Genomic DNA, 136,214 nt, shown 5'->3' with positions numbered 1-136,214 from the left:
CAAAATGTCTGAATTGAAGAAACTTCAAAATAATTGGAGAAAAATGAACATAATCAAGTCAAATAAAAAAATCAAAACAATTAATTGGAGCCAACAAATTGAACAACGACAAGAACCAAACTTTCTCATACATGACAATAATGAACAGGTATTGAGATGGATAAGTTGATGGAAAAAATGAAAATGTTTTAAATGATATAGGATTGGAATTTGACAGGATTAGAAGATTAATAATATAAATTAACATAATTTGAGACCACATTTGATTTTGTTTGGCGGAGGCCTTCTATTAATTACGGGACATTTAAGAAAATGAACCTAGTCAATGATCTTTCCAAATATATTTGAAATACACTGCAAAAGTTTATTTTTTAAAAATAATGGTTAACTATAGTTAAATAACAAAATACTTCGTCTTTTATTAACCATTTCCTAAAAATCAATTGAAATTATATAAAATTGAGTCAATTGTAAAAGTTATTGTATCAATTTGATATATTTAATTAATAGTTCATATGCGCAAGGGTGATCACGGTGCAGTTTGAACGATTTTTTCGTAAAATTCAAACCAAATTGGCATGTATAGTTCAGTTTAAAATACATATGTACAATTGGTTTTTTATGTATAAAAGTAGATGTGTTTTGTGCCATCGCAACTAGTTTTGGGTGGTTATGCGAGTTATTTCAGTAAAGAGATAATAACCAAAAAGTACAACGAAAAAATATGTTACAATACAACCAGAAAATACATTGATATAAAATATTAAATAAACTTAATGTCTTTCATATAAAAAAAAACTATAGTTCAAATTAAAAATTAAAAAAAAACTATGGTTATGCAATAATTTTTATTAATTCTTTAATAACTTCATTTACGATATATAATTTTTTTTAATGCATAATTAATTTATTATTATAATAAAAAAAGATCCAAGTTTGCATGTTACTATAAATGTTATGCATGCATAGACTCTCTCAATTTTGACAAAACTTCAACCTGCCCCGATCTCTTATTCAACTTCCTCGTCTAACTCATTTCACGCTATCCTTTGATTTTTTCCCATGAATCGTTAGTTTATTTATTATAATAAAATCTAAAAAGTCACTAATCAAATCCAAAATTTGTTTTCTTTTCTACATTTGTGAGCAATTAGTCAAATGGATTTTGGCATGCATGCATAATTAGGTAACCTGCCCCCTCAAAAAATAATTGCAGCATTGAAGGATTCAAAAATTTTACTAGTCGTCGCGCGATTGACTGAGGCAATTTAAACTGGGATTATATGAAACCCAACACTTACATTTTTTTCAAAGCAAGTTTTGTCTAGCTAGCTACATTTGAACTCTATAAATAGCTCATCAAAATTCACAAATCATCCATCCAATTAATATTATCCCTTTTTCAAACTTTTGCTCTTATTTATTGAGAGAAGAATTCAAAATGGTTTCCTTTTCTTCGGTAATAATGCGTTTTAATATTGCCACAATATGTTGGTTAGTTGTCATAGCTGCATTTTCAGCGGGCGGCGTCTCCGCTCAACTGTCAACTGGTTATTACACAAAATCATGTCCGAAGGTGTTCGACGTGGTGGAATCGGTGGTTAAGTCCGCGGTGGCAAAGGAAAGACGCATGGGTGCCTCACTTCTCCGCCTACACTTCCATGATTGCTTTGTCCAAGTACATTTGCTATTCCAAGCATATACATACATACATGCATATATATGTATTAAAAGAAAATATTAAATCTAATAATAAACTTTATAGTCTGGATTATCGACAAATTAAAGTGTTATAATTTGAGTAAATTCAAATTATTGCATAATTCAATTCCTAAAATGCTACTAATATCGATAGGGGTGCGATGGATCGATACTTCTGGATGACACATCTTCTTTCACTGGGGAGAAAACTGCTGTTCCCAACGTTAACTCGGTGAGGGGTTTCAACGTAATTGATGATATCAAGTCCAAGGTCGAGTCTGTGTGTCCTGGGGTCGTCTCATGTGCCGATATTCTCGCTATCGCCGCGAGAGATTCTGTCGTACTGGTGAGTAATTTCATTTTGCCGAACGATAAGTAAAAGTGATAATAATCATGAAAAACTTATACATACACAAACACAGTACTCACTCGTCGATTGACTCGTATGAAATAGATGATGACTACTGCCATGCATGCATGACTATATTTATTTCATGCATGTTCATATCTATTCGTTTGATAAAATCTATGAATTTTATATCATCCAATCTAGAATTGTCAAATAATAAATGACGATACATGTACATACAATATGTATAATATCGTTAATTTCGCAGCTCGGAGGACCGAATTGGAACGTTAAAGTCGGAAGAAGGGATTCCTTAACAGCAAGCCTTTCAGCTGCGAACAGCGGTGTGATTCCTCCCCCCACTTCTACTCTTTCCAACCTCGTCAATAGATTCCAAGCTAGGGGTCTCTCAGCGAAGGATATGGTAGTTCTGTCGGGTACGTGCATCGCGTAAATGTACTTCCATTCGATAAAAAATTATATCCAGAAAATATATAATCCTAGGCTAACTCTAATTATATCAGGAGCACACACCATTGGGCAAGCAAGATGTACATCGTTTAGAAACAGGATATACAACGAAACCAACATCGATCCATCCTTTGCAAGAACAAGACAAGCCAATTGCCCTAGTCGGAATGGGGTTGGAGACAACAACTTGGCCCCTCTCGACCTTAAAACACCAACAACATTTGACAACGATTACTACCAACTTCTTCTGCTGAAGAAAGGACTCTTGCATTCTGACCAAATACTCTACAACGGTGGATCCACCGATTCGCTTGTCGAAACATATAGCAAGAACCCTAAAGCTTTTAATGATGATTTTGTCGCAGCAATGATAAGGATGGCTGACATCAGTCCTCTTACTGGAGGATCAAACGGCCAGATAAGGAAGAATTGTAGGAGGGTCAATTAATTAGCAATTCGGAATTAATCTTATATATTGAGAAGAAACTATTTCAAATAATAAAGACTTGCACGACGAGTCATTTTTCATTTCTAAGCGTTGGACCTTTTGGTTATTTGATCTTCACACTTTCATGATGTCGAATTATACTCAAAACATGCTTGTATCTTTGCTGAATTTCCATTTCTCCATATTCGGGAACTATATATGTACTCAAGTACTTGTGTTCACTTTTAATGCTACATGGAATCTGAATGAAGCCCATTTAATTTGATATTGTATATCTTTTTGGACGATTTTTTTTTAATTCACTGACTTATCAGTTTTGGTACATTAACTTTAATTTTTCTGCTATTTTGATCTAATTTTTGACTTGACATCAGACAAGTCAGCAATTTTCAATGTCATTTTTTCAATGAAATATGGCTGAAAGCCCAAAAAATGGTTAATGTATCGAAATCAAAATTTGAAAATTTAATGGATAAAAACCCACAAAACCAAAAATATTATTTTTTGTTTCTAATTATCAAGAAATCTCACTTGCGCATGTAATAGTTGCCTTGACTCTTAACTGGATTTGGAGGAATCAAAATGTTATTTTTTTGAAAAGATAGGAAATTAAAGGATGGTTATTTAAATGATTACATAAATTTCTGGTGTTATGAAATATTAGAATTACAGCATTGGGCAGCACAATCATCATACCTTTTGTCTCCTAATTGATTTCTAGTATGCCTTAAACTACTCATCTCCTTAAATGGCACAAACTAACATGTTTGCAGACACTTTATTTATTACTCAGTCAAAGCTCACGATCCCATGCACGTGCAACTACCATTCCTTTATGTACAAACCATTTTCAATAAATTGAAATCCATGGACATTTTCAATTAGGCAGGCCATTGAGAATATAAATTAAGATGTTATATATATTATCGGATATTTAATATGAATCGTTTGTCTTTTTTATTATTTAATTACATGATGCTTTCCCATCTTCAATCCTTCAATATTTTGATTTACACATCGCTATCGTCACTAAAATAATTTCAAAATTAATGAGAGGAATGAAAAAAAATTAGAGCACCAAACATATAAACTAAATATTAATACATCTAGCTACTCTACCTCCACAAAGTCAACTTACACCCATTCTTCGAAGAAACTTCGGCAAAAGAAATTAGAATCTTTCAACAGAACAAATATTAGAAAAAACTAGATATCTATGTGTGAAGATTTGGTACAACAAAAGATTTGATTGATTCCGATGATACCATTAGTGATCTTGAAACCAAATATTAGTCCTTTAATTCGCACAAACCATATATTTAATTAATGCCGAATGATTATTGCAATGACTCAATCAAAGTAAGGTACACGATTGTTGGAAATGCTGTTGTAGCTCGCAGTGTTAGTAGGAGAGGTGTACATAGACGGAGCAGAAGAAGACGATGAAATGACGACTGACGGAGGTGGCGGTGGGGTTGGAGCTGGTGGAGAAAGGGTTGGAGTTGGCGGAGCTTGTGGCAGCTCAGCCACGGAAACAGCCAACACGGCGGCATGATCGTTAGATGCATTAATGATGTTATTAGCAGCTTCTCTATATCTGTATGTTATTATCTCAGCCCTGATGGCGTTAAGTTGAGCTTGTAAATTTTGGACCTGCTGTTGCAATGCTGAAATCGCACCCATGCATCCATAAACCGGATCTCTAAGCCTCACATTAGCTTCATAAACTAAGCAGTTCGCAGCATCGGCTCTTTGCGACTCTGGCACCTCCTAATTATGAATCAAACGAGAAGAATTAAAATATCAAAACACATGATACCTGGATCTGTCAAGATTCTTGGCTATTCTTGATCGATCTAAAACCTTATTTTTCTACAATAAATTCACATAGTACCATCCAATCAAATGGGGTTTTATAGTTGCGACCGGCATCATTTCAAAGAACATATATCTGAATATAGAGATGTGGGAGTTGACTGGTTAGTGAAGAATATTAATATTACCATGAGCATCTTGGAAACGTTACTGGCTCCAAAAACTTTGTGAACAGCAGCAAATTTCTGGGGTTCATGCGGGGAAAAATAAGGCGAAAATGGGCATTCTTCGGCGCATCTTCTTCGCAAAAGCTTACAAGCTGCGCATGGAGTTGTTGTGTTTAGCATCATCTGTCTCTTTCCCATCACGGAACTACTGTTACTCTCCGTCTTCAACTTCTTGCCAGTCTCGTCAAACCCTTCCACCCTAATTAGACAAGAAAAATGACGTTTCGAAAGACACAAAAGTTAAGGCATGGATAAAATTAAAGAATTTCGTGGAGACAAAACAAGAATAAAGGGGTTTCGGGCTTTTCTAAGAGATGAAAATCAAAGGGTTTACCTTTCTCTGGACATTCAAGTAAAATTAATGTTGCTGATCAAGACTAAGACTCGAGGAAAAGAGGTAGAGGAAAAACGAATGGGGAACAAGAGAAGTGCTTAAGAGAGGAGTGTTGATTCTCCTCGATTAATTAGAGGAAAAATAGGTCAATGTTCTTGGTAAGAATTTTCAAGGGTTTCCACAAATAAAACATTTACCAAAATATATACTACAACCTATATATATATATATATATAATTTGAGAATACAAAATTTATATATATATAAATTTTGTATTCTCAAATTATATAACATTCATATGAGTGTCAATGAAAAGATTGTGTATATGCGACTTTGATCAATGATGATGATTTAATATATTTGATCGAAGAAAAACCAATTTCATTTTGCTTTTTGAAAAAATTATTCACATAAAATTTATTTTAAAAAAAATTCCCGTTATAGATGAATCAGTAATCTTCTAGTTTATTTCTAAATATATATATAAAAAGTTTCATAATTTTTAAATAAGTATTAAATTATATTAGCGAAAATATTAAATGGAATTTAGCTGACTAACAAAAATAGAAATTCATCCTACAAGTTCACCTATTTTAACTTTTGCTAAAAAAAATATTTTTTTCACTTTTATTCCATTTCATCAAGGTCTTTCTTAATCAATTTGATGTTGTTTCTAGCACAACACAGAACTTTATAAAATACCTAAGACTAATTTTTCTTAAATGAATAACGAAATAACCTAAAATTTTAAATCATTATTAACATCATAGTGTAGCATTCATTACAAGGAAACAAGCACAGAGTTGAATATTTATTAAAATTTAAATACACAAAACTTCTGTGAAACAGTCTCAATAGTCAATTTTGTTTAACGAACATTCTATTTAAATCATTCATACAAAAATATTACTTTTTATATTGAAAATTATTATTTGTCTATTATAATTATAACGCATTTAACCCGTCTCACGAAGCTCAAACATCCATTTATTAAAATAATGCCAGCTTATTGAAAGCTATACCACGTGTGACATGTTGACTTTTGGACTGAAATCTACTGCTTGCATTAATTGCTTCACACGTTGAATGAATTCGGTAGTGACGTTTTCAAGCTGAAATATATATTAAATAATAATAAATAAAAGTCGAAGAGTGTGGTATATACCAATATTTCCTTGTCATGCTTGACCTCAAATGTACTATATTAATTCATTTTTTTATTTTTTAATCGCCACGCCACGATGCACAGGCCAGAAATAAATAATTATCAATAATTAATAATATATTAATAATATTCTAAACAAATAAAAGCCAGTAATTATCAAAGTTCTAAAAAACGTAAAGCACTCTGAAGTACGGATGTCGAGCTCCAAGCTTTTTAAATTTAAGCGAGATTAGCACAGACTCAAGCGTGAAAAAGTATTTTTTTATCTTTAGTGTAGATGTAATTATCTCAAACGAATAAATAGATAAAATAATACATGAATATGATAAATTTAAGTCTGATGCATTAATTCTCATAATTATAATAAAATCATAAAAATCTCAAAATTATAATTTTTTTGGAGAAACTAGACCACATTAAAAATGTTAAATATTTGTCAAATCATTATCAGACAAGCTAATCATAATTAAAATTTAAAAATAAACATCTAAATCATAAACCTAATTTATTATTTTAAAATAAAAGGACATACCTTCAAAATAAAAAATTTAAAAATAAATATATACGATAATTGTACTTAAGTACACTTAATTAAACATTTTAATTATGCTTAATTTGATCAAACTACCATTTAACCGTTTTTTTCCATTTTTCTCCGAAGTAGAGCGTTTTTGTCTAACTTCAACCTTCCGCAATTAATTTTTTGGTTTTAACTAGGAAACATATTTTTTGTCTCAGTTTCACATCCACATATATCATCATTTTTTAAAATATAACTTTTCATTATTCGAAAAAAAATTTATATCATTACATTATATTGTGACATAATGCATTTTCAAATTTTAAAATCAACATATAATCTTAAAATTTTTAATAACCTTAATATCATAAAATAAAACAATTAACTATACACATCACCTAGCATTGAAAAAAAATTATTAATTTTTTATATCGAATATAGAAACCTGACTATATATTTAAAATAACATAAAAAAAAAGGAAATGCTATTATGTTTAATTTCTTTCAAGAGGTGATTGAGGAATTCTGTAATACAACTAATTTACCATAAAAATGCTCAAAAAATAAATAAAAAATTATTAAATACCATAAAAAGAACAGGAAGTAAATATTAGTTAGATAGGGGCCGGCAAACAAATTGAATTGGGTGTGGTCTGCCGCCGACTAGCCGACATGGTGCCGGCGGTCGACTGGTGAGGAACAAGGGTCGGCCCATATTAGTTTAATACCTGACATCGTCCATTTCTATGTGGGCTGGGCTGTTTCGGGCCCATGTTTTGTACTTTAAATGGTAGCGCAATGTATATACCTTGTATTTAAATTAATTACTAAGTGACTCTTGTATAATTTTTTTATAATTATTTCATTTATATTTAAATAAAAATTAAATCATAATTGTAAAAATTAATGACAGATTATACTGACATTTTTAAATATTGAAATTTGATTTTATTATATTTAAATGAGACGATAACATAATTATGAAAATCAGTTATAGATTAAACTGTAATTTTGTAATAATTTTTTTTAATATCAAAAAAGCACTTTATTATATAGCTATTATAAAACAATTTAGGAAATAAAAAATATATAGTAATATCAAATTTTACCGTGTCTATAAATACTATAGATCAAGATATTTTTGGAAATAAAAAATAGATTTGTCAAGATTTGATACACAAGTACAAATGTACAATACTGTAAAAGACCAAAAAAAAAAAAAAAAAAAAGAAGGTCGTCTATACTTATTAAAAGTATTTTATCATGTGTGATTTTTATTTATATTAGATAGTTATGTAACATATGATGTCGTCTATACTTGTATAAGTTCAAATATATAAATTCAAATAATAGTAATAGCTTATTTTCGTAAATTTGTCTCCAAAATATTTTAAATATTTGATTTGATAAATCACGTAAAGTCATCGGTACGAAAAAAAGAATGCGAAATAGTGAGATTATGTAAAATATACATTAAATTGTGATGTCGTGAGTGTTAGATAAAATGCAAACACAAAAGAAAATGTGGACAATTATGCATAGAAAAAAATTATTAATCACGAGTAGATAATTGAAAGAAAATTGGAAAATAAACGGAAACATTTAACAAGTACAATTTCTTTAAAACTGATTTGTCGCATTCGATGGTGCTTCGATGATCAAGACAGATAACTGTTTTTCAGGATACAATGGCTAAGTCTGTAGTAACTTAACACAAAGGTGTTACATCGACGAACTTAAAAAATACCTAAACTTTTTCACGAAAACTGAGGTAACATAAGTAAACGAGAAAAATGAATGACAGATTTGTTGTATGTTTTGAGGACTCTGGATATCTCTATTTATAGGTGCACGAGATCCATTTAGACAGTCACACGATGGACAGCTTAGATGAGTGAATCTTACCTTGATCGATCTGACATTCATCGCACACATTTGCGCTCGGTCACAAGTTAGGCATTTCCAGTACAAACCAGACCTTTGATTAGCACCCATACGCATGCGCGCTACAGAAAGCCTTGTAACTGGTCATTATTACACTTGAATAAAATATAACTCAATATAAACTCACACGTACCAAATTTAATTTGCACTATCTACTGACTATTTTATTGTCCAATTTTCATTCACACAAAATGAAAAGACCAATAACAAACAACCCAACAAACAACCCAACCCATTATATTTTCTTTCTAATCCAACAATATGAGTTGACTTGAATTTGGCCATTTCCATGGATCTTCTTGAAAAAGCCAGGTGAGGGCAAATTGGAGAGGATGATAGTAATCTAATTTCAGAAGTTAAGCATGTTAAACATGAAAGAGGTCCTATTATTGAGATACGACACTTTTGGAATTGTGATACTTTTGGCAACAACCGAAACGTGATAAAAAAATACCTAAGATTATTAGCGAAGAATCAAATATAAATTTTTATTTTTTAAAATGGAATACTGGTTTAAAACATGTAATAGATATTATGTATTAAAACTGAAAACACACCTGAAAAATGGCAGCTCTTAGCCTTTAGCCGTTATAGCTCCAATGGTTCTTTGGCTTCTTCCAAAAGTTTAAAAATAAACAAAGAAAAATATATAATCCTAAAAATCCCAGACAATGTTTAAAAATATTATATTGGATTTTTTTGGGTGGAAATATAAAATTGTATATTTTCGAAATAAAAAAAAAAGAGTGGGTCTCATGTAAGACCGTCTCACGGATATTAATCTGTGAAACGGGTCAACCCTACCATATTCACAATAAAAAGTAATACTCTTGGCATATAAAGTAATATTTTTTTATGAATGACTCAAATAAGAGATCTGTCTCACAAATACGATCCGTGAGACCGTCTGACACAAGTGTTTGCCAAAAAAAAAAAAAATAGTGAGCAGGCAAAGGTCGTTTTTTTACGTTCTTTTGAAAAGTTGGAAAGTAACGAATACCGTGAGAGGCAACCACAAAGCCACAATTTGTTTTGTCTTAATTAATGTCCGGCCCTCCGTCTCTCGATTGATCGAACTCATTCTGGGTCATTTCAGAGGTAATTAGCGAACCCCATTTCCCTAAATTAGCTGTGGAATGAAATTTGTCGAGCAAAAATATAATCTGTTGCGATTTGGTTCTTTATTGTGTGTGTGGTTATTCTTCTGAGCTCTGAAACAATGAATTAGCTGCATATACTACCCGTTCACTGACCTTTTGTGAATGGATTTTGAATATTTTCTTGGTAATTCATGAAGGATTTACCTGTGTGGGGGTGTGTTTTTTCCCCACCACTTTTTCTGTCGTTTTGACTTCTCTACAATCGTTTTTCTAGTTTTGTAGTGTTGCCCTGTTCAGTCATTTAGAAGTTGGGATGTTAAGAAATTTTCAGTTTGGGCCTCAAGTTGCACCGATTAAGTTCTAGGAATTTATCTGAATTAAGCATCCAGATTGCAAAATACATACGAGTTTGCCAATTTGTATTCTTCATCTTTGTCAAGTGATCTACTTGTAATATTTAGTTTTTTTTGGCAAATGTAAAGAGTTTGTCAATTTCTACTTTATTTGCTATGTATTTAGCGAAATTTTTGTAGTTTTTATATTTTGTTACGTCATATCAATTTTTTATAGCACGCTTTAGTAGATTGTTCTATTTATTTTGTATGTTTATGTTGTACTTGGATATGATTCAATAAAATGAATATTTTCTTGTTAGGCTAGAACATAGATGATTTAACTTATGCATAAAATGTCTAAAGATAAATAGAGCTTTTATTGCTTTTTTTTTAATCAATTTATTAGATGAATTTAGAAGACAAATTTGAGGTTTTTATATTCAATAAATTTTATTATGATGATATTCTGATATTGTTTGGACAATCATTTGACTATTTCTTTACTTCTTTTACATTGAAATTTATCATTATTTCATATGAGATGATATTACGGCTTCAAAATAATATTATTTTTTATGATAAAAATCTATATCATGTAAAGTAACAAATTGAGTTTGACGGATTTATTTAAACTTTAGATCCAAGTAAGCATCTAGATTGGAAAATACATAGGATCGATCATTATGAAACTTGGTGATCAGCCCGTTGTTATTTAGATTAAACAAAAAATGGAAATTGAAATAAATCAAGCTTGTAAAACCATGGATATCAGATGTTTCACCAGTCATGGGTTCATTGCATGATTAATCCAGACTTTTAGGGTGTTTGATGGGTTAAATTTTCATAAATTACGAGTTTACACGACCTTCAGGAGGAACTCTGCCCGTGTTGGATTTTTATCCCTGATTTTAAAGATGATACTCTGACGATGGATGTATAAGAACTTCATTTGAAGTCGGTAATATTGTTGCCACCCTGGATTTTACTTTATGCAATTCATTCCACAGTAAATTCTGGGTTGGTATCTCAACTGAGCTTATTAAAACCTGATTGATGTACTGGAAATGGAATCTGTCATGTTAGCTATCCCTTTTATTCCTCTTGTTTTTCTTATACGCTTATCATTAATGACATCTGCTATACCTTTTTGCCCACTGATAGTGACATATTGCTAAATGATATTAGAAAATTTATGTTATCCTGTATGTATATGTTAGGCTAAGAGCATTGCAATTTACCTATATATGTCGAATGTACATTGAATCATGTTGACTAAGAGTATAGCAATTTAGCCGAGGTGATAGATTTCTAGTCCTATCAAATCTGTGATGTCCTCAACTAGCAGTAACCAAGGGCTGAATTTTGTTTGCCATAGTATGCTGTCATTCTACCATGTTATGCATCTTTCTTTTCTTTTAATGTGTATATTTATTATTATTATTTCTTCAAACAGGATAAGGCCTCATTTCTCTCCGATAAATTGACCTTTTGTCACTGAAGTTCCTCATTTTTCGCCCTAAAATTCCAGTTTTCCGTTGCAGTCTTCAATATAAAAAAAACAGGAGGTGTCAAAAAATGTTATTGCATCATGGGAAACTCTTCTGTTCCAAGATTTTTGCCTTGAATGAGTTTCCACATTTTTGGTTCTGGATGAGAGTGTAGCTCCAGGATATAACCATTGTTACCTTATTTAGGACTGAATGAATGGTCTAGCCAGCATAAATGTGAACCTTGGATGGTGACTTTTAACAATTCTTACAGATTATCATGGATAGCAAGAGTGGGGTATTGATGCAAAGATACGAGTTAGGGAGGTTGTTAGGTCAGGGTGCATTTGCAAAAGTTTATTATGCTAGGAGTTACCAGACTGGGCAAAGTGTTGCTATTAAAGTGATAGACAAGGAGAAGGTCATGAGAATAGGGAATGCTGCTCAAATTATACGGGAAATATCCATCATGAGATTGGTGAGACATCCGAATATTATTTTTCTTTATGAAGTTTTGGCTACAAAAACCAAGATTTATTTTGTGATGGAGTATGCTAAAGGTGGCGAGCTGTTCAACAAGGTGGCTAAGGGAAAATTACAGGAAGATGTTGCACGAAAATATTTTCAGCAGTTAATAAATGCAGTTGATTTCTGCCATAGCAGGGCTGTCTACCATCGGGATTTAAAACCTGAAAACATATTATTAGACGAGAATGAAAATCTGAAAGTTTCTGATTTTGGTTTGAGTGCCCTTGCTGAATCAAAACGCCTAGACGGGCTCCTTCATACCACGTGTGGAACTCCTGCGTATGTTTCTCCTGAAGTAATAAACAGGAAAGGTTATGATGGGGCCAAAGCTGATGTTTGGTCATGTGGGGTGATTCTTTATGTTTTATTGGCCGGTTTTCTTCCGTTCTATGATTCAAATTTGATGGAGATGTACAGAAAAATTGGGAAAGGGAAATTTAAGTTCCCGAGTTGGTTTCAACCTGAAGTACGCAAGTTACTTACAAGAATACTGGATCCAAATCCGGAAAGTCGAATTACAATAGCAAGAATCAAGGAAAATGCTTGGTTTAGGCGAGGGTTAAGCATGAAATCAAGAACTTACAATGCAGAGAGTAGTACAACTAATTCATCAGACAGAAATGCCATGGCTTCATTTCAGCAGGAAAATGGCGGTGCTTTGCAAGAAAATCCGAGGCTTACAAACCTAAATGCGTTTGACATAATATCATTATCAGATGGATTTGATGTTTCCAGATTGTTTGAGGAGCCTTGTTCAAAAGCCCGATTCTTTTCCTCGAAACCTGCATCTGTTATTGTCTCTATGCTGGTAGAAATTGCCAAACGTTCAAAGCTGAAGATAAGTAAAAAGGACGAGGGGTTGTTCCAGTTTGAGGCAACGAAGGAAGGTAAGAATGGAATTTTATGGATAGAAGCGGAGATATTTGGGGTCGCCCCAGCGTTTCATATGGTGGAAGTGAGGAAAACAAATGGAGATACCTCTGAATATCATAATTTATTGGATGAAGTTATTAGACCTGCTCTGCAAGAAATTGTTTGTACTTGACACGGACTGTGAACCGCCTTGAGTATACTTCCTTTCGAATACATTGAATCGCTCATGGACTATATTTCCTAGTCTAACTTCATTCAAACACCCGGCATAGTTTGTTTGTTCTTTTAATAAATTGATTTTGCGGAGGCTAAAAATGTATGTTTGTAGAAAGAAATTCTTGGTTTAACTTTACCCGAGTTGTTCTTCAATTTTTGGGACACGCTGTCATTTAGAAATGCAATATATTCTAACTGCCTACTATTTTTACCATTACCAAATTGGTTTGTTTCGTGCAATTTTTTAAAATTCTTAAGCTATATTTATTTGTGCAAAGTTTTTACCTTAGTTAATACATTAATACATGGGAGACTTTGTCAAGTCGATTATATCAGGATATGCAACAGCCTTTCTCTTCTTACTGCCTGAACCGATCATATGGCAAGGCGAGGGTGTAAAAATAGCTATAACCTCGACTTTCTTCTTGATTGTGAGTTGATCTTTACAAGCAACAGAGGTTGTTGTCGACTGTTTCTTATCCAACTCTTCCACTGATACAGATAGTATTTGCTCGTCTTCAACATAACTGTAACTGACAATATTACAGAAGCTGGTGACAAATGAAGATTCTGCTCGATTAGGAGGTGATATATGACTGCCTTTGATCTTCTTCTCTGCTATGCTGTAAGTTCTTTATCCCTATCCAGTAAACTCATGGCTTGTATCATCTTTTTCACTGGTATGTCTTAGAAAAGTTTCTTCGAAACCACCAAGACTGCTTGGAGAATCACTTGCTTTTCTTGCTGCTTCTTGTGTTAATTCTTGCAAAACGTCATTTAAACCACAGTCGTCGTCGGAACTCAAATCATCAGTCGCCCCTGTATTGCTCCCATTGTAACAGGGCAACTCATCCATTGTACAATTCTGTGTTCGCATTTGCTTAGGCAAAGTTGGACAACCATATGTATGGTTTCTGTACTTTGTGGAGAAGAAGTTTATAGCAAGATTCAAGCTGAAACACAGAACATAAGAAAGAGTCAATAACCAGTCCATCTATACAAAATTTGATATACCTGTTCCATGCAGGAAGTGAAAGCATAGTGTAGGCCAATTTAATCTTATTGGCAATTCCAGAAAGGGATTTGAAACTTACAGCAGCTGATCGTACGGCTACAGATTCCACTGGATGTTGCCATGCCCATTCAAACTGCAAGCTCCAATCAAACACAATCCATCTTCAATCATTTACGGCCAAAATACAAAACCATCAGAGCAAATATCATAAGACCCTGCCGTATTGTTATGTTTCGTATCACTAATCTAAAATTACCTTCCCAGCATAACACTTTTACAAGGTAATCAGGACAGCAGGATTTCTGGTTTCTTAAATATAAAAATTAAGAACGATAAATTTTCTAAAACACGAACTGGCTTAAAATTAATGAAATATAAATAAATAATTTAACAAAAACGAGTAGCTAAAAAATGGCACCGCCTCTATTTCCTGCTCTTAAAAAAATAGCCTGAAGAGCAGCAACATTTGTAGGGAAGCCATAGATGCACAGCACCATCTCCCAGGGGCGTTTCTTCTTGGTACGCCAAGCACCACTCCCGATTTCACCGTTGTGCTGCCTGATTCTCCGCCGTGGATTCACAGTAAATCTGCAAAATCACGCCACGAGAAATTTGGCAGTTTTCCACTGTTCTGATCAAACATAATCACTTTAATAAACAAAATGATCCTAAACCCGATCATTGCAGTAAATCAAGTACTTTAGTTCCATCTAACAAGCCAACAGTATACCCTATGTACGTGTGGCCTTTGAATCTGGGACTAAGAGACGTCAGCAGATAACATGCAACAAATCTCCCCCCTTTTCCTTTTCCCACTCCATCAATTTCGCCACTCTCCTGAGACGAAAATAGGGTTTGTTGTGTCTCCTTTGTCACCTTCCTCTCCTCATCTCACACTTTCTTTCTTTATTAGTATTATTTTAAGTTTCGTGCGTCGGTGCACTAGTTTATTGGTATTATTTTAAGCTGTTAGTGGGCTTATGGTGAAGCTAATTGGGCTGTGACAATTGCAGCCCAGTTTTCCTTTTCGATCACAGTCAGATAGAATATTTCTTGCTTGGGTTTACCATTACAATTTTTTTTCCTGGAATTTTATTTAATGGGTTTTCAAGCATTATGTCCCCTCTATATTCTTGAGATTGGAAATATGGTTTTCCACTTTCTATGAAAAACGGGTGGCGGCTGGTTCTCAGATTCACATTCACCTGATGACATACATATACTAAATTGTATTTAATTTATTTAGATTATGTTTATCAGTCATTACATACAACAATAAATAAAGTATTTTTTCTCCAAATCAGAATAGAATCCATTCAGTTTCCTCCCATAGAAAGAACTGACTTTATTTTTTTTTCTTTTTTACATATTACATCACTATAGACCCACAACATGTTAAAACAATATTTGATATAAAAAAAAGCTAAAACAATAATTGGAAAAAACCCATCAAAAGTACAAACAACGATAAAATCAAATTGTGTACTTTGAGAGGGTTTTTTTTTTTAATAATTTATAGAAAAAATGCATAAAATTTGAAATGTTTTCAATTGATACAGAGAATTTTTCAACTAGGAGAATCGCCCCCTTTCAACCACACCAGATTTACAGCTAAGTGTAGGCATTAAAAAAGAACAATAGAACAAATATCATATCAGCTGCTGACTGAGATTGTTCCAAATGTTTTCAAATCAAACATACGGATTAGTACAGCTATATACAAGAAATTAAGTAGAAGGGGGGGAAATGGAATGCATTCAACAGTAGAAAAGATAGGAATAAACAACATGCAAGCAAGCAAGCAAAAGGAACCCCAAATATTAATGAAATCTTCTGTCACAAAAAGAATCAAGGAAAAAGCCATACATTTATTCATCCATACCGATAAAGCACAGTGTTTTAAAGCCAGTGGGAAACCTTCACTTGCAAGAACCAAACTAACCAAATACCTTAATAAATGCAAATGCCGTAGATCTAAGGCTACGGATGCCTGAATAGGAACCAAAAACAGGGAAAATTTAAGATTCAGAAAATGTTGAACTTAAACATCACACACAATGCCTCCAGCAAACTACCGAAGCTTATTACTGTAAATAAGAAACATTAAATACTGTTCCTCATTTTAAGAAAGATGGAGGAAGTAACAGGAAACACCTGTATGCCATGTCAATTTCAAATCAAGCCAATTGACAGGTTAAACCATACATATATATTATACTGAATTTCTTGGCAATGGGCATTGAACTAAACCATATATTTTAATAGACATGCATAACAGGTCAATGGTTAAAACTTGCTGACCAATGGAAAAGGGAGAGTCATAAAAGAACAGCAATTGGCACTCATAATGTAGTTCTCTATTACATACTTTTAATGCACCAAAAGACAATCAAACCAATTTCTACCGGCTATTTATTAGACAAAGTGATGGTATATTGAGAGTACAGCACAAAGCATGACTAATGAATAACAAATCAAACTGTGATCATACAGTACATTCATCCATAACCAACCAGAAGTTTCTAAAAGAACTTGTGCAAATGGGCCGAGAACTTTGATCCATTACAATCTGATGACAAGTAAACATCAGAACACGAGTCATTCACAACAATTCAAATTAGACATCCACACAAATTATCGTCACCGAGCCCCCACAGGTAATATGGATCAAAGTAAAAATGGGGGGTATAGCGAGCATGGTAAAAGAGTCTTGTGTCATCTGACTCACCTCTTTTTATGGAAATAAATGTAAAAAGATCTTCAAACAGAAGACAACTTTAATTTGCAAAACAAAAACATGTAATTAGAAGAAAGACCATAAAGAACCGGATACAGCAACCATAATTGAACACAAAACCAACCAAAACTTACCTTTGTGCAAATAAACACTCAAATTGAAGTACATTTTTTAAGTGAAACCACAAAATTAAGGCAGAAGAAAGAAATAATCTTAACAACAAGGTAATACCAATCATCTATACAAGGATGAAGGAACTATTTAAGCACAGAAGTACTACAACACGCTGCACCACCTTTATAAAATCATGCATAAAACTCGCAATCAAAATGATTGAAACGCAGATTGAATTGCGTCAAACCAGATCTAACATGACAGGTAAAAAATACAAGAAAATGACCCAAACAAACAGAGTGGAAAGAATGGCCTATTATAACGCATCATGGACCGAGTTAATCAGCACGAAGCTTTCCTTCTGATGGAGAAGACGAAGAAACTAAATTCCTCCACAGATATCTGCCGCTTGCCATATCCACACAAGTCCAAAACCCCTTACCTACGACCGTACAGAACTGCAATCACATTTTATAAATATCAGAATCATCGTAGCTAAAATTCATCGTTTCTTTTCCTTCTATACAAAATAAGTACTCAATGAGAAGAAAGTTAAATTTAATTCAGCACAACGAAAAAAACAGAACACGATTTTTCCCGAACTAGACACACATTAAAATTAAACCAATCCTAGTAGTTCGTCGGCTTCCTGACAACTAAAATCAACTTGAAAACGTTCCAACTGGAATGAACTGAATGAAAAAAAAAAATCAAACCATCACAATGATCATAACATTACCCTGGAAGAAGGGGAAACGATGTTCTTGGAGGCAATTTCTTCTTCGGCAGAGGAAGCAACGACGTCGTCAGTTTGATTTGGCGGCGATTTGAGGCCTCGGAGTACGAGGAATCCGGCCAGGGTGGCGGAGAGGAAGATGAGAATAATTCTGAGGGGACACATTTTCTCCTCCCTCCCTCTCTCTCTCTCTTTCCGTTGAGGAAGAAATGAAATGATTAGGTGAAGAAAAGAATATGAATTTCGTCAGTGGTGGAGAAGGTGGTGGGTGGGTGGTTGGGTGGTTTTATCCTATTTGACTAAAATTTCCATATGTATCTTATATTATTATTTATTACAATTATTACGTGATTTATGCCTAATTCTATGTTCGCATTTAATATAATACTAATAAGAAAAATAATATTATTAACATTATTATTATAATAACATGTAGAGGTGCAGCGTATAACCACCATTTGGCTTGTCCAACTCGAATGGATAGTTAATTTTTTACTTTGATTATCGTAAAATTTGAGTAAAAACGTATAATTTTTCGTCTCATGTTATGTATAAATGATATATTTTTTTTAATCCAACAATCTATATTTATTATAACATAAAAGTTCTATAATTTATCATATCGACCTCATTTATATATGAGAATTAACAAAAATGGCGGACGTGACCATGAAGTACTACCATATGGTTAAAGTCTCATTAACAAGCTCAAATTAATTACTTCAATTTTTTTAGTCGATATAGAGCTCAAATTCAAATTTGAAAAACTCTACTTGATCAAACTCCACAAACTTATTTCTAATCGAACTCTACTTTGCTTGATTACATTCTAACTATAACTAGCAGTCATGACTCTATTTTTCATTTTTTATTTATATGCTCCATTCCTATACTTCATCAAAATAGTGTTCTAAAAAAAGCCCGTTTAAACTTCGCTTAATCATGTTTAAGCTTGAAACTTGACAAAAACGATTTGCTTCGTAGAAAAGCAGGAAAAAAAAACGTTCAAATTGTAGTTTGACCGAATCAAGTGTAATTAAAATGTTTAATTAAACACAATTATATGTTTATTTTTAATTTTTTTATATTTTGAAGGTATGTTTTTTTATTTAAAATAATAAATTAGGTTTATAATTTAGCTATTTATTTTTAAATTTTAATTATGCTTAAACGTATTTAATAATGATTTGATACATATTTAACATTTTTTAATGTGATCTAGTTACAAAAACAAATAAAGATTGTAAGTTTAAGATTTTTATGCTTTTATAAAAATGAGAATTAATGCATCAGAATTAAATTTATCATATTTATGTATTATTTTATCTATTTATTGGTTTGAGATAATTACAAATACATTTAAGATAAAAAAAATGTTTTTTCACGCTTAACATATGCTAATCTCACTTAAATTTAAAAAATTTGGAGCTCGACATCAATGTTTCAGGATGCTTCACGCTTTTTAAAACCTGCATCAAAATATAGCATGACAGAGGGTCCGCATTATTGGTTGTCCCAGTAAACGTAATTGTATTTTAGAAAGTCGTGATTTACTGAACTGTTACAAATATGAGGTATTAATTAATTATGGAACTCGATGGCTAACGTACGAAGTGTACATATTTGGGCCCTCTTTTACGTTTTCAATAAATGGCTAATAATTAAAAAATCCCTCAAGGAAAAAAAAAATTATTGAGATTTTAAAAACAGTACAAAACTATATTATTTAAAAATCCATCCCTCTTGTTTAAAAAAAAAAAAAAACCATCCCTCTATATCCACGAACAGACACCAATACTATTTCCTACCATTAAATTGCGATAAACATTTTTTTCCCATTCGGAACGTCGTGTTCATGTATTTTTTTATGCAAATAATTTTTAGAAGTCAACCCATTATATTTCAACACGTTAACTTGATAGCATTTCTTTTTAATATTTGATTTTTATTCGAGCGATTCATGTGGTTAATGCTGTGAAGAATAAGTCAAAGTTTTCGAACCCCTTTATCGGGTTGTTCTGGATCATATCAAAAAAGTAGTTGGACAATAATGAAAAAAGCAACCAAAAAAATATATAGTTGTTGGACAATTCTCCGTATATTCCCTCTCGTCATATTAAGTATTTTGAATTTTGACAAATTCAAGTTTCAAGAGTTATCTTTTCACAGCAACGGAAGCGCCATTTATATTATTTTTCAAACATTGACATAGACAAAGGATTGGACAATTATATATTTCTATGCAAGAATGGGAATCCAAAACAGTACTCAGTTGTCAAAACCCGCTGTAAAATGACATTGCCAACAAGTTGGAGTTGAGCAGGCTTAATTTTTTAGGCAAGGATTCAATCCGGTCAGCTTTAATAAACAGGATTAAAAAAAAGTAGATAACGATGTGATATGAAAGGGAGTATTTGTTCTATTTGAATATTTTGAAATGTATTCGCTCAACCAATCATATTTGAGTCACAAAGTCGCAGGTCGACGTTGACTCGACCACAGCACTGTTGCAACATGAATGAACCATCGCTCTTATGCTCACATAGATAAGACTATGGTTTTCATACTAACTACCAAGTAAGGCAGTCAACAGGTTAATTAGGTGGTTCGGGTCCTATTAAACTTAGACCAGCCTAGTAAAACAAAGCTTATAAAAACTAATCCCGCTAAGGGGGTCCAGACCAATTGACATGATAATTGGAGTTGGACTGGGTTCGATCAACTAACTTCACTAATTCAGACTTAATTTGCGTACACATACCTGATCAAGAAACAACTTTTCGCGCATCATGAACCGACCAACATTGGCAAGTACTGTCCTTAAACTTCTGGTGCCAGCTCCAGTACTTGAGCTAACCATCATTTGCAGTTCAAGCATAACTTAATATTTTTATTATGATTGAGAAGATATTTAGGCTAACTAATTGAACATATTAAGGGTTGAATCGCAGACCAGACTTGCTTGCTTTGAGGCTCTGTAGACGAGAAATAGACTCAAGCCTCTCCGACAAGAATAAACCAGGATAACATATATGAGGCAAAATATTAAGAGGAAGGCTACTGGGAGCCCCAGTCTTTCAAGTCTAGAAATTAAAATCCAATGATTTATAAAATTATAAGTATAATTATTTTTGAAAAATAAATGTAAATAAATCAACCACATTCAAAAACATATGCAACAGTAAATCATATCCATGCAGGCATCATCACATATGATATACCTACCTTTCCATCAAATGGATGAGCTCATGATCCCTTGGTTTCATACCCCATTTTGTGCAAACAAGAAGGCACACTCGCTTCAGACTAACACGGGTGGTAACATATTCTTTCACCTGCAAATGTGCCTTGTGGGTGTTTGGAACACACAATATATGAAACAGTGAAACGGGATCCAAATATTATTCTTGTAAACACAAAAAGTTACATTCCAAAGGAAAACAGACAAGTACCCTCAGATAAACACCAAAGACACGATCACAGCAAGTACACTCCCGAAGTTGTTCGTGATCTAGTTTAACATGCGAGTCAACTCAAGAAAAATAATTTAATCAAAGACCACTTAGTCTTCAGATTGCCATGTTACATCTGGTTCAGAATTCCAGTTGAAATTTCCTAAACAACCAATAGATGTGACACAATTTAACTTGTTAATTCAACATTATCGAACGCAAGTAAAAAATTTAATATGATATGAATATACCAGTAAATTATCAATACAGACCGACATCAAGCTATGGCAAGTTGAGATCAATAGGCCACTACTCGTTCCAGAGACAGGCAGCTTTCCTTTTTCTTTATATGCTAGTAAGAATAAGAATTGCAGTATGCAAACATCACTTAACTTATTTAATAGGAAGAAAAGACGTTGCATTTTCCATGACACGATGCTATTTACAAATGCACGTGTCATAATATCAGCTACTGAAGAATGATGATGCCAAATTAACAAAGGTAAATTTTCAAATGATGGAGAAGATTTTTGTTGATTTTAGGCTCAATGTTATTGACTGGTTATTGAGACTGTACGCAATAGGCATCTGCATCAAAATTAGATTTAATCCGTGCATCAGCGGCAGACGCCCAACTACAAACTTAAAATGAAAGTGGTAAGAATGATCTACAGGATTGTAAGGGAACACATAGCAAGTATAGGATGCATATGTGCAATCTTACTCATGAGTAGGTTTCATGCTGAAAAAATCGACATCCTGAGACTGTACGCCAAGGTTTCAGCAACGAAATTAAAAGAGTTGAGATATAGTGCATACTGGTACTTCGATCCCTCTCTAACGGAGAAGAATGTTATCAGAGAAAACTTGGTGTTGTATCATGCCCTCCTAAATCCAATCTCCCGTCTACGACCTAGTAACTGGAAAATGATATAAAAGAAATCTCAGCCCGACCAAATATTTTAGAAAACATATATTTTGAAGATGGTATACTTATCAAGCATTCAACACGAGGTCAATTACATTGGCTTCCACGAAGGAAAGGATTGAGGAGCTAGGACAAACGGCACGAAACTTTGCATTATTTGTTCTAGCTTCTTAGTTTTAAGTTTAGTTTTGAAAGTATGAAGTCAAGTTGTTGACGAGCTCTTGATTCAATAGTTAAAAGTTGAGTCTCTTAGATTTGTTGGTCTCATGTTCGAGCCTATTTCATTGCAAGTAGTTTTTAAAATTTATGTAGATAGATTTAATTGTTTTCTTCATATTTTCTTATAATAAAGTATTGTATTTACGTTCTGTGAGACGGGTCAACCTACCCATATTCACAATAAAAAGTAATACTCTTAGCATAAAAAGTAATACTTTTAGCATAAAAAGTAATACTTTTTCATGGATCACCTAAATAAGAGATCCGTCTCACAAATAATACAGACAATCCCATCAAATCTTTGTAATTTAGAATCATAAATATTCATATACTCTAAAAAAAAATACGAAGTTAGTTATTACACCACGTTCTTGTTTTTTTCTAAATGTAGTTAGAGAAATATATGGCCAATTAATTCTTCATTCAAACAAGCAATTCCAGAATCCAGCATGTTCTTTGGACCCTTTGAAGGTTTCCCCCCTCAAGAGTTTTTGAAAGTCAAAATGAGCGGCACCGTCCTTGCGCTATTAACAACGACGCACGAACAAAATCCAACCACAGTTCTCTTCCAATTGGCATAATTTTATTGAGTAAGTCTCATGTGAGACCGTCTCACGGATCACAATCTGTGAGACGGATCAACCCGACTCATATTCACATTAAAAAGTAATACTCTTAGTATAAAAGGTAATACCTTTTCATGGATTATCCAAATAAAGATCCGTCTCACAAAATACAACCCGTGAGACCGTCTCACACAAGTTTTTGCCAATTTTAACAAAAACTTGTGTGAGACGGTCTTACATTTCGTATTTTATGTGATAAATCTCTTTGGGTCATCCATAAAAAAAAATATTACTTTTACTTTGTGTTGTAATATCGGTAGGATTGACCCGTCTCACAGATAAAATTCCTGAGACTTATCACAATAGACCTATTCTAATTTTATACATCTTCTCTTGTAAGAAATGGAATTGATTACTACTCAAATATTTTTAAAAAAAAAATAAGAACGCGTAGACATAAAGCTATTTCATTTTGAGAAACTTTTAAAAACTTGATTCTAAATGATATCAAGTCAATTTAAAAGTCCATTATATGTTTGAAATATCAAAACTATAAAATATTTGAATAATCAATTTTTTTTTTTATTTCGAATTACAGCTAACATTATGACAAAGCACAACCAAAGGACCATTCATTTCCCAATTCGATATTATAATATATTACTCAACTTGACAGTCTAAAACAAAGATGATTTAACTAAAAAAACTACGTTTAAAACATACAAATAAAATTGCATACAAAGATTATGAAGATATATTTACTTTTAATTTCATTGTACAAATCCAAAACCTATTTCTTCATATACACACAAAAATCGATTCACCGGTAAATTTACACAATGTCTTATTCGATAATTCACAATTTTCAAATTACAGTAATAATGTATGATAACAGATTATTAATTTAAATGAGCGAAATTAAAATTTTTTTTTAAAGGGACAAAATCAACGAGCGTCGCCGCCACCGCCAAGCGACCACCTAAGCTAGTTGCCGGCCACCAGCGGCTCCGGTTGCCGTACTATTAGAGGCCTTATTTTGTCTTTCCACAAATCCGAGAACATGTCGACATCCCCGGCTTCTTTCTTCACCTCCACAACGACCAATTTGTCGGTCAACCGGTAGACCTCCAGTTGAACTACGTAATTACCATTCTGACCCTCCAGCTCCAATCCGCAATCCTTCTTTCTCCGTAATTTCACGCCGCCGTTATCGGCGTTCACAACTTCCTCCACCTTCTCGATGACTTTCTCTGGCTGATCCTCCGCCGTCAACCGTTCCACGTACTCTGCAGGCCTATGTTTGTCGTGGAACAATCCAGAAAGATTGAGCCCAGAAGAGAAGGAAATTATGTCGAAAGCGTTCAGATCCAATAATTTCTTATCCTGCTCCTCCTTGGCTACGGTACAGAGATCCTCATTTTCGTGGCATTTGAGTTGTATGTAACCTTTTTTGAACCAAGGATCGCGCTCGATTTCGTTAATGGTGATTCTCGTATTGGGATTGGTATCCAAAAGGCGAGACAAAAACCGTTTGAGATCGGGCGACATCCATTTCGGACACCGGAACTCGCCTTTGTATATCTTTCTGTACATATTCATCAGATTTGGATCGTTGAAAGGCAAAAATCCAGCCGTGAGGACAAACAATACGACACCGCACGACCAGACGTCGATTCTGGCGCCATCGTAGCCCCTTCTGGTTAGAATCTCCGGCGCTACGTAAGCTGGGGTCCCGCAAAGAGTATGCAAAAGCCCGTCGGGTCGGACTTGTTCGGTGAGAGCGCTGAGCCCAAAATCGGACACCTTGAGATCTCCATTTTCGTCCACCAACATATTTTCAGGCTTCAAATCCCGGTGGAAAACGCCTCGCGCGTGGCAGTAACTCAGGGCGGAGATGAGCTGCTGGAAATATTTCCTACTTAGATCCTCGCTGAAGCGTCCCTTAGCCACTTTAGCAAATAATTCCCCGCCTTTAACGAATTCCAACACGAAGTAAATCTTCGTCCTGGTCGCCATAACCTCCAACAATTTGACAATATACGGGTGGCGCAGCCTGCTCATAATGGAAATTTCGCGCTTAATGTTACCCATGAGATTGACGTTGTCGTTGAGCCTGCTCTTGTGAATCACTTTAACGGCGACGCTTTGGCCGCTTTGAATGTCTCTGCCATGGTAGACTTTGGCAAATGCACCGCAGCCCAGAAGTTTCCCGAGCTCGTATTTGTTGAACAACGCGGTTCCCGATGGCAAAGCCACCTCTTGGTCGGCGGGGGATCCCGTCGGGGACGGCCGGTGGAAAGCCGAAACCTCCTCGATCTCTGGCATCGCTGGGCTGATCCAGAGACCGAAAAACAAGTATACAGATATTTATGAGCTGTTGAAATTTGAGAGAGCGAGTTTTACTCGAGTAAAAGATGATTGTATGGTATCCAGATTCTTATATATATATATATATATATATATATATATATATATATACATATACATATACACACACAAAGAAAAGGTGTGGTTGTCTGTATTTGAAGATTGGATGTGATTAACAGGTAGTTGAATGTGAGCATGAGAATTTTGAATTTTTCCAATATGTGAATTTTTATCACATTTAACATATGGTCTCACGTGTTTTCAGTTCCAAAATAATAATAATAAATAATCATATTTTTAATTTTGAGATGGTGATATTAATTGTTTTAATAATTATATATATTAAGAAAATATTAAAATTTTAAAGCAAATCACATATAATTTAACAGATACAGCTTTGATTTCTAAGCATTAAGTTGTAGGTTCAGTTCTTAATAAAAAAATATTGTATGAGCACCCATACTTTTTATTTTATGTTTACACCAAATATTATTCTCTTATTCAATCACAGCAAATAATCAAGTTAAACGATCATTCAAAGAAAAAGAGACGATTTTAGGAATATATATTGTGTGATAATTCTATTACATTCATATTTATAATAAAAGATAATTTTGAATTAAAAATAATATTTTTTATATTTCGTCGGGATAATCAGATCAAATATCTATATCACCAAATTGATTTTTGTTAAAAAACACATCAGTTTCAAGAATAAGCCTTTAATTTTTAATTGATTTCATATTCACTTTTGACGGAGACATTACTTCTAATTCTGATAGAAACCGAGTTCCCACACAACTTTTCCAAATCAACACACAAATTTCAAACAAGATATATATATTTTTTGAAATGGGCTTCGGAAATATGTGATAGGTTTCTTTTAAGCCTAAACACGTGATCGAGGGCCTAGAAAATTGTTTGGATGTGTTGGATATCAGCTTAATATCAATAATTTAGTGATAATTTATTAAAAAACAAGAGTGAGTCTCATTATATTCACAATAAAAAGTAATATTCTTAGCATAAAAAATAATAATTTTTCATGGATGACCCAAATAAGAGATCCGTCTCACAAATACGACCCGTGAGACTGTCTCACACAAGTTTTTGCCTAAAAACAAACAACACGGTAAAAATAAATTGCAAAAATTATTAAATATTCGGTTTGTTAAATTAATAGAAGTATTTTTTATTTATTTTGTTTTATTTTGTTTTTTCCTATACTATTGTACGAACCCTAATTCCCTTCTTATGTGTGAACATTTCCTCTCAATGTCTTCGATCACATGTTAAAGCAAACAAATTAACCGATTTTATTTCCAACCTAATTTTTTTGATCAAATTCAACATTTTTGACTTTTTCTTCCCTCCTATCTTCTTCCTCTTATCCTTGACAATGATTTTAAACAATGCTTTTATTTTTAAAAATATATGTTTACTTATAACAAAAAACTAAATATGTCAAAACGGATCGAGGAGGTCGCCCGACCTGCAACCTATTGTACTCCGCCATTACCTTTTTGATGAAATGATAAATTATCAACTTAACTCGTCTATTTTAAATGAAAGACTGACCTAACTAATTCGATTCGTACTTCGACGAGTTATATCCAGTTAGCTGGTTATATATGTATAAAATCAAAACATCCAATTTGGTTGCTGGGATTGAGGCCATTGGAGCTTGATCAACTTCTGCCTAGGTATCCATTGACACGAAACTATACCAAATATAAGTATTTAATTAACTAAATCAAACCAATTATGCTCAAAGTGGGTTCACTGCCTATAGACAACAATTACATGCCTGCCAAGTGAATATAGCAAGTAGTAAGCTTAAAAATTGACTATGGCATGTACAGTTTGTTGCGGCATTGGCACCTCCAAGCTTCGGGGTAGTACTCTGTAGTCTCCGGTGGCACCGTGATGCGAATGGGCTTGCACGGTACGCATATACTACATTTTGAAGTGCAACGAGGGGGCGATGATCCTGGGCCACTTAGGAGTCGTCTTGCTCCTACGATGTCTATTCTGGTCATGTTGACGAACTTCCAAATCTTGTTTTTATCATAACTCTGTAATGTTTCGAAGGTTCACATAAACAAACGTTAAAATTCCTTAATTAGTATACCATCAAAATTACATAAAATGAAACCAAATGCTTTGGGGCTTTCCGAGGTTTCAAACATTTTATCTTTTTCTTGCCAGAATATGAACAATAAATTATCACACTTTCTATGACTTATTTTGAAAAAAAAACAAGATAAAATTCAATTTCCAGTAGAGGACACTGTGCTCAAAATCCAATCAAACGCATGACTTGATAAATTGCGCTTCTCCCACACGTGCTGTGATTCTGAAAATCTAAATGGGCCCTAAATCGACCAAAAAATTCAACTGGGCCTTAATATTCCGATCCACTATGCAATAACCTGTAATGTTTGGAACGAATTCTCGAGTTGGAGATCGATTACAACGATCTCATATATAATATATATGTATGTATGTATGTATGTATATAATATGTGTGTGTATATATATGGTCTAACCTGTTGCAAGTAATCCTCATTAGCTTTAAGAGACAACACCATCCTCTTGTATTCTGCAAAAGAATGGATCCAAAACTATGACAAACAGATAACCAAGTTGATTCAAGAAAATACAAGTTCCATCTTCTTTATCAATAAAGTTTAGAGAATGGGTTTGTTTTAATTTTGAAACTCACCCGAAGAAGAATATGAGGAGATTATATTCGTCCTTCCATAAATGCAGAAGCCGAAGACGCAGAAGATCGCGACAGCATAAACTACAACAACTGGTGTCCTGTGTCTTCCATTTCTTGAACCCATTTGATCTCTTTGTGTTTATGCACATTAGCAAGTGCGCCATTTACAACAAGAAACTATGGCAAGAATTATACTATTTAAAACCCGAAAAAAATCGGAGCAAAGATGACGTCTCACGTCTCGCTGGGTTCCGACATCTGATCATATATACCCCATGCAACAGTAAACTTTATAAGTAATGGTGGGATTGTGTGTGTAAATGTTTGGAGCTAGCTAGCTAGCTAGGATTGTTGCATTTAAATGGTTTACACGGATCGAAATGAAGATGGAACAACTTATTTGTGAAAGGATCGATGTATATGTATAAGATGATCAAGTTGCGTTGTTGGATTAGTAGGTCTCTTGTGAGACATTCTCACAAATCTCTATGTATGAGACTACTCAATTTTATCTATATTTACAATAATAAGTAATATTTAAAAAATAATTTTTTTAATAGGTAACCCAAATAAGAGATTTGTCTTATAAAGTTGACATGCTCTCACATGAATTTTTTGTGGACGAAGAAATGGGAATGTGGCATGAGTGAGAAAGCATTATGTATATGTTACTTCCGTTTCATATACATGTATACATATAGCTCTTAAATTAATGTCTTTTTTTTTTTTATTTATGTTTCACGTATTTGTGTAACACGAATATTTATAGTGTTACATCTAAAACATATATGAATTATATATGATAGATACCTCAGGGATGGGCCACTACTCCTGACTCATCTCTAGCCCAAATGAAAACAGGCTCATCAAAGGTCCATATATTCTTCTATAAATATATGATAATTAATTCAATATATTATTTTTTAGCAGTACCTTAGCTGCTCCCCCTATATCCTCACTCTTTGACTTGAGCATCGGAGGGGCTACGTCGGGACACCCTCCCGACCCCCTTCTAACGTTCTTCTTCGTGATTTCAGGCTCAGGGCAAATTCGAAATCTGCATTTGGATTAGTGACACTTACTGGAATCGAACCCTAAATTTCCCCGTGGTATTCAATGTACAATTGCTGATTGCGTCGGCCGTCTTCTTATTCAAATTTGTTTTGAATCGAGAATGTTTATGATAACACTTTAAAGGTTTTACACATAGTATATTGTTTTTTGTTCTTTTGTTGTTTGAATAAAAAAAAAATATTTTTAATTTAATTATTGTGTCAGATTTATACTAAATCTTTAATATACTTTAATATCGGCCATAAATCACTCTTAAAGTGAGTTATTTTATAGAATGGCAGACTTCGTACATCTATTGCGAGGAATGGAATCGGGGCGATTCCTGGCTTGCTATGTTTGAGGTAGATTTGCGCTCAGACTTTCTACCATTCCAACGAGTAACCCCATACCTCCTCCTTTTCCATGTGTGGGTGTCCCCGACTTCATACATTCACTTTTACATTGTTTAGATAACGGATCATGTTATTTAAATTATCTTAAAATGCATAAGTATAATTCACTCACATTAAGTTCGCCGAAAATGCGATCTCGATATATGAATATCACATAAATCACTCCGATTCTATTAAAACTTTAAATATTATTTCAAATTCCTAGACCCCAATATGGATTGAATGAAACGCCAATTTCTATTACATAACTAAGATTTGTGAATAAATTAAAATAAATATGGGCGCTTAAATAGAAAAGTCCATTCCCCTTGGCCTTTCCCATCCATCACTTTGTTGGATTCCAAAGGCAAAGAGAAGCGGACAAGACATTTAAAACTAAGGATACAAAACCTATTTCATATGTTTTTTTTGGTGCACCAAATTATGAGAGGTTTTAATTATATTTCCTGTGCTTCCACAGTACATATATGCTTGCAAAGGAAACTTCGTCCAAACCCTTTTCATTGCTTTACATGACATGTACCTCGTATGTTCAACATTATACCTACTCATATAAAACATCTATATATATATTATTGTAGTAATGACCCATTTTCTCTTTGGAATAAAGGATGGTTTAAATATGATTTATTTAAGATTTTATCATGCATGCTATTTCCGTTAGCTTAGGTGGCTCGGGTAAAGACCGCTACAATTATTGGAGGAGATAAAATAAATATCGTAATTAACTCTAACAACTATTTGCATTAAAAAATTCGATGTATGTGGCTTAAATATTATTTAAGCTTATCAAGTATAAGTGGAGAGGTCTATTTTATGTTATTATTTTATCAAGTCCAAATTGCAATCACATGACATGTTGAGTGTCATGTCGTACGAAGAATTATTAGAATAGAAACTGACGAGTTTATATATATATATATATATATATATATATAGTTTTGATATCTTGCACACCTACCGTGCACACTCTTGTGAACACCGATGAGTTGTCACTCACCTATTGGATGTGATGAAATATAGAAAAATTGTACATCCAATGAGTGAGTGACACCTCATCAGTGCGCACAAAAGTGTGCATGATATCAAAACTATATATATATATATATATTATATATATATATATATATATATATATATATATATATATATATATATATATATATATATATATATAGTTTTGATATCTTGCACACCTACCGTGCACACTCTTGTGAACACCGATGAGTTGTCACTCACCTATTGGATGTGATGAAATATAGAAAAATTGTGCATCCAATGAGTGAGTGACACCTCATCAGTGCGCACAAAAGTGTGCATGATATCAAAACTATATATATATATATATATATATATATATTTAAAAAGTCACATCGAGGAGAGCATGAATGACAGTATGCACGAACCACATCTAACATCGACTCATCTCTATCAATTTCTTTGGTAAGACATGTGCGCGTGGCTTGGAGTAATCGACCGCTAGTCATCTAGTAGGACGAAATGATAACGAGAGTTATAATATATATATTACTAATAAATAAATTGAAAGATATGAATGACATAATTATTTTTAACAAAAACTCAAATGTAAATGAAACAAGAACGTAAAGTCTTTGATTTGCTGAAATGGTAGGTTAGGAATCCTTATTTAAACGTTTGCAAGTATGAATTATTTTCGAGAACATATAATTATGATAGCACAAATTATACATTATTTTATAATTGAAAATCTTTGAATTGTATACATTATTTTTATAAAAGGAGAATTCTAGAAGTGCAAGGGGGGCCGTTTGGAGAATATATGATTAATGCATAGTCGTACAAATCCACACGAGTGACAAGAACCTCACTTCCATTATTATTCTACATGACTTGAATTTATTCTAACACTGTCATTTTCAAGAATGCATTATTATTTTTTTATTACAAATGGGAGGGGACTCGAAACTTAATACCAACCTAGTTCGTATTATATCAATTCGGTTCACGCCCGGTCCAGATTAATGCATTATTTCATGCATACTTTTCTTAGAGAATTATTAATTTCATTTCATATTGTTTATAGATGGAACACTTCTTATAGCTTTCCCTTTTAGCTCTTTCTTCGTCCCAGATAAAAAATCCACTAAGAATAATAGGCTTTTCCTTCTTAAACGTGGCTTCATAACTAATCAGCATATTGATCAACTTTTCAAAACTAGCAAGGCCAGATCAATGAAAATTATGACCAATGTATTTTTCTTTCAATATTAAATCACATGCATATTCTAAAATTAATGTATTTTATGTCAGATGTGTGTTGTCAAAAAAAAAATTAAAAGTGAGTGGTGATCTCAACATTCTAAAATCAAGTTGGTAAATCATCTTTTTGCACAAAATATTCATGAATCGCTTATAGGTTCGGGTGGTCAGGTCGTCTCGCTGGCCAGTTTTGAGGTATATGCAATTTTTTTCTCCATAATTAACTCACCCATTTTCTTATGGTCATGCACCGTATAATCATTTATATTAATTATATGAAACTGAGAACTATATTGTATATTCTTTCCAAGAATTAGTTATTTAATCCCGATTTCAACTAATTAATATTTTATTTAATATTTATTGTCACTAATTAAAAAGTGCATAAAACCATGAAATGTAAGTTCGTGAAACATGATCTATTTCTGAAGTCCAGAAAACACACACACACATGACTGAATATCTTAATTAAATATGCACATAAAAGTTGATACTATTAAACATTTAATTAAAATTATTGTATTCCTTCATTATTAAAGTAAGAAACGCCATAAAAAAAAAAACCTACAATGATCACCGTTTATAAGAAAAATTATAATTTGTAGTAACAGTGTAACTCAATTTTTTAAATCGTACAATAATTCATACATCACATGTGGATCGCTCCAACCATATCAAAAGGCGAATAAACTATTATAATTAATGTTACGGAATATTGAGAGTATAGTGACATGAGGGAGCTGAGTTGAATATGGATTAAAAATTAATGAACATTTTTCAAATTCTTCACATGTTTTTTTGTTTATTGTTTAATTAACGTTGAGTACTCGGAATGACATGTAATTATTTAGTTAAAAATTAAACAGAATCACATATATAAATATATTCCAGTATCAAGTATCATGACTATTACGTCAGCAGAGAGAAACTGTGGGAGGGATACGTGAAGAAGGATGAAATAATATCAAATCGGGAATCTTAGACAATGACAATACATTGAAAATGGAATTTGTAATAATTCTGTTGATTCACATGGAAACACGAATAGGTGTCAAAATTTTGAGGTTTGATCGATGTTGCCTTAACCAAATAATCAAGAGTAGGTCTCTCTCTTGTGAGACGGTCTCACGAATCTTTATCTGCGAGACGAGTCAACCCTAACGGTATTCACAGTAAAAAATAATACTCTTAGCATAAAAAGCCATATTTTTTTCACGAATAACCCAAATAAGAGATCCGTCTCACAAAATACGAACACGTGAGACAGACAAACTTTTTCCAATAACCATACCCTGTTATAATTAGACCCTACCGATGAGTTTTTTTAAAAAAATTAGTCACGAGTTTGGAGTTATATTTCTATACAATGAGTTATTATTCAAAAGAAACAAAATAAATTAACCTACTTTTATTTCTTCAATTTATTTCTAAAAAGTTATATATCATTAACCCAGGAAAATGTCTGAACTCAGAAATACAAATATTTTATGAACTATTATTACAATAAAAGAATAAATGTTATAGAAATTAGAAGTTGATAGAAAACAAGATTGCTGAATTATAAAGCCGTGGTTAAAGAGATGGAGGATTTGGAGGCCCTTCTTGCGTGGTTATGTTCCTTGTTAGCGATACCATTTTGTACATTGATAATAATAGCAAGTTATGGTAGCAATATACAATCGTGTTTAATAATGTTTAAGTAAGAATTTTTTCTAAAGCAAGATTGATAAACAAGAAGAAGAAAACATAAAATAGAAATATACAATATTGGATAGTTAATTATAACGATAAAGAATATATAATAAATATTGATTTTACAACCTAAAATCATATAATAGCTAGGTCTTTTGCGAGAAGGTTTTACGGATCTTTATTTTTGAGACTGATCAACCCTGCTCATATTTACAATAAAAAGTAGTACTTTTGACTTAAAAAGTAATATTTTTCATAGGTAAACAAACAAAATTAAGCTATGAGACCATCTCACAAGAGTTATTGTGAAAATGATATTAATGCTAATGTTTTAAAGAAATCTAATTAATTTGAGTTTTTATTTGATGAAACGAGAAATAAAATGAATGATATAATAGATTCCTAACAAAAAAATTAATACATTATACTTAATTTTATAATATTTATGCATTATTTACTCTATTTAGTAGTTTGAGATGACTGAAATTATAGTCTAAAATACCTTTTAAGCTTAAACATTGTCTAAAATACCTTTTAAGCTTAAACTCGCATTAACCCCACTGAAGCTTAACAAGCTTGATGTGGAGTTCGAAAATTGTCCACCAAGACTGTGTGATTTTATTATTTAATTCTTAGGTCTCTTGTAAGACGGTTTCACGAATATGTAACTATATATGATACGGATCAACTCTACAAATATTCACAATAAAAAGTAATACTCTTAACATAAAATGTAATATTTTTTCATGGATGTCTCAAATAAGAAATCCATCTCACAAAATACGATCTGTGAGACCATCTCACATAAGTTTTTGACTTATTTAATTGGTTATCTAACGTGAAAAGAATTCTTTATTTTTATTTTTGAAAGTTTCGGCCACTTCATTTTAGGGAAGGAAAATGCAAGATATTATTTTTAAACAATAGAATACAACTTGACAATATAAGGTTTAACTTTCAGCTTAATTTTTATTAATTAAGAAATCAACTTTTAAAAATTGTTTAGCACTTGTAAAACCAACTTTCGCATTTGATTTTCTGAAAAATAAAGGTCACCTTCTCCCTTTCTCCAACTCATTTTGACAACAAAATTCAAGAGAAAAGAGAGAGGAAGAGTCACTGCTAGGGTTCTAAGGGAAAAGCCGAAATTTTACGATCAAAACCTCGTTCTTGAACGATTTCACGCGTTGCTCGAGGTAAAACAAGGCAAGTCGATTCTGCTATCATGAAATCATATTGAGTTTTTATTTTTTATGTTATTATTGAAGATTATGTATGATTGTGTTGAATGTTTCATGGAGTTCTTGAGAATTTATGGTGTCATATGGAGGTGGTCTAGGTGTCTACCCAACTAGGATTCGGTCGTGCATGAAGGAGTATTACACTTGCGTAGTGTTCGTTGGTGAGGGTTCGAAGGCATGCTGCGTGGTGTTCGAAGATGGGATTGCGTGCGTAGATGTACGAGCAAGGAATTGATGTCTCTGTTGTGACTGCCCGTGCTTGGGCGTGCAATGCCCGTACGTGCAGCATGTGTGTGTTGGCTCGTGCTCGATCCCGGGCCGTGCCGTATCGCCAGTCGCGAGTCTTATTACTTGCAGTTTTCGAAAATTGTATATACATATGTATGCCTTCATGTTAAATGGTTTCGACGGAAAAGAAGTTTAGTGCATGTCAGTTTTTATTATTTATTATTCTTTATATCCGGAAGAACTTGTTAAGATCATAGACTTGTTGGAAATTTGAATAAAAATTATATGTCATGAATGTGGGAGTGCTTTTTGGTTCTCCACATTCTTGAGTTGGTTGTGGCTCATTATTGTGGAATGTCTTTTGACTTTCCACATTTTTGAGTTACTTGAAAACTTGTGGCTCTTCATATTCTTGAGTTAATGGGAAGATTAATTGAGTTAATTAATCTTGCATGACTCTTGGTATGCTTTTTGGGGGCTTATAAATAGTGTGCTCATTTCCCCATTTCAAAGTGCATGAAAATCTTTTCTCTTGCAAGTATTCTCTTGCATTTCATATTGTTAGCTTTTCTTTTGGCCTCCGTTAAATCTCGGTGATAAAGAAAAGGTACGCTTTCAGTTCGTCGTAGTAGTGTCTCGTGCTAAGTCACTGCTGGTTGTTCCGTTGTATCCTGGGAAACAGACGTCCAAGTTCATCCTCGAAGCACATCCCGGAGGGGACGAATCTGTTTTAGGGACACTGTATTTTCATACAGGCCTCGGTTTGATTTATTTTAAGCATTGTGCTACTGTTTTGTTCATACTACTAGTTCATTGGTTTTAGTATACCTTTCTGTTTATTCCATACATTTTGTATAACAATCTTAAAACAGATTACTCATTACGTGTTGTTTCAGTTATGGCTACTGAAACTAACGTGCAAAGGGAAACTGTTCATGTTGTCCCTCCTCAAGTTGTCCCTCATGGTACCCCACGTGCTACTGCGGTTGTTGTTCCAGCAAGTCACGGTGAAAAACCCGAGAAGTTTACTGGTGTGGACTTCAAAAGGTGGCAGCAGAAGATGTTGTTTTACTTGACGATGCTGAACCTGGCTAGATTCCTCACGGAGAATGCTCCTAAACTCAACGAGGGTGAGGGAGATGTTGAATCTGTTAGTGCGGTTGAGGCATGGAATCATTCTGATTTCTTGTGCCGAAACTATATACTAAACGGATTAGCAGATTCGCTCTACAACGTGTTTTGCGAAAAGAAAACGGCTAAAGAGCTGTGGGAATCCCTTGACAGAAAGTACAAAACCGAGGATGCCGGGGCCAAGAAGTTTCTTGTTGGTCGCTTTCTGGACTTTAAAATGGTGGATTCAAAGTCGGTTATAAGCCAAGTTCAAGAACTCCAAGTGATTCTTCACGAGATTCACGGTGAGGGGATGACTTTGAGCGAATCATTCCAAGTGGCTGCTATTGTTGAGAAGCTACCACCAGCTTGGAAGGATTTCAAGAACTACTTGAAGCACAAGCGAAAGGAGATGAATGTTGAAGAGCTCATTGTTCGACTTCGCATCGAGGAAGACAACAAGAGTTCGGAAAGACGATTATTTTCTCCTGTTGCCGCTAAGGCAAATGTTGTCGAGCATGGCCAAAGCTCGAAAAAGAGAACATTTTCCTCCTCCAACAAAAGGTTGAACATGGGACCCAAAGGAGGCGTGTCAAAGAAAAAGTTCTCCGGAAAATGCTACAACTGTGATGGTATGGGTCACAAGGCATCTGAATGTAAGAAGCCGAAGAGAAACCGAGAGGCGAATGTGGTAGAGAACATTGCTCATGAGGTTTCGAACATGAATCTCTGTGCTGTAATATCAGAGGTTAATATGGTGGGTTCGAACACCAGGGAGTGGTGGATCGACACTGGTGCCACTCGCCATGTTTGCTCCGACAAGGAGATGTTTGCTACTCTTGAGGAATCTGAGAATGGTGAAAAACTATTCATGGAAAATTCCGCCACTTCTGAAATCAAGGGTCAAGGGAAAGTTGTTCTGAAGATGACATCTGGAAAAGAACTGACTCTAAACAATGTGTTGTATGTACCGGACATTCGCAAGAACTTGGTGTCCGGGTCGCTTCTTAACAAGCACGGTTTCCGCATTGTCTTCGAGTCAGATAAGGTGGTTTTGTCAAAGAGTGGAATGTTTGTTGGCAAAGGTTATGTTTGTAATGGTTTATTCAAACTAAATGTAATGGCTATTAAGCCCGTGATGAATAAAGTTAACACTTTTGCTTACTTGCTTGAGTCTTCTTGTTTATGGCATGGTAGACTTGGACACGTTAATTATGATACAATTCGTAGATTAATTAACATGAAAAGCATTCCTGCATTCCAAATTGATAAACAGCACAAATGTGAAACTTGTGTTGAGGCAAAACTAACGAGATCATCTTTTCGAACTATTGAAAGAAATAGTGAACCACTTGATATAATTCACAGTGATGTATGTGATTTAAAAGGTGTACAAACTCGTGGTGGAAATAAATACTTCATTACTTTTGTTGACGATAGCACAAAATTTTGTTATGTGTATCTCCTCAAAAGTAAGGATGAAGTTATTGACAAATTTGTCCAATATAAGAGTGAAGTTGAAAATCAACTTAGCAAGAAAATTAAGGTGCTAAGAAGTGATCGTGGAGGTGAATATGAATCACCGTTTGCTGAGTTTTGTGCTCAACATGGTATCAAACACGAAAGAACTGCACCTTATTCTCCTCAGCAAAATGGCATTGCAGAGAGAAAGAGTCGCACATTGAAAGAAATGATGAATGCGTTGCTATTAAGTTCTGGTTTACCACAGAACATGTGGGGGGAAGCTGTTCTAACAGCAAATTACCTTTTAAATAAGGTGCCCCGAAAGAAGCTAGATAAAAGCCCATACGAGTTATGGAAAGGTAGAAGTCCTTCTTACCAATACTTGCGGTGTGGGGGTGCCTTGCCAAGGTAGCAGTACCCACTCCAAAGAAGGTAAAGATAGGACCAAAAACTGTGGATTGCATTTTCATTGGATATGCTCAAAATAGTAGTGCGTATCGTTTTCTTGTACATGAATCTCAAATACCTGATATTCACAAGAATACGATAATGGAATCAAGAAATGCTTCGTTCTTTGAACACATGTTTCCATATAAATCTAAGGAAGAACCAAGTTCATCCAAAAGATTGTATGAAAAAATTGATGAAGAACAAGAGCTTGATCAAGACATTGAACCTAGACGTAGCAAGAGAGCTAGGACTAAGAAATCATTTGGTCCGGATTTCATCACTTTCATGATGGAAAGTGAACCTCAAAGCTTCAAGGAAGCAATTAGTTCATCTGAGGGACCTCTATGGAAAGAGGCTATCAATTCCGAAATGGAATCCATTTTACAAAACCATACGTGGGAATTAGTAAATCTTCCTCCGGGAAGCAAACCACTAGGCTGTAAATGGGTTTTCAAAAGGAAAAGGAAATCAGATGGAACAATAGATAAGTATAAAGCTAGATTGGTAATTAAAGGTTACCATCAACGTGAGGGGTTTGATTACTTTGACACATATTCTCCTGTATCGAGAATAACCTCTATTCGAGTGATACTTGCGATTGCCGCCTTGCGGAATCTTGAAGTACACCAAATGGACGTAAGGACTGCTTTTCTAAATGGGGATTTAGAAGAGGAAATTTACATGGAACAACCTGAGGGATTTTCTGCGACTGGGCAAGAAAATAAGGTTTGTAAACTGGTGAAGTCTCTATATGGCTTAAAACAAGCACCAAAGCAATGGCACGAAAAATTTGATAAAGCCATGATGGAAAGTGGATTTAAATTCAGTGAATCTGACAAATGTGTATACATAAAAAACACTGAAAATGGATATATCATTTTATGTCTTTACGTAGATGACATACTTATCATTGGTAGTAATGATAAGATGATTAAATCCACAAAAAAATTATTGAACTCAAGATTTGACATGAAAGATTTGGGCTTAGCTGATGTAATCCTTGGAATTAAAATACATAGAACATCAGAAGGGATAGTCCTAAGTCAGTCACATTATGTTGAAAAAATACTTGAGAAATTCAATAACGATGACTCTGCATTGGCTAGAAACCCGATAGATACCAGTCAACATCTTTCAAATAATCGAGGTGAGAGTATGTCTCCATTAGAATACTTTCGAGTCATTGGAAGTCTGATGTACTTGATGAGTTGTACAAGACCAGACATAGCCTATGCAGTGAGCAAATTGAGTAGATTCACGAGTAATCCAGGAGTTGAACACTGGAAAGCAATTATCAGATTGCTAAGATACTTAAGGTACACTCGTGATCGTGGGCTGCACTATACAAGATATCCTGCTGTTATTGAAGGATACAGTGATGCTAATTGGATATCTGATATAAAAGATTCAAAATCTACAAGTGGATTCGTATTCACTTTAGGAGGTGCAGCAATTGCGTGGAAATCTTCTAAACAAACTGTAATAGCCAGATCCACAATGGAATCTGAGTTTATAGCTCTTGACAAGTGTGGTGAAGAGGCTGAATGGCTGCGTCACTTCTTAGAAGATGTTCCAGGATGGGAAAAACCTGTGCCGGCTATATGCATACATTGTGATAGCCAATCTGCGATTGGAAGGGCACAAAATAATATGTATAATGGTAAGTCTAGGCATATACGTCGTAGACATAATACCATTAGACAACTACTCTCAACTGGAGTTATCTCTGTGGACTATGTAAAGTCAAAGGATAATATAGCGGATCCGCTAACCAAAGGGTTAAACAGAGAGTTAGTTGCGAAAATGTCAAGGGGAATGGGGCTCAAGCCTATAGAATAAATTGGTGCGAAGGAAAACCCAACCTACGCTGACTGGAGATCCCAAGAACTAGGTTCAATGGGACAACCTAATCGCATTAATTTGGAGAATCACTGTGGGGGCTATCCCTAGTCCATTCCTATTATGAAACAGTGAATGTTGAGGATAAGCTTACGGCTTTTAATGATTCTGATGAGAAGAATATAGAATCACCTATGTGAGAGAGAAGTGGGGCCGCTTCGAAGGAATTGCAAGGCTCAATTCTAGACCCTCTCGCAGAACCAGGCGTATGTTCATGGCCAAAACGAACACAATCATGAGAACTGAATAGTATCAGGGAGAGTCTTGTGTGAAATATATCTTAATTTACATAAACGGCAGAACAGTTCAAGGACATCATGTCTACTGGTCAGCTAGTAAAGCAAATATATTTCATGAGGGAAGGTTCAAAGGATAACACCTACCTATCCTATGCAGGATTCAACTGTAGAACTTTTTCACCGAGATTTATATCAATTTTCATTCATGTGGGGGATTGTTGGAAATTGGAATAAAAATTATATGTCATGAATGTGGGAGTGCCTTCTGGTTCTCCACATTCTTGAGTTGGTTGTGGCTCATTATTGTGGAATGTCTTTTGACTTTCCACATTCTTGAGTTACTTGAAAACTTGTGGCTCTTCATATTCTTGAGTTAATGGGAAGATTAATTGAGTTAATTAATCTTGCATGACTCTTGGTATGCTTTTTGGGGGCTTATAAATAGTGTGCTCATTTCCCCATTTCAAAGTGCATGAAAATCTTTTCTCTTTCAAGTATTCTCTTGCATTTCATATTGTTAGCTTTTCTTTTGGCCTCCGTTAAATCTCGGTGATAAAGTAAAGATACGCTTTCAGTTCGTCGTAGTAGTGTCTCGTGCTAAGTCACTGCTGGTTGTTCTGTTGTATCCTGGAAAACAGACGTCCAAGTTCATCCTCGAAGCATATCCCGGAGGGGACGAATCTGTTTTAAGGACACTGTATTTTCATACAGGCCTCGGTTTGATTTATTTTAAGCATTGTGCTACTGTTTTGTTCATACTACTAGTTCGTTGGTTTTAGTATACCTTTCTGTTTATTCCATACATTTTGTATAACATTACTAGATTTTGTGATGCGGGTCATGAGGAACACTGACGTTTTACAGGTCGACGAGGAAAGAAGCTCTGGGGTGGAGAGCACTGTTAGCGAAATTGCTAATAATAGAATAACAGAAGAAAACTCGTAAAGATAAAGTAATAAACGAAATAAGTATATTATTGAAAGTACGAGTATTGCTAATAACAGGATAATGGTTTATTGATTAAGGCGTTATTTTTATAAAGTGCTGAAATTTTTGGTGGTTTTGGCTAGCTTGAATTCGGCCAGTTTCAGCCATTTTCTAAAAAATCCTCGCGTTATTTTCATAAAAAATTACGGGCGTTATAATTGAAGTGTTACTCTCACGCTTCAATATGCTTCACACTTTTTAGAATCTTGTCTACGAGAGTGTGTCTTGTGTGATAAAAAGATAGATTAATGTGTGATGATTGCAATTTTTTCAAATTAATGGCAAACATCTTTTCCCGAAACCTTGAAATATTGCTTCCTTGAAATGCACCACTAAAAACAGGCTGTACACGCACAAGATTTTAGTCGATTTAAGATGTACAAAATTAAATACAAATTGTACAGTACATGAAGCACTAAACTTAAAATTGAGTAGCTAAATTTTTATACTTCAAAAATCCATATTTTTTTTTCCTAAAAGGAAACATTAATTATCCTATTTATATCTTGTGATTGAAGAATATATATAATTAGTCATGTTACAAGTACAACGAGATTTGTACAATACAAAAAATTCAAAAAAAAATTCGATTTATCAAAATCTTGTAATAAATTCAATATAAAATCTTGTGAGACAATAACAAAATTTTACGATATAAACGATAATTTTTTGTATTTTTAACATTATTCATATATGATACGATAGAAAAATGTTTATGAAAAGGCAGACCAGGAATCATATGAATGAGCTAGCACGCGAATAATTACAGTTAATCATCAACATTTTAGACACTTGAAAAAGATCAGTGGAGTGTGCAATCATTTTCTCAATCGCAAAATAATGGAAAAATCTTAGACATATGGGCCTTAGTTTTTAGCAATATAAAGTCGAAATCCATTATAAGGACATCTCCAACCCCAACTCGATCATAAAATAAGTAAAATGATCATTTTAATGATCGTATATATCCCAGAATACCAAATGTGCATATTATATGTATTATTCAGCGATCGATCAATTTATTCAGCGTGAAACATTTGATTTTCAATTTATAAATTATGGCTTTGAGTTGCACAATTGCATACGAAGGGAAATAAAAAATTACGATTTTGGTCATATATATTTATTTCTTTGCAATTTTGATCTGTTACAGTATCAAATCTTGTTATCAGTTTTTTATCTTTCCAATTTTTACCATTTTAGTCATTATTATCATGAATGTTGATTTGACATTTACATACGTCAACGTGGTCATGTAACGTCGCACCCCTTTTTGTACTAACAACAGCTGCACCTTTGATATAAATTCTTGAAATATTCATAATTTTCTTTTTTTAAAAAAAAAAGAGAGAGAAGAGAATAGATACATATCTAAATAATATGGTAATTCAACCCATGCAAACGGGGCTCCATTTGCCCTGGACAGATATATGTTCAGACCTTAATAGCTTGTGGTTGTGGTTAGAAAAGGAAAGGCCAAAAGCAATCTTGGCCTCTTGTTAGCCTGCATCCATTTGCTGTCAATGGGGTTTCGGCTGTTTTACTTTCTACTCTTTTTTTCATTATTTAGCTTTCATGCAGGCTAAATATATGTTTAGGTATCTCTTACTCAAACTCGACTCATGCAAAACAAAACTATCTAAACCCTTACCATGGTTAACTTTTAACAGGTAGTATGATATTATATATAAATACAATCATTAATTGTATTATATTTGGTTTATTTTGGCCAAATTTATGCTGCTACACATTGACATAGTATATATATCATGAGGATGAAGTTAACCAGGTGCAACAACAGGGTAACCATGGTTAAAAATTTGCATCTACTTCGTATGCTCGTGTATATAAAGCTTCCCCTGGTCTGCTCGTGTTATATTCTTCCATCATTTTTATAATCATAAAGTTTATTAAACCACAGAGACAGAGAGTATTTTTCTATGAGAAATCACAAGTTCAGATTGGCAGATATGATGCCAAATGCCTGGTTTTACAAGCTGAGAGACATGAACAAGACCAGAAATCAAATCCCTTTTCATACCATGATCAAGAAAAAGCTTCCTCCCCCAACTCAAATCCCAACAAATTCCTACAAATACACCCCAGAATCAGTCTCACTGGACACTCTTTACAATTTAACAAAGATTGATGATTCTCCAACAAAATCGTCTAAGAAGAAACCCAAGAGAAAGAGCATCTACCGGCCATCTCCTAAGCTAATAATCCCTTCTGTTTCAGATGATTTCAATTGTATTTTGGAGCCTGAAACGGTTGTTCAAGTTCACGCCTGTTTTCAAGATGCATTTCTAGAATCTCCCTCTTCAGAATTCGAGTGCGTCGATTATTTCGATCACTTCTCCTATGATCAATCATTCGACGACAAGCTCGACTCCTACTCGATCATCTTCAGCAGGGAAGAAACTTCCCCAAAAATCGAAAAGGTGGTGGAATTCGATATGATATCAGAGCCAAAACTCCCTCGAATCCTGACTAAGCCCGCAAGACAGATCACGCCAGCAGCATCACCCAACTCCGAGAACAAGATCAATTCATCTGTCGATTCTCCAACTGAAAATTTCAGCGTCCAGCCAAAGAAAACAACAAAAACAAAAACAAACCGCCCCGGCACCCGAAAATCAGTCTCGCGATCCAGGAGACTGAAGATCAAGAACCGGAAAATCGAAACCTGTGGGGCGAGAAAGAGCTTCAGTGACGAAAAGAAGGCCTACAAGTGTTTTTATTCTGAGAGCTTTGCGATGGTTAAGGCATCATTCGATCCTGAAAAAGACTTCGGGGATTCAATGAAGGAGATGATCGTGGAGAACAACATCCGGGCTTCGAGGGAACTTGAAGAGCTTCTTGCTTGTTACCTGTCGTTGAATTCGAGCCAGTATCATGATCTCATCATCAAGGCCTTCGAGCAAATCTGGTTCACCATGCCCATATCTAGTTAAACATCAGTATCAATATTTTTTATTGTATTTTTTTTATCAATTTGTGCAGTTTTAGAATTCATGGTAGATAATCATATGAAAATCAACTGTGTTTCAGTACATTGATATTTTTAGAAAAAATTATCGACAGTTGAGTTTATATTAATGTCGGGATACAACTATTTTCGGCCACCTCTTAAATTTGTGAGAAATGAAACACGATACTATAGTAGATGCCATAGCTTCGGCACAAAAAAATTACAGTACTCCATTTCAATTATCTTGCATCAAACAAAGGTATTTATATAGGCTAGATTCGTGATTTTTTACTTACAAGTAAAAGAAGCGCTGTGACCAATTGTGTTCACTTTTGTGTCATTTTTTGATGTGACACTTACTTAGTAAATATATAATTTTAATATATTTCATCACGTCCAATAGATATGTACTATCACGGTGTCGATATTGGTAAATATGATTGTTATACATTATATAATATATATTGAATTACCGCTACTAATTCACACCAGGAGTGTGTGGTGCAAACTTTTCGTCTTCTCTTTCAATTTATTTAATGCTCATTACCTTTTCCGTTCTCTTTTTTTCTTCTTTCCGTTGTACATTGAATTTAAACATAGTTTTGGAATCCTATGGAGCACGTAAGGCATACATAGAATCTATTTTGATATGATCGATTGGATGAAAAATATTGAGGTACAACAACTCAGTTCTTCAAATATTAAATATTGAGAAATTAAATCGAGTTTGAAATATATCTTGAAAATAATATCTTGTATTAAATATTTTGAAAAATATTTAAAGAATATACAAGTTGAATGTGTAAAAACGTTTTTTGATGAAAGATTTTATGAAACACTTGATATATAATGTTTTGGGTAGTTGAGAGCACCTAAAATATTTCAACAATTCATCTTAAAAATATTAGCCATATTTAAATACAATAAATAAATAGACACAATTTTTTTTATAGATATTCAGATATTAACAACTTTTACGTCACATATTCTATCTCTTATTAAGGATTCAATTGAAAGCTTTAATTTATATAAATCTTTGTACAAAATCATTTCAACTTAGGACTTATCTATTACCTAATTGAAACTCTTAGCACACTCGATATTTGCATAATATTTAATGTCTCTTATGTCAAGACTACAAACATAATCTTTAATGTCTTCATGTGAAGACTCGATCATGTAAACTTTAAAACTCAACTCTGATATATATTTGTAAATGATTGTGTGTGAAGAATTTTATAGTGTATGTATATATAAAATGCATAATCACACTTAAGTTTGATGTCATTCTAGCTAATTTCTTCACGTACGTTGCTCATGTTTTGAATCCATTTCTAAAACTTGTATTTGATCATCAGTATGTTGTACTTATGACTTTCAAGAATGATACAGATGTTATATATAACTACTTGGAAAAGTTGTGTACATATTCTGACATTGCAACAATCAAATTCGTATTTCTGGCCATTTTGTAAAATTGGGTTGTTGATGGTCTTATGTGATCTCATCTGCCATCAAATCATCTTGGTATAATCTGGTCATATCTATTTGCTCTTACTTGACCTGAACCAAGTCAAGATGATCAATTCGAGTTGTTATATTCTTTTTATTATAACTCTTGATTAATCGATTTCTGGACAAAGAGATAAATATAACATTTGTAGCTCTTCTTTTAAATTTTCATATAATTAAGAATAACTCAGTTCACAATTTGTATGAAAGAGATATGCTCCACAAATCAGACTGCTGGTAATATGGAACTTGTTATTAAGTGCATAACTAGCAACTTCATCATGGTGTATCAAATTCTTCTCTTCCGATTAAGACTTTGACTTGTGAACATGATTTGTTGATCATTCGCTTATCTTCATAGCACATATTGAATTGTTCCATTTGAATAATCGAGTTGAGAGATATGACCAATACATCACAACTGATCAGACTGTGCTGATTGTTTTTTGTTTCCGTTTCCGTCAGTTTGATTTTATGACTAATACTTCACCTAGATAACATCCGAACTAACTGAGCTATCATGGAATATGATTTGTGTAAAATTGAGATTCTATTCAGTCGTTTTGGCTACTTGTCATTTGTATTACCGAGTTATGAGATAACATCAAAATACTGTAGGTCGTCAGATTTTCAGCTTGGTTGATTTCGAGTTTCAGCTTCCAGCTCGATATGACAACTTCACAATTGAATAAATATGTTAAAAACACAATAACAAGTGTTGTCATCATCAAAATCAAGATTACCCGTGTTTCTCAACACAACACCTTCACAAATCTCAAGTATGAAATTTATTAGATGTAAACAAATACTACATGTTTTTAAGTTTTGAGTATTATAACATTAAAAATCAAGAGGTTACAAGTCCCCTTTACGTATAATCGACATCTTCAGTTGTCACCCATAGTTAAATATTTTGGGCAATGATAAAATTTGTCATCGTAATTTCAATCGATTGTTACGGATTATATATACTGAAATCGCTCACACACACACACAGATAGAGACACACAAAACATCAAATTTTCTCTGGATCTTGTTGTCTTCTAATTGATCTCTAGTATTCTATTTTCAAAAGATTTAATTATTTAGGTGTCCTAAGTACTGAATTAATGTCGGAGAATCATGCGAATAAACAGAAGAAATTTGCTCTCTTATTTAGTGTTTGATTTTTTATTTTTTTTAAATGATGATAGCACTACAAAGAAATAATGTCCACAATTTTTTGTACATCACGATAAGGCATGTAGACCAAGTAAAGCCACTTTTGAGTTGGTATCCAAACTAAATCTTAATCATTTTTATCAAAAAAAGCCACAAAATATGCACGTACATTTTTATAAAAAATTTATATACAAATTTAAACTCACATTTTAATTGAAACATATGAATTTTAAGTAATAATTCTCATCGAATTTTTTTTAAAAAAGTATGCATAAATTGTTTTACAAACGGGTTATTATGTGCTGAAAGGCGCAGGAGGCAGAAACATGTTGTAGGAAGAATTATTAAGTTGTGTGGGTAATTCTCATAATGAAAATGAACCTGCAATAACGTGCAATTGTTGAAATAATATATTTTAATATGGAAAAGTAATAGTTGAATATTTGAATGTTGAAAATAAGAGTTGTAAAGTTAGAAATTTGTGTGTGATGATGTAGGTAATGATGTATTTTATTTTTGGATTATGTGTAATGAAACTCTATAAATAGATCTCTCATTTGTGAAGAAAATCACAATTGAGTAGAGAGAAAAATATTATAAAGTGTGTAGTTTGGTAAATTTTGAGAGTTTGAGATTTTTACTTTTTACCATAAATTTTTACTTTTTCACAACACGTTATCAACACGAAACTCTAAAAGTCCTACATACTTTTCCAAGCTCCAAACAGAAGAAAAAGGTAACAAAAGTAGTAATATTTATTTTACTGTTATTTATTTATTGTGTATTTATTTAATATACAATATAATGTTATTATTAGAAATAATAAAAATAAATTTTTCATAAACTTGTTATAAATCCTGGGAGGATGTTAAGACGACATCCCACACTCCCGGTAAGGGATACGACAAGTATAAAAGCCTATAAGGTTTTTAAACAAAAAGTAATAATATTTATTTTACTGTATTTATTTAATATACAATATAATGTTATTATTAGAAATAATAAAAATAAATTTTTCATAAACTTGTTATAAATCCTGGGAGGATGTTAAGACGACATCCCACACTCCCGGTAAGGGATACGACAAGTATAAAAGCCTATAAGGTTTTTAAACAAAATAAATTATGACACTCATTATAATATTATGATATGATATACATAATTATTTAAACATGTCTAATATTATATACATCATATTATTACCATAAAATTATACAAATACATACATTTATTTTTTGTACACCAACGGTCATAAACGGTAACAAACGGCTAGTTTTTGTCCTATAAATATCATCTCACAAACACATTCAATCACTCCAATTTTCTCTTCTTCTCTAAAAATTATTCATCATCAAATTTTTCGAAGAAAAAAGAAGATGGCTTTTTCAAGGATATTTTTAATTATTTTGGTTATCATACTCACGAGTCTTGTATTTATCGGAGAATATCCTCCTCGTGCGTTTTCTTTATTTTTACAAATACTTGTACTTGTTGTTTATCCGTTACTTTGTATTGCAATATTTATTAACTAATAAAATGCATCGTAATTTTTTTTAGTACCACCATGTCAAATTTAACAAAGCTCGAATTTATTGCGCTCGACATCACGGGAAAGAATTATATGCCATGGACTCTAGATGTAGAAATGCATCTTGAGTCATTGGGTCTAAGCGAGACCATTAAAGAAAATGGCATATGCACGTCACAAGAAAAGGCAAGAGCCATGATATTTTTGCGTCGACATCTCGACGATGGATTGAAATGTGAATATCTGACTGAAAAAAATCCCATGGCTTTGTGGAAGGGATTAAAAGAAAGATTTGAACATATAAGGGAAGTTATACTTCCGACCGCCCGGGATGAATGGAACACACTGAGATTCCAAGATTTTAAAAAAGTCAGTGATTACAATTCGGCGATGTATAGAATAATCTCGCAATTAAAATTTTGTGGACATGAGGTCACAGAATCTGAGATGCTTGAAAAAACATTTTCCACATTTCATGCATCAAATATTACTCTACAGCAACAATATAGAGTACGTGGATTTGCGAGATATTCTGAGCTCATCGTCTGTCTTCTTGTGGCGGAAAAGAACAACGAGCTATTAATGAGAAATCATCAGTCCCGACCCACTGGATCAACAGCATTTCCAGAAGTAAATGCTGTAAGTAAAAATGAATTTATACCTGGAAACCAAAATCAATTTCAAAGACAAGGTTTTGGTCGAGGTCGAGGTCGAGGTCGAGGTCGTGGACGTGGACGTGGACGTGGAATTGGTCGTGGTCGTGGACGCGGCCGTGGTTTTGAAAATAATAGAGATAGTTATAACTCATCTCAAAAGAGCGTCCCAAACCATCCACAGAAAAGACATCATGAGAATACAAGTGTTAATGAGAATCACTCAAAAAGATATGAAAGTTCTTGTTACAGATGTGGTACTCCAGGACATTGGTCCAAAGTTTGTCGAGCCCCTGAGCACCTTTGTAAACTTTATAAAGAATCATTAAAGGGGAAAGAAAAGGAGACCAACTTCACTGAACGCAGTGACCGTTTGAGTGATTCAACTCATCTTGATGCTGGTGATTTTATGAATGATTTCTCTGGAAATGATCAACATGTTGGTGGGATAGAAATGAACAATTTTGATGCTGCAGATTTTCTCAATGATTTTTCTGAAAATGAACAATATAGTGGTAGAATATAAATGTACAATAATTTGTTTTTCATGTATTCATATAATAATGTTTTATTGTACAATTATGATATGTGTTATATTTATATATGTATTGTCAGTAATTTTATTTCATTGCATATTTTTTTGAAGTTCAAATATGGAAAATGCTATGAGCAAAGCTGAAGTTTGCATACCCGATAGTGGTACAACGCACACTATCCTCCGAGATAAAAGATATTTCTTGGAACTAAAACCAACAAAAACAACGGTGAACACAATATCAGGTCCTGTAGACTTGATTAAAGGATGTGGTAAAGCACAATTTTTGTTACCTATTGGTACAAAATTTTTGATCAATGATGCTTTATATTCACCACAATCGAAAAGAAATTTGTTGAGTTTTAATGATATATATTCCCATGGGTATGATACTCAAACAATGAATGAAGGGAATGAGAAATATATGTGTCTTATCACATATAAATCAGGAAAGAAATATGTGATTGAAAAACTATCAATGCTCCCTACTGGATTGCATTATACACATATAAGTCCCATTGAATCAAACATGGTAGTTGATAATTCCTCGATATTAACCAATTGGCATGATCGATTGGGACATCCTGGTTCAACAATGATGCGAAGAATTATAGAAAATACACATGGTCATCCACTGAAAGACCAGAAGATCTTTCAGAATAATAAGTTTCAATGTAAAGCATGTTCTCTTGAAAAACTTATTATAAACCATCACCAGTCAAAATCCAAACTGAATCACCAATGTTTCTTGAACGTATTCAGGGTGATATTTGTGGACCAATCCATCCACCATGTGGACCATTCAGATACTTTATGGTATTGATTGATGCCTCCAGCAGATGGTCACATGTATGTTTATTGTCAACTCGAAATGTTGCTTTTGCAAGATTACTTGCTCAAATAATAAAATTGAGGAATCAATTTCTCGATTATACAATCAAGAAAATTAGACTTGATAATGCTGGTGAATTTACTTCCCAGACTTTCAATGATTATTGTATGTCTATGGGAATCATTGTTGAGCATCCTGTTGCTCATGTACATACACAGAATGGATTGGCTGAATCATTGATTAAACGTCTGCAAATGATTGCTAGACCAATGATTATGAAAACAAAGCTCCATATTTATATATGGGGACATGCAATTTTACACGCTGCTTCATTAATTCGCATCAGACCAAGTGCATATCATAAATACTCCCCATTGCAGCTTGCATTTGGTAAAGAACCAGACATTTCTCATCTGAGAATTTTTGGATGTATGGTGTATGTGCCTATTGCACCATCACAACGAAAGAAAATGGGACCTCAAAGAAAGGTTGGAATTTATATCGGTTATGATAGTCCATCAATCATTCGATATCTTGAACCTCAGACAGGAGATGTGTTCACAGCACGTTTTGCTGATTGTCATTTTAATGAGGAAATCTTCCCAATGTTAGGGGGAGAACAAAATATACCGAAAAAGAAATTACATGGTATGTATCATCATTGTTACATCTGGATCCAAGAACAAAACAATGTGAAAAAGATGTACAACAAATTGTACACTTGCAAAGAATAGCAAATCAAATACCAGATGCATTTGCAGACACAAAAGGGGTAACTAAATCATATATACATGCTGCAAATGCCCCTGCTCGAATTGAAATTCCAAAGAAACAAATGGAAGATACTCATGATGTCATTAAACGCCTGAAGCGTGGAAGGCCAGTCGGTTCCAAGAATAAAAATCCTCGAAAAAGAAAATTCATAGAGAAACATGATGATCACAAAATAGAGAATGTTGTTCCTGAAGAAACACATGATGATGAAAATGTTCTGTCAGAACCACAAACTGACGAGAATCATGAAATCTCTATCAGTTACATTAATACTGGAAAAATATGGAACCGAAAAGATATAGATGAAATTGATAATATATTTTCTTATAATGTGGCAATCGACATCATAAATGATAATGAAGATCATGAACCAAAATCTTTTGGTGAATGTAAAAATCGGCAGGACTGGATAAAATGGAAAGAAGCCATCCAGGTTGAATTGGATTCGCTAAATAAACGTAATGTTTTTGGACCTATAGTCCTTACACCTGAAGGTGTAAAACCTGTTGGATACAAATGGGTTTTTATTCGAAAGCGAAATGAGAAAAATGAAATAGTAAGATATAAAGCTCGACTTGTTGCACAGGGTTTTTCTCAAAGGCCTGGAATTGATTATGAAGAAACGTATTCTCCTGTGATGGATGCAATTACGTTTCGGTATTTGATTAGCTTGGCGGTATCTGAAAATTTAGAAATGCGTCTTATGGATGTTGTTACAGCTTACTTATATGGATCACTTGATAGTAATATATATATGAAAATCCCTGAAGGATTTAAGATGCCTGAAGCACAAAGTTCAAAACCCAGGGAATGTTATTCTGTGAAATTACAAAGATCATTATATGGGTTAAAGTAATCAGGTCGAATGTGGTATAATCGACTAAGTGATCACTTGATGAAAAAGAGATATGTAAATAATTCAATATGCCCTTGTGTTTTCATTAAGAAAACAACATCCGGATGCGTAATTATTGCTGTATATGTTGATGATTTAAACATCATTGGAACGAATAAGGAAATTCAAGAAGTTGTGTCATACTTGAAGGAAGAATTTGAAATGAAGGATCTTGGAAAAACCAAGTATTGTCTGGGTTTACAAATTGAACAAAAAGAATGTGGAATGTTTGTTCACCAGACAAATTATACAGAAAAGATCCTTAAACGTTTTAATATGGATAAAGCAAATCCTTTAAGTACTCCAATGGTTGTTAGATCATTAAACATAGAAAAGGATCCATTCCGTCCATGTGAAGATGATGAAGATATTCTTGGTCCAGAAGTACCATATCTAAGTGCCATCGGTGCCCTTATGTACCTTACAAATTGTACAAGGCCTGATATATCTTTTGCCGTGAATCTGTTGGCAAGATTTAGCTCATATCCAACAAAGAGACACTGGAATGGAATTAAACATATATTCCGTTATCTACGAGGAACGACAGACTTGAGACTTTTGTATTCAAAAGATGCTAATCCAAGTATAATTGGTTATGCTGATGCTGGATACTTATCTGATCCACACAAGGCACGTTCCCAAACTGGATATGTATTTACTCGTGGAGGCACTGCAATATCTTGGCGTTCACAGAAACAAACGCTCGTAACAACTTCTTCAAATCATGCCGAGATTATTGCACTACATGAAGCAAGTCGTGAATGTGTGTGGTTAAAATCAATGACCCAACATATCCAAATTTCATACGAATTATCATTCGATGAGAAGCCTGTGATACTATATGAAGATAATGCTGCATGTGTTGCTCAAATGAAAGAAGGATACATAAAAAGCGACAGAACTAAACATATTCCTCCTAAGTTTTTCGCATTCACTAAGGAACTTGAGAAGAATAAATGTATTGATGTTCGTCACATTCAATCAAGTGAAAACTCATCAGATCTCTTCACAAAGGCACTTCCTACGTCAATATTCAGAAAGCATATATATAATATTGGGATGCGCAATCTACGAAATTTGTGAAGAATTGTTCATGTCAACATCAGGGGGAGTTTACGTGACTGCACTCTTTTTCCCTTACTATGGTTTTTATCCCAATGGATTTTTCCAAGTAAGGTTTTTAACGAGGCAGTACAAAACACGTAATGAAGACATCATCGTATCATGATCATCATCACAAGGGGGAGTGTTGAAATAATATATTTTAATATGGAAAAGTAATAGTTGAATATTTGAATGTTGAAAATAAGAGTTGTAAAGTTAGAAATTTGTGTGTGATGATGTAGGTAATGATGTATTTTATTTTTGGATTATGTGTAATGAAACTCTATAAATAGATCTCTCATTTGTGAAGAAAATCACAATTGAGTAAAGAGAAAAATATTATAAAGTGTGTAGTTTGGTAAATTTTGAGAGTTTGAGATTTTTACTTTTTACCATAAATTTTTACTTTTTCACAACAGCAATATCTTTTGTTGGCTACTTTATATTTATGTCCAACTATAAATTATATTGACCCGTTTCACGAATATTGTTTTGTGAGACTATCTTACAAAATATCTACTCGTTTATTTATATATACTCTACATAGGTGTATTAGTAAATAATACTTAAAAGATACACATGTATACATACATATATATATTATTTTTTATATGTTATACACCGCTATGTCAACTTCATATTAATACATACATATATATATAAATAATGTAGATATATGTATGTATATATATATATATATATATATATATATATATATGTGTGTGTATATATATCTACTAAGTGGACAAAATGGACACACACACATCAGTTTTTATATGTTATCAACATGTGTTCATTTCACATTATATATGTATGTACATCCATTAAGTGGACATACAAATAGCCACACACACACATATAGTTTTGATGTGATGTATATCCATCGTATATAATTACGTGAACATCGATGATGTGACACTTACTTATTGGATGTGATAAACATAAAAAAGTTTTATAAAAAATAATCGATTTTATGATGAAATGAACCTAAAAAAAAGTGGAAACTATAATTTGGAGATAGGGAAAAAAGTATATTCATTGACAAGTTCAGTCCATGTTTTGTTTGGCAGTGATATGAAATATGGTAAAAATCAATTTACTAGGTAGGCAGATAGAACCTCAATTTCAAGTCCAAAAATGGACCGTAGAAATGGGAGAGTCTCAATTATTATTACTATTTCCAATTTTTTTTCATCATAATCATCTTAAATAAATCCATATATTTTGGGTTATAAATTTCTTTAAATGAATATCAATGGAAGTGTTTATCTTTCGTTAGAATAAATAACATTTATGAAATTGGAAAGACTTGAAAAAATATACAAAACCATCCTGAATTTAAAACGTGTTTTATGGGTAAAAAAAATGTAGAGGCATTTTGTTAACAAACCAAACTTGGAAAATGTTCGAGAACGAGACCAACCAAGGGGTTGAGAAAAAAATTTAAAAACAATTTAGGGAAAATAAAATCCATAATCGATTTAAAAACAGGAAAATAATTATTGTTGATCGTGGACAAAATTGATATGATCAACTACTATAATATCACAGTATAACAATATTTTTTTTAGTAGTATATCATTTTAAGAGGATCTCACGAATCTTTAATTGTAAGACAGATCAACATTGTCTATATTTATAATAATTAGTAATACTTTGATATAAAAAGTAATATTTTCCATGGATAACCCAAATAAAATATATGTCTCACAAAATTAACTTGTAATATTGTCTCACAAATTTTGTTGTGTTTTCTAAATAATCCAATCATATTTAAAAAAACTAGTATGTATCACATTTTCAATGTAATTGGTTTTTTAGGGTCAAAAGTTCATAATATTATTACAAATAATAATTGTGATTATATCTTAATAAAATCCCAATAACTTCAAAATGTCAACAATTAATTGCTAATTTTACGAATATTTTTCACTTTAGTTGCACGTGCGACGCACAAGTATAGCACATCAAATATCAAAAGAGTCGAAAATTATTTTAAAATTTTGAGCAGGATCAAACGCACGCACGTGCGGCGCACAAGTATAGCACATCAAATATCAGGAGTCAAAAATATTTTTTCATTTATGCAGAAAGTGGGGAAGGAGAATAGCAGCACTACAAAACCAAACAGCTGAAAGGGCGACAAAAAATGAACAAAAAAATTCATGAAGATGTCTGTTAGCACCTACTCTATGTCCCTAGCTCTTTTGTACAAGTAAATCTTCCTCTCTACTGCACTAAATGGACGGGGTAGGGAAACCTGCAACACCCAAAACACACTGTATTTAGATGTAGCCTGATATGCACTTTAAGGATACTAGAAGGAAATTTTCATACCTTCACTATTTGTTACGGTTGTGCTTCGGGTTTCCTTTGACTTGAGCCCCTAGCTTGAGTATAGGCAGAAATCGCCTCTTCTGCCAGGTTCCCAATGGAACCAAACTCTATCCTGCACGGAGAATTCATCTGGGCATCAGATCTCCATTGCCCATGAGATCCCTGTCCAGATGAATTCACCCTGCTGATGACAGCTGGGTGTGAGCCACTACTGTAGGGGTACCTGTGCGAATGATTGTGACTCATTGGCACCTTACCCCTGCCCCTTCTTTGTGGAGACCTATAGGAACCACTCTGCAAAACAAAGGGTTTGTAAGAACGCATGTAAATTATGACAAATACAAATAGAAAATGAGACGTGCACAATAAGTGTAGAAAAATTTACCACCACATATGGAATGTAAGTGCCAGTTCCTCGAGTATTGGGCCTCCCTTCAGTATAAAACCCAGTGGCTGGCAGGGTATAGTCAGCAGCAGAATACATGGTTTGTCCCGTGGAGAATGCAGATGGATTCACCTGAAAACCATGACTCTGACTAAGAGAGACAGAATGTTGCATGGTTTGAATCCTAGAAGTTGACGATGTGGGGTTGGACAGTGCACGTGCGGATGAAGAAAATCCAATGGTTAACTGACCACAAAGAAAACTCCTAAGATGACTGTCATAATCTCCAGAGAGGTCTGCCAGACAATCGACAACTTCTGATTCCAAAACAATCTCAGAAGAAGAAACATCTTTCTGTGATGCATCACGTGCAAAATCCACTCTATGAAATTGTTTTGGTGGTAGGCTCTCAGTTTTGGAAGTTGATTTAACGTTCCGATAGAGAGAAGAACCAAGCTTTCTGTTCGATAAATAACTGGACGCACTACTTCTCGAAATTAAATTAGTTGTCTCAAAGTTGTATACATCCCCGGTGGAAGCGTTTCCTGAAACAATTACCCGATTAGTAGAACAACCTGATTCAGATGCCTTATTGGAAGAAAATTCTTCAGCCAAACATCTGTCGGGCTCATTCTCCGACGAGGAAATCGAGTTCACTTCCACCCCAATGCTATCATTATCAGAATCACTGGAAGATGATTCTAGAAGCATGTCATAAATAGAAGACGATTCGGACTGGGACGATGAAGATGCAGTCATAGATGCTTCATCACCAACTTCTGAGTTCAAATATTCGACTTTGCTTCTTGAGTGCTTTCGATGCCTTGAAAGGGCATTGGCAAAATATTTATTGATCCCGTCAGCAACTTGGTCACTTGGTAGGGACAGAACATGACCCAACTTGCGAGCTCCAAATTTGATAGCACTCCTTATACGGAAGAAATTGCCTATAAATCAAGAACAGAAAGTATTTCACATTCATGCAATTAGAAACACTTCTTGTCAAAACATATTACAGATACAGTTTAGCATTCATTCATTCATCCTATAAAGGAATCTGCAGATGTGTGACCCATAAAAAAAGCACTTAAAAATATTTTCTGAACTGTCATTCAGGGTTGATTAACAGAGAGAGAGAGAGAGAGAGAGAGAGAGAGAGAGAGAGAGAGAACCATAAGATTTTGTGATAAGACACCATACCAAATTCTGCAAGTTCGAAGCCAATTTAGCAACGTGTTTGACGTTATTTTTCAACATTTAAGCTTGGAAGAGAAAAAATATAGAAATAGTGACTTGACTCGAGCAGGCTCAATTTGGAGATAAATCAACGAAATGAACAATTTCTGCCAATGTCCATTACCTCTGTTCACACTGCGTCCAAGGTTATTATTTTCCTTTAGTGGGTCAATAATATTAAGATGTTTTGGTTGAAATGGCTTTTGGTTTGCTTCAAGCCGTTTAAAGGGAACAGAAAACATGTCCATGCAGTTCTCTATGAATTCTTCATCAAGTAAAAGGTCATTTAATCCACTATCTGGCATCTTCACTGAAAAGATGTTAACAAAAAAAACAGTCAAAAAGATGAGAAAAATAAGGATTTTGAACCACCTTTACACAATCAAAGATCATTTCTTACCCTCTATATTAGGAAGGGATGATTTACAAACTGGCCCCTTCAAACTTATGCAATAGTTGTCCCAATCAAATTGACTGTAGTAATCCAAGAACATACATAGGGCCTAGATATAAGAGAAAAACAAACAAAATGACTCAAGGATGATTTGCACATATTTCATTAGAGTTACTATAGCATATCAATAGGTATTACCACTAAAGGACCACTTATAGCAGAATGGAACAGCTGGAAAATGTACAGGATAAGTGTTTCCAAAGCATATGTCGAAATTAAACCATGAGTGGCACCAAGAATGCGACTCTCATAAAAGCACCAGGTTTTAATCAGGATAACGCTTCGCTTAAAAAGATGATTTCTCCCAACTAGGCGATCGACCTGCATTGAAAAACAAGATTCACAATATATTATCGTAAGCAAACTGAGAGTGGCATGAAAATTCAGCAGTTATAAACAAATGATATTTTGATAACCGATTGAGCACATCGACCAGCAATATTCTGTCACATAAATGGCAAAAGCACCCCAGACAATTTTTTCAGAAGCGGTCGTTATTACCCGCTCGAGGAAACAGAGTGTAGAAAGTCCACCAAGCTGATTGAAAGATATGTCTACCAATATATTTCGCACTATGCATTTCACAAGTTTAACCTGCAGTCTCAAACAAAAAATAGTTCGAAATAAATAAAATGACCGTATATACCAAGAAAGTGAACAAATTAGAAACTAATAACAAGAAAGTGCACAAATTAGAAACTAATAAACGAGCACACAATTGCCAGCTTGTTTAGAATGACATTAATAATCCAAACCAGCGCAATCACTCAGTTACGCTCCTCAAACTGACAGCATAGTTAAAATTCAGATCTAATAGAATAATCGCAATTCCAATTCGCTGATATATCAAATTTGACAGCTATAATCAGATCCAAATTACTTTAAGCTATAAACAAGTAAACAGATTGAAACTTAAAAAATTAAAGCAACAAGGGAGAAGGTGGAGCAACAACAGAAGCATCTGCAATATCCAGACTATCCATAAATGGCTGAAAACAAATACAGCAACACGATCATTATCATATTTCACATACAACAAACATCCACAATGACACATGTATAATGCAAGGAAAAAGCTATCATAAATAGTACATGCTCACAGTCAGAAACAGAGTTGCCTCAAACTCTCTATAAATGAAGATTACCTCAGCACCAATAAATTGGATACCATTGATTTGGTACTCCGAATTTCCATTCTGCTCTTCCCCACGTAGAATTGCAAGAACATCATCGGCTAAAGATTCGCATGCACCGGGATCTCTAAGGACAGTCAAATCAATATCTCCATCAGGTAGGTAAGTCTTGAGCGGCACCGACCCATAAGGAAAAACCTGTGAGGTTTGAACTCCAAGATTTAGAATGCTCGAAAACTAGACGCCATAAATGATGAACAAATAAGCTTACTAATTGCGATAGTAGTGTAACATGTGATTTGGAGCTATACCATGAAACACTTAATGCAAGAGACTCGATCCTAGATTATTTAGTAAGTAGCAACGAAAGTTTTGTTGATAAAAAAAACCCCATCTCATCCACAAGGAAAGAGATACGTGGCAAATTTCATTTGGAATCGACAATAAAAGTTCTATGAAATCGAAAAATCAGTTTAAAAAATCGTAGCTCACACATAACGGTCTTTCAAATGTCGAATGTTTGTATAAGTACCGACAACCGTATCTGGCATAACTCAATGCAAACAACATGGAATCTAACAAATCTTATAAGTCAATTGATCATACACTTTTCTTTACAAAAAAATATAGCCTCCAAATCCTTCAAAAAAATCACAAACTGATAAAGAAAAAAAGCAACAAAAAACACATCAAACCTAATTTGTTTCGAAATGATGCAAGACAGACATATAGATATAATTAACACATGAAAATTAAAGAGAGAAAATAAAGATCACCTAAGATAAACTCAATCCATCATAATTCATATACAGAGCAAAAGGCATGCATTCAAAAATTTCGGGAAGGAAAAAAAGACCCACATCACAATTAACGTGAGTTTTGATGAGCCTCTGAAGATGATCAATGACATCACTTCTCTCCTCCTCGGAGTCGAGTGTAGGGTGAATGCAATTCAACACTTCCTGAGATGCTTCCTCTGCCACAGATAAATACTCTGTAGCAAGCGACGCCGGATCAGGCCTAGGAGACATCCTCCCCAGATGCAAAACTTCACGCTCCTCCTTCAAAACCTTAGCGGCAGAACCCACCTCAAGTTCAGACATCTTTGTTTGTTCACCTTTTTTAATGAAAAAACAATGAACTGGAAGCAAAACCAGAGTAATCCCTGGTTTTAAGAATTGTTTCAATCTTGAGAAAAGATGTTCACAATGTTTTCTCGTTACACAAAAAGCAGAGAATTCTGAAATAGATGGGTTCAAAATTTGGGGTTTGTTGAGAATTTAATTCAATTCTAGTAATCTCATTGATGCTTACACATATACATAGCCCCGCACACACACATATATATTGACAAGAAGGGTTTTTCAAAAACAATGGTCCAAAAGGGAAAAAAATTAAAGGGCACCCAAAATTCGGAATGGACGACAAAATTGTAATAAAAATTTTGCTTTTTGTTTGCTTTCGTCTTCTCCGAAGCCCCATCCTTTTTTTCAGTTATATGCAGAGAAGACAAAATCAACCTCGTTTATCTTGCTCCTCCCTCACCCGCCTCCTCTCTCTACATTGCATACCCACACCCGGTCTCCTACACACACACACACATAATATATACATACACACATATATACGTATATGTTGTCAGATTCTTTTTTAAAATTTTGCTTTCGTTTGGTGAAATTTTCCGCGGCGAAACCAAAACGGTGACGTTTGGATACATTTGAGGGGCAAACTGTGTCGTTTTGATAAATGAACTAGGGTTTTTTTATGAATAAATTATAATATTAGTTATTTGAAACTAAATTCAAATATATATATGATCAAACATCTTTTGTCACTGAGGATAATTATAAATTTTTCATAAATAAAAAATTGAGGTAATTATTATTTTGTTCACTATAATAATCGAGAGTATAGTTTTGTTAGCTTAAAAAATAATATATATAAAACTATAAAAATGTCGATTACCTACAACATTTTATCACATTATCCATTAAATTTAGAGTTCGTTCGCGTAAATTACTTCGAAAAATGCAGATAACGGTCAAGATTCGAAGTTTACTCGATATTAATAGTACTTGGATATCGAATTTTTCCTAGTCAAAACTCAAACTGAAGTCACCGAAACTTTACATTATACCGGATTCGATCAGATCATATGCGAATGAGTCATAGAATCTATATGCGTTCATGTTTAGTATCAAATTATATCCTAATTTTAAAAATTAGAATTCAATTTTATTATAACTCATATTCGACTCAATTCATTTATTAATCGAGAGTTCGAAATTATTCATGTATCGCTATACATGAATAATTTCGCCTACTAAGGAAATAAATCCCCAATTATAATATGTCATTTTATTGTAATATCAACTCCAATTCACATCAACCAAGAAAATTAGATGGAAAAACTCAAAATTATTACTGTTTTCTAATTGAAAAAAAAAAAACCTAGCTATCATGGATTTGGCAAAAACTTGTGTGAGACGGTCTCACGGGTTAAATTTTGTGAGACGGATCTTTATATGGGTAATCCATGAAATAGTATTGTTTTTTATGCTAAGAGTACTACTTTTTATGGTGAATATGAGTAGGGTTGACCCGTCTCACAGATTGAGATCCGTGAGACGGTCTCACATGAGACCTACTCCATGGATTTTTATATAAAATGGTAACTGAGCAGGTACATTAAGTATGCAATAATCATAGTTATATATCTTGATTTCCTAAAATCTAATGTTTGTAATATTTTTTAAAAGAAATTTACAAGTGAATAAACATGGGTGATTTTTTTCGAATATGTATTACAATGAAGTATGCATTTTACCGATTTTAATTTTGAAATATTTTGTCAAAAATATGGAGTGGAAATAATTTTTTTATTCGAAAGACTAAATTTAAAAGTTTGCAAAAGCATTGTCCCACTCATTTCATTGTTATTGATTTCACCTAACAAAAAATGGTAGCAATTTTTGTGAGATGGTATCACGAATCAATTTTATGAGATCGATCTCATTTTTAAGTTACACATGAAAAAGTTACTTTTTATGTCACATGTATTACTTATTATTCTAAATGTGAACATAGTTTATTCATCTCACGGATAAAGATTTATGAAACCGTCTAACAAAAAACCTACTAAAAAAAATTGTGTGTGTAATCTCATTAATTGCCTCCTACCTTGCAACAGTTAAAGGAATAATGCTGACCTTTCTCACTAATTCTTTTTTAAAAAAAACAAAACAAAATATTTATCCAATCCTCATATTGTAATCCAATTTATAAAACTTTATTAAAAAAAAAAATTTCCAACTTTTTTGACCATTGGAACAACAATAATAATGGGTTTTTTCCCATAACATTAGTAGGGGTATGCACTGCTACAAACTTAGAATTATATCTAGCAAGAACGAAGTTAGATTTTATATGTAATTCTTTAAATATATATATATAAACTTATATTTTAAAATGTCAAATTGTAATCTATTATCAATATTGAGTAGTTTTTAAACCAAAATTATATTTATGTATAGTCTTTTTACTTGTATTATTAGTTGTCCATGCGAATTTTTTTCATAATATTGTTATTTATAGATTCTTAAATAATTGCTAATTTTTTGTCAAAGTGTCGATAATTTTTTTATTTATATTTTAAAAAAAATAATTACCCATTTCAATCCGGATTACTCTTAATAATTTCAACTTTCAAGTCAACTCAATTAGGTTCTAAAATCTGACAATAATATCGTCAACTTGATTGATCCAACTTCCAAGTAGGTTAAAATTGGACCCAAAGTCCCAACCAGGCCTAATTTCAATTACCATTCATTCCATCTTAGTTAATGACTTCGTTTGAATATTACAGTCGCATAATAATAATTTAATAAGTGTTTTAAAAAGGCAGATATAATTTTACTATTTGATACATATTTTTTTAAAAAAATCGTTTAGCTTTTGAACGAGAAATTAAATTTAAATCTTAAAAATGCGTCGCGTATATATAATTTTGATGTCGTTCACCAACCGTGCTCACTTCTATGTCCACCTAGCAGATGTACATGTATATGTAATGTGAGATGAGTACAGAGGTGGACACGGTTAGTGGGAAATATATCAAAACTATATAAGAAAGAAACAATTTTCTATAAACGCATTGAATACAACGAGTGTAGTTCGATTAAATCAAGAAAACTATGAACTTGTGATACATTGCAAATATTTATGAAAATCGATCCTATATCTATATGGTATAATGAGATGAGTGGCATAATTCCACTATACCACTTGAAGGCTTCATTTTTCTTAGGCCTGCATTAATTTATTCGAAAATTTAATTCTAAATAATTTGGAATTAGGGAGATGAATCGTGCTATAAAATCTCCTTGTCCTAGGACCTATTTCTAAATAAGGGGACAAAGTCTAAACAAGTTGATAGATAGTGTTATATTAATTATTAGAAAAAAAATTTACTTTCGATTTATTCCACCATTTTTTTTTAGCTAGGAAGATAAATATAATAATTGAGTCTCAAACTTGAGATCTCGTGATAAATTTGTGATCTTGATACCAAATGAGTTACAAATTCGTCGGCTTATTCTTCTTAAACTAAATGACAACAATTTCAAGGAAACAAGTCCATAATGGTTAAACATCGAGTGTCCTGTATAACTTGTAAGTGATAGAAAACTGCATCTATGTATATCAAGATTGAGGTAAGAATTCTACATTAATTACATTTTGATGTAACATAAATGAAAACAATTTTAAGGACATCCATTTTTATGCTTTATAAATTCAATTAGAGATCCATTAGATTGAAAATTCTGAAATTATTTTGTTTAACATGATAATAAAGATTGTGTTTATCAGATATAAGTATTGTCTCGGATATTGTAACGTATTGTGGCAACATGCAGCGGAATAATATAATACAAAAATAAATAACTTAATTAAAAGTAACACATACATAATTATATACAAGTGAATACACTTGTGCGATGTCTCATGACAAAATAATCAGTAGAAAAGAAATCGAGTTTACAAAATCTATGTAAGTGAAGAAATGAAAAACTATTTTCGTTAACAAGTCAAGTAAGTACATTGCACCATAAAATATCAATAATAAAAATAACCTAAACTCAAGAATGCAAATCTATGTAGCCAAAATTTGGAACAACAAAATAATCATTCAATCAACACTTTGTATGGGTATTGACTACAAGTGTCTTCAACACGTCACAACAACACATTGAAACACTGATGCTTCGTGTTTGCGAGGTCTTCAAAAAATTCTTCTGAGCTTTATCAATGTTCTCTCGTATCTCGTTGCGTATTATGCAATGATTATTCTTGAATATATATAGACTTATTTTCATTTTGATATGGTTCCTTAAATAGATTTCTACAAGATAAAGAAATTAGTCTTTCATTACGAAACAAAATCTTTTAAATATTAAATATCAAATCTACCGTTTAAAAAACTCGATATTATAGAGAGACAAAATTCTTATACAAAATATTATCAAAAAAAAAAGAATTTAGGAATTTAGGAGTTTTTCGTCAATAACTTTTTTGGGTTTTTCTGGACAAAATGAGGACAAAAAAGTCTACGCAAGTTGATTCAACTCTAAGAAACTCCATTTAACTCTCCCTGAATCTAAGAACATATCTCTCCGTGAATTTGAACATGTTGGCTTGGATGTTGTTATAAATGTTGACAAGACTGTGACGTAAACATTTATCACTTAATACTAGTAAAAAGTATTGCATTAAGAACACTTTTAACACCTAATGGATTAACAAAAACTTAAGAAATATAAAAGCGCTTATAAACAAACAAACTCAGAGCAGATAAAATAAAATCAATAGTTATCCACTAGATTTCATGGGAGTTTTCATATGTTTAGTGTTATTATTGCAAATTATTTTTACTAGCTTATTTGAATACTTGCTTTGACACAGAAAATATCATTATATATTTGCTCCATTTTTAACCCAAGAAAGATATTTAACTCTTCTATCATTCTCATTTCGAATGTTGAAGACATGCATTCAACAAAATTATTTACATGATTTTGTGAAGAATCACAAAAAATAATGTCATCCATATAGATTTGACAAATGAGTATATCATCTTTCGACCTTTAAATAAAGAAAATTTTGTCGACCTTACCTCGTTTGAAGTTAGTTTTGAGTAGGTACTCAGTCAACATACCATACCATATAAGTGAAGCTTGATTCAATACATAGAATGTTTTCTTCAACTTATGGACATTGTCCAAGTGTTGTGGATCATCAAAGCCCTTTGGTTGTCTCATATAAACTTCTTCACTTGAGATATCATTTAAAAACACACTTTTCATATTCATTTTATAGATTTTAATTCTCATATGGCATACAATGACAAGCAACAGTCGGATTGACTCAATACAGACCACATGTCTAATCAAAATAAACCTCATCTACATGTACATACCCTTGAGCAACCAACATGTCTTATTCCTAACGTTGTTTCCTGACTCGTCGGTTTGATTTTTAAAAATCCATTTGGTTCCGATGATGTTATCGTGTTCAGAAAGTGGAACTAAGTACCATACATCATTTCGGACAAATTGTTCAAGCTCATCAAGTATTGCGTTGATCCAAAACTCATCTTTTAAAGCTTCATAAATATATCACCAGGAAAGAAATCTAGTTTACAAAACTAATATTAGTGAATAAATGTTCTTTAACAAGACAATGAAGTAAATTGTACCATAAAATATCAATAACAAAAATAACCAAAATTAGAGAATGAAAATTTGTGTTGTCGAAATTTAGAGCAACAAAACAATTGTTCAATTAACACTTTGTATGATTATTATCTTCAAGTATATCAAACACATCGCGATAACAAAATAAAAAAAATGATGTTTCTTCTTTGCGAATTCTTAAAAAAAATTATCCCTAGTTTTATCTTTATTCTCATATATAACTCATCTATTGTGCTATTTTCATGTGGGGCCACATTATTCCAAGGTTGTGAGTAAAATAACCACACCCATGAAAACATCTAAATTTTAAAGTACTCACAGGATGGATGATCATGTATCAGTGTAAAGAAAATCCCGCACAGTACCTTTGTTGGTCAAATGCTTGGATATTGTGGGTCACACTTCCTAGCAATTGATTGGCTCTTATTTCTCCACATTCTACACGTGCTCTTACAGAATATACGTCACTTACGTTGATACATGCACACCTAAACTCGAGTACTACAAGGCGGATCTAAGGTAAGACGCATAAAAAGTCGAATTAATTTTTTTTGAAGAAAATATAAAACATCGTAACTTTTTTAAAAAATATTTCAATTAAGAGAAATTTACAGACAAAATTATGTTATTTAAAAATACGTACCTGCCGTTATGTACCGTGTATAAGATAGGTCATGAATACAACGCGACATACGCATGACATGACCACTTAATTTTAACGAGACAAAAACTTGTATGAGACGGTCTCACGGGTCGTATTTATGAGACGGATCTCTTATTTGGGTCACCCATGAAACTGTATTACTTTTTATACTAAGAGTATTATTTTTTATTATTAATATGGATAAGATTGACCCGTCTCACAGATTATGATCTATGAGACGGTCTCACATGAGACTCACTCTTTTAACATAATGTAAAAATAAGGATAGGATGGTAGCTTCGATAAGGTATTCAAATCTTATTTCGTGTCAACTCTAAGGGTTTAGGTCTATGGCATTCAAACTTACTATGGATCACAAGGGCTTACCGAGAGTAAACCCAGAAGAATGTGAACTAGCTCGTGGTCAAGAATTCTTGGATTCCAAAGGTTTAGGGTTTATGAAATTCAAACTAGCTATGGATCGCAAGGGCTACTGAGAGTAAAGCCAGAAGAATGGGAACTAGCTCGTGGTCGAGAATTCACGTCGAAATACTAGAACAGTATCCTTGACTTTTACGGGCCATATTTGTTCCATCCAAGTTTTTGTTCAGTTTTGTATACTCGCTTGGCCTTATGTTTGGAACTCTGGAGAAATAGAAGTAGACCTTTGAAAAAATCAGGTAACATTGAAACGTCAATTCACATTCGTAAAGAGAGAATGTATTCAAGAAATACTAACTTTTTTTCAAATGGAAACCAACAAACGATAAGAAACCCCTTGACTATATTCAGGAGATGCGTTTGTGCATTAGAAATGAAAGCATTGTTCCATTCAAGTTGATGATGCTCAAAAAACAGGAAATGCAAAATCCATAGTATTACTTCAGCGAGACTAGTAGCAAATGTTCAACCAAAATATATTATGGCCGTGCGGCAGCAGGAGCTCCACCAACACGGGGAGGTTGACCAGGCTTTGGCATATCATCCTGTAAATGTGGAAAAGAAACTGACAGTAAAAAAATGTAATCATAATTATATACGTAAGAGAAAAAATGTCCACAGAAACAGATGAAAAGATATCAAGTGACCAATGCATATTCATTCCAAATATTATTTATTAAAACAGTAAATTTCAAATCCGTAAAAACATGTGAGCAAACAGGCATATAGTCATTAAACTCGAAATACTCTAGAAGATTGTATACACAAGAGAAATTCCCTTTTGTTTTAGTTCATGGCCCACTGGGAAAACAAGGAGAACATAGAAACTCTGAAACTTGCTAGTGGTTGCAGCATGAAGACTTGAGAGAATCTTCCTAGGTTTCATGGTTATTAAAGACTTGAAACTACTTAACCTACTTTTTCAGACTTTATATAGTTCTCGTTGCAAACATCTACCATATAAAGCAGTAATTTCAAAAGTTTTTATTTCCGGACTTATCTGGCATATTGATTACACACTCAACATTCTATACATGAGATGAGACAACCCCTCGAAAGGTAAGTTTGACTCTGTGCCCACAAGAGAGGCGAGGGCGAGGACGAGGATCATGAATGTTCTACATTGAAATGTACATTGAGGAAAAGGTGTTTGATAGAAAGGTGAAAAATAATTGCATGTTCAGTTGAGAGAAGTGACAATCATCAATAGACAAAAGATAAAGACCAAACTGCAAAATATAAAAGGCAAAAGAATACTAACCCTTGGCCGTCTGAAGCGCTGTGGAGGCTCACGGTTCCTCCTATCAGTACGAGAACGGACCCTCACCACTTTGGAGTGAATGGCACATGAAACACAGTACTGCATCTTCACGTACAGTTTTGGAAGGGTGTACACTATAGAGATACAAAGATATCTATGAGATTGTATAGATTTATTTACGAGGAAAGATTACAACTACAATGATAGGTGAGTGACGTGTAAAACTAAAACAAAGGAAGCTCACTATCAAAAGCGCAAGCTTCCTGAACATCCCTCACAGCAGCTTGCTCAACAATGTTTCTCACCAGAAACCTTTTGATTGCCTTGTCCTGCCCAAAAAAGTAAAAGTAAAACGATGATGGAAAAATTAATCAGCAGTGTCTCACTCATGCTCATTAGATTACTTCAACCTAGGGGCAGCATCACACATTTTAAAGAAGCCAATAATTAAAGCTCATAAAATGTATTTAAGAAGATTGAAATAGCATAGAGAAAATATTTTGTAGCAGAAACATGATTAGCAAGGGTACAAATTTTCTTAAAGAACCACACGCATGCTACATTTTTTCATAGGTTTCAGGCTAAAAGCTTTGCTTCATTGCCACACCTAGCTGTGCCTGCAGGTGCATCAGATGCACCCTATCTTTATAGGCTTTAAAGGTGCCAGGCTACAAGCTTTGCTTCATTGCCACACCTGGCTGTGCCTGCAGTTGCATCAGATGCACCCGATCTTTATGCGCACCAGGCTAACCTTTAATAACTATGAGCAGAACTAATGACGCCTAGGGACGCAATATCAATTTTCATGCACCATTGCAAGCAAAATCATGATAATTTAAAGATTCCCATCCGCAATAGCAAGAAATTTCGAATTTCTTCAACATTGAAAAGCAGTGGCATCCTACAAACAGAGTTTCAATCCGAGAAGGAGCTGATTTTTTAAATTCCAACCACAATACAATATTTGACCAAATACACACATATCCTAACCAATAAAGCGAGTTCAATACAGCGTTAAAGATAAGTATAACCTTATATTCACTTAAAAGAATAATATCAACGTATTCAATTTCTCACCACCTAACAGACTAATTTCAAAAATAACATCAAATCAACAAAATATACAGATCTAAGCATACAGGGAAGGCACAAGTAAATTATATTGAAGAAAAAGATTTATTCAACAAAAAGCTAATGAAAACAACCAAAAGAAACCTTGGGGCAGCATTTCCCACAGTTGGAGCAGCGAATGAAGTTGACATGGCCACGACCATGCTTGTTGCGGCCTCCATTCCTTCTCTTGAAGGTCTGAGAAACCAAACGCAGAGGAAAAAAAATCAGCTCTCCAGGAAAATTGCAAGTATAAAACTCAGGATCAAATAGTGGATAATCTAAAACAAAATTTGGTTTTATTTCTCACCATAGCGGATCGATAGTTCTTGATATCTGGACGTGAAGACGCAAGTTCACAGCGCAAAAGTGCCTCGTTTCAGTTACAGGAGAGAGGGAGAGTATTATACGCGAAACCCTAGATCTGTTAGGCCCAAAATGATAGCTTGGATCGATTTATTTTAGGCCCAATAAAGGGACCAGAGATAAATATATATTTTTTTGGACTTGCACTTGGTCATGAGAGTTGGACTTTTACGTAATTTTATTTATTTATTATTTATTTTGCTCAACACGTATCTGAAGTTTGTAAAGCTTTAGTTTTAATTTTATTTCTATTTTGAAATTAATTGCATTTTAATTTTTTTAAAAAAATTCTTGAATAAACAGCCTAAACTAAATTTTATTTTAAACATTTTATATTTATATTTTACAAGATTAATGAATAATAAAGGGCCGGGGGTCATACGCTTCTCCCATAATGGAACTTCTCCAGAAATTTGTAAAACTAGTCATTTTTTTTAGATATACGTTTTTATTTTATTATTTGGTAGTTGATAGTTTTATAACAAGAAAATAGTTATTATTATTATTATTATTATTATTATTATTATTATTATTATTATTATTATTATTCAAATGATTGAAAAAGATATGAATATTATTATCTCATCTTTGTGATATTAATTAAAAATGTAAAAACAACTAATAAAAAAATTACATGCGTCGAATATTAAGAGTTTGAGAAAATATTTCACAAAACCTGGGCATAATAAGACAAAAAACTTGGATTCATGCTATAATTTTTAATATACCTCAAATACCCTATTTACTTTAATTAATTCCACAAATTTCTTTATTTACTTTAATTAATTTTTCCAATTCTAGTTTTATTATTATTTTACACACACTCACAATTAATTATCTAAAAAACTAATCAAAAGTCATAAAAAATTAATTTTTTTTAAATTTTTGAAATTTAATTTTTTATTTTTTTATAACATTATATATACCATAAATAATATTTAAGTCATAATAAAGATAAAATAATATCTTAATGTAATTATTAAAATCCCAAAATTAGCTTTTTTTAAACCCCGTTTTCTTTTTTTCATGAATACAGTTGACCTTAGGGACTACAAAAAAGACCCAATTAAGCGCCTAACAATTCCCAATTACGTAATTGCTACTACACAAACAAAAAACGAGTAATTAACCCAATAATAACATTAAATCAGACACATAATGAAACCAAATGATTTTTCCGCATGACAGGGACTCGGAGCGCCTCGTGCATACAAAAAAAAAACTACATTTTTTCTCGAAGGGGAAAAATAAACAGATAAAATGAATAGAATACATGTCAGTTGTTCTTTATTTGTGGACCTTCATTCACCTTCGTATGATCTAGTTCCGGTGATTTAATAATAATTTCCAATTCATCGTCACATTGAATGAAACATTTTAATTAGTTTCTGTTTCAACAAAAGCTGGGATAGAACTTGGAATTCTTCTTAAATTCTTCGAGGTCACTAATGACCTGCGCAGATGTTACTTGGGCATTGCTCAAGTCAGTATTGCAACCCCACACACGAATTGCAAGCCTCCGACACTTTGGAGAGGACTGCCTCAAATATGTGCGATACCAATCCACGATATCTTTCTTTTGGACACCATTAAGCTCCTCCGCTTCCTTCTTCGACATGTCAAACATATACCTGAAACCAATTTAATTTTATGCAACAAATCAGATTCGATTTTCACCTAAAACTTGTTGAACATATACCTAAAACTGGAGGACATCCCAGGAAGGGAAGTACTAAACAATTGTTGGTTTAACGATCTTAATTCAAGTATAATCCGTCTTTCAAATCGAACTCAGACAGTAAAATACCTTTTCTGGAACAAAATGAATTACCTTTTATCGACAATTTGACCCCAAAAACGATTTGTTTCATACAAAAGAGATGGATCTTTCTCGAGAAGCTTCCCCATTAAACCATTTTTGTAATTCTCAAATGTTTCAGAGTCGAGTTTGTCCTGCACCGACAGGTATTTCATTAGGAAAACACATATCAAGGAAGTAAACAATTCAACTTCAATCAAGTTGTCAATCTATTTTGTTTTATGAAACTTGAATACGACATTAATGGACACGATAAAACAACCAAACATACAGAATGTTGCCCTTTCTTCGGCCAATGACAGAAATTGGAAAATTAGGGCCAAAAGAAAACAGGGCATACAAGAAAATGATTTATGGAATGGTCTAATTTTACCCGCAACACACTCAAACTACAGTCTCCAGACACGAATACAAATAAGAAAGAAAACAACTAACAAATATGATTGAGAATTTATAACAGGTTTCATAAATCCACACTTACCAATGTTTTTTCTAAGCCATTGATGAAGTTTTCAATCCTGCCTTGTAAGTAGACCGGATCGTGCTCAGAAGATTGAACACGGAAACAGAATCCTAATATGCGATAGGTTACCCGTGCGCTGCAGTCAACAACATACCCTAGCTGCTCCTTCGTCCTATAACGAACAACAAATTACAAATATCATTTATTTAGCACAGCTGTGTGGACACACAACATGTGATCATGTTTTGATACATGACTGCAGAAGTGTGTTGGACTGTGATTTATGAGAGAGGGCGAAGAACTAATATCATCCTTCTCGTTTTATCCTCCAAAAAAATTTAAAATATAAAGAATATGAACCAGAATTTTCAAATCCTTTATGTTCAATTCAACTAAACATGAAATACCTGAGCTGATTAAAAAGTGGTTCTTCCACTATTTCATCAAACAAGTCAGTTAAAGCCTTTAATTTAGTCAAATCGACACCTTCTGGTTCAATCTGAAAATAAAGCTGCAAATAAACCAACACAAAAACCAAAGTAAAATTGGGTGTTTTCAGCCACAAGAACCAACAAACCTCGTTAAAAATATTTTTTAGATCACCTCCACCACGGAGTTTGTTTCTAGTTTATTTTTCACTCGGACATCTCTGACAAGGTCAGCACCTGGAGATAGGCACATCACAAACTCCCTGTGTCTCAGCTCAATTGGAAGGGGCTGTACAGATAGGTTACTTCTAAATATATCTGATATGTAAAGAGCTTCCTCGTCCAGTAAATTCCCATGGCAAAGGCCCTCAATATACAACTGTAAAACAATAGATGGAAAAGCAGAGTAACATGATTAAAAAACATCAATACAAGTCACTGCAAATGCTAGGAAACGGTTCTGTACAAAAGCTACTACAAATTCACAGCAAAATGAACTGAATTAAAATTAAAAAAAATTAATTAAGTATTAGTATTACAAGAGAAATACTCTAGGTTTATCAGAAAAAGTTGATAAAGCTTATTCAGTTATAAATTTGTACTAGCCATCATTAGTTGTACATTTTTACCTCGATTTGTGAAATGCTATGACTAGTGTCTAATGGTTTTACATTCACAAAGGAACTCAACATGACTGCCACATATAAATCATATAAAGGAATAACTTTATGCCCATTCAACATCATTTTGTTTCATAAATAAGAATGTTATCATTATCTAAATTCTATTATCCGGGACTACTCATCTCTATCGCTTTACAGAATTTCAACAGCTAAATATAACTGAGCAACAAAATTATAACTAGTTAAAACCTGGGATAAAAGATCCGGAACAAAAGCCCTTAAATCTGCTAGAGACAAATCACTTAACAAGCACAACTTTTCTTCCACATCCCAGAAACCTTGGCACAAAACTTGCAGCCTTAAATAGGAAGAATGATTTAGAGGCTTCATGTTGGTGTTTCTCAAAGTTCTCTCCATATCTTCTTTAACAACCTGCCAAACATGGAAACATTTTAAAAGAGTTCAAAATCATCGTGAGAAAAATTTACCAAAATCATTTTAGAATGGAATGAATGACATATACATTTGTCACCCCTTGAAAGAAATATTCAAAAAATGGACACACCTATCATAAAATAAATTAAATAACCTGATCATTGACTTTGCTGCTCGTTGCATGAAAAAAAATCGATGGTTCACTCGACAATGTACTTACTTGAATTGCTCATAGATCAATACCAACTATATACAGTTCTTATCTCATGTCGAATGCAACTAGAGGAGCAGAAAATCCTACATGCAAGATGCAGAAACCCTTTTTTGTTCTTTTTGCAAGGAAAAATTATTAACAATGAAATAACTAATAAGGAAGTGAAAATATGAAACAGCGCAATGGTTACAGTAACGCCTAAATTGTATAAAGATACCATTTTATCTGTGGTTTTGTTCAATGTCAAGTTAAACTCATCCTCACAACCACTCTTAGTTCTAAATGATGCTCCTGCTTTCATCTTCCATTTAATAATAAGAACGTTACATACCTTGAAACGATCATCCTTTGGCAAGAATAACTTAGCTATTCCCAGAACTTTATCCAAGAGAACTGAAAGCTTATCATTAAAACCATAAAGCTTCAGCTCTAACTTATCGCCATAAAGAGAAACAGAACTTTCCAGTTTTGCCACACTCGCCTGCAGTAAATATAATAAGATGCATAATATTTATAAAAATATCAGCATACTTCATCGGGATCAGCACGCAAATAGCAGATCAAGATCACAGAAAACAGCAGAAGAGTGATAACCTGATAAATAATCTCATTGAGTTCATCCTTCAGGAGCAATATATATATTTCAGTCAGGACTGCATTTCTTAAATTACTGTATCCTCCTTTTAGTGATATCCGGAAATATGTATTAGCGCGAGGAAGTCTAAAAGTACTGTCAAGCATGTACCACAACTTCATATGAGGTTCATCAAGTATACAGATTGGAGATGATGCATCTGCAACATCACACGGTGCCTTGTCGGCCCTTATGGAAAAATCACGTGGGATAAAGTGATTCTTTGATGGCAGATGTAAAGAGGAATTTATTTCTGGAGTATCCTTCCATAACTCCATCAGAGAAGACGGTATATCTTCCTCAACATATCGTGATTTGAACCATGGCTCATGCTGAACATCTGAAAATCATGCAAGGGGGTAAGAGGACCAACATTCAACGATCATTTGGTATCATGTAGACAAAAGGCTGAACCGTTAATCGGGATAAATCTCATCATAGAAATGATGAATATTCCAAAGATATTTTTCTATTGACACTCGAGTTGAACAAGAGTTTGTCAGCGTGAACCAAAAACAATAGCAAGAAGCGATGATAGATGATTCAGCAACTAAAAAAAAAGCCACAAAGATGGTTCAGTCTTCAATTTATTAAGGTAATGAACCATAGTAATCAAAGACATACAAATATGAATTATGAAGGTTGGACAAACCATCGTCACCAATTCAGTTCCTAGGTAAACCAGTTGAACAGGAACGTATTTCCACTTTTTTCACACAAAATAGTAAACTTTATAGAATGTGATCTTTGCGGTTAAATATTTTAACCTAGAGACACGAGAAAATGCATACAGATATCATGGCTGATATTCCTAAAACAACAGGATATTTTGGAGAACCTCAATCAATCACTTTTCATATCCTACACACTTATGTTATTTAAGGAGAAGTCCAGCACGTGACTACAAGCTAACAAAATAAAACAATAAATAAATAGTAAGCAAAAATCACCATATGACTTGTTAAAAGACTTGGTTATTATGTCGACTCTCATGTTTGCAGGCCCGAAGAAATTCAGAAGATATTTGATCATCTCCTCATCCCAGACTTCATATGAATAGTCACCATAGATAACATGTTCTGGAGGATAAACCAGGAGGTTTCCTGCAATTGAACATCAGTGACTTAATATGCCTTATTAAATATAAGCAAAGACAACAATGGAATTTATACCCAAGAAAGCCTCAGAAAAAAATTTCTTTGTCTTTCGTTTTTTAATTTATATACCCCTTTCATCACATGTCTTGTCGACATTCATAATCTGTCAAACACCAGAACTACAGTTATGTTTAAGTAACCATTTCAAACCATCTTCTATTACAAGTCAAATGAATATTCAGCAAGACAAACCAAATAACTCGGGATCTGCATCATTTTAAATGACAAAAGTAAATTATTCTTATTCCAATGACATTAAAATTTCTGGAAAATTTTTTATGAACATCCTTCGATTCTAAAAGAATGTTGAAAACTAATGCCACAATTGTTGTGGGACATAAAAAGATTCAGCGTAGAAAATGGGCTCATTGTTGTGCCAACTCTAAAGGTTTGTTTGTCATCGCAGGGTTAAAAGATTTTGAAGGATAATGGATGGCCAACCCTTCGCTCTTCTCTCTTCCCACTTGTTCTTCCTACCAACACAACGAATGGATTGTTTCCCAAATAGATAATATTTATTATCAAACCCTCCTCAATCTCTCCTGTTAAACACATTATAAAGGCATTTATAGATATCAACATCAGATGCGCACAGGTATGGCTAACAGATAATAGAGGTTTTAGCAACAAAACAGTTCCTCGAAAAGATTATCTGGATAGATCATGATGATTTTTTTTAATGAAATCTCTTTTGGATGGATCATCTCATGAGTTCTCTTGGATAAACAGCAGTAGTTAGCTATTAGAAGCAAATAGAATCAATCTGCTATACATGGATTTTTCTGTCGATGGGTTATCATAGAGATTTTTCTGCTCATCAAGTTGGTCATAAGACAGTCTTGCTGCATACTATAATTTATTGTTAATAACTAAAACACTAAGTCAGTTTATAGGAATATAATACCTAGGCTAACTGTAATTAAAATGCCTCGATGAAAAAAGGGGAAATTCAATAATAAGAAAATTTCACAAGGTCTCAAGCCAAATGAGATGAGTGGTATTGCTACATGCTGGTTTGATGAGAGAGATATTAAAGCAAAATTGATGGATTATGACATTTGGAACCAATGAATATAAACAGGAAAGTAGTAATGTGATATATAAAATACCAGCAAGTTCTGCAGCATAATCATCTGCAGGCTGTTCCTCAGCAAATCTAAACTCCATATTTCCGATATCTTGGAGTTCCTTAAAAATCCATTCTTGAGGAGGATTTTGACGCAACAGTTTGAGATATTGATAAACAAAGCCAATTATTTCAAAAATCTGCATCATCAGTCAATAAGTTAAAAGGAGAAAGAATGGCAGACCAAAGCTCTTGAACATCCATGAATCCCATGGACAGAGCAGTAAATAAATTAGCAATCGGCAATGGTGGAAAAAGTTCATAAGTAAGCAAAACAAAAAAAAAAAGCAAAAAAAAAAAAAAAACCAAACAGAAAGGATCGGACAAAAAAGTGCCTTGGGCCCTTGAAGCCATGTTGCAAGACCGAATAATTCAGACATGAACCCTAATTTGTGTCCAATAAAGATGCTGCTTTTCTAAAGTCTAAAAAATGGATATCAGAGAGCACATTACATCTATTTTCAAGCTGATAACAAAGAGCTACAAACCCTAGCTATCACATCATGCAATTTCACAGCTGCATGTATCAAAACAATACTACCTTAAAACAATGGATATTTTTTTCTTGCGACATCCCATGAAGGTTGTGAGCTCGTCAATTCACTATTGAAGTAAATAAATCTGCCGACAAATGGCAATAATATTTACACAAAATTACTCTGTGCATAAGAGGGAAATTACTTATTCAAAGTACTAAGTTGCTTCTTCAAGGAAGGTAATCTAACGGATAATACTTTATTTCTATTAGTAACCTACAGAAGGAGCAGGAAAGTGTTACCTTCTCTAAGCCAGAGTCCGTGAGGTGTAGAGACATGCCGAAAATGTAAGCTATTGAAGAGCGAGACATCCCTTCATCGCCAACGCCAGCAGATATAGAAGTTATCCAGCCTTTAGCTTTCAGGAAAAAATGCAAGCTCCCCTTGCCCTCTGGAATCAATGTTAATGTTTCTCTCCATCAAAATTTAAATTCTCAGATACAAGCACACTCGTTTCATAAAAATATAGGCAAACACAATTTATAATTTCGAAGATGACAAAAAGTAATTTTGAAGTCCTAAGCTACCAGATCTAATCCATACCATCAAAAGATTGTTCCTTCGAATAGAATGAATGACCAATGAAGAAACATAAGGCAGAAATCAATGATGAAGAAACATAAGATAAGCCCATATCAAACAAGTTTTGAGTGGCCAATGTTCCAGAAAATGACGTAAGGTGATGAATGAGGTAAAAGTCTATGGGTGTAAAATGAGAATATTGTCGCAAACCGCTCTACTCAGCTCGCGTTTTTTGGAGTTTGAGATTTATATATATTCAAAAGCTAGAGAGTTTATTTAAAAAAAAGAACGAAGTAGACCCATTCGTCTGGGCTAAAATCACTGATAGGATATAAATATTATTTTACAAATGTTGAGACACACAAGTAAGGATTATAACGAGTAAATGCAAGAGATGATTTAACAACTTGACAAGACTGGAAATAACGGAACAAACATTTAGAAGCCAGGAAAACCCATAAGTATGCACTGTAGTTCATAATTCTAAAAAGTGCCTGAAAACAGAGTAAGGCATTTTAGAGATGAGCAAGAAATCCAAAAGATAGAAACATTTCAGATATAAGTAAACCATGGCGAAAAAGGGTGGTCTTATACACTAATTACTTCAAATCCTCCCACTAATCTCAAGAGTGAAAAGCAAACACAAGAACGAAAATAAATATATAAATAAATATATTACAAGAAACAGAATTTTGCACCATGTGTTTTCGATTTTCAAGTTGCGTCATTTACAGAGAGTATACATGAAGTAGCTTTTTCCCAAATCCAGATGCAAACTATCAAGAAGAGCTAAATACAAAAATAAAAGCAGAAACATATTATTTCTTGCTTGTAGCATATGTATTTTGTTATGCTATTAGAGAGCAACTAACCAACATAAGGAAGAAGTTGTAATAGCAGCAATCTCACCGTGTCCAAGGAGATGAGCCAGGTAATCTTCAGCCTTCTTCAAATAATCTTTTCGCAGTGAAGGTAATGTCCATGACAAATCAAGGATATGAACATCTTTAACTGCCTCTAACCAATAAAGTTTGCCTGCCTTCCAAATAGGAACGTTCAATCCAATCTCTGGCTTAACCGAAAGGCCTTTCCTGACATTGCTAAATAATTCGAGGGCCCAACTTTCAAGAACTTCAAGAGTCTCTGCAAAAATTAAATTCAGCAGTTAAATAATAACAAAAGGATAAGACAGATCATGTCTTTCTATGGGTAGGCCGTGAAAGTAACAAGATGAAACACTACTAAAGAGCCAGTAGATTCTTATATTACCACCTGAGCCAAGAGAGTACCTTTTAATCATCACTATTACCTAGACCACACTTACAGGTACCTTTTTTCCAAACCCCTATGGAATTTTACGCAAATCCAGCGTAAGAGCAAAAACCATATCCCCAAACATCATGAATTACAATTAATTTCATCATGGGATTGTTGCATCAGATATGCAGAGTATATTTATTTTTCGACCACTATGCTAACATGAGGGTTGTGAAGGGTGGTTACAATGTTTAGTGGTGCGCTAAAATCTTCAGTTGACAAAGATGACCTCATGTATTTAAATTAAATGAATTTATACAGGTTGGGGCCCATCTCAACCCAGATTGCTTGATTGCCTTTACCGAAAGCAAAATTAGAAATTTTACAGGTAAGAGGTAACCCAATTTTTGCAGTGCTATTCTCTCGGTCAATTGGGGAGGTTGGTGAACTATAAACATGCCCCTAGCTGCTGCCTTTCTTTTCTAAGACATGTGATACACATTTCTTTTTCAAGACAGCTAATTTATTGTACGTGTTTTGCCCCAGAATCTTACCTAAATAGCCATTTAAATACTCAATAACAGGAATCCAATTAAAAACTCAAAATTCATCAGGACCAGTTAAACAAACTAAAAACCTTCACGTCAACTCAATTTTACTACTTACTGCTTGTACACATTTGAAAAACTTACCGCCCCCTATAATAACTAACTTCATTGATCCACCATAATAATAATCATTGTACAGCTTCAAAATATGATCCCGTAAATTTATTCCATTTTCCACTGCATCAGCCAGGCTCTTTTTATTCCCTACAATAATCCAAAGGGGAAGTTTATAGTAACCACAACTTACCGGCAAGAACACAAAATGAAGGTGATAGAAATGCAAAATACCCCAAAAGAATCGGTTAAAAGGATGATCGCATGCAGATGTATAGCACTGTAGTTGTTGGAGCCGACAGGAATCATTTTGTAAAGCCTGATTAAATTCTGTAACCCAGATTGCCATGTGATAAAAAAAGGAACATTGAGTTTCCAAGTGTTAACAGAAGCAGAAAACAACAAATCTAAATAAGTATGATCTTTTATGACACTGCATGAGGACAGAAACAATAAAACTTGAGCTACCCGAATCCACGGCCAATACCTCCCGTTCCATGGCTTCAGCCTTAACTAAAGGCGAGATGAAAAATTGAGCAAATCTGAAAAATTGAACATCAAGAATAAGCATTCACATAATCTTGCATACAAGGCACAAGCAAATCACAAACAAGAAGCAACTTCCATGATTGCAAAACGAAATCATGAAGTGCATAACCACACATCACACGATGAAAAGATATCAATATTATAGTACAACATATGCTGCATCTAACAGAACCCATGCAATTCATGTTACATTACCCTTCATATCAATCAGCATCACTAGAACCATTTGCACCTTCATATTCTATTAAGTCCAAAATTTTGAAGAACTGACATAATTTTGCCTTTGTCCACCACAAGACCAAATCTTATATGTTCTCCAAAAAACCATAAAACGGTTGTTCACTTGATGTAACCATGAATAATTAGCAACATCTTACACAATTATAAAGATTATAAAGAGTTTTATTAAGCATAGACAGATATGATTTCAAGTGTCAAAGTTATATATAGTAGCTAAAATTACTATGCTTGGACAGAAACACAATAAAAAGAAACCATAACAAAAAAATATAACATTCTAGTTTCTTCAAAATAAAGAACTGGTGATGTGAACGTAAGTAAATGTAAATGTATAAACAATTTCACATATAAACATTAGTGAATAAACAAAGATATATTTAAGCACTCACATGAGGCACAGTAAAAGAGCTGCAAAATACGGTTCAATACAGTCATGAAGTGAGCATTAAGGGTAAATAAACAAAACATAAAGTGTATATAAAAGTATGTGTGCGGTTATAAAGCTCGGGGAAAATAATACCATTTATTTGAGTTAGCTCATTTCTCTACGGGCTAAACGATGTTCAAGAAAATCAGTATGGCAAAGATATTATGATTTCCAATACCAGTCAAAAGAATATCAATGGTAACTAAAACACGAGAAAAACAGATTGGATCAACAAAAAACTTAGTAACAGGTTGCCTCAAGAGAATGCCTAGAGGCTGAAAAAAGAAATCAAATCAATGAAGTTTCCATCCTGCAAAAGAACCCTTCGTTTACCTTGTCAAGGCACCCTTGAGAAACTCCCTTTTTACTTCAAAGTGGTAGCAGGTATGCTCAGTTTCTGTGTACGCATTTGATGATCCTCCATGCTTAGATAAATAACTATCGTACTAGAAACAAAAAAAAAAAAGACTATTACATAATAGACATAATAAAATTTTTTGACGACCTCTACCAAATCACAAGATAATGACAAAAGGAAGTGTGTTCCACACCAGGAGCTCTGGACTTCAACATTCGAACAAATCATGACATTTAGGAATTAGGACAGTTTTGGTTGAGTTCTAATGTTAAAATTATTTTCTACATTTTTTATGCCATAACATTTACATATTAATTTTACTTTCGTTCGTCTCTCTCCTACCTCGACATTCACAACTTACCTATCCCTCAACTCAAACTTTCATATTAGGGCGGCTCGAGTTCAATCATTTGCAAACTACCCTCGGCCCTCCACCATGTTTATTTTGCCAGATCAAAGAAAACATGGGTAAGTTGCTATACTACAAAGTTCCACCAGCATCTAATCAAACATTTAAAGCTACAAGGAGGAAACAATTTTGATCAACAAACCTCATTTTCATCTGGAAAATCAGCACTTCCCATGAAAAGCATGTGCTCTGCATTGAAAGTTTCAAGATAGAATGTTTAAATAACAGAAAATTTAAATTATATTTACTTTATAAGGAATGACCCGTTGCCCCATAATGTTCTCACGCCCGGTAAGATCAAGAGCATTCCTTGAAATATATCATGCAACGAAAAGTATGATCTTAGTAGCTCAGCCTGCGATTGTAGTTATTTATCCTATATCTCCACACTATCTCATCCTAGGGAAACTCAGTCGACAACTCGCAATGCTCAAATGAAAGGAGTAGCATTTCATAGTCAAACAAGAGGGGTCAAATTAAACCTAGAAAGTGTGCCAGGCCCTGGGCTTCATAAGGATCCTTAAAACTGCCCATTCCCACACACATTGCCGCCGCAGCCTGTATCAAAAATAGAAAACGAGGAAAACTTCGTTCTCAAATATCACAAAGCTCTATCGAACTGAATGAATTAAACAAACCCAAATTGATGTAATTGAATCCCCATAATTTGATGCCAACCTTCTTCTGCAACGAGCCTTTGAATCCTTTTTCCTCTCCCTCCTCCTCCTCCTCTTCTTCATCTTCCTCTCCACCATCTCCTTCTCCAAAATCCTCGTCGTCTTCTTCTTCATCATCTTCATCCTCGTCCTCGTCTTCCTCACTGTCACCAAGCTTTCTCTCCCCGTGAGGCTGGTCGGAGTAAATCTCTGGATCGTGAACAAGCAAAGCACAGAGACCGTTAGCGAGCTGAATGTATCTGTAAAGCCGCCTGTCCGTGGGGGACTTCATCACGACGTCGTCGGAGGATATAGCACCGCCACCGACCGCCATTGTTACCAATAGAGATCGAGAGTGAGAGGCGAAGCGGTTGATTTTTGGTTTGGGGAGAGACGCAGAAGTCCTGCGAAGGTATTTGATGCAAGCGAGTCTTTGGGAGTCTGTGATGCGGCGTATAGGACAGTAGCTCAGCGAGGATACCAGCTTCATTATTCATAACAAATATAGTCACGTCATTTTTTTTACCTTTTGTTTTGTTTTTTGAAAAAAAAATGATTTTCCATTTTTATTTTGAAAACAATATTAAATGTTTTTTTTATGTTTCATAATATTTTTTGAATAATAATAATTAATTATAATATAATTTTCAAATAGTCATTTTATTCATTTTGAATGAAAATAATCATTCTTACTTCTTATTTTATATATTTATGAAATGTTTTCCCTACTTAGCTTAACAAAGTATAAGTCTATATCTTCATAATAATAAATGATAATTAAAAATAATTTTATTTCATTCATTTTTTATTTTTTTACCAATAATTTGAATAAAATAAATATATCATTTGATTCAAATTTTCATTTCATTCTAAAGTCGATTTTATTCTCACGTTATTTCATTCAAGTATATCAATTATGAGAATCTAGGATGTTATTGAATCAAATTGGAAATTATGAAATATTATAGTTATTTAAAAGTTTATTAAATTTTTTATTTAAAATGGCTTGAAATTTAAATATATTTTATTATGAGTAAAATGATTGTAGAATTCCAATTAATTATTAAAACTTGGACGTAAACATTTAAATTTGAACAACATTGGACACATATAACATTGTTCTAAAATGCACCATTATTCTCCCAGCCGGTCGAGTCACTTATGTCCATCCAATAAAGCCAGCATCCCTTCGATCATAACGAAAATAACACTTCAAAAAATTACCTTTAATCCTCAAATAACAGGAGATAAAGCAATGGATTATAAACGAAAACCAAATAATTTTTTCAACAGCACTAGAAAGGCAATGGATGGTGGTGAGCTGATGAATAAGGCGAATAGGGCGCGACAAATGAAGGGGGATTGTGCGGAGAATGTGTCCTTGTTGGTGTTCTTGGAGTAACCGGGAATGAATGGTGATTAGTAGGAGAATGTGGCCTATTCGGCGTTCTTGGAGTCACCGGACTTCTTGATCTTGATACCATCATGCTACGAGCGTATCGATTTTCGCCACTTCTTCGAGGTCCTCTCTCTGCCCATTTGAGCTCTTGCTGTTTCACCAAAGACGAATATCCCATACAGCACCCTGTCTTTCCAGCTTCTTTTATATATCTGTCAAACAACATCATGCATATATCATACCATATGTTAGCACTAAGAATACAAATTTTTAAAATAAAGTTGAAAATTCTTTCTAGCTAGCCCCGGCAATTGGATCATGTCGTTTTTGTACCTTTGGCTGAATCTTCTTCCCAAACACTCAATGCACTTTCTACCTTCGGTCATCACTCCCATTCCGATGCTCACACATTGCCTGCAGTACGCCCTTCCACACACCTATAATAAACACGCATAATAAATGTAAAAATGTTTGATCAAAATCTATGCGCGTCCATTTAAACTTTTTGACAAACTAATTAGCTAGTTACTTACTAAACAACGGTATCGGAAAAGGTAGATATAATTGCTGCATACGGTACAGATATTGGAGTGCGGAATCCCGGGGCGCGGCCTCCCGCCGCCTATCTCTCCGCGGCCGTAGGCCACACTCATGCCACTGACATGGCTTATATCATCGTCATAAACAACGCTCCTCTGAAAACTCCCAACCCCATGATCACCACCATGTAAGCTTAATCCATGAAGATGGTCATGACTATTCGCATTCGCATGATGACGATGGTGGTGGTGGTGATCATGGCCATGCATAATCCCCAGGGCCTCCCGAAAATCATCCTCGTTAGATCTATGGTGATCACCATGGTGACTATTATTATGGTGATTATTAGTGGGTTGAAAAGATGCTTCTAAGCCTTTGGTGAAGTCTAGGCTAGGGATTTTGGCTAACCGCGTTTCCGGGCTCGACTCCGACACAATGGCTTTTTTCTTGTCTGGTGCATGCTGTTGCCTCACTTGAGCCAAGTCTTGGAAAGTGAGGTTTACTGAATCATCTGGAACTCCGAGATAGAAATCCTCAAGCTCTTTTCTTGCTTTCTCTAGCGTTGCTCTGTCCCCCATTAACTGAGAAAATTCTCTTCGTAATTGAGAGAACTGTGAAATGAAGTAAATGTGTAGTTGGTGGGAATATATCGAACAGGCGCAATGTAAGGGACGAGGAGGCATTGCAAGGGGCCAAAATGTTAGGCCGGCCGGTCACGCGTTTTAGTGTCTGTACGTAGAATACAAGAGAAAGGAAACAAAGTTGAACCCGTACGTGAGGGGATTCGCCTGTGGTGATGTGTGGAAATTTTAATCTTTTGATCGTCGACACATGATGTCAACTTCCAAAGACTGACGTGATCTAATGGTTTTGGGATCCAGAGAATTATTCCGACTAAAACTCGATAGATAAGATCTTATCTAGATATCATTTACATAATAATGAAATTAACATTCAAAGTATTCACAAGCAACTATTCGAGTATGAATAATTGAATATATAACAAAAATCAATTATGTATTCAGACCAATTATTTATTTTGAAATCTAAAATTCATGGACAATTTAATACTTGGATGATTGTCTCATATTCTTTTGGTTCTCGATTAGGTTTTTTAAGATGACATTGATTTTGTTGAAGAGGGAGGGTAGATTAATTTTTTTATTATTAAAAAAATGGCTTGCAGGCCTAATGTTTACATTGGCTGCTGCCTGCTCATTCACCATAGTTTTCTACTTTTCGGTGTGATTTAAAAATAATTAGGCCCTTTCCAAATATGATAATAATAATAATAATAATAATTAGGTGGGTGACAGTAACGTATGGATAAGAAATTGGTCATTTGAAAACATTCTTTGCACACTAGCTGGAGCCAGTTGAAAAGACGTCCGGCCTCAATAGTATCATTGCCTCGTGAAGGACTTTACAATAATTAATAGAAGATTGCCTTATATATATATATATATATATATATATATATATATATATATATATATATATATATATATATATATATATATTGTTTTACTACCCGAGCCCTGTTACTTGGAAGCTGTTTTGGTAAAACAATATGAAACAAGATGGCAAAATTTGAGACATGTAATATTTAAGTAATCTTCAGCTCAAAACTCTATTTTAAAACAACTCTATTTTTAAATAATGTAGTTTCTACACCAAATGAAATATTCATCTTCAACTCATTTATTTCAAATCTTACTCTAATTTTTTGAAATCGGTCAAAAAAAAATTAATTGTGCAGTAACATTGTTATTAAGTGTTGCATCTCAAGATTTTTTTTGGGAAAATATATTGAATTTGATAATTATGATTACGATTTGTGCATGATATTTATGAGTTGGCAAAAACTTGTGAGACGGTCTCACGAGTCGTATTTTGTGAGACAGATATCTTATTGAGTCATCTATGAGAAAATATTATTTTTTATACTAAGAATATTAAATTTTTTATACTAAGAATATTACTTTTTATTGTGAATATCGGTAGAATTAACTTATCTCATAGATAAAAATTTGTGAAACATCTCACAAGAAACCCACCCTTATGAGTTTGTGCATGTAATAGCATTGTTACATTCAAAATGTATAGCAACCCACTATAACTGCATGAAAATTTTCGATTTTTTTTTAAAACTAATGACATTAATTTCTTATTTTTTAAATGCTCAAGGGATTAGAGATGGAGGACATTAAATACTTTCAATAAATACTTTCAAGAAATGTGGAAGTATTGAAACTTGATTTAGTCTCAACGAGTTTGGTTCCCTCGGGATATTTTTTTAACAGTAAACCACAATTAAAGGAAACAAATCACTCACTCAACTCTATTCCTTGTATGACTACTTAGCTAGAAACAAAGTATATGCATCCAAGAAAACAAGACTGTGGTCACAAAAATAACATCAAATAAATAAATATATCACCCAAAATTTATGCCCCTACCCATCTTCGGGATTATTTTCTTGTCCCGAAACCCCAGGAAGCAGCATGGCTCCTTCACCAGCAACATTATCCTCAATCATAGATGCTTCGAGGCTCGGCAAGTCGTTCGGCTTCTCCAGAAACATATCGAAAGGAAGAGTAGCAACGTTCATCAACGTTGTCAAGCTCATCCCATTCTCCTCGGCAATAACATCCTCTTCGCGGTACGGATCGCAGTTCAAATCCAATCTTCCCTTTTTTGCCTCTTCCGTAGGCATTCGATTTCCATCTTCATTTTCCTGATGATGGTTCATATTTAGAAGTGCATTTCCAGCCATGTCGTCTTCTTCTTCTTCCTTCTCGAAACAAATTTTGGCAAGAGCGGGCTTATCTTTCTCGTGGGCAAGCTCAGCTTCACGTTCTGATTGTCTCTTCTTCTTACGCATCATTAGAGTCTTGAACCGACGTTTTACAGTTGAACAGACATTGCATTTACACGTAGGCTCATGCTTTCCTTTCCCACTCGGAGGCTGGATGCAAACGATGCAAGAGCATCCTGGCCGGTGTCGAGGATGTCTTGTGGTGGCTCCAGCTGAAGACTCTCCCATGTCACCAATGTTGTCTCCTAGAACTGCAATGGTAGCCAACGCATCTAAGCCAGATGGTTCCCCTTCTTTTGACACATTATCTGAAATTTTTCTCCTCTTGAACTCTGGAAATTATGCACTAACAATTCAGAATCGTACTCGAGAAAAATTATTTGGTGAAGTAAACATATAAAAAATGGTTTACACCTACATATAGACATACAGATTAACAAAATAGAAAATTTGTCCGATTACTTCATTGCAAGGTTTAAACGACCACAAAGGAGGGATTTTTCCATGGAAGCAAGCTTATAATTCATACCATTGTTACAGGTAAAGAGAGCTTCCAGATCCCGTGGACTTACATCGTCTGCAGCTGAACATGAACACCTGAAGCAAATAAACAGTTCATCGATAAGTTTCCCTTTGCTCCACCTCTGATGGAACAGTAAAGGCTCAAAATTACTGCTCTGACAGACTTAGAAACATATAGAAACAAAAAAAGGTATTAATAACTTGAATGACTTAGATGATTCATACAGAAGTCTAAGGGTACGGAACTGGGGATCAGAATTGTACAATCTTAAGAGTTTTTCATGTTAAGGTTGGACTGAATCACTTAATCCCATTCTAGTGTCGTGAACAAGAAGCCGAACGATACACAAATTTGATTTTTTTTGCCTTTAGCGTCCTTTTTTGTTGATGCTTCACGTTTTAGGTATAGCCATTCAATTTCAAAAAACTAAAAAAACATTTAACTAAAAAAAAAAAGAACAGCTCCGCATTGGCCTTAAACATTTCTAGTATAGATTTATTCAAATATGGTCCCGAAAATTTATGGATGCACTCTGAAGGTTCAAGAATACATGCTCAAAAGTTAAATTCAATATTTTTATCTATATCGAACCTCTCAAGGTACTAACCTATTCGAGTCCCATATATTATCTGAACACGTCCACTTGGCAGAAAGAAGAGCATGAACGGGTAACCTTCGCCATTTTGAGCAAATGTCGCATTGTGCAAGTTGTTCCTGCTCTCTGATAAGATTATCCAACATTGTTATTAATAAACGTGCAAGAACAAAAAGTTTTCTGCAGACACTTAAATTTGAGTCTCACTCTTACGGAATAAAAAAATCCTTAAATTTTTACCCCGAAAGTCGAGAAGTGAAAATTGTCCTCTTTCCAAAAATTGGTGGTTCCTAAGCAACAGAAAAATAATCAGTACAAACTATTACCGAAGTAAAAACAAGAAGCTGAACCACCTAACATCAACACTTGCACCAAAAATTATAGATGATAAAAGTATAACTCAATAATTTGGAAGTGAAACAGCCGAAACATCATGTTTCAATTGTTGTGCCATGTTAATAGATATACAAAATAACGGGAGCATTGATGCAATACAAAAGAATCCAAAGTGAAGTCTGAAACACCACAACCATAGCAAAATAAAAGTTTCATAATCTTACAAGTTACACCTCAAGACATGAGCACCATTTACTAAAAGAACATATAGGATGAATACATGAAACTTTTCTTACATCAAATTCTTCAAATTCAAGGTCCTCAACCAAGACAATTGTTGGCTTGGCAGATGGTGAGGGACGAAGCAATTCTTGTGCTTCTTCCCAAGTAATTCTCAGCTCCAGAGCATCATCATTGTGCATAAGAAGCCGTTTATTTTTTATGTTTCTCAACTTCTTCTCAGACATAGGATTACTCTGCTGCATGGAATCATCAGATGTTCGGCCTCCAGTCTTCCAAATTTTGGGAAACAAGATCATGTCATTATCATAGGCGTAAAATCAATCGAATCGAGGAAAAAAGCAAGTAATAACTTACAGGAAGCAAGGTGTCAGTAACACCAGAATACGACGTTTCTCTAGGAGAATTACCATTTGGAAGGATGGTCGCTTGGGAATCCTACTTGTTTCGCAACAACATTACATGTCAGCAATTTAAAAGAATCAACAGGGTCATGCATAAAATGCTTACCAGCACATCACCGTTATTTGTCGCCTTCCGACATCCTATCACGAGCTGACCCCCGGGATCTATCCGACTAAATGTCACTACTCAAAACACAAACAATGCACAGTAATATAAATTTGTCTCCATCAAACAGTTTGACAAATAATCATGGATGGTAAATACTATTTAGTAATTAAAAAATATATATATAATTATCCGAGGATATACCTATGTCACCGGCTTGTACTTGCATATTTTGGATGCAAGGGGTAACACCCTCCAATACATACATCCGGCTGTTATTATTAGGCCAAAATCTAAATTGAAATGTCCAATGCTTTCCTTTAATGTCCTGAATCCTTATAGGTATGCCTTCTGATTGATTAATAGGAGGAAAATATGCCTGCAGCGAAGATTATTGTGATGGTAATTACCGAGGTTTTGTCACTAGATGCGGAAAACACTAAGCAAAAACACAAGACTAACTTCAGCACAGGCTTTAGGAAGGACCAAGCGACCAATTCGGCCAGCATCACTTGCACTCAGGATCTTCTCAAACAATGGTACAATCGAGGATTTCAAGCTGAAAATCTACTGTTAAGGAAACTCTTCAGACTTTTTTTTTCTTCACAAAGAAAATATGATTCACGAATAAAATAAGAAAAAAATAAATTATAGAGGATACTCTCCGGATAATTGCTGCAATTCTTGATCAGTGATCTTAGGCCAGTACCGAGGAAGCAGCTGAGTCCGACCACGCACATCAGCTGGAGTCCTAGCAAAACGTTTTTGTGTGATATTGGCTTTATTTGTCTCTGAACCAGCTGCGGGGCTATGCTTGACTGGCTTTGACAATGTTTGCTTTGTACTTTTCCCATGTTGGAAAGAACTTTTGCTCTGTTCAACCCCTTCAATAATCTCTCCACGAAAAGGCAGAACTGAACTTGAACTACCTAAAGGAGTTGCCAAAGCGAAGTTTAGGGACTGCTGAGCCAGAGACTCAAATGTATCTTTAACTTCTTGTTTTGGTCGACCGATATCTGGTTTGAGAAAAGAAGATGAAGAACACTGCGGTCTGAGATTTGATATGCATTTTTGGGCATCCACGGTTTTCAACATGGATTCTTCTCGTCTAAGTTGCTCGAGCTTCGAAATCACGTCATTTGCTCCCACAGCCTTCGTCAAATGAAGAAGCCTCTCGTTACTAAATTTGTTGTCATTTCCTTTATTCTCGGTAACTAGAGGATACACATCTTTTACACCATTTGTAATGAATGGGCCACTGGGAAGATCACCAGGAGTCTGCATGAACGATTCACGCATAAGCACCATGGAATCATCCTATTATCTCATAAGAGAGAAAATATTCAAAATTAATCAGATCATGGATCACAATTAAACAGGATTCAACTTCAGAGGCTTTCAAAGGAACAAATTCATGAACTACGAACAAGACAAGAATCTCTATAAAATGTGAACACACATAATGTTAAGGTTATTGATACAAGAGAAACGGTTTATTTATAAAATGACAATTCAGAATACAAGCAGTCCATTATTCAGGAATTCGAAGAGGACAGGGTGAGATGGAATGAAAATAGCAATCTCAGAAAAATATCAAAAATTAAAAAAATCTGCATATCCATACCCACCAGATTGACCTCTCAAAATAAGTGCATTTTAGTTCTTGCATTTTTAGCCATGTTAAAGCAACAAAAACCTGAACTGGTTGCACAGGTTGAATTTCCAAATGCTTTGCACAGCTTAGGCAACTGATACCTCCAAAATCCATGTATTCGTACTGATACCTTGAAGCGGCACACCCGCAATGGATGATCTGTCATGCCAAACAACAAAAAGATACACACACAAAGATTAAAAAAATAATAAATAAAATTAATTAACACATAAGAACTTCTTTAAAAAACTGAATATTATTATTACCTTCCCACATAGTCTGCATTCCCGCCAACCAGATTCCTTAAAGTGGAATGTCTCACAGAAGACTGAATTATCATACGATAATCTGAATCCACATTAGGCCATATCACAACACGAGCAGACCACACAAATCAACTAACTGATTAAGTGAAGAGAAACTTCTTTGATTCCCAGAAAATATTTAGTCGAACATAACAAATAGATACAGGATATAGTCATCATACACAAGAACTCGAGCACAGCCAGTGAAGTATGTATATGGATGAAACTTTGATCTTTCAAAGCTTCTCAGCCAATTTAAATACATATTATAAAATAATAAATTTTTTATTTGCAAAATTCAAAATAAAATGAACAATCACAAAAAAACCACGAGGAAAAACTGCAAAAAAATTGGGAGAAGGCAAGGGAACCAAAAACGGCGCAGAAAATAGAAGAAAAATTCTAAAAATAGGAAACACACGAATGTCAATGACAAAGAAAAGAAAAGAAAAGAAAATACTGATACCAGCAGAACAAGAAAAACTCTACAGCGGAACGATATTTTAGGAATTAATATCTCACATCCCCAGATTACCCCCCAAGAACTGAAATCAGACACGGTGGAGGCGATAAACTGTATGCAAAATTGAGAAGGGTCAAATTTGGTATTCAGAAATTACCCGCAGTTGTAACAAAGCGTGGCGAATCCTCCTGATTTCAAGCTCCAACCTTTCTTCCACTCAGACGACGTCGTAGTACGGCACGCCTCATTCATGCAATTCTTTGACCCCATTTCTCGCAAATTTCAACTCCCCAACTAAAAATCCCTATTAAACCCAAACATAAAACATGGAAATCAAAACCCTAGAACCCCGTCAAAAATGAAATCTTGCTGACCCATATGGACAAAACGGAGAACTCTTCCAGCAAATCGCCATATCGAAAGAAAAACGAGGAACAGTCCCATGTACCTTAATTTTTCAGAAAAAATCATGTTCCACTCACCTTGTCCAAATCAATCAAATGCACGTAAACATCTGCAGGCCGAATCAAAAACCCACGTCACCAATCTTCTAAATCACAAACTGGAAATCGAAGATTAAATCTGAGATTCAAAAAAAAAAGTCAAAACGGGGGCAGGCGCCGGTATCCCCGTCGGTGGTACTACTGATTCTTGATGTGCCAAAATCAAATCAAATTAATTAAAACAAAAAACAAAAATAGATAAACAAACGGATTAGGCATAGAGATGTGTGTAGTAGTGTAGATACATAGACGTGTATGTAGCGTTAGCGTGTGCGTAGAAAGAGAAATAGAGGAGGATAGAGAGAGAAAAAAAGCGGGCGGCCGGGCATGCAAAAGGGAACAGATGCACAAAATGCATGCACGACACTTGAAGGCAGATGCACTGAGTGAATGCTTTTTAATTCGCACACCCAATTTCTTCTCCTTTCAAAAAAATTATGTATGAATTAATATGTTTTCATAATTGATAATATTAATTAATTAATTAATTAATTTCGGGGTTTTTACTGTTTCGAGGATTTCAGACAAGCGATACGATGAATTTCCCGTCGCTTATGTATCTTAGATTCCCACGTTGTCAACGTATCGCATTTACACTATATAATGCGTATATATATATATATATATATATACATACATATATAATTGAATAAAAATATATTTACTTTCATGATTTCAAATCTACAATATATATATAATCTGTTTGACGAGTGAATTATGTTCATATTTATCATGATAAAAAAAATTTATAGTTGACCCAAATAAAAAAACTGGCTCGTTATAACATAAAAAAATCTATAAGTAATATATCTAAAAAATATTGCCTTGATATATCTTTAGATGAATAATGTATTATTTAAGAATTAGGTCTTATTTGTTTTCCCAATAAGAAATATTTTCTCCAAATTTATATTCAATGAAATATAAAACATTCTACCAGTGGTGAGACCAATTTTGTTCGTTAAACAGATTTTGTGTGTTTAGCTCGTTTTGACATACTTGCGACCCTAATTCGAGATTGATCGATCCATCCTCGTGGCTGGAAGGAGCCCTGTAATTTGTGCTTTTGAATATTTATTATTATTATAATTTCTGGTAAATAGATTGTATTATCATTTGATAATCAATTTTTTTATGTAAGGTCAAAATATTATGAGTGAGTCTCATGTGAGACCGTCTCACGGATCATAATCTGTGAGACGGGTAAACCCTACCCATATTCACAATAAAAAGTAATACTCTTAGCATAAAAAATGATACTTTTTCATGGGTGACCCAAATAAGAGACCCGTCTCACAAATAATACCCGTGCGACCGTCTCACACAAGTTTTTGCCAAATATTATTAATGGGCTCAATGAATTTTAGCATTGAAATTTTTAATTTCTTTTAAAAAAAAATTATATACACATATGTATAATATATATGTATATATATACACGGTTATGTTATACACACATCAAAAATTTGTAACTGAAAGAGTCTCATGTGATACCATCTCACGGATCTTAATCTGTGAGACGGGTCAACCTTACTCATATTCACAATAAAAAGTAATACCTTAATACCCTTAGGCAAAAACTTATGTGAGACGGTCTCACGGGTCGTAGTTGTGAGACGGATCTCTTATTTGGGTCACCCATGAAAAAATATTACTTTTTATGCTAAGAGTATTATTTTTTATTGTGAAATGGGTAGGGTTGACCCGTCTCACGGATTATGATCCGTGAGACGGTCTCACATGAGACTCACTCATACCCTTATTATAGAGGATCCATAATTTATCATATTTTTAATAAAGTCAATGGATATTTTTAATAATTTTGTGAGACAAATCTCTTTTTCGATCTAACAATAAAAAAATATAAAAAATAATATTTTTTATAGACTGAGCAATTCTGTGAACATAGATATTATGTATATCTGTATGGAATATTAATAATGATTTTATAAATAAATAAAAAATCATTTTGGTATACATTCACCTAAATTGATCGAAAATATCTAATTGGGATAATTTTTAATTAAATAGTGATATATTAAATTTCAAACGAATTGTCATGATCACCGATTATACACGTGTCATTTTCACATCAAATGATTGTAACAGACGTGACGCCTAATTTTGGAGGAGAACACCACAACATAATAATATAATTATTAAGCGATAAAATCATATAATCAATCGAGATTAATATATATATATATATATATATATATATATATATATATATATATATATTTCGCATGCAATTTTGAAAATCAAGGGGTGAAAAAAGGAAATATACTCTGTCAAGAAACGAAACATATCGTGATAACTAGATAAAGAATTTTTAAATTTCATATCTAAAGCTTCCAAATTTGTAAATAAAAAACAAAAAAATTCGTGTTTTTTTTTTAAAAAAACAATTGTAAAATTCTCTATTTTTTTTATATATTTGGTTATTTGAACGGTTTATTTCCAGACAAAGTTCGGAGTTTCCGAGCGAAAAATAGGTATAAAATTCGATTCATTAACGTTTATTTAGTGAAAATATATTGCATGCATGTTTGGAATTAAGGGTGTGCAAGATTTCGGCTAAATCGAATTAATCGACCGAATCGAGCCAATTCGGAAATTCGATTCGATTATTTCGTAAATTCGGTTTTCTAACTAAAAAAATTCAGTTATATCGGTTAATGGTTACGGTTTTCAAAATTTTTAAATCGGTTAATCGAATTAACCGATATAATAAATACTATTATTTAATATTTTTTTAATTTTTTTATCAATTTTTATATATTTTTTAATTTTTTATTTTAAAATCAACCCTAATTCTAATCTACGATCTCGTTCTCACTTCGCTAACCGAATTTCTCGTTCCCACGTCTATATTCTCTACTATTGAGTTCATCCGCCGTCGATAAAAATTATATATATAATTGAAGTTAAATCAATTTTTTTTAAAAAAAATTAATCGGTTAATTCGGTCACCAATTTAAATTTGGTTGGGTTTTCACCGGTTATGAAAATTAATTCGATCGGTTCGTTTATGGCTAAATATTTCGGTTCAGTTCGGTCATGGTTAATTCGGTTCAGGGCAAAAACTTGTGTGAGACGGTCTCAAGGGTCGTATCTGTGAGACGGATCTCTTATTTGGGTCACCCATGCAAAAGTATTACTTTTTATGCTAAAAGTATTATTTTTTATTGTGAATATGGGTAGGGTTGACCCGTCTCACAGATTATGATCCGTGAGACGGTCTCACATGAGACCTACTCTTCGGTTCGGTCGGGGAATGCTCATCCCTATTTGGAATTATAAGATAATCGAGTCCACGTAAAAACAAAATTCTCGAAAACATGCTAATATGATTGAGTTTTAACTATTATTGCCGTGGCAACAATTGTAATTATTAGGCAATTAAAACAACAACTGTCATGCTACCAAATTTGAGGTCCATGCCCGATACAATTGATTTAGGTGGGGTTCGGTGGAACTTATTATATACGTAAATATTATGTTAACTTTTAGGCATTGTTTGGTGTGCATGATAAGGGGAGATTGATTGTTAATCCTTCACTTATCATGTGTTTGGTGTGCATGATTAAGATTGTGATAGGCCTGTTCAACCCGCACCCGACCCGCACTATATGCATTATTATCCTCATATGGGTGATTATATAATCCTTTGAGGGAGAAGGAATTATGTTTGATTAATTTAAATTTTCTTTAATATTCTGAAGTTTAAAATAATTATAGATTCAAAAAATTTAATAATATTTAAATATAATTTTTAATTTGCTAATATTATAAATAATTTAATTATTATTGATCATATTTTTTATTATTATATTATTTTTAACTATAATATTATAATTTTTATTAAGCATTTTTTATTATTCAAATTTGTATTAATATTTTAATTATCACAATAAATGCATATTTATATTATTATCAAAATTTAATTTTTTTTATGATATTAATAGGTTTTTTAGTTTTTTTTTCGAAAATTAGAATTAATGAAAATTTAATAATTAATATAATATTTAAATTTTATTTATATTTTTTTAAATCAATTAAATCTAAATATTTTATTTATTTATTCAATCATTTTAAGAATATATACTAACTAATATATGATGATGGCATTTTAGTAAATAATTAACAAAAATAATCAAGCAAGTTGAACTCATGTCAAACATCATATAATTTATCATAATGTATTGTGTATCCTTACTTTTTATTTTATAATCACTATTATTATATATCATTTACTTATCTTATCACACGAACCAAACGGTGCCTAAGGTATAGTTTGTTACATGGGATAAGAGAATGATTGATAAATAATCATCTCTTATCTCATGTTTGGTATATTTTTAAAAAGCTCATGATATTGTCATGAGCCCGTGATAAATAATTTTATATAGAGATAAAGTATCCCTTTTATGATATGTGATAATTTAAATCTAATGATAAAAATACCACAAATGACTTAATTGCCTCAATATATAAAAATCATAAACCATATTGTTCTCTCATTTTACTTGTAGGTAGATTAAAATTAAATAAATACTTTTATTTATTTTTATATATTATATAATATGATAAATATATAAATGAACTCAAGATAATTATATAAATGATTTGTATGAATCTCAACAAAATTATCAGTATTACTCGATTAACCTTAAAAATTTATATTTGACTTGGCTCAATTATCATATTATATAATATATAAAAATAGGAAAAATAAAAATAAGTCATGCAAACACTGTCGACGCATGAACAAATAAGAAATATGAACGCAAGTAACAAATTTGAAATTATAAAATTTATTATGATAAGGTTAATTTTGTCATTACAATCTAATATATAAATTTAATCACTCTTATTAAAATCATACCAAACATTAAATATAATATATTACATCTTATTTATCCTTAACTTATCATTATATTATATATCACATATTTATCCTATCATGTGTACAATATAATATGATTTGATTTAATTTAATTGTGTACTAATGCATTATATTATGAAGGAACAACGTAGTTAGGGATATAAATATATTATGAGATGCTATCGTTGTATAATGCATTCAAGGTTGATATGTATCCTTATACTTGGGGTCCATATTTAATGATGCAAATGAAACAAGACACTCGCGAGTTTTTCGCATTTAGTTCGGTGAAAAACTCGTTTGAGATCGTTCGACAATCTTATCGAGTCAAGCTTGAGTTTAAGCATATTCAACTCATGAACTTGCGCGAGCTGAAACTCGGCTCGTTTATGTGGCTCACGAACTCGAGCTCATGTAGTTTATTTTTCGCGAAAATGTTTGTTTATATGATTCGCAGGCTCGAGCTCAAGTTTGCCTTGTTTATTTGGTTCGAGATTGGATCATCTACGTGTTTGTGTATGCTCGTCTAAACTAGCATCATCAATAATAAATCTTAACAAAAACATACCAACTAATTCATTTAAAAAGATTGAAAACGTTAAAATAATATGAACCTGCATTTATAGAATAAACTAGTGTGTGTGTGTGTGTGTGTATATATATATATATATATATATATATATATATATATATATATATTATGATGAAATATTTTTTAAAGCATGATAAATAAACAAATATGATCCAAATCTCATAATCGCATTGCTGCATTGGCATATCTATAAAAATTGATTAAATACTTACATATAATCAAGAGAATTCATAGAATCATAATATAATTTTATAGGTTTCACTACAAAAGAAACGGAGATTTGTAACCGTATTAGAGACCGCCAAAAATTTCGGTGTCTAATTTGAGACCGAAATTGTTATATCGGTCACTAAATATATTTTTGTCACGTTTTTTATTTAATATTATTTTTGTACCTCGATTTTTTATTCTACTCACAAATCGAAGACCGAATTTTTATTTAGGTCTCTAATTGGAGACCGATATATAACCTCGGTCTCTAATTTGCAACCGATATATTGAGATCGCCCTAATTTGAGACCGATATATTTAGGCCGTCACTAATTTGAGACTGAAATATTAAGGTGGTCTCTAATAAAACCCAAATATTTTTAGGCAAAAACTTGTGTGAGACGGTCTCACGGGTCTTATTTGTGAGACGGATCTCTTATTTGGGTCACCCATGAAAAAGTATCACTTTTTATGCTAAGAGTATTACTTTTTATTGTGAATATGGATAAGGTTGACCCGTCTCACAGATTATGATCCGTGAGACGGTCTCACATGAGACTCACTCATATTTTTAAACTGCCCGCGTTCCTCTGCTCCAGTCATCTCTCAAACCCTACAAAACTTGCGCTTTCTATTCTTCCAACACCATCGCCGCTTGTCGCCACCTACTGCCGCCGCCGACTACAAGGTATCTTCCATAGCTCCTCCATATTCTGATTCGAGCAAATTTTCTAAATGTTAAGTTTTTTTTTCCTACCTCTTTTGAGTTCTTTTGGGAGAAATTGAAACACAAATTCTTTTGTTGAAAATCCCAAAACAGCGAACATACATGATCCAAATTGCAATTTTCGGTATAAATTATAATTGAAATCATATATACGTTCTCGACTTTCCTACAAGATTTTATTCCAGAGATGTAATCGATGCCGAAAGGTCCCCCAGCTACGAGGGACTGGCTTCTGGTCCTTCAATTTAGCCAGGCATCCTCCAAACTCTCTGACACTGAATTGAGGGTAAGCACTATAATCCACGAAAAACTGTTGAAATAATGGACAGATAATGAAAATTACTGCTCAAATTCGATATGAATTGAAAAGAGGTTGAAATTGGATTAAAGAGAACTAATGTTCTGACTTTAATAATAAATTAATGGCAATAGAGGGAGGAGATAGTTAATAAATGTGAATTCGTTGGCTTATGAATGCTTAAGCTCATCAATATGGATTATATTTTCATTATTTTTTCATACAACATTAATGAACACCACTGGAGAGGTCCAAACCACCAACATTGAGCAAATTAAAACATGCATCGGTTGCCCACCAAACCTGCAAAAATAAGCAAACAACGATGGAGACATGCCTAACTTAAGCCCAAGATTGATTTACATATACATTTGTATGTCTGTTCATATTTTTTTTAAAAGTACTTCAAGTATTGATTATGGATTTGTACTTCATTGAATTGATCAGGCAGCAGAGTTAGAGATTGAAGCTTATCCACTGTTGGATGAGTTAACATCGATAGAAATATATAATGTTTATTCCAAACGGAGTCCTGCAAAGAGGTGGAATATCCAGCTTTACCTATAAAGAGGATAGTATTATTCAAATGTTCATGGTATGATCCGACGCCCAGGATTGGTACGAGAGTACATTCTAACTACAAGTTAGTTGAAGTCAATGCAAATAGAAGACTCAATAAATTTGAACCTTTCATTTTTGCGGTACAAGCGGGTCAAGTATTCTACGCTAAATATCCAACGATAAGAAGAGGACCTAGTGAATGGATAGCAATTTGTAAAATGAAGGCTCGATCAACCATAGAAATGCCAACTTCCCTCACGCATGAGGACCACGATGCCTTTCAGAATGAGGAAGCGGGGGGACATTCACTTGATTCACAAGTTCAAACTACATCACAGTTACTTGTAGATGTAAACGTTACTTATGAGGAATTGGATGATGAAGAGATGTCTACCGATGATGAGATTGATGTAGTAATAGAGTCAGACTATGATAACTTGGATATTAATGATGATGATTATACAGACTATGATGAAGATTGAATTGTATGAATGAGAACAATGATATTTAACAACTTTCATATTAAAAGGCCATGATATCTATTTTTTATGTGATTGAGTAATATTTCAAAATTGTTTGTGTTACGATTTGATTTTGCAGTCTTCATCATGGTTGACATTGCAGAAGAAGATGTTGGTGATCGGATTGAGCTCAGAGTAGTGGGTAATAAATAAGTATTTTTTTAAATCAGCAATAAGTATTTTATTATTTTTAAACTTTATAATATTCAATCAATTTTATTTTTTGCCTGTTTTAAATATTGATGAATTTTTTATTGCAGTTTTGTTCCTCATGGACATAGGGTTTCTGCATATATCACTTCTAAGTTCAAACTACGACAGTATGCATCTGGCCATACATGGGGACATTTAGATGAAGAAGGAAAAGATTTTTACTACAAAGAGTTTTTGGTAAGAAGTTAAATACTAATAATAACAGTAGAAACAATAATTATACTTTTTTTGTTTATGTTGGTTTAAACATTGCAGAAGATATATACATGGCAACCTGGGAAAGAGGAACAATTTAAGTCAACATGGAATTTGTATTGTCAACAACTATACAAAAAGCTTTCGCAAACACTAGTACCTCCTTCTGCTTTTCCAGACTTTTCTTCACCTATTATAGATTGTGATGAGACTCAAGCTCCTTAGACACCGTCCTAGTAGTTAAAGTTTGAGTTTCGATTAGATTGACATATAAATGTTTGGAAGTGGTTGAACATTTTGTAGAATGAATTGCCATTTGTTTTGGATATTTAACACTTGAATAGTTGGTATAAATATTTGTATTGATTTTGGTGTTGATAAGTTGTGGTTTGGAATAGTTGTATTGATGTTAATACTGACTACTGAGTTGTGTTTTTTGGATGGTTATATTGATTGATTATGCATATTGCGTTGTGTTTGGATTGGGGTAAATAACAGAGGCTGGAGTGGGAAAAACAATATCTAATTTAGAGACCGATTTCTTACATTCAGTCTCTAACTTAGAGACTGATTATGTTGTGTTGGCCTCTAATATAGCGACTGAATAATAATTCGGTCTCTATATTAGAGACTGCGTGTACGTAGTCGGTATCTAAAGTAGAAACCGCATATATAATATCGGTCTCTATTTTAGAGACCGAACATGTAAATGTGGTCTCTAATTTAGAGACCGCTTAATTGTATCGGTCTCTCAAAATTAGCGACTAAAGGTATTGATACCAACAAAATCGGTCGCTAATCGGTCTCTAATCCGTGTTTTTCTTGTAGTGTTTAGATTAATAAAACTAGACATATCATTAATCAAATAAATTGTAAATAAAATCTTGATATGATTTATTAACCATTTACAATAAATTACTTGAAATTTATAAATTTTCTACAACTAAGATATTTTAAAATATAATATTTTAAATAGAATAGAATATAATGAATTTATATTGATAAACAAAACTAAAATCTAAATTTTAGAATGATATAATATGACGGTTAATTAAAAAATTATATATTAAATCGATAATTCATTCAACAATATTAATAATTATTTTAAGATAATAATATCGAACTTAATATGGTTAAAATTTAGAATTATGACTACAATATTGTTTAACAAGAGATAATATTTATTATATGATGATTGGAATGAATAAAAATAGAACGAAAAATTATATGATAATATAATGATATTTTTATGTTTAACATGTCTAATAAATTATTATTCGTTCAATTCATTTTCTAATGAAATGAAATAACAAATCTATTTTAAAATATAAAAATAATTAGAAATATATATGATGAATGATATTTAGACTTTTACTTACATGAAATTATCTAAATAAAATTTGTTGATTTATTAAAACTTAACTACTAGGACCGTTCTATATATTTATTTATGAATGAAATAACAATTCAATTTAAAACATAAAATAAAAATTAGAATCATATACGATGATAACTGAAATTATCTAGTAAAAATTGTTTAAGTACTAAAAATAAAATTAAACAATTTATTCATTGTCTTTAAAATTTTCTTGAACAAAAATACGAAAATAAGAATTAAATCGGATATGTTCATTATTCAGATTTGAGCAAAACCAACACAAATAGAAATTACAGTTTATGTTTTCTGATTTATTTTTATTTTACAAATTTAATCGATTTTTGTTTATTAAAAATCAATAACAGCCAGATTTTCAGTTAAAAAAAATAAAAAATAAAATAGGTGGACTTCAGTACCGTGTTAACGATTTTCGCGCGAACCCACTCGCATGTCCTTAGGCTACGTTTGGTTGGAAGGATTAAATAAATTAATGATTAGTATGTAAATGATAAAAAAAAATGATTGTGATAGAAATGTAATATATGATGTAAAATAGTATTATGTTTGGTATGATTTTTAAGTATGGATAATTTTGAATTTTTTGATAAAATGACGAAATTTCCCTTTTCTTTTTTTTTTCTTTACTCCGGCGACGGCCCGGTCCGACGGTCGACGGTCGGCGGCAGGTCGGTGGTTGGCCGGAAGCGGCGGCTGGCGGTGGTCTGCCGGAATCGGCTGGCGATGGTCGGACAGAATCGGCGACGCTGGTCGGCCGGAAGAAGCGGCGTCGGCGGAAGCGGTGGAGGTCGACGGACGGCGGTTGCCGGCAGCGGAAGCAGCGGTTGTCAGCGGCGACGGTCGGAGGCGGCGGCGGTCGGTGGAAGGAAGTGGTGGGGAGTTTGGATTTAGGAGAAGGGTACTAAAATTGGAAAAAGCATGATGAATTAAGAGTGAGATAAATAATCCTAGAGAGTGAGGAGGTATTATTTTAACCTACTTAATATAACTTAATCATTCATAGGAGGGATTGACCTGGTTAAATAAAAAACGTACCAAACGAGTGATTAGATAGATTTAAAAAAAATAAACCTACTTAATCCTATCAACCAAACGCAACGTTAGAATATTGTTTTAAGGATAACATGCAATTTTTTTATTATAAAAATAAAATTTTATCTATGCACGCATTTGAGTTTCAAGAGAATAAATATTTATTATTAGTTGTCCGAAAACATGTAAATAATTTTAATGAAATTTGGTGAAGTGTATTTGACCAAATAAAAATGAATAAAATACATTAGCTCGATTTAAAAATTGACGTGAAATTTATTCATTGTACTCCCCGTCAAGCATAAAAAATGAAATTATTTAATGAATCATATGAATTTGTAAACAACGACTAAGAGATACTTGCCCAATAAAAAATAAACGACGGTTGAGTGATTCATTGACTGACCTTTTCCATTTTCCTCAATTAAATTCCCAGAAAGCGAATAATAAAAGCATATTAGTTGATCAGGAACTCAAATGAAAACTAGTTTAAATTTCATTCATCAAATTTTAAGATATATAAAAATTTACCAACGCAAAATTGATTTCGAACGTTTCCGTATTCCTTAAAATTTAATTATTTTACGGGACAATTTCGATTTTAATATTGCAAGTTTACATTATTTTTTTTAGTCATGTGACTTGTCAATGTTAGATTTTCATCTACTAACTTAATTTTTTTTTTGTTTTGGTCAATTTTCATCCGAAACCAATAAATCTATTACATATGGCTTACTTGAAACTGATACGCTCATACTACATGACTTTATAACAAGAATAGAAGCTATATTATATGCATGAAAATCTGTCTATGTAAAATAAAGGGAAACGACAAGTTTTTTCTCTTATTTTAAAATATTTGATGTCATTTTGCTTTAATTTATCATTTTTTGTTGTTTAGTTTTATTTTGATGTGTATAATATGAGTTTATTCTCGCTATATGGGTTACGTAGAAAAATATCGATATCAGATAAACAATATTGAAAAAAATTAGTGAATTTTGGTTAAAAAAGACCAAAAAAAAAAAAAAAATCTCCAAGTTAATTGATGAAAACCAAACATTAACAAATTATATGACCAAAACCCGAAACATGCTAATTTAAATTACTAAAAATTGCAATGTTCTCTTATTTTATTAAATACTTCGACTACTCATCACATATTGGTTGGTAATACCTCCGGATCGGAGATAAGTTCGGACTACTCTCGGTAGCCCAGAAGAGCAGGGGCTCAGTATTCAGAAAGTCAGGAGTCTTCTCACGTGTGATGTGGGTAGGAGGGCATCTAGGAGGTCATCTTTGCCGACCTCCCAAATGCTCGTGGTCGTAACACAGGAAGTGATGGCCGACCTCACGCGCCGACCTCCTAGATTTTGGTATCTTATTGTTGGATATGTGTCGGCCGAGCTCCCACCGGGTCCAGACCATAGACGAGCTCCTGCCTAGGGAGCTCACATTCAGACATTAACAGGGAGCCCATAAAAATGAAACCCAGAAATGTAAAGTCCATTAAGATTTAACCTAATTTTGTACACGCTTATGAGAATCTAAATATACCAAATTAGGACTATTTTGTTCTCCTATAAATATCAGGTTTCATTAATTGTTTATTCATTAATATACTCACTCACTCTACTCATATAGTATTCTCTCTGTTTTCTATTCTTTGACTTTGTGCTTCCAGATTTCGAAGGTCCGATCCGAGATTCTCAAGTGAAGATCCAACCTCTCGGCTATCATCTCGGATTTCAGCAACTTCAGTTGGGTAAAATGCATCCAACACCCTTGTAAAATATTGAGATTGTGCAAAACGCTCAACACAAAATTTACATGTATTACAGTCCCTATGTTTTTAAGAAAGAAGCTCACGTACCCTAGATCCGCCTAATATGTGTTTGTAGGTATCTTGAACAGGAATCTTTGGGCGTATGGGATGGGACGAAGACCCAACAAGAAGAATGTCACGTATATAATTAGAATTTGGAAGAGCATCCAATGATTGACCTTGAATTAATTATGCATAAAGATTCTACAGCATGGCGTCGATCACGAGCACTCTGGCATGGGCGGTCACAAAACTGCCATGATATATTAAATTTATCTTGGAAATCAGCAATTAGTGACAAAAAGCTTAGGCAACATGTGCATTGCATGCATGTATTTTATTTTACAAACAAGACTGCCATCTGTAAAAATATCAATGATGATTATTGTAATACAATGGATAGATATTATCGAAGATAAAAACGATGAATCTACTTATCAAATACCTTTTTCAACCATAATGTAATGAATAATAAATCATGTTATTATACAAAATATTAGATATGCCTAAAATTAACCCAGTCTGGTGGCGGATCTAGAAAACCCTGGGAGTGGCTTAATGTACTTGTTTTTTAGAATGGTTAAAAGGAGGGAAAAATGCCGAATTTTAGAAAAAATATACATAAAATTTCAAGTTTTTTCATGTGATATATACCCATCTGCTAGATCAATTCATGCCCAAAATCAATAACTTTGCAGAAAAATAACAAAAGATATCAATCAAAAAGAGTTTACGAGAAGAAGAGAATCTGTGAATCATTGAATACGATGGAAATCAAATAATGCTGTTGCATTGCATATATATATTTTTTCCGATTGTCAGAAGAAAAAACTTCAACTCTATTTCTCTGGAAATATTTCTTATCCAGAACTGATCGTTTTCAGTGATCGTCAATGCATACCAGGGGGCATCATCTGGCACGCTATGCTGTTTTTTCAAGATTTCTTGGTTGCATCACCCCTCACTGAATGCAAAAAGTTAATCACAATGAAAAGTTCACAATTAAAAGAAGAAATATATACATGTACATACATGTGTGTGTGCGTGTGTGTTGCAAATACTCAGTATTGTGTATTAATGAAACTAACCTGCTGTGGAAGAGCATGATTCTTCACTGTGCATGAAGAAATTAAATTTAAATAAGTTTTACGGGAATAAAATGAAATCTTTTATATGTCGGACATGAATGACAAATGTTAAACCTCAGCCGACTAATCTCTCTCGTGTCCTCGCTCGCAAAGCAGGTAGAGGTATCTTTATCTTCATCATCAATTTTAAAAGTAGTATACCTGCCATTATGCAGAACAAAACAATTAGGGAGCACAAGTTTAACGTAAAAATTCTTCCGATAATTTGAATACTACCTTGTATCTGAAATTTTGAAATCAGGATAGTCTTCCGGTATCTTGTACTTTGAATATGGAAGAATTGTATCTGATTAAATGAGAAAAAGAAAACATAAATTTTTTAACCAACTTCAAAGGGGAAAAAGAGCAGCATCAGATAGTATCCAGAATTAGCATTCTTACTGGAGAAGCTGATAAACATAAAATGAGAAATGAAGGGGAATGGCTTTTTTTAGAAAAAGAACGAAACATTTGATATCGAAATTAAGAAAAAATGGAGGAAGTCGAAAACGCTATAGAGTTGAATTGGAAATATAATTTCTAAAGGATTGCTGCAGGAATGAGGAAACTGAAACTTGGGATTAATTTGCTGGTGGTTAAAAATGTTGTTTGTTTTCCCCATAGCAGCCTAATTAAAGTCAGTACTTCAATTTTGCCCTGGAAAAATGTTTAGGCTTAGTAATAACTGAGATGGAATGCAACTATTTTACTAGACCAAAGCATACAGAGAACCTTTGTTTTTCCAAAAACCAGACTTACTGTGATTTTGTATCATAGATCTACAAAATAATGCAGAAACTGAAGAGAACTCGCGCAAAATTTAATAAATCTTCTTTGATTGGTAAAATATTGGGAAAAAATTACCTGCCATATCAAAACTTCGATTTTGTTTGGTACTGAACCTGAAGTCACAAGAAATCCTGTCAGGAGAATACATATTTGAGAAGAATGGAGAAAATATTACATGAGGCGGACCTTTTAGTCTGTAGATTCCAGTCTTCAAATTTGAAATCTCTTTTCCAATGGTTTTCAATATCGAATTGATCATTAAAACTGACGTCACTTGGATCTGCCCGACTATCGCAAAATGATTCATAATCTCCCAATTCATCATCATCGGCATCTAAGAAGTTTGGACCTATTGAATGGAAAAAGAACAAATGTTCCCAGTGATATCATTTAATATAGTGAATCCTACCCAAGCAAAGAGAAATTGGCTTGGCCAATAAAATATGATCTGTACCAACTCTTTGCGTATAGAAGAAAATATAACACGACATAGGAAAAACCTCAGTCATTAAGCAACCTAATGACCCAACTCAACAAAATAATTACAAGAAAAAAATCTGAAGCCCCATTTTCAGATAGTAAATATTAGTAGCAACGCCATTGTCAGGATGATGCCTTTCTTAAGAGGCAGAATGTCGTTAATAACCCCTTAAAAAATTACAAGTTAAAGGTGTGTGATAGTTCACCAGTAACAATTGATTTCAAAGAGCATGTTTCAAATAATAAAGAAAATGTCATTAAATTAGAGTCAAAGATGATTAGCACTGTACACTTATATACATGGTAAGTTGGTCAAAAAATTTCCAGGTGATCCAAAAGCATACGACTATCAATTCAAAGTGCAACAAACGCAGATTCAACTTCTCTCAAGAAGTTTGATAGAGTCCACAAAAAATAAACCATGGACCCAAATACTACCCCTTTTGGCTATACGAACTTTTAGATTCTTTTGATCTGAAAAAATTAAACCAGATGATTTATGCTCAAGAATTCCTCATATATGACTTCAAATCATAAGTAAAAGAAAGAAAATTTGGTTACAAATGAAGAGGTATATTGAACAACAAACACTACCATTCCAAATGATTTTGCCATTTTCTCGGCCAATGGAGAAAAGCTCATTCTTGCTAAAAACACCCTTCAAATCACTTGCATTCGAATAGAATGGAGAGGACTTTCTGAAATTTAAGAATTTTGGATTTGGACCACCAATTATATTCACCTTCTCCGTGGAGCAGAAAGGGTATTTTCTAGAGCTGGCATAAGGTGAAAATTCAGAATCTTGCATCATGACGTCCTGTAGTTTATCCATTTGATGCATTAGTCTGAAAGTGTGATAAATATACCCAGAAATACTGGGGTTAAAATAACTTGGCAGGTAACATGTAGAATGTCAACAACTGCAAACATTTGATAAATCAATGACAAAATACAAATGTATATAAAGTACATTCACCCAAGAAGTGATTCTTCTAAGTGGCAGTTAAGGAGGCCTGAATAATTGGAAATAATCAAACATTGGTCAAGCAGTAAATTTCGCCAATTACAACTTAGACCAATTCTCGCTTCCTATTAGAATAAAATTTCACCATATTTTGGCTCAAAGTTTAACTCACAAGAAATCGATTGTGTATATAATTTCTAACCAGATAATATAGACAAGAGCTTTGAAATAATGAAAACAAAATTTAAATTGTCGGTTTGCTTAACAACCAGGAATATGGATACGATCCTTCACTTTTTCCTGCATAGCTGAAGACATAGAATTTTAGCTGACAGTATAATCAAGTATTTACCAGGAGCTCCAATTAATACATGCTGGTAAACACATGTTGAGCACCTTAGCAGGTGCAGGTTAAATAACACAAGTGGAAATGGCATTCAATAAATTTTATGGGCATGCTAAATAGCTTAGAATAAGAATCCGGCCCTGCACAAGGATTATACATGGGACCTACAAGCACATCCGATTTTGACCCCAGAATTATTTATATAGCTGAAAATCGGAGATATAGATGCTCACCATTTGGAACCCAAGATCATCAAAACTATAATCCATGTGTTTGGATGTTGTAGGTTGTTTCCAGGATTTTTTTGGTGAAGAATAACCCTTTAAAAAGAATCTGTAAAATTCAGCAAAAGATAAGAGGGTAATAATCAAATGGATTATAGGCAAGAAATTATTATAAGAGATGTAAAAGGCCAGTATATGATTATACAGTGAAGGAGAAGTACGAGAATGGAAAAATTAATTCATGTTATGGTTCCAAACAAATACTCCTTAAGTAGTGTGCAGTGGAGGAATCATGTGAAGAGCTTATCAGTTGAGAGATACGAGAATGGAAAAATCAATTCATGTTATGGTTTCAGAATCCACACACGACAAAATCTGTATGTAGCCCTAGAAATCTCAGGATTTAGATCACAGAAACCATGGCTAGAAGATCAAATCTAGACTTGATTCCTAAATTACACCCCGTTATGACCTCTTCCATCAGCAATTTCACGAGATTACCTCCCTGGTGTCTTTGGTGACTGAACTGGAGTTTGTGCTTCCACTTTCCCTAAACCTGAAATGAACAAGATATGTATCGTTATTAATGCATGCTAGATTTATAAGGCCCACTAACGATTCGAAAGATCATATAATTTTCATAAAAAAAAGGATTCCTTCATAATTTGGAATTACAAGTGAGTTTATCTGCAATAACACAATCCTGTAAGGTAAAACTCTGAAGTTTTGGAGAATGATTTCTCCGATGTGTAGACAAAAATGCCAAAATGAAACAAATTTTTTTATCTCGGGAATGGGAGGCGAAAAATATATACTGTATCAAAATTTTCAGATAGCGTGATACAAAATTTATAGCATTTCACTCAATGATAAACAAGAACTTTATTATTCAATAAATTATAAAAGCAAACCTTCAACTGAAAATGCAACATGAGCTTCCTGTTCATGCACTGAAGTTTCTTCTGCATTGCTGTTTGTTCCGCCATCGCCAAGCAAATCCATAACTGACATCTCTGGGAACATCAAACAAGATGGAAAATATATTCCAGCTGAGTATCGCATATAAAATTTTTATCATCAATATTGCAGCAAACAGAGTATCGATGATAAAGGCATGAACACCCTCCTAAGAGTGATTCTCCAACAAAGACATGACTTTCGTTTGACAGCCAACATGGAACAACATATGTTCTTTGGAAACAGTATGGGAACTAACACAGATCAATTGATGCTCACGCTGTGCAGGGGACAATATGGAATGATCAAATTTGTTGTCATTCCCAGCTAAATGTTCTTTTGGATCAGTCAAACGGGCCAGAACCCTGTGAAGAATTCGGTGTTAATTCCTTCTGGATAAGAGGATTTTTCTTCAAACAATAGTTAGGAAACATAAAACATGATGCAGCACAGAAACCACAGAAATGATATTCCACATAAATTTGTGTCGACTACCAACATAATAAAGTAAACAAGTCATTGTTATGATGTAATAATTTAATAGATACATAAATTATTAAAATTGCAACAAATTCATTAACAAATTCCAAAGCATGTATGTGATTCACATTTAAACGCACTCACTTCTTTGATTTTCCAGTATCTGAGTAGTGACTAGTTGATGTTCCTGAGGCTGAAACAACAGAGAATGACGCTTACCCAAAAAACAAAGTCTCGATAAAACAATAAAGCATTTGACCTTGTCGGACGAAAAGAAAAAACGAATTAGGATGAGAAGCATACTTTCTTCTTTTGGTTTAGATTGATTTACAGTGTCTCTACCAGTGTGAGTAGTTGGGAACTGGTGGGCGTACTGATGATGGAATTCGAAACCATCATCGTCATTTGAGTTATCTCTTGCTTTTGACGATCGGAAAGAAATAATTAAAACATATCAGTGAAAATTTTATGTAACAAATTAAGACACTTGCTAAATTCCAACAATAAATGCATCATCAAATATGGGTGCATAGAGCGCAGTCATGAACCAAAATGTCAAAATCATTTTTAAATAGTTGTACAGCTTATGAAATTCAATGATGTTTAAGCAAGCCAGGTTGCATATGCAACTGCCAAAAAAATGGTATCAGAAGCATGGAACTAAATATATACATCGAACCAAATAAATCCAAAAAGAATCAACAATAAAATGGAGACTATTAGTCAGCAGCAGCATAGTGTAGATAAAAGAAAACAAAACAAAACATAACTTCTACTTTTTTTATATAAAAAAAGTAACGTCAATACTCAACTAATTGTTGACTTAAGTGACAAATAACTATGAGTTACACTCCTAATGGTCCTCATCGACACCAAATAATGAGAATCTCTGAAAATCAAGCATGTAAAAGCACAAAACGAAAGTATCGCAAATTACCGTTCAAGCTACTGGTCTCGTTCTCGTAAGCTCTAGATGATGCATTTACCAAACTAAGTATGTCAAGTGATCTATTATTTTCATAATTTTGACTGCACGAAGGTTTTCCATCAACATAGCCTTCTGATCCTGCTGCCTGCTGCTGTCGTTTCCTTTGTTCAAAATACTGCCTTTGCCTGTAATTTTTTAAGTCAAGATCAATTTGGGACAGAATATATTCACTCCACTCCACATGGAAAGTACTGAGAATTTCATTTGCTGAGCATGAAGAGAGAACAAGAAATCGATATGCTGTAGAGAGATTTTGCACCTTTTATGGATTGAATTTCTTGACTGCATTTTTTCACCATGAATCACCCGCATGAAACAAATGCTAATGTTAACCACAACCAATGAAACAAACTACGATACAAAAGTTGCAACATAAGGCAAGGATTGCATCAATATCTATCATGTAAATTAAGCAACAGGAAGAAAAAGGCATAGCACAGGAGAACTAAAAACATCTGTTAGAGCAATATAAAGTTATGCAAGTGCTTCATTGCAATGAAAAGAATTATCCCTAAGTGCCTCTTAGAGGATACGGAACATTCATGCTGGCTAGACTAAACTAACAAGTATTGAGAGAGCTTAAACTGTCAGATTGGACAAAGCTTTGATGACCAAAACTTGGCTCTAGTAATAGTAGCCTGTAAAGTGGGGCCACCTCTATTGGCCGACCTTCATACTCTGTGCATTTGTTATATGATAAATCCTTGATTTGATGGTCTTTTTGTCACCATGAACATAAATTTATGTCGTCAGTTATTGCAGTGTTCTAGTCACTTATCCAACTTAACATGAGGTAAAATTACCAAATATGAAAATATCTCAAACAAATTACTTATATACCTTGTATGAATGGTTGTTACTTAAATAAATAGTCATGATTGTTTTTTAAAAAAAAACACTCGTAAGTGCAGCTAGGAGTCCCCAAAATAGTGAGCTTAAATGCAAAGAAGTCAGCTGATCAAAACTCACAGTTGCCACTTTCCGCCTTGATCCACCCATCCATTGTAACATTGTGTACCATACACTCAGACTCAACTAAGCCAAAGAACAATTAAAAAGAAAGAAAAAGAGAAAATGTCATCAGCAATGCAAATCATCATAGAAACATAATGTCATGAAACATCAATCTGAGGAGGTAAAAGCTGACCTTACCTGCATCTAGGGATTCAGATATAATGCTGTCCAAAAAACAACGTAACTGACAAATCTATAGATATAACACTGATTAACATCATCATGATTTTGTAGATTATTTTACTTTATTCAACATAACGCTATAATTAAAATGAAAGAACAACTTATATTTTGGTCGATATCACGAAAAATTGTAAAACTAATGATTCAACCACAGCATAAACAGCAAGTAAGAAATTGAAGATAACTTGAGAGTGATGAAACCATTTATACGCTTTGAGTTCTATCAAACAAATGAAAATTTTATAATTTTAGAATCTAATTGAATATATAGGCAAAAATAAACCAAATAAACAAATGATGAAACCATATGCATGTGAAGTAGAGTTGTCTCACCTTCTAACTGCTTAACAGGATCATATAACGGTTTATCAAAACGCGAACTCATCTACATAATACCTAATTACTCAGAATCAGAAAATTCATCACTCAAAACTCTCGATACAAGGTAACATAAAAAGCGTAAAAGGAAAGCGACGGTGTAAATGGAAAGAGGCACTTGGAAAGAGCAAAAACATTTGAAATTACTACCTCTGTTCCTAGATCAGACGGAAAATGGAGATGAATTGCGTAGAGTTTTCGGATGAATTCGATGTTCTTCGGTAGTCCGTAGTGATCGGCGGCTTCAGAGTAGCGCAAGGTAGAGATAGGAATAGCGGGAACGCACGAGTCCCGGAGTTTTATATAGCTAAGCCACCCATACGCACATTGAGCCCGTTTGATATCAAAAATTTTTTGATAAAAAAAGTGTTTTTGTAAGTTGGTTTTTAAAAATGTTTTTTTAAATAAAAGTTGTGTTAATATTGTGTTTGGATGAATAGATAAAAAGCACTTTTTAAATTAATAAATTGTTTGGATACATATCATTAAAGTATTTTTTTAACTCATTAATTTAGGTTATTAAAAAGCTAGTGGAAAAAGTTCTAAAATAGGGCTTTTAAAAAAGCTCTATTTTCAACTTAAATAAGTGCTTTTTTAAGTATTAGAAGCCCACCCAAACAAGTTAAAAATTAAAAAAGCATTTTTTTAAAAAAAAAACACTTTTTTAATTGTAGCTTCTTATACCAAACGGGCTCATTGTTTCGTCATTGAATCCTGCTTTGTTTAGCTCAATCAACTAGCAGCTTACGTGGAAAATTTTAAAAAATAAATAGTATCGTGCAATATACAAATAATAAAATCATTAAGTATGGATATTTAAATAATTATTTTAAAATATTGATAAAATAAATATATTTAATTATTATATAAAAAAATTTATACCGATATCATATCTTTTATTATCTTATAAAGTTAGATATACAAATTGTTTTTAGTGTTATGATGAATTTCCACCAAATTTTTTTTTTATACACCTGAAATATGCATCAACACCTAATAACTCTCAACAAATCATCTTACTCGCAATTCTCAACTTCTTCACCATTTTTTACGGTTTTCATTTTCAAAACTACTTCAAGCAACAAACTAAATAAACATCCAATCTAAAATGAACACACTCAAATGTGAAATGGAAATTAACCAAATAAATCATAAAGATATTTTTTTAATTCATATATCAAAATTGCGGTACAATCCCTCACTTTTTCTTATAATTATATTTTGATGTTTATTTAAAAATAAATCAAATGAATTATAAAAAATATTGTACAAACAAACAACGTGTGCATCGATACACTAGTTTAAATAACAGTCATGTTATCGAATTAAATTATTTATAATTGAATTTGATATATTGATCGAGTGTAAGGTAATTAATAAAAAATAAAAATATTAAAATATATATTATTTTTTTAATCAATTTTTAAATAATTAATAAATATTTTTTAAAAAAATATTAGTTATTAGATGAAAAATGTGTTTAAAATTTTAATTATTTTTTGAACATTGTAAAAAATATTTATACTAAAGTTATAATTAAATAATAATAATATTGGAGTAGGTCTCATGTGAGACCGTCTCACGGATATCAATCTGTGAGACGGGTCAACCCTACCCATATTCACCAAAAAAATAGTACTCTTAGCATAAAAAGCAATACTATTTCATGGATTACCCAAATAAAGATCCGTCTCACAAAATTTGACCCGTGAGACCGTCTCCCACAAGTTTTTGCCATAATATTGATGTATCAACAATCAATATATCAAAAATTCATAATAACATTCTTCACTGAAAAATTAAAAAAAAGGTAATATTATATATAACAAAATTAATAGTTTATTTAATACTTTAGAGAATATGGATAACTAAATATATAAAAGTAGAAACTCAGAACTGTAATCGAAATTAAATGAAACGATACAAATAATGCAAACATTTAAGAGAAGTTATTTACACTTCGCTTTTTTAAATACACTTAATATTTTTTTCTTTACTCTGAAATATCTAATATATCTTCAAATTATTTTTAAAAAATTAATATAAAACACAATGTCTTTTATACATTTTTATTTTATTAAATATACAAAAATATTAAAATTAATTCATAAAAACTCTTGTAAGACTTTCTCATGAGCTAATTTGTGAAACGCATCTTCTATCATACCCGACTTGTGAAAAAATATTGTTTATGTCAAAATTATTATTTGTCACTCAAGATATGAACCGAGTCGACTCGTCTAATTAAATATAGATATGTGAGCTCGTCTCACATGCGAATTTTTTTTAAAAAATATCTCGCATGAGACTTACTCAAACTAATTTAGGTAAATTTATTTTTTCTACCTTCATTAGTTTTTCATAAATACGTTGATAAACAGTTTAATTATACTACTGATATCTAACATTTTTTAAAGTATTGTAATACATTATTACAAATTATAAATACTTGTATAGTTCATAGTGATTGTGTGTATGTTATTGTAGATTTATATTTCTCTAATGAATTATCTGTAGTAAAATAATAAATATTTGTATTATTATCTTTGAACGTAAATTATTACTTTAATTACATATATAAATATATTAATATTTTTTTAATATTATTAAAAAATGATTTTAAAACTAAAAAATGATTTTAAAAATTAAAGAATTTGTTTTCGGTTTGGTACGGATAACTGAGATAAAAAAAACGAAAAATCCAAAAATAACATTAACTCGAATCGAGTTAATGTTTCGGTTTTCGGTTAAAACCGAATTTTCAGTTCGCTTTAATTATGAAGGTAAACCAAATCCTAAACAAACTGGATCAATTGCAGATAATTTAAAGATATCAAAATACATGTATTTCATATGTATTACATATGCACGTGCGTATGTGTCTTATTTGCTATAATTAACATCGAAGATACGGTTGAAATCTTACGGGAGCGCATACATGCCGATGCAAGACATGTTTTGTTTTTATTTTCATAAACACACACTACGCACACATTTAAATATGGTGTGACGCGGGGGGAGAGTAGTAGTTTTCTTCAGGAAGATCGTGGTTTCATCACGATCTTATGGCGGTTCAGAATGCGGGTAGCGAATTGTCCATTATTCTCTGTCATATCAACCTTCGATTGGCCCGGCGGAGGCAAAAGCTCGAAATTTTGGACCAACCTTCCCAAGGTGATCCCGATAACAGCCATCGCCATGAAGATTCCGGGGCAGCTCCTCCTGCCAACCCCGAAGGGGATAAATTTCATGTCATTGCCATTGGCTTCCACCTTACTCTCTTCCTCCAAGAATCTCTCGGGCCTGAATTCTTCTGGCTTTTTCCAGTGAGCCGGGTCGTTCGCGAGCCACCAGGCGTTGATGAAGATTCGGCTTCCTCCGGGGATCGTGAAGTCCTTGAGATTAGCATCATGGAGGTTCAGGTGTGGAACCAAACAAGGGACGATCATCCTTAGGCGAAGAGTCTCCTTTATTACTGCCTGGAGATAGGGGAGCTTGAGGGCATTGGCCTCGGTAACCTGCACATCCGGTCCGAGCACCGTGTCGATCTCAGCCCGGAGTTTGGTTTGGATTCGAGGGTTGTTGATCAGTTCTCCGACCGCCCACTCTAGTGCCCATATGGTTGTCTCGATTGCTGCTCGGCAAATCAAAAATAAAATAAAATTCTTGCATCTCTAATTTAATCATAAAATTTCAAACACGTATTAGTTAAGGTAAATAAGCTGTTATAGCACCGGAGAATAGTGACTATTGGGGGAAAAAGAGTTGAAATTTAATACGTACCAGCAACATTCATGTTCTCTACGATGTAGAGGACATTGTCGTCATTTATCTCTCCCGTATTCTTGGCTTCAAGAATGTGATCGATTCCATACTTCACACCTTTGGTCTCTGTTGTTCTCGTGCTTAAATTTTTTCTGTTGAATTTATTTCATTTTTTCAAAAAAAGTATGTCAATTATGAATTAACTAAGGAAAATTTAATCAAAGAGTGAGAAATTTAGACGTATGGCCATGGTGTTTTTGAAAAGTAATAAATATTATAGACTGATTCAACAAAATCAGGTTCAGAATTCAAAATAATATTTCCAAGAGATATAGCAAGCTTGGTGATATGATATAACATATATGTAAAGATAAAGAAGATTTTTGCAACTAAAGAACTTACTTCCTCTCATCAACAAAATAATCCTTGAACAACTTCAACCTCCTCTTTGTAACCTCTTGGCAAATCTTCAAGTAACCTCTCAAGAAAGGCCTTAAAATAGGAACAAAATCACCAAAGTTGTACTCAAGACTCTGCCCCAACTTGCTCCTCTCCGCGTTTACAGTCTTCAGCCTCACAAACAAAGGATCTTCCTCACCCGCGAACCCTCTACCAAACATTATCTTGTACACGTTATTGTACACCATCAACTCTATCCTATTCCTCAAGACAATCCCATTCGTCGCCGACGCCGGGTTCTTCCTCACGTCCTCCACCACGGCGGCCGCCTCCGCCTCCCACTCGTGGCTGTTCTGCTGCACGACCTTGTTGGTGAAAAAGGGCACTGTCACGATCCTCCTCATTTTCCTCCAGTGCTCCCCGTATTCTGTGAAGATCATGTCTTGCCCTTTACCGGTAAAGATGTCGAAAACGATGTTTCTGGACCGGGAGCCGAACTCGATTCCTTTAGTGAGCAAGACTTCTTTGGCCAGCTCTTTCGAGGAGATCACCGCGATCTTCCTTTGGCCCATTCTGAGCAGGAAAACTTCGCCGAATTTCTTGGCATAGCTGGTAAAGTCATGGTGGTCGAGGTTGTTACCAATTTGAAGCCAGCTTCCGAATATGGGCAAGGAGAAGGGGCCTGGCGGGCACTTAAAGCTCTTCCTCCGTAATTTAGAGACTAAAATGGCGAATGTTACCGAGACAAAGAGACTCAGAAGGGTATTTTGGAAGATGGAAAGATCCATTTGCGAGAGTCTGTCAACCAGAATCACTGGTGATTTACAGCAGTGAAGTGATGCTACTTGGCCACTGATTCGTATGGTTATTTATAGAAACAACCTCGCATTGTTATATGAATTAACACGAATGAAAAATAACAATAACTCGCGCAGCCAGAGTAGGATCGACTTTACCATAAAGAAGAGCATGAAAGATACAGTGATCCCAAACGTACATCACAATCTCTGACTTAAATTCCCAACAGCATGCCTCATCCCTATTTATTTTAATTATTTAAAACCAAATGGTATCTAGCTTCGAAAAAATAAAAATCATGCCGTAGAAGAGAGGCAAGGCATGATCCGCCAAGCATGCACTTAATTGCATGTAAATTTTCAACTTGTACAAATAATGCATTATGGGATTATGCAAATATTTCTGGATTATAATTAAAAAAATTATATATAAAGAATAAATATTCATTAACAGAAGTATTTAATTTATTTGTTTGAGCACCTTTTTTATTTTTTTATTTTTTTAATAAGCTTATTTTGTGTTTTTATTCTTTAGTTTTTAAGGCGATTTTGAACGAAAATTTTCAAGCATGTGTATTGCTGGATCGTAAATCTTGGAGACCCCAAAGCACTACCTACGAGGTATAGGAAGAATCAATATTGCGCTGCTAAATAGCGATTTCCCTTTCATAAACCAGCCTGGATTCTAATAAAGATTTTTGGGGAGAAAAATAGATAAAATACCATATTAGGGTTTGTTTCACCCTACCCATGCAGGCAGTGCCTGCACGGGTAATGAACGGCCCGAATCACTCCACATGAGTGATCCGAGCCCACCTCCATGTTAAAAAAAAATAAAAAAATTGACTCGGAAAAATCCGAGTCGTTAGAACGACCTCTGCGGGCAGTGCCCGCAGGGGTAGGGTCGAGTTAACCCCATATTAGATTAGTTATCTTAATAGCGTGGAGAGTAATTAAATATTAGAGGAGGAAAGTAATTATTTCCCTCCATATAAAAAAATGGCATCAATTAAAAATGTGAGGATAACTAATCTAATATGTTTTTTTTATTGTACTGATTATTACTTTTTTACGAGTGTCATTATTAAGTATTTGTAATAACAATTAATTAAAAATGTCTACAAAAAAGTGTCATAATAGTTATTTATTGTTGTAGTGTGTATATGTACGTGTATACAATTTAGTATCGTTTGATGCTGATATTAGATGGTTGAATGATATTGATTTATAATATGTGTTATAAAAAAATATAGGTATGTATTTTATGTGGTGGGATTAATTATATTATGTTTGATATATAATTTAATTTTGGATTGAGGAATTAGAAATTATACTTTCAATTACTAGAATTTAATTATTTATTATTTATTAAATGGCTTCATAATTATTTTACTAGCTTCAACCAGTTAGGAATGTATATATTTTTTAATTGTTCTCATACGTGCGATCTATGTGCGTGTTTCTCCATGTGCAGTGTGTGTGCATGAATTGTGTGTTTCTTCGTGTACAGTGTGTGCATGGACAGTGTGTGTTTCTCCATGTGCAGTGTGTGTGCGTGAATTGTGAGTGTTTCTCCGTGTGCAGTGTGTGTGCGTGAAGAGTGTGCATTTCTCCGTGTGCAGTGTGCGTGCATGGACAGTGTGTGTTTCTGTGTTTCTCCGTGTGCAGTGTGCGTGCCTGGACAGTGTGTGTTTCTCCGTGTGCAGTGTGCGTGCGTGAATTGTGAGTGTTTCTCCGTGTGTAGTGTGCGTGCATGGACAGTGTGTTTTTCTCCGTGTGCAACGTGTGTGCATGAATAGTGTGTGTTTCTCCGTGTGCAGTGTGCGTGCATGGACAGTGTGTGTTTCTCCGTGTGCAATGTGTGTGCGTGAACAAGGTGTGAGTTTTTACATGTGCAATGTGTGTGTTTCTGCGTGTGCATTGTGCGCGCGTGTGCAGTGGGTGTGGTCTGTGTCTGGGAGTGTGTAAAATAGTGAAGACGATGGAAAATGATGCCTGGTTTGCGGAAAAATTGTCGTGTGTACTTTTTTTTTTTAAATGAAACACTAATAATATTAAATCAAATCCTGAATAATCACGTTCTGAAACACATGAGATTGAATGTAAACTCGACTTTCAAGACCAGACAAAAAAACAGCAACCCTAACTAAAAAATGAACAACATGATTCGCTCATCTCTTAACAAAACAAATGATAAATATTGAAAATCCAAGGCTTGTATTTTGCAATTGGATTTCCAATCTTCCAAAATAAGCCCAACTTAAGAGAAATCTGGAATTGAGGAATTTAATCCATGAATAATTGATAGAACATCAGATTCAATTAAGACATGAGAGAGATCCAAATAATTGATCCAACTAAGGACTTCCCTAATTCCTAGTGCTTCGGCTATTGAAGGATTTCGAATACCAGGAAAAATCCCATGAATAGCTCCAAGAACATATCCGAGATGATTTCTTATAACACAACCATATCCAGCATGACCCGACATGCATCAACATTGCATTTCAATAAATGCTCTGGAGGTTAAGTCCACCTAATAATATTGAACTGAATAGAAGTAGCAGACGAGTTCAAAGAGATCATATTATGAGCATCTTGCCATTGAGATCTAATATCCAAAGCTGTCTAGAATATTTTGATTGCCGTTGTGCTCTTTTGATTCCACACTACATCATTTTTGTTCTTCCAAATACACCACAAAATGACCCCCACTAGCTCGACTTCCATGAGTGAATTATATTTGTAACAAAAGAGTTCCACCACCCAACAAAAAATCCCACTAGCTAAACCAACCCGAGGTTTACAGGTTTTGAGCTTCGACTCTCAAGTCATTCTCAAACCGGAAAGCCTTAACACTACAAGAAAAAATGCTTATGGTGACATTCATAAATGTCATCATATTCATTATTTAGTGACATTTAAGTTTTACTGACACCTCCAACAAATGTCATCTATTCCAATGTCGTCTTAAACTTACTGACATTTTTTAATGTCATTATAAGATGTTAATGACAACTTTATACGTGTTACTAATTATTCATATAATGACAATTTTAAATGTCAGGAAAACTCATGTTTAAATACATTTATAGATACCTTGTTATTATAGTAATAATGACAAATTTATATGTCAGTTAAAATCATTTATAATGACAACTAAAAGTGTCGTGTATGTTATTCATAGTGACAATAACAAATGTGGGAATATTTGGGTTGGATAAATATAGGAGGAGCGAAAATTAGATAAAATAAATGTGAGAATAAAAAAACATATTAGATTAGTTATCCTGACATTTTTAATTGATGTCATTTTTTATATGGAGGGAGACGATTATTTTTCCTCCTCCAATATTTATCTAACCCAAATATTCTCACACTTATTTATAGTGAAATTTTTTAGTTTTTCAATGAGTTTTTACGATGTGGGAAAAGTAATTGTTTCCGTCCATACAAAAGATGACATCAATTAAAAATGTCATGATAACTAATCTAATATATATTTTTATTTTACACGTTATTAATTTTTTACAAGTGTCATTATTAAGTATTTGTAACAACATTTAATTAAAAGTGTCTACAAAAAAGTGTCACAATAGCCATTTTTTGTTGTAGTGTAACCAAATTATTACTCCACTCTCAGTCGGCATGCCTTATCCAAACTATGAGTTTTATGGGTTTTGGCCTTCTACTTTCAAGCCATTACCCAAGCCTGCTTATAGTTTGAAAACATTATGAAAATTTCTGTATGATTAAAATGGAAAGGTTTAGATTGCCTCGTTGTATGAGTGGGCTTTATTCAGAAAAGATCGAAATGGAAAGAAGCCCAAAGCAGATAATAACATGGACCAATAAAAGAAGAAGGCGACTCAAAGGAGGCCCAACTTAAATAAGCGCCCAAAAAAATGGGAACATTTTTAGGTTGTGCTTGGATCAAATGATTTCAAATTTATTGATTTTCAATGTGTTTTTGTTCTTTAGATAAGTAATACAATAACCTTAAAAATCATTTTTTTTTCATGTTTATATAGTTTTTTTTTTTTATGTTAATTAGAATGAATTTCAAGTTTACATAATAAGATTTGAAATTCATTTTACTTTATATAATTAATATATAAATAATTAGTATATAGATTTAAAAGATGACAAAAACTTGTGTGAGACGGTCTCACGGATCGTATTTTATGAGACGGATCTCTTATTTGAGTCATCCATGAAAAAATATTATTTCTTTATGCTAATGGTATTATTTTTTATTGTGAATATCTATATGGTTAACCCGTCTCACAGATAAAGACTCGTGAGACCGTCTCACAAGAGACATACTCTTAAAATATAATCTATTGTTTCATTAATAACCGTAAAACGCAATTGAAATATGTCTCCATTTGATCCAAAAAAATAAATTCGAATTCCAACTCCAATTCAATATGGCTTTTTAGAATGTTTGTTTATTTCTAAAATGGGAAATCGCTACTCTCAAAAGCACCGAAAATAGACCACGAATAAATGAAATAATGACTCTACTCTAGTTAAAACATATTTAGATACTAACATGTACCACGTGCATTGGTGTATGCACTTATATTTTAAGTTGCATAAATTATTTTTTATTCCACATTTTTCACTTTATTTTTTTAAAATTTTTGAATACTAATTTTATATTATGTAGATTAAAAATTATATAATGTTTTTTCACTAAATTATTTTAAACATTTATATCCTTCCATTTTATGATAATTGATTATTTTATCATCTCTTATTATTTGATTTTAAACATTTTCACTTGTTGCAAGATAATAGCAATATACTATTTGCTATTACAATTGGACTCCATTAATAAATTCTAAATGAAATTATGAATAGGTTTCTCGTGATACAGTCTTACGAATCTTTATCTGTGAGACGAGTCAACTCTATCGATAGTCATAATAAAAAGTAATGTTCTTAGCACAAAAAGTAATAATTTTTAATAGATGACCCAAATAAGATATCCGTCTTACAAAATACGACTCGTGAGACCGTCTCACACAAATTTTTGTCTTAAATTAATTATATTATATTTTAGGTTATTCTACTATCATGTGTAACTTCCAATTTTATGGTAATTGATTATTCATCTATGCAACCCCATTTTGCAGTTAATAAAAGAGAGAGATTCGAATTTATTGTGTGAGAAACCATGTATTGAATAAAATAATTAATTGTTTCACTTACTATATATTTTAATATTTTAACAATTTCAACTAATATATTTTTTGATCATTTATGATGAAAATTTATTTAATTATTAATATAACTTGTATCTCAATATGAAAATTATATGCTGGCTATTAACATTTTTTTTACTTATATCTCCCTGTAATATAAATAAATTTACGAAGATATCCATGTGAATTCTCGTACTTTACACATATAATGGTCTGTCTTTCATCTACATTTTTATAAGAATAAATAAAAATAAATATAGATTAATGACAAATTTAGTTTGACAAAACTTGTATAAGACGGTTTCACGGATCGTATTTTGTGAGTTAGATCTCTTATTTGGATAATCTACGAAGAAATATTACTTTTTATGCTAATAACATTATTTTTTGTTGTGGATATCGAAAGAGTTAACCCATCTCACAGATAAAGAATCGTGAGATCGTGCCACAAGATACCTAATCAATTAGTTTCAAAAATAAAGACAAAGTAGGATAACATATCAAAGTGGTTTGGGGTTAAAAAAGAAAAGAAAGGAAGCAAGGAAGAAAAAAACGAAGAAGAGGATTTGTGAAGAATATACATATCACCCAATGACGCACAAGATAGAAACATTACAAAACATGATTTTGGAGAATCCAAAACTCAGTCCAATACTCCATTATTCAAACTGATTAAACATTTTTAAGATATTGGCTTCAAAACAATGGTGGAATGATTCAAAATACGTAAACTGAATTGGCCACCGCACTCGGCGGTGTCGATCTTGGACTGCCCTCGAGGAGGCAGCAACTCGAAATTCTGCACCAGTCCCCCCAAAGTAATGCCAAGAATAGGCAATGCCAGAATAATGCCAGGACAGCTTCTCCTGCCAACCCCGAATGGCAGGTACCGAAAATCATTGCCATTAGTATCGACTTTAGACTCCTCTTCCAAAAATCTTTCAGGCCTGAATTCCTCGGGGTTTTTCCAGTGGTCAGGGTTGTTAGCCAGCCACCAAGCATTCACCAAGATCTTGCTTTCGGCTGGAATGTCGTAGCCGCTTAGCTTGGCATCATGGAGGTTCATGTGGGGAACTAAAAGAGGAATGGCCATTCTGAGGCGGAGCGTTTCTTTGACAACTGCTTGAAGGTATGGTAGTTTGTGGATTTCGGGCTCCGTAACTGGTACTCCCAGGCCAAGCACGGTGTCTATTTCATTCCGAAGCTTTTTCTGGATTTCGGGGTGGTTCACTAATTCAGCAATGCCCCACTCAATTGACCAAAGTGTTGTTTCAATTGCTGTTCAAGGAAAAAAACCAATGCTTTAGATTTGGCTTGATCATGAACGATGACTTTTGTCGAGTCAGTCAATCTCTTAAGAGTTCGAGTTTTTTAAATAATTTATTTCTATTAAATATTGGTCTGAGAAAAAGTTTTAATTATATATTTTAAGAGCTATTTCCCCTCGGTAAATCGAAAAAATGTGTTAAAAGTATATTTAATTTTCAATATTATCCTCTATATCCTTGTGCTCTTTAAGTTGAAGTTGGGCTCAATTTCGGTGATGATCTACAATTGAAGTCCTCGAGTGAATGTACCAAGACATATAGACTATAGTTCGTGTGGTTACTTAAAACCACTAGTTTATTGGTAAGTACATTTAATTATGAATCGATCAAGATCCCCACTCCCCATTTCCATACTTATCAACAACACAATCTGGAATCATCAAAGAATCATTTATACCAGAAGAAAAATTGGTTTCAAAAATGGAAGATTTACCTGCAATAAGAAGGAAAAGACTGGACAAATAAAGCAAAAACTCACCTGCAACGTTGATGTTCTCAACTATGTAAAGGACATTATCTTCATTGATTTCTCCTTTTTCTTGGGCTTCGATGATGTGATCAATGGCGCATTTTAGGCCATCATTGTCTGTAGCCTTCGTGCTCGCAAGCTTCCTGTAACATGAAACTCTAGCTATTAGGCTATTTCCTCCAGAATAAGATGTGTAATGACCCTATTTCTTGATGACGCTAAAGCTTGAGCGGGTAGATGATTAGTAGGTATGAGTAGTCCCCAAAAAATCATGTTTTCTTTCTTAAAAATTGAATCTTTTGAGGTAAAACTGTAAAGTATCCTAAAAATCAAGAGTGTTTCGACCCCACCAATTTTTTTAAAAAAAACCCCGCTTTTCAGAAAACGGAAAAGGATGGATCAAAAGAAGTAAAGTTAGAGCAATGATTGGGATATAACAAAAAAACTTACTTTCTCTCATCAACAAAATAGTCCTTGAATAATTGTAATCTTTTGTCTTTAACCTCCTGGCAGACCTTGAGATAGCCTCTCAAAAATGGCCTCAAAATGGGAATGAAATCCCCGTAATTATAGTCAAAGCTCTGCGCCAATCTGCTCCTCTCCCCATTCAGAGCCTTGAGTTTATTGAACAATGGATCCTCTTCACTGTCAAACCTTCTATCAAACATGATCCGAAACATATTGTTGTACATCATTAACTGCAGTCTCCTCCGGAGAACGATCCCATTCGTGGAAGCTTCGGGATTCTTCTTCACGTCCTCCACCACGGCGGCCACCTCCGCCTCCCATCCGCGGCGGTTCCGCTGCACAACTTTGTTGGTGAAGAACGGCACCGTCATGATCCGCCTCATCTTCCGCCAATGCTCGCCGTACACCGTGAAGACCATGTCCTGACCTTTCCCGGTGAATATGTCGAACACGACGTTGCGCGTGCGGGACCCGAACTCCACTCCTTGAGTGTGGAGGACCTCTTTGGAGAGGTCGGGGGATGATACGACGACGAGGTTGCGCTGTCCCATACGGAGTAGAAATATCTCGCCGAATTTCTTGGCGTAGTCCGCGAGGTTGCGGTGGTTCAGATCATCTCCGACTTGCAGCCAATTTCCGAAGATTGGGACGGGGATGGGACCCGGTGGGAGCTTGAATTTCTTGCCTCGTAGTTTGGAAATGACTGTGCCGGTGACTATGGCAAGGAAGAGGCCGAGAAGGGTCTTCTCGAGGAGGAGGAGATCCATGACTGGGAGCAGCTTATCTGGGTAGTGGTGGGGTTTCACGGCGGAGGATGGCGGAGTTGTCCTGTTTTGTGTTGGAAAGTAGAGATTTATATAGAATGGCAGGAGGAGAGTGGAGACAGGGTTTGACGGCGTCAAAATTAACGGCTGTTTGTTCAAAATAAGGGAATTGACGCCGTCAAAGATACAGACGGTGATTCATACGTGAATTTATGTTTAGGAAAGGATCGGGGGGTAGGTAAGCGGGTTTGGTGTAGCCGTAAAGTCGCTTTAATTATACTTTCTTTTTTGGGTGAAGTAATCTTTTTTATTATTCTTTTAAATTTAACAAATTGGTTGTTAATTATTGGGGAAATTGCTCCTAAATCCCTAAACCCAAACTTAACTTGTTCTTAACTCCTTAGCCATCAAAAACTCTCTTTTAACTCCCTAAACCTATAAAATTGACAAAACTACCCTTATTCTCTATTTTCTTTTAATTGATCCTCCGCGCTTCAAAAATGGTATCAGAGCATGGTTAATTTATTTCAAACACAAAAATTTTATTATTACTAGTAATTAAATGTATGAGAAGGAGAATTTCGAAAAAATTATGAATCCGAACTTTAGTTCGAGGAGAATAATTTACAAGAACTATTCCAATATTTTGGAATATACACAAGTTTATCTAACTATTGTTAGATATCAGAAAAAGGAGAACAAAGGAAACTTATCTCCTGATAAAAGACAGCAGTGTTTGCAAAACCTTGCATACACAAAAGGTAGACTCTTACAGGCCGAAAAGACCAGATCTTCAATGATCTGTTAAATATGCCAGGAACTACCATCCAGTTCGAAATTGAACTTATTCAATTAGAACAAGAATTACAGCGAAGTACATGCTTCACTGAACTCAGAACGAAAGGTATGCGTTTACAAGGTTTAAAGAACCGTAAAAACATACTTCAAAATCTACTCAGAAGAAATTCTTCAGAGAACAATGGATCTGTATAGACAGAAGATCTACGAAGGGAAGCAACAGCACCCTCAGGTAAAAATTTATGATTCAGAATAATAAATTTCTGGAGATAGTACCAGACTCCTCTAAGCTCTCTCTGGATCTTAGAGAAATACAGAAAACGGTACAAAATTATGGCAATATGCTATATTATGTACCTCAAAGGATTGAAAAGGTCCTAGAGAAACAAGAATAAATTCTTGAGATCTTAAAGGATATCCAAACAAGAATACAGAAACTAGAACAACAACCAAGTTCTAGTAGAAGAACTTCAGGAGGCTGGTTACCACCATCCTTTGGTACCGAACCTTTGTTGCATCAACAAGGGAAGGCCAGAGTGGTGTCAAAACCTTTAACTGAAGAAGAAAAGATGATCAATCTAATCAAGTCCGTCTCAGAAAAGAAATTGATCTGATGACAACTTTAGAAAGGATTGGTTTGGAGGATCTACAAGAGCTTGCGGAATCTTTCGCAAATCTCAAAGTAGTAGATCTAAAGATGAATACAGCAGTAGGTGAAACACCACCTGCAATAACCTGGTCATCTTCTCAGGAACCACCAAGGGAAAGTATGGGATCTCATGATGAAAATATGAGAGATTCTCGGCTGGGTACAAGGGCAAGGAGAACTCAAATTCCTTTGCACCAAACACCCTATGGGAAAACTGTTTTAGACCCTATACATCCTTACGGGGTTATGCTTAACCTTGATGTATTGGACTTCAAAAACAGAGAAGATCTCATAGACGATTGGACATCTGCTATGAGAATTGCAGCAGGAACACTTGATCTCAACAAAGAAGGATTCATTAAACTGTTGGAAATGAGTCTTATGGGATCAGTAAAAATTGCTTGGGACATGACTTCAGCAGAAATGAAAGAGTCAGTTCTAGTTGGAGAATCTCTTAGTGAGATCGCGGGAAAAGTTGCTACCCTATTCAAAGCACACTTTATAGGGGTAGGCTATTTCAATAGTCAAGATACAGAGAAGAAGAAAAAATATACTCAAGCTCTGTATAGTCTTGAATTACATGATATATGTTTGGTAGATGAATACATTATGTTATTCACCAAATATAGATGGAATTCGGGAGTCGAAGAAGATATAGCTATGCAGCTTTTCTTCGCAAAAATGCCAAGCCCTTGGAGAGAAATGCTCATAAGGGAATACGTACCTGGTAATCCAGATACATTGGCAAGAAGAGCCTCTTTCCTTAAAGAGAAATTAGCAGAATGGTGTCACATGGCAGCATTACAAAAGAATTACAAACGACTAAGGGGTATCAACAAAAGAACTCCTTTGTGTTGTAAGGAAAATGATCTTCCAACAATTATTGGAAGTAAACCACAGAAGCATAAAAGGAAAAGTTTTAGAACTCATCCTTATGCACGAAGTAGAAGAAGTTCTTGGAAACCAAGATCCATATGGTCTAGACAGAAAGCCAGATCTTATAAATCTGGACAAAGAAGCGGACCATCGAGAAGTAGGATATCATCCCAGGCATCAAGTTCATCTCGAAGCACAGGAAGAACACCTACAAAAAAAACTTTCAGAAGAGCTCATACGCGAGCTAATGAAAGTTTCAAAGATTGTAATTGCTGGACATGTGGAGCAAGAGGTCATATCTCAACCAACTGTCCAGAAAATGAGAAAAGAGGTATTAAATGCTTCGATCCTACTCCGGATATAGAAGATGCAGTTTATTACCAAGATCTCATTCAAGTATACCGATTTGAGGACATTGCCTCAGATGAGAGTATATATGAAGAAGAGGAAGTCTTAAGTCAGGAAGAATCTGATGGAACAGAATCGGAATCTGACTGAAGACGAGGTGTTTCGACACGAAACACATGAAGATTTGTCTGGGTTTTTTAGCCAGACAACAATATCTCATAACATGGTTCAAAGAATCATGAGAGAAAATCCAAGTCTACAAAGATATCAAGGTTTCTCTGCAGGACAGGTAGAAAAGTTCTTAGGAAGTCTTGGCCTAAGAAGCAGAAAGCATCATCTAATCTATAAAGTTTCTAGAAGGGAAATGACAATCCCAATGGAACTTACAGGAAATAGAATGGAGATGCAGTTAATTCCTTCCGAAGAAATAAAGGAGGAATTACAAAAACTCAAGATAGAAGTAGCAAGGACTATGTCCTGGATTCATATAGGAGCAATCCAAATTATGATAAAGGCTACTTTCAAAGAAGGGATAGATTCACCAATTGATATCGCCATATGCGATAAAAGAACGGGGAATCTACAAGATCAGTACTGGGAACAATCTCAGGAAACCTCTGTGCAGGAAAAATTGTAGGAGTAATCTATCCAAGGATAGCCTACAACCTGGCAGATCGAGATTTCAGCCGAGCCTTGACATTACATCAGAACTTCAAGGAAAAAAGGTTGATGAAAGAAGGCAATAGACCATATTCTATTACCTATCAGATTTCATATGCTCTATCTAATACACATCATTCTGAATTATTTATTAGAAACGAGTTTATTGAAATCCCTGAGATATTTGGAAAAGTTGCGCAGGCAATTTATCCAGAAAGAATTGAGTTTCCTTTAATACAGGAAACAGATATCCAGATCCAAGACAAACCGATTCTACAGAGAAATCAAAGTCTTAGACTGGAACCAAGAAGACTATCTTTTCAAGGAGATAGAATTACAAGTTACAGATGGGATAAAAAGCCTGTCATAGAAACCCAACAGGAGTTGAAAAGTTTTTCTACAATAGGAAAGCTCAGATGCCCAGAAGGTTGGAAGGAGGTAGAAATAGTATTTGACATTACAAAACAAAGGAATCAATTCCCTTGTAATTCAATATACTATTTGGAACAACCGATGATAGGAACTTACCAAGGACTGATTAATATCGGAGAATTGGATGTTCATATTCAAGGAATTCCAGGAAAAGAATCAGAACGACTGATTCTTGGGCTAGAGTTTCTCGAGGAACATAAACCTTGGAAACGTCTAGAGTATGGAATGGAGTTTATGGCAGAAGATAAAATATGGAAAATCCAATGACCACAAGTCCATTCTCCATATACATTCCAGTAGGAATGTTGTATGAACAATATAAGGCAGAATACTTTGCTGCATATATTGATTCAGGTGCTGGAATATGTACAGCAAAACGAGGAGTTTTTCCAAATAATTTGGAAGAAGAATTACCCAAGATTGCTGGAAGAGATTTTTCCAGAAGAATCTTAATCTTATGTAAAGGGATTAAGATGACTGAAATCATGATTGGCGGTGCTGGACAAACACCTTGGTACAAGGTAAAGACACCACCAATTTATTTTCATGATACAGGAGCTGACATATTGTTAGGAAATAATTTCCTACAAATGTTCAAGTCCTATACACAAGAAAATGAGACTAGAAGATTAGTGTTCACAACACCATGTGCTCACAAAATCATAGTCCAGAGACTTAGGGAGGCATTTTACAGAAAATTTCCAATCCAGTTTCGCAGCAAGCGTGGTGATTCAGGAAAACTTCTAAACCCAAAAAATGAAGGATTCAAGACGGTTTGGAGAAACAATGCTTCAGTTAAGAGCAGATAAGGAACTCCAACCAGAAGATATAGAATGCCTTAAGATAACTCTACATACAAATGAAATAGAGTTTGAATCTAAGGTATCACTGGAAGATGTCAAGAAGAGGATCAAAGAAAATTATAACGAAGATCCTTTGGCATGGTGGGACAGAAATCAACTCAGGGCTTGCCTTAAGATCAAGGAAGGCAAAGAGTATGAATTTGTCCGTTGTAAACCCATCCCAATGAACATCATTGATCAAAGGGATATGTAGATTATAATCAAGGAACATTTGGACCTTGGATTAATCAAAGCAGGTATATCACCATATAGCAGTCCAGGTTTTCTGGTAAGAAACCATGGTGAAATTAAACGAGGAAAACCCAGATTGGTTATTAATTATCAAGAAATTAATAAGATTCTGGAGTTTGATGGGTATTTTATACCTAGTAGAGAACACTTGATTAGTTGCATTCGCAATGCCAAGATATTCTCTAAATTTGATTGCAAGTCTGGATTCTATCAGATCCGGATGCAGGAAGAAAGCAAGAAATTCACAGCTTTCTCCACACCTCAAGGACATTATATTTGGGAAGTATTACCAATGGGATTGGCTAACTCACCCCAAATATTTCAAAGAAAGATGGATAATCTTTTCAAAGATTATTTCAAGTTTATGTTTGTTTACATCGACGATGTTTTAATAGCATCTAAAGATATGAATGAACATGTTAAACATTTGGAGATTTTCTCTAATGTTTGCAAGAAAGAAGGACTGGTTTTATCTGAAAAGAAAGCAGTCATTGCTACAAGAAAGATTGAATTCCTCGGAATTGAAATCGATGAGTCAGGAATAATTCTGCAAGAGCACATAGTAGAAAAGGTGCAGAATTTTCCAGAAAAACTCAAAGACAAGAAGCAACTTCAAAGTTTTTTAGGGGTTGTTAATTTTGCTGGGATGTTTATTAAAAACCTAGCAAAACACAGGAAGGTGTTCAGTCCATTATTAAAAAAGGATGCTAGATTTATATGGACAGACGAACACACAAAAGGACTTATCCATTTAAAGAAGGTTTGCAAAAATCTTCCAAAGATGGCTATTCCTCAAGACGAGGATGATCTGGTATTATATACCGATGCCAGTGATCATTGGTGGGCTGCAGTATTAACAAAGCTCACACCAGATGGAGAACAACCATGCAGATATTGTAGTGGGTTATTCTCAGATGCAGAAGCCATAAGATGGCATATCAACGAAAAGGAATTTTATGCAGTAAAAAGGGCTTTTGAAAAATGACCATTATTTTTACTTGCAAAGAAATTCACTTTGAAAGTTGATAACACTCAAGTTAAAGCCTTTTTGAGGAATAGAATTGAGTCTAAACCGGAGAAGGCTAGATTATTACGATGGCAAGCTTTATGTCAAAATTATATTTTTGATATTATGATAATAAAATCTCATGAAAATATTCTTGCAGATTTTTTAACAAGAGATGGACAACATTGACATTGATGCTATTATCAAGATGCAGAGGCATTTGAGGGAACACCTTGAAATGCTTCAAACCGAGTTCAACAAGTTAGCTGTTAACGCAGAAGTTGCGGGAAGGCTACAACAAGCTGATAAGAGAATTGTCTCTGATCGAATTAAAGGATGTTTACAGGCATATACTCAGTTATGGTCTGTAACGCAAAGGCCTATCCTCCAGGGCATTGAGAGACCACTGGTTTCTCAAATGGAGAGTTTTCGAGTACAGGACTCTATACCTGTAGCGGGGGATTCAAATACCCCTTGCACAAGTGTTAAGTCGGGATCATCACGAGATGAGTCGGCTGAAACAAAAATCCTTATCTTGATCGCAACACGATACACACTTTTCATTTTAGATGTTGTGAAGCAACTGTCGTGTTAAAAGATGTTTTGATAATTTGAGGTCTAACAATTGACAGTGACCCGGTGACTGGAATAGATCATAGATGTTTCACATACAGTTGGTCAATGACAATATATATGTCTTGACTTGTTGGGATTTACGCTATCATCATCGCATTTTAAAGGTGGTCAATTGTCTATGACTTTACTATATGATCACTGTGTTTCTACCCTTATTGATGATAATAGTTAGGAACTAGAGGTCGTGAAATACATCCTTTTGTAGCATTGATGTTATTGAAGGAATATTATTCTCGGATTATCAAGGAGGGTCAGCTAAAATCATGTTTTTGCAACTGCTGTATGATATTGATCGTGTAATATCTTATTGTTGGGAGAGTGCAGTTTTAGCATTCTTATACCGCGATCAGTGCAATACAACACGTATAGAAAAATCTACAATAGTTTGACATTTATATATCATGCAGGTATAAATAATATATTTTTATTATTTAATACATAAGTTTTTTTAACATTTTTTATTACTATTAGTAGATGTGAGCATGAAGCATATTTAAATTGGTTAAGTAAGCTAAACTAGAAGTTTCAGTTAGATAATGATAAAATTTGACTGAATCGGATTGATACAAAAGTTGTGATTTCTAAAGTTTTTTTAGTGAACATTGTTCCCACAAGGAAAAAGAGAATGACATAAGGAGTTGTTTAAACATCCGAACATCCAAAAATATCTTTGTATTATTTATATTTCAGTCGATCTACTCTTGATAAACCAACTATTTTTCTTACTTAGCAATTTTTGAGTTTTCAATCTCTCAGTCTAGCATGCTTCCGCATATAACTTGTTTGAATAGCCAAATGACATTGGCTTATCGAGAATTGCAAAATTCAAAGTTGTTAAACCAACCGAATTTCAGACAAACTATTGTGATTGCATATCCAACTCGTCTTCTAAATAGTCACTTGATCCTAATATAGTATATTACTCATGCGACATATTATCATTGTGTGTAACTAATTGTTATAATTAATGAAATATGAGTATTTAAATAATCACTTAAAATTATTGATATCATATAATGAATATAATAAAATTTAAATATTCTTATAAAAATTATTATACACAAATGTTAAAATCATTTGAGACAACAGTCAATATGATGATAAAAAAACCTTTGTCGTCAAATTGACTTCTTTACCATTACAATCGGTATATTAACTCAGTGAAACTGTTATTAATAAAAAAAATATTATATGTATGAACAATATAAGGCAGAATACTTTGCTGCATATATTGATTCAGGTGCTGGAATATGTACAGCAAAACGAGGAGTTTTTCCAAATAATTTGGAAGAAGAATTACCCAAGATTGCTGGAAGAGATTTTTCCAGAAGAATCTTAATCTTATGTAAAGGGATTAAGATGACTGAAATCATGATTGGCGGTGCTGGACAAACACCTTGATACAAGGTAAAGACACCACCAATTTATTTTCATGATACAGGAGCTGACATATTGTTAGGAAATAATTTCCTACAAATGTTCAAGTCCTATACACAAGAAAATGAGACTAGAAGATTAGTGTTCACAACACCATGTGCTCACAAAATCATAGTCCAGAGACTTAGGGAGGCATTTTACAGAAAATTTCCAATCCAGTTTCGCAGCAAGCGTGGTGATTCAGGAAAACTTCTAAACCCAAAAAATGAAGGATTCAAGACGGTTTGGAGAAACAATGCTTCAGTTAAGAGCAGATAAGGAACTCCAACCAGAAGATATAGAATGCCTTAAGATAACTCTACATACAAATGAAATAGAGTTTGAATCTAAGGTATCACTGGAAGATGTCAAGAAGAGGATCAAAGAAAATTATAACGAAGATCCTTTGGCATGGTGGGACAGAAATCAACTCAGGGCTTGCCTTAAGATCAAGGAAGGCAAAGAGTATGAATTTGTCCGTTGTAAACCCATCCCAATGAACATCATTGATCAAAGGGATATGTAGATTATAATCAAGGAACATTTGGACCTTGGATTAATCAAAGCAGGTATATCACCATATAGCAGTCCAGGTTTTCTGGTAAGAAACCATGGTGAAATTAAACGAGGAAAACCCAGATTGGTTATTAATTATCAAGAAATTAATAAGATTCTGGAGTTTGATGGGTATTTTATACCTAGTAGAGAACACTTGATTAGTTGCATTCGCAATGCCAAGATATTCTCTAAATTTGATTGCAAGTCTGGATTCTATCAGATCCGGATGCAGGAAGAAAGCAAGAAATTCACAGCTTTCTCCACACCTCAAGGACATTATATTTGGGAAGTATTACCAATGGGATTGGCTAACTCACCCCAAATATTTCAAAGAAAGATGGATAATCTTTTCAAAGATTATTTCAAGTTTATGTTTGTTTACATCGACGATGTTTTAATAGCATCCAAAGATATGAATGAACATGTTAAACATTTGGAGATTTTCTCTAATGTTTGCAAGAAAGAAGGACTGGTTTTATCTGAAAAGAAAGCAGTCATTGCTACAAGAAAGATTGAATTCCTCGGAATTGAAATCGATGAGTCAGGAATAATTCTGCAAGAGCACATAGTAGAAAAGGTGCAGAATTTTCCAGAAAAACTCAAAGACAAGAAGCAACTTCAAAGTTTTTTAGGGGTTGTTAATTTTGCTGGGATGTTTATTAAAAACCTAGCAAAACACAGGAAGGTGTTCAGTCCATTATTAAAAAAGGATGCTAGATTTATATGGACAGACGAACACACAAAAGGACTTATCCATTTAAAGAAGGTTTGCAAAAATCTTCCAAAGATGGCTATTCCTCAAGACGAGGATGATCTGGTATTATATACCGATGCCAGTGATCATTGGTGGGCTGCAGTATTAACAAAGCTCACACCAGATGGAGAACAACCATGCAGATATTGTAGTGGGTTATTCTCAGATGCAGAAGCCATAAGATGGCATATCAACGAAAAGGAATTTTATGCAGTAAAAAGGGCTTTTGAAAAATGACCATTATTTTTACTTGCAAAGAAATTCACTTTGAAAGTTGATAACACTCAAGTTAAAGCCTTTTTGAGGAATAGAATTGAGTCTAAACCGGAGAAGGCTAGATTATTACGATGGCAAGCTTTATGTCAAAATTATATTTTTGATATTATGATAATAAAATCTCATGAAAATATTCTTGCAGATTTTTTAACAAGAGATGGACAACATTGACATTGATGCTATTATCAAGATGCAGAGGCATTTGAGGGAACACCTTGAAATGCTTCAAACCGAGTTCAACAAGTTAGCTGTTAACGCAGAAGTTGCGGGAAGGCTACAACAAGCTGATAAGAGAATTGTCTCTGATCGAATTACAGGATGTTTACAGGCATATACTCAGTTATGGTCTGTAACGCAAAGGCCTATCCTCCAGGGCATTGAGAGACCACTGGTTTCTCAAATGGAGAGTTTTCGAGTACAGGACTCTATACCTGTAGCGGGGGATTCAAATACCCCTTGCACAAGTGTTAAGTCGGGATCATCACGAGATGAGTCGGCTGAAACAAAAATTGATACTCCTGATCCTTATCTTGAGTCCTCAAGTCAACCCTTCACCTCGGGGATTGAAGAGGGAAAGATCAACCTTAGGCCTCGTATTGACAAAGGCAAAGCTAAGGTTGGTACTAATGAAGGTGTAATTTCTCCATTTCAGGTTTATCAGCAGGATTGGGAGAAATTAAAAACACGTATTGGCATTAACCCAGCTACAAATAGGGTTGATGTTTCAGGAAAATATCCAAGGGTATGGATGAGACCTAATTCATATCCCAAGGAGGTTAAAGCTTGGTATGAATTTGGGGCTCTTGCCTCAGTTTATACTACATCACCCAGCTTTCCGGAAATCTCAGGATTACCAAAGTGGATCCAGGAAGCTGTTCACGAGACTTGGGCAAACAATGATTATTTGTCCAGAGGAGATGTTTTGGAGCTATACTTCTTTAGTGTAGCACCAGAACCAGCAGGGAAAGGTTCTCACGAAGCCTTTCATTTTATCAAGCTAAGGAGGCCAGATTCAAATATCCAGAAATTTATCAAGGACCCTCCGACAGAAGAAACACCCCTAGTGTCTTCAATTACTGAAGAGGACATTTCTACCAGAAGAGCTTGGGGTATTTGGGTCTGTCTCACTGAGATGGACAAAGTCAAGTTTCCGTTCAAATTCTACAATCATTCAGTGAACGGATCATTCCTGTTAAATACCATGACAGGAAAAACAACAAGTTTTGCAGAAGATCTATTTGAAAAGAAAA

The 136,214-nt window shown here is 33.7% G+C and overlaps 16 protein-coding genes across 21 annotated transcripts; 3 read left to right on the top strand and 13 right to left on the bottom strand.

Moving 5' to 3' along the window:
• Positions 1-1,372: 1,372 nt before the first annotated feature.
• LOC140810586 (peroxidase 4-like) lies at positions 1,373-3,234 on the top strand. Its single transcript, XM_073168429.1, has 4 exons — positions 1,373-1,678; positions 1,856-2,047; positions 2,319-2,487; positions 2,575-3,234. The coding sequence occupies exons 1-4, from the start codon at positions 1,442-1,444 to the stop codon at positions 2,967-2,969; spliced, it is 993 nt and encodes a 330-aa protein (XP_073024530.1). The 5' UTR covers positions 1,373-1,441; the 3' UTR covers positions 2,970-3,234.
• Positions 3,235-4,055: 821 nt separating this feature from the next.
• On the bottom strand, positions 4,056-5,525 carry LOC140809458 (LOB domain-containing protein 15-like). Its single transcript, XM_073167092.1, has 3 exons — positions 5,346-5,525; positions 4,973-5,210; positions 4,056-4,739 (listed from the first exon to the last, which is right to left on the bottom strand). The coding sequence occupies exons 1-3, from the start codon at positions 5,357-5,359 to the stop codon at positions 4,320-4,322; spliced, it is 672 nt and encodes a 223-aa protein (XP_073023193.1). The 5' UTR covers positions 5,360-5,525; the 3' UTR covers positions 4,056-4,319.
• Positions 5,526-9,946: 4,421 nt separating this feature from the next.
• LOC140810960 (CBL-interacting serine/threonine-protein kinase 2-like) lies at positions 9,947-13,746 on the top strand. Of its 3 annotated transcripts, none has more exons than XM_073168891.1 (2): positions 9,947-10,072; positions 11,863-13,746. In XM_073168891.1, exon 2 carries the CDS (start codon positions 12,177-12,179, stop codon positions 13,467-13,469), a length of 1,293 nt encoding a protein of 430 aa, XP_073024992.1. In that variant the 5' UTR covers positions 9,947-10,072; positions 11,863-12,176; the 3' UTR covers positions 13,470-13,746. The 3 variants fall into 3 exon arrangements, with proteins under 3 accessions (XP_073024992.1, XP_073024995.1, XP_073024994.1); XM_073168894.1 differs by having other exon boundaries at positions 9,953-10,072; positions 12,171-13,746; XM_073168893.1 differs by lacking the exon at positions 9,947-10,072 and adding an exon at positions 11,058-11,367.
• Positions 13,747-13,805: 59 nt separating this feature from the next.
• Positions 13,806-15,415, bottom strand: LOC140810962 (uncharacterized). Its single transcript, XM_073168895.1, has 4 exons — positions 15,259-15,415; positions 14,978-15,116; positions 14,528-14,661; positions 13,806-14,466 (listed from the first exon to the last, which is right to left on the bottom strand). The coding sequence occupies exons 2-4, from the start codon at positions 15,023-15,025 to the stop codon at positions 14,154-14,156; spliced, it is 495 nt and encodes a 164-aa protein (XP_073024996.1). The 5' UTR covers positions 15,026-15,116; positions 15,259-15,415; the 3' UTR covers positions 13,806-14,153.
• A 2,063-nt stretch (positions 15,416-17,478) lies between these two features.
• On the bottom strand, positions 17,479-18,378 carry LOC140810458 (uncharacterized). The gene is made up of 2 exons (XM_073168311.1): positions 18,119-18,378; positions 17,479-17,837 (listed from the first exon to the last, which is right to left on the bottom strand). Exons 1-2 carry the CDS (start codon positions 18,278-18,280, stop codon positions 17,718-17,720), a joined length of 282 nt encoding a protein of 93 aa, XP_073024412.1. The 5' UTR covers positions 18,281-18,378; the 3' UTR covers positions 17,479-17,717.
• A 5,655-nt stretch (positions 18,379-24,033) lies between these two features.
• Positions 24,034-25,710, bottom strand: LOC140809420 (CBL-interacting serine/threonine-protein kinase 11-like). Its single transcript, XM_073167037.1, has one exon. It carries the CDS (start codon positions 25,603-25,605, stop codon positions 24,265-24,267), a length of 1,341 nt encoding a protein of 446 aa, XP_073023138.1. The 5' UTR covers positions 25,606-25,710; the 3' UTR covers positions 24,034-24,264.
• A 1,659-nt stretch (positions 25,711-27,369) lies between these two features.
• LOC140810700 (EPIDERMAL PATTERNING FACTOR-like protein 6) lies at positions 27,370-28,759 on the bottom strand. The gene is made up of 4 exons (XM_073168581.1): positions 28,645-28,759; positions 28,373-28,501; positions 28,197-28,249; positions 27,370-27,722 (listed from the first exon to the last, which is right to left on the bottom strand). Exons 2-4 carry the CDS (start codon positions 28,494-28,496, stop codon positions 27,495-27,497), a joined length of 405 nt encoding a protein of 134 aa, XP_073024682.1. The 5' UTR covers positions 28,497-28,501; positions 28,645-28,759; the 3' UTR covers positions 27,370-27,494.
• Positions 28,760-43,230: 14,471 nt separating this feature from the next.
• LOC140809301 (transcription repressor OFP3-like) lies at positions 43,231-44,442 on the top strand. The gene has a single exon (XM_073166886.1). It carries the CDS (start codon positions 43,330-43,332, stop codon positions 44,341-44,343), a length of 1,014 nt encoding a protein of 337 aa, XP_073022987.1. The 5' UTR covers positions 43,231-43,329; the 3' UTR covers positions 44,344-44,442.
• Positions 44,443-55,382: 10,940 nt separating this feature from the next.
• On the bottom strand, positions 55,383-60,480 carry LOC140810563 (uncharacterized). Its single transcript, XM_073168411.1, has 9 exons — positions 59,760-60,480; positions 58,912-59,097; positions 58,268-58,360; positions 57,905-58,087; positions 57,713-57,815; positions 57,437-57,622; positions 56,077-57,023; positions 55,692-55,985; positions 55,383-55,614 (listed from the first exon to the last, which is right to left on the bottom strand). Exons 1-8 carry the CDS (start codon positions 60,000-60,002, stop codon positions 55,704-55,706), a joined length of 2,223 nt encoding a protein of 740 aa, XP_073024512.1. The 5' UTR covers positions 60,003-60,480; the 3' UTR covers positions 55,383-55,614; positions 55,692-55,703.
• Positions 60,481-67,056: 6,576 nt separating this feature from the next.
• Positions 67,057-69,566, bottom strand: LOC140810599 (small ribosomal subunit protein eS26y-like). Its single transcript, XM_073168442.1, has 5 exons — positions 69,417-69,566; positions 69,212-69,304; positions 68,241-68,325; positions 67,997-68,130; positions 67,057-67,280 (listed from the first exon to the last, which is right to left on the bottom strand). Exons 1-5 carry the CDS (start codon positions 69,417-69,419, stop codon positions 67,215-67,217), a joined length of 381 nt encoding a protein of 126 aa, XP_073024543.1. The 5' UTR covers positions 69,420-69,566; the 3' UTR covers positions 67,057-67,214.
• A 1,167-nt stretch (positions 69,567-70,733) lies between these two features.
• On the bottom strand, positions 70,734-82,475 carry LOC140808657 (nardilysin-like). Its single transcript, XM_073165806.1, has 19 exons — positions 82,010-82,475; positions 81,814-81,889; positions 81,474-81,520; positions 80,898-81,010; positions 79,817-79,890; positions 79,583-79,678; positions 79,379-79,498; positions 78,339-78,572; positions 77,150-77,298; positions 76,355-76,511; positions 75,039-75,191; positions 74,049-74,428; positions 73,786-73,935; positions 73,055-73,237; positions 72,358-72,561; positions 72,162-72,265; positions 71,773-71,926; positions 71,304-71,425; positions 70,734-71,103 (listed from the first exon to the last, which is right to left on the bottom strand). Exons 1-19 carry the CDS (start codon positions 82,319-82,321, stop codon positions 70,866-70,868), a joined length of 3,066 nt encoding a protein of 1,021 aa, XP_073021907.1. The 5' UTR covers positions 82,322-82,475; the 3' UTR covers positions 70,734-70,865.
• Positions 82,476-83,191: 716 nt separating this feature from the next.
• On the bottom strand, positions 83,192-84,544 carry LOC140810180 (uncharacterized). The gene is made up of 3 exons (XM_073168045.1): positions 83,920-84,544; positions 83,720-83,823; positions 83,192-83,598 (listed from the first exon to the last, which is right to left on the bottom strand). Exons 1-3 carry the CDS (start codon positions 84,502-84,504, stop codon positions 83,283-83,285), a joined length of 1,005 nt encoding a protein of 334 aa, XP_073024146.1. The 5' UTR covers positions 84,505-84,544; the 3' UTR covers positions 83,192-83,282.
• A 1,619-nt stretch (positions 84,545-86,163) lies between these two features.
• On the bottom strand, positions 86,164-92,272 carry LOC140808772 (B3 domain-containing transcription repressor VAL1-like). Of its 4 annotated transcripts, none has more exons than XM_073166017.1 (14): positions 91,853-92,272; positions 91,528-91,674; positions 90,869-90,950; positions 90,645-90,761; positions 89,610-90,265; positions 89,411-89,507; positions 89,153-89,327; positions 88,949-89,025; positions 88,796-88,876; positions 88,495-88,710; positions 88,103-88,152; positions 87,875-87,988; positions 87,274-87,341; positions 86,164-87,052 (listed from the first exon to the last, which is right to left on the bottom strand). In XM_073166017.1, exons 2-14 carry the CDS (start codon positions 91,638-91,640, stop codon positions 86,382-86,384), a joined length of 2,517 nt encoding a protein of 838 aa, XP_073022118.1. In that variant the 5' UTR covers positions 91,641-91,674; positions 91,853-92,272; the 3' UTR covers positions 86,164-86,381. The 4 variants fall into 4 exon arrangements, with proteins under 4 accessions (XP_073022118.1, XP_073022117.1, XP_073022116.1 ...); XM_073166016.1 differs by having other exon boundaries at positions 86,164-87,076; positions 91,819-92,270; XM_073166015.1 differs by having other exon boundaries at positions 86,164-87,076; positions 91,853-92,270.
• A 12,744-nt stretch (positions 92,273-105,016) lies between these two features.
• Positions 105,017-112,585, bottom strand: LOC140810037 (uncharacterized). The gene is made up of 18 exons (XM_073167836.1): positions 112,412-112,585; positions 111,834-111,893; positions 111,656-111,721; positions 110,946-110,968; positions 110,636-110,811; positions 110,002-110,118; positions 109,843-109,891; positions 109,498-109,583; positions 109,173-109,274; positions 108,763-108,817; positions 108,271-108,370; positions 107,322-107,544; positions 106,434-106,596; positions 106,323-106,360; positions 105,696-105,765; positions 105,534-105,620; positions 105,420-105,445; positions 105,017-105,295 (listed from the first exon to the last, which is right to left on the bottom strand). The coding sequence occupies exons 3-18, from the start codon at positions 111,695-111,697 to the stop codon at positions 105,267-105,269; spliced, it is 1,386 nt and encodes a 461-aa protein (XP_073023937.1). The 5' UTR covers positions 111,698-111,721; positions 111,834-111,893; positions 112,412-112,585; the 3' UTR covers positions 105,017-105,266.
• A 2,474-nt stretch (positions 112,586-115,059) lies between these two features.
• Positions 115,060-117,341, bottom strand: LOC140809577 (trans-cinnamate 4-monooxygenase-like). Its single transcript, XM_073167254.1, has 3 exons — positions 116,429-117,341; positions 116,045-116,178; positions 115,060-115,895 (listed from the first exon to the last, which is right to left on the bottom strand). The coding sequence occupies exons 1-3, from the start codon at positions 117,211-117,213 to the stop codon at positions 115,297-115,299; spliced, it is 1,518 nt and encodes a 505-aa protein (XP_073023355.1). The 5' UTR covers positions 117,214-117,341; the 3' UTR covers positions 115,060-115,296.
• A 5,656-nt stretch (positions 117,342-122,997) lies between these two features.
• LOC140809637 (trans-cinnamate 4-monooxygenase-like) lies at positions 122,998-125,685 on the bottom strand. Its single transcript, XM_073167323.1, has 3 exons — positions 124,680-125,685; positions 124,239-124,372; positions 122,998-123,710 (listed from the first exon to the last, which is right to left on the bottom strand). Exons 1-3 carry the CDS (start codon positions 125,462-125,464, stop codon positions 123,115-123,117), a joined length of 1,515 nt encoding a protein of 504 aa, XP_073023424.1. The 5' UTR covers positions 125,465-125,685; the 3' UTR covers positions 122,998-123,114.
• Between the last annotated feature and the right edge of the window lie 10,529 nt (positions 125,686-136,214).

The sequence above is a fragment of the Primulina eburnea genome, chromosome 13 (genome assembly GCF_022965805.1).
Source record: "Primulina eburnea isolate SZY01 chromosome 13, ASM2296580v1, whole genome shotgun sequence".
Classification (NCBI taxonomy): Eukaryota; Viridiplantae; Streptophyta; class Magnoliopsida; order Lamiales; family Gesneriaceae; genus Primulina; species Primulina eburnea.
The sequence above is the reverse complement of the archived record's forward strand: the minus strand, read 5'-3'. Positions and strand labels throughout refer to the sequence as shown.

Excerpts from the sequence above, each read along its gene's own strand:
- LOC140810586 (XM_073168429.1), top strand. The coding sequence starts at position 1,442 with ATGGTTTCCTTTTCTTCGGTAATAATGCGTTTTAATATTGCCACAATA. Across the intron at positions 1,679-1,855 it reads TCCATGATTGCTTTGTCCAA|GGGTGCGATGGATCGATACT; the intron begins GTACATTTGCTA and ends TAATATCGATAG. Across the intron at positions 2,048-2,318 it reads CGAGAGATTCTGTCGTACTG|CTCGGAGGACCGAATTGGAA; the intron begins GTGAGTAATTTC and ends TTAATTTCGCAG.
- LOC140809458 (XM_073167092.1), bottom strand. Across the intron at positions 4,740-4,972 it reads ACGTTTCCAAGATGCTCATG|GAGGTGCCAGAGTCGCAAAG; the intron begins GTAATATTAATA and ends ATTCATAATTAG.
- LOC140810960 (XM_073168891.1), top strand. The coding sequence starts at position 12,177 with ATGGATAGCAAGAGTGGGGTATTGATGCAAAGATACGAGTTAGGGAGG.
- LOC140810962 (XM_073168895.1), bottom strand. The coding sequence starts at position 15,025 with ATGGTGCTGTGCATCTATGGCTTCCCTACAAATGTTGCTGCTCTTCAG. Across the intron at positions 14,662-14,977 it reads CAAATGTTGCTGCTCTTCAG|TTTGAATGGGCATGGCAACA; the intron begins GCTATTTTTTTA and ends TGGAGCTTGCAG. Across the intron at positions 14,467-14,527 it reads TCACTTCCTGCATGGAACAG|CTTGAATCTTGCTATAAACT; the intron begins GTATATCAAATT and ends TCTGTGTTTCAG.
- LOC140810458 (XM_073168311.1), bottom strand. The coding sequence starts at position 18,280 with ATGTGTCCCCTCAGAATTATTCTCATCTTCCTCTCCGCCACCCTGGCC. Across the intron at positions 17,838-18,118 it reads TCGTTTCCCCTTCTTCCAGG|TTCTGTACGGTCGTAGGTAA; the intron begins GTAATGTTATGA and ends ATGTGATTGCAG.
- LOC140809420 (XM_073167037.1), bottom strand. The coding sequence starts at position 25,605 with ATGCCAGAGATCGAGGAGGTTTCGGCTTTCCACCGGCCGTCCCCGACG.
- LOC140810700 (XM_073168581.1), bottom strand. The coding sequence starts at position 28,496 with ATGGGTTCAAGAAATGGAAGACACAGGACACCAGTTGTTGTAGTTTAT. Across the intron at positions 28,250-28,372 it reads CTCCTCATATTCTTCTTCGG|AATACAAGAGGATGGTGTTG; the intron begins GTGAGTTTCAAA and ends ATTCTTTTGCAG. Across the intron at positions 27,723-28,196 it reads ATGAGGATTACTTGCAACAG|AGTTATGATAAAAACAAGAT; the intron begins GTTAGACCATAT and ends GAAACATTACAG.
- LOC140809301 (XM_073166886.1), top strand. The coding sequence starts at position 43,330 with ATGAGAAATCACAAGTTCAGATTGGCAGATATGATGCCAAATGCCTGG.
- LOC140810563 (XM_073168411.1), bottom strand. The coding sequence starts at position 60,002 with ATGTCTGAACTTGAGGTGGGTTCTGCCGCTAAGGTTTTGAAGGAGGAG. Across the intron at positions 57,623-57,712 it reads ATCCCTTCCTAATATAGAGG|TGAAGATGCCAGATAGTGGA; the intron begins GTAAGAAATGAT and ends ACATCTTTTCAG. Across the intron at positions 55,986-56,076 it reads CTTACATTCCATATGTGGTG|AGTGGTTCCTATAGGTCTCC; the intron begins GTAAATTTTTCT and ends TTTGTTTTGCAG.
- LOC140810599 (XM_073168442.1), bottom strand. Across the intron at positions 68,326-69,211 it reads GTGGGAAATGCTGCCCCAAG|GACAAGGCAATCAAAAGGTT; the intron begins GTTTCTTTTGGT and ends TTTTTTGGGCAG. Across the intron at positions 68,131-68,240 it reads GGAAGCTTGCGCTTTTGATA|TGTACACCCTTCCAAAACTG; the intron begins GTGAGCTTCCTT and ends GTATCTCTATAG.
- LOC140808657 (XM_073165806.1), bottom strand. The coding sequence starts at position 82,321 with ATGGCGGTCGGTGGCGGTGCTATATCCTCCGACGACGTCGTGATGAAG. Across the intron at positions 77,299-78,338 it reads GGCTCATCTCCTTGGACACG|AGGGCAAGGGGAGCTTGCAT; the intron begins GTGAGATTGCTG and ends CATTGATTCCAG. Across the intron at positions 76,512-77,149 it reads CGGACTCTGGCTTAGAGAAG|ATTTTTGAAATAATTGGCTT; the intron begins GTAACACTTTCC and ends CTGATGATGCAG.
- LOC140810180 (XM_073168045.1), bottom strand. The coding sequence starts at position 84,504 with ATGGGGGACAGAGCAACGCTAGAGAAAGCAAGAAAAGAGCTTGAGGAT. Across the intron at positions 83,824-83,919 it reads TTTTCCGATACCGTTGTTTA|GTGTGTGGAAGGGCGTACTG; the intron begins GTAAGTAACTAG and ends TGTTTATTATAG. Across the intron at positions 83,599-83,719 it reads GGAAGAAGATTCAGCCAAAG|ATATATAAAAGAAGCTGGAA; the intron begins GTACAAAAACGA and ends GTTGTTTGACAG.
- LOC140808772 (XM_073166016.1), bottom strand. The coding sequence starts at position 91,640 with ATGGGGTCAAAGAATTGCATGAATGAGGCGTGCCGTACTACGACGTCG. Across the intron at positions 89,328-89,410 it reads TTCCTAAAGCCTGTGCTGAA|GCATATTTTCCTCCTATTAA; the intron begins GTTAGTCTTGTG and ends TCTTCGCTGCAG. Across the intron at positions 89,026-89,152 it reads AGTACAAGCCGGTGACATAG|TGACATTTAGTCGGATAGAT; the intron begins GTATATCCTCGG and ends TGTTTTGAGTAG.
- LOC140810037 (XM_073167836.1), bottom strand. The coding sequence starts at position 111,697 with ATGTTACAATGGATGGGTGGATCAAGGCGGAAAGTGGCAACT. Across the intron at positions 110,969-111,655 it reads CAAGGCGGAAAGTGGCAACT|TCAAGAAATTCAATCCATAA; the intron begins GTGAGTTTTGAT and ends GAAAAAATGCAG. Across the intron at positions 107,545-108,270 it reads ATGATCTTGGGTTCCAAATG|GACGTCATGATGCAAGATTC; the intron begins GTGAGCATCTAT and ends GATAAACTACAG.
- LOC140809577 (XM_073167254.1), bottom strand. The coding sequence starts at position 117,213 with ATGGATCTTTCCATCTTCCAAAATACCCTTCTGAGTCTCTTTGTCTCG. Across the intron at positions 116,179-116,428 it reads TATTTTGTTGATGAGAGGAA|AAAAAATTTAAGCACGAGAA; the intron begins GTAAGTTCTTTA and ends TAAATTCAACAG. Across the intron at positions 115,896-116,044 it reads AGAGAACATGAATGTTGCTG|CAATCGAGACAACCATATGG; the intron begins GTACGTATTAAA and ends TTTGCCGAGCAG.
- LOC140809637 (XM_073167323.1), bottom strand. The coding sequence starts at position 125,464 with ATGGATCTCCTCCTCCTCGAGAAGACCCTTCTCGGCCTCTTCCTTGCC. Across the intron at positions 124,373-124,679 it reads TATTTTGTTGATGAGAGAAA|GAAGCTTGCGAGCACGAAGG; the intron begins GTAAGTTTTTTT and ends TTCATGTTACAG. Across the intron at positions 123,711-124,238 it reads TGAGAACATCAACGTTGCAG|CAATTGAAACAACACTTTGG; the intron begins GTGAGTTTTTGC and ends TTCCTTGAACAG.